We start from the raw sequence: 144179 nt of genomic DNA on the forward strand, positions 1-144179 counted from the left end.
GAAGACCCCACTTCTGCATAGTGAAAGATTTAGAGTTAGGCAACTGGGAATCATATACCCCTGAAATCACATTCATTACTGCTTCAAAACTTGCATTTTAAATCTGGCATAGATACACTTTTTGTTTATTTTTAATGTATCAAATAAGAGAAATAAGTATTTTTAACTGAGTAGTATCACTTCCTTAGGAAAGGCTTTTGACATTCCTTCCAGCCAAGAAAGAGGTGAACTTTTGAACCAGGACGTCAAATTATTCAGAGGATTGTCAACAAAAGTACTCATTCATGTTGCCTGATGAAGCCTACTACAGGCAAGTTTTGTTGCAGTGACCTATTATGAGAAAATACAAGACTCATATGGTGTTTCTGTGGTCTCTCTAGAGCCAATAGTAACTGCAAAATTCTGTCTGCTACCACTACTGAAGCCCCAATAATACAAAAAGGTCTTTGAAGCTTTAAAAAACTTAAAATTTCTGCTTTGGCCAGTTTTTTAATGTCTTTTTTTAATCACTGTAAAAGAGCCAGAATTAAAGGTAGAGTTTTGGAACACAAGGAGCAGGGGAGACAAGGACCCTGCTACTTTGTTCTCTAGTATGGATATATAATCCACGTGTACCTGGAAAATTACCGGTTTGCGAGGGTGTGGTTTTTTAGGATGCCTTAGTCCTTTCCCTCTGTTTTCTTAGTTTATTTTAAACCACAACTTTCAACTTATGGGTATGACCTTTATGTAAAGCCAACAAAAACTCTTTAACAACACCGCATTACAAAAGAGCAAACTTCATGACTTCTGCCTAGTAAAAAAAAGAGCCACTAGCACATGGACAGAAAACAAATCTATTGCAGTCAATAATTTCTCATAGAGGACCCAAATATGGAAAAATGCTTACCTGAACAAGCAGTGAGCTGCTTAATGAAGTGGATCATAGACTGATTTGTTTGGTAGAACAGAAGTTTTAGTCCCAGATTTGGGCATCTCATATAAAATATTGGTCCCCATATAAAATATCAGTTGTGATCACAGTCCAGTCTAGTATTAATTATTCTCCCTGCCACAAATAAACTGTTCTCCTCATATACCTGATTTTCGACCAAAGAATCAAAGGCAGGAAAAGCTGAGGAAATATCATCTCTTTAGCCCATCCCCAAACCAAATTTCTTCTGACCTCTGTGTCATGCCAATTTTTCATGCAACTCTTGATTGTTAGATGAAATCAAATGCAAAGTCTTACTTCGTCTCAGACAAACAACATATTAAACAGCTGGGGCACACCTGAATCTTCACTTCTGTGTATAGTAATTACTGATTTCTAAGCTAGAGCTGTTGGTGCCAGTCCAGGGGCCACAAAAGGGATAGAGAGGGTGGAAGTGTCACCATTTCACATTCCACACTTGTGAATCGCTGAGAATCTGTTCTGTGGTTCTGAACTGGGTATTTGCTAGACAGCGCTACCAACACACTCGTACAAGAATAATTCTGCATTTAGGAATAAAAACAAAGATTTTATAGAATAAGACACAATCTAACCTTAAAACTGTTTGTTTTTAAAATCAAAGAAACAGGAGTCTAATTCTAATACTTGAGCCAGTGTCAAGTTGGCTCTCAATGACAAGGTACAAATGGCACTCAGTTCTGATCTAAGATTTTTCTACTATGAAATCAGAAAGAATTTATTTCATTTACTTTGCTGCTCACAAAATACTTAGGATAAAGACCACAGGGAAAATTAGTCCAGCCTTCAGGGATGAGTAATGAGCTTATGAACAACTGATGATATAAGAGGAGCATGCACTATGCTAAATTTTTACAATTCATTTACAAAGTCTCTTTTGCAATCCTGGATTGATTAAGTACCAGGATCTGCACTGCTCCAAAATCGATCAAAGTCTTTCTCCCCTTGCTTAGGCTATTTTTGGCTTCTTGACCTACTGCAAGAAGAAGAAACTCGTCACAATCTCTTCAATTTTCATTTAGGATACACTTAAAAATTTTGTTCTTTTCTCTGCATGAAGGCATGGATAACTTCTGACTAAAGTTTGAATCTGCAACACCTGGATCCTTTTTGTAATACAGAATTATAAATCAGAGTAGTTTCCCAAAAAGCACCATCATCCCACTATGCAGTCGCTTATTGTTTAAAATTCTGCCTTCTGAAAGAGAAGTCCTGCCTCTGTGTACAAGAAGAGAATGTCACAGTAACTATAACAGGCATACTTTAGTCCAGACTTTGTACCACATAAGCTATTTAATTGGATATTCAGAAAAGAAAGAGGTATAATTTTTATATGGTCCCAGAAATTACTAGTATTTAAGATATAAAGCTCTTCAGACTGGTTTGTCTTAAAACTGCACAGCAAGTCTTAACAACAGATGCTCAAGTCCTGACCCAGCTAAAACCACTGGTTGTTGTACCAGTTTTAATAGGATTGGGAAAAGAGCTGGAAATCACGTTTGTATGAAAAATATGGGACTGTGTGTATTCATTAGAAGCAGAAAATAAAAAACACTTCACTGACAGGATGCCCTTGTTTATGCAGACAACCTTACTTGCTTTCAAATTCGTCAAAGTATCTTTAACCCTGAAGTTATACTGTTTCTCAGCAGAGATCACGTTGTTTCTCATGTGCATACAAAGCATGGTTCATGCCAGAGAACTGTCCACTGTGTGGAGAAGCCCAAAGGCAAAGAACTTGGATGTTGTCTATGTGAACATGGCCAGCAAGCCTACGAACAGCACAGCAAGTCCATTCAGACAGCCTGTCCTAGCATCTCACTCCTGCTCCTTGTACAAAATGCCGTCAAGGAAAGGGTCACTTCTGAGTGCTGTCCACACCCACAAACAGATGTAGAAAAGGAAAGCTAATACAAAGCAATCGGCCTTGATAAACTCTCAAAAAAGATTTTGTTGTAGATGTCGGCGAACCCAATGGGAAGAATGATGATGTCTAACTCTATTTCAGAAAGCTGAATGATTGCTTTATTATAATTATGTTAAAATACATTAATATGCTATATAAAAGAGGATACTAAATACTACATGCTACTTTCTCTATCATATCTCACTCACTCACAACTCGTGACCCTGTTCTCCAGAGCCCAGACACAGGTGGATCCGACTGGCTCTCAGGCCCAAACAATCCACCATGGTCCAACCAAGCGCTCACTCTGGGTAAACAATTCTCCAAACACATTCTACAAGAGAAAAACAAGGAGCAGAAATAGAAATTGTTTTCTCTTTCATTTCTCTCTGTGCACCTCAATAAAAAATCCTGAGAGAGAGAGAAATGTGCTTACCACAACCCCCAATTAGCCAGGATAATCCCAGCCATGCAGTTTGTCTCCCAAGAAAACTGTTTGACCTCAGATTTCTTTCTTGGAACATGCTACTAATTTTTTTTTTCCATGTCCCTCCCTTGGGCATTCAATGTAATAGTTCTGTTTACTAGAGCTTCAGCTATTCCAATGTAATATGAGGGTGTCAAAAATGCACTGTTATTTCAGGCTTACAAACTTAAATCAATGGCATGGTTGGTGGCATATGATTATATTATGATTTTATATTATAAAAGTAATATAAAAACTTCAAGGGAATGTTACCAGATACTAAAACTCTCTTAGAAAGACCTCACGAGTAGCCAGAGATTTTCAGAGAAGATTCCTTTACAGTGAAGTCTCTGTTTTATGTTTGGAAGTGACACATTTTGAGCAGTATCAGATTTGTTGGACTTCCATCCAAGGAAACCACAGATATATATTGAAGTAGAAGCCCCTATTCTCTGCAAATAATTATAACATAGCAGCAAAATATTGCAACATTTTTATCTTTAGTCTTATAAAAAGACACCCAACTATCAGCACAGCACATAATAACAATATTTCAACACTTCTTTGATTTTTATGATGCAGAATCATGAACTCACACAAAACATTTAGCTAAGAGTCCTTGGACAATAGCTGAATCCTAAGAAAACTCCCAGAAGAGTCCCTATGACCCTCAATTTTATTATTATCTCAAGTAGTCATACATGGCCAAAGAAGATAAGTTTTACAGCATATCATTTTATTACACCAAAGCCTGTGGTCATAAATCACACATTGAGAATAGTGCAAACACCACTTTAAAGGTGCTCTGTAGGGGCTATTCTTCCTTATGAGAGCCATTAGCATAAAATCAAGATTATATAGTTGGGAATTTTCTTCCTGAAAACTGCATTATTTTGTATAGTCTCAAAGTCCATAATTCATCTCCAGATGGCAATTATTCAAAGGCAAAACTGTAAGGGGTAAGCAGGAGAAGAAGTAGGTCTACATTGCTATTTAACAGTATTTATATTAGTATTTATAACAGTATTTATTATTTTAAAATATCAGAAAACTAATGGATTTTTGATAGATACTAAAAGATGCATATTCCAAGTTGTGTGTGAGTGATTCACGTGCACAGGAGTTCACAGTATCAACATGGGATTGGCTTTTAGAAGCAATAAGTGAATCACTCTGATGGAAAACAAAATAACATGATCTCTGCCAGCCAGTTCTTGGAAAATAAACCACACATGCATAATTTGTGAAACAAGGAGGCAGAGTTTCCATTCAACCAGCTTGTCTGAAACGTCTATGATTTCTGTTTTGTTCTCAACAAATGTGCTAGTGTGTACAGAAGCTACAGACAAACCAAGTGGCTGCTGGGAGGCTGGGGCCATGCTGCTGGAACTCCATCTCAGGCAAACATCTAGTCAAAAACATAATGCACAAATGCTTCATAGTATTCTGGGAAGCTGGTAGCAATACAGACCTAAAATACCAGAACTTGTCCCACAAGGATGAATTTTAATCATATTAGCAAATCCAGTATCCCAGCCATGCTTTGAATCTGCTTTGAGCCTGCTGGAATATGACTACAAGTAATAAAAGAAACAGCAGCCACATTTGCAACTTGCTGCTCTGCACTTAGGATTGTCAGCATATGATCTATATCCAACCAAAGCAAGGAAAAAAAATCTCTCTTAATATTGCCAGTGGAATACTCTGGCACATTGCTCTTTCTCCCTCTCGCTTCATTTTGAGAAGAGGTTTATCACTGCAGCTACGACTCAATGCAATGATACTGGAGTGTTTTCCAGACAACCAAGAACTGAGGTAGAAAGCTTTGTCCCTTCCAACATGCAGAATCTCAAACAATACTGGGTTAATTTTAAGTTACAACTTGGAAAACACGTGAATTTTCACCTTTGCAGCAGCAGCCTTTATTTAATGCGTAAATTTTAAGAAAACAATAACAACAGAGGGGAAAAAAAAGAGCAATATAACATTTTGTGAAACTGTCCACAGTGTGATATAATACAGCTTACTATAATGCAACAAATCAGTTGGGATCTTATCTGGAGCATTTGCTTTATCTGTGCACCTTTTAAATCGTTGTTATTACAACCTCTTCTGCTTTCAATGCTCGTTCATCAGGAGGGCTTTTATTATCTGAAGGCTAAGTAAACAGGAAGGAAAACAAGCAACCCAAGCTATTGTATGACACCGGACAATGTCTTACTGCCACCTTGTGTTGAGCAAAAAGCATGAATAGCTCATATTTCACAGATATTTAAACAACAACAAAAAAATAAAACATTGTACAGAAAATAAGCAAGGACAAAAACTTTCAGGAAGGTGTGTGTGAATATGTGAATTCATATGTAATATTTTACAAATTGTTTAAGAGTTCACAAGGAAAAGAAAATTAGTATTTTCATTTCAAATTCGTCCTCACCAGCTAGCAGCAAATTTTACAGTTACTCCATAAAGAATGGGATATTTTTGAGAAGACAGAGATTCTTATCCTACTCTTGGGCTACTAATCAAACATTGCAAATGCCTTTTACACACATCCAAGCAATGAAAAATTCCTACAGTGCTGTAGCTGCTTAGAGTTTGGAATAAATCCACCTGCTGCAGACAACTTTTCCACTCACTGAATAAATCATATACGATATCAGGATTGGTCTTGTGCTTGAACAATGTACAAAATCAATGCTTAGAGAAAATCTGTCCTCTGGTAGCTCCAGAGACATTCGGTTTCCTTGTGAAGCAATCACTGCACAGTAGCACACACACAGAGGCCAAGATAAGAGATGGCAAACCCTTCTGCAGCAAATATTTGACCTTGCAGAATGGTGTTAAAAGAAAACAGTTAATTTGGATATATTAGAGATGCTACCATTACAAAATGTTTGCTCTCTATTCTTCATTACCAGATAATGTTGACTTTACTGTGATGGTTCACTGTACATGCTTTATGTTTTAAACATGTAGCTTTGAACTTTCAGCTTCTGGTCTGCAGATCTCTCAAAGTCCTGTGAACTATTTCCAAGGTGCCCACAAAACCAGATTTTTTTAAGAGGACATTTTTAAGAAAGCATATATCTTTTGTAATTAACTGTATATTCTAAGTTTTCAAAAGGTTTTATTTCTCCATGGGCCAAAATTTAAAGGTCCATAAACGGAAGGAGGTAGGAAAGCACTGAATTAAGGCTCAGACTTGATCTCAAAGCTTTGGGCACCACTCAAATCAAAACTTTTTTTTTTTGGACACCACATAATTTTACTTTCAGACCTGTTGAAATCAGTAAAACATTACTATCAACTTAACTGGTGCCAAGTTATAAACTTCTTGAGGCTTTTCAAGGCTGCCATGCTATCATGGCCTTGGATTTCTTTAATATAGTAGATAGCATGATCATCAGACAAGCCTTCGGTAAATTAGAAAGTATCCTGGGGTGGTAATACTGATTGGTGAGAAGTGGTTCCATTAATTCCATCATCATCAAACAGTTCATATGAGCATTATGAATTGGTGGTGGACTAAAGGTGTGCCAGTTCCACCTCCCAGCAAGTCAGTATCTGCAGTCCCTGTATTCCCAGCACGAAAGAATGGAAGCTGTAGAGTTTCACCTAGTATGATAAATGGATGAACTAGTTACTTAACTCCCTGAACATGATAAAGACTCTTTTGTGACATTTATGAAGGTTGCTACCCAAAGTCATAAAAATGAGCTAGATTAATGTACTTGGCAGAGCCACAATGCTGTCTCTCAAGGCTCCACTGACTTCAGTCACTGCAGCTTGTCCTCAAGGCATTATGTGCAGGGTTTGTCAAAGTGCTGGTGCAGCAACTAAAAAAAAAAAAAAAAAAAGGTTAAATCAAACAATAATAATTAAATATGTATACTATGAATTACCACTTCAGTTTTGAGGTCTCTAACAACTTCCCACTAACATATTAACTCTTTGCTCATTAGAAGAAACTCTTATCTCCTACTGTTATATCTAACAAGGAAAATCTGTGCTTTAGGCAGTCATGGGAACATGTTAAGATTTCTGCTGGACAAGAAGAGGTTGGAAGGCAGCTGTCCTCTTACTCCTACTGTATTTGTTACTAGCCTTTCCTTCCTTCATTTAGTTTAATTTCCTTTCCTTATTGCTCCCCTCTGCTTTTTATCCTCTCCTTTTGTTACAAAAACAAAAAGCAAGACATATGCCTTTTTAAGCCCAAAAAGTGCTAGGATCACCTAAGTCTGATACCCCTCTTGTATATAAGCAAAAAAGATAACAGACATAGAGAGATTATCAGATTTTGTTTCCCAGGACATCTTCCATTCTGTCACTCTTTAAGTCTCAGTTGAATTTGGGACTCCTAAATTTGTAATAAGGTAACATGTTTGTTTGAATCTCTCCTAGTCTTAAGAACCCACTCCATGTATATATTGGCAGAAATGCTCAATGGCCTCATTCTAGATCCTGAAAAAACTACTATGAGGTCAAATACCAGGAAGACATTAGAGACACATTAATTTAAATATCCTTAAGTGTAAAGGAGAAGTAATTGAGGTGGTCTCTTCAGTGGCAGCACTATCAAGCTAGCAGTGCTCATCCAGATTCCATGCAGGACATAGGCACAATAAAACCTACTAAAAACAGTTGTTAAAACTGAAGATGTCCCTTCACACTGCAGGGAGAAAACTCATACCCACAGGTGAAATACCCATCAATATCAAGGTGGTACAGTATGGATTTGGACTATAAATCCATGAGAAATCTAACTGCTGTCATCTGATCCCAGCAAACCCTTGACTGTGCCACAGCCTGGAGGGTGTTCAGTTGGAAAAGCCTATCTGGAAGGTCCAGCATAGAAGCTGTGCCTTTGGAGGTCTTTCAATCAGACTATTTTGATGGTAGCCATCACTAAAACTGCTAGTAGACTAGTATTTTATCCTACTTCAGTCTGTAAACCCAGAAGATTAGAAGTCTATAGGACAAGAGGGAATGGTTTAAAACTGAAAGACAGTAGGGTTAGATTGGCTACTAAGAAGAAATTCTTTAGTGTGAGGGTAGTGAGGTACTGGAACACGTTGCCCAAAGAAGCTGTGAATGTCCCATTCCTGGGAGGGTTCAAGGCCAGGCTGGATGGGACCCTTAGCAGCTTGGTCTAGTGGAAGTTGTCCATGCCCATAGCAAGGGGTTGGAACTAGATGATCTTTAAGGTCTCTGCCAGTTCAGACTATTGTATTATTCTATGACCAGCCATTCACTTAATTACAGGAATGATGTTCAGCTGCTTTTCCTTACAAGAGTTAGAAGTATTTCTTTGTTAAATTCTTAATCCTTTATTTAGGGTTTGGGAATGATACCGCTCTATATTGTTTGAACTTGCCAGTGAAAGAAAACACAAGAGAAAATGTATGGTCACAGAGCAGCCCGTTGTGCCTGTTTAGATTCGCCCACACCATCATGGACAATGGCTGCTCAGCTGCCAGTATTTAACAATAAACAAACATCAACAAACAAAATTGTTTGACAATATATTTAACTACTATTGGGACAGCAGTTGGTTTCTTGTCTTACATAACACTGAGAAAGAACTTGTTCAGGAAGGACAGTCAGTATTTCAAGCAGAGGTTCTATGCAAGTACATCATTCATGAAAAGGGTCCTGCATCTGGGACAGAAGATGAAAGGGAGCTAAACAGCCAGCAGGATGCAAAATGACAGCTGTTTACACCACATTTCTAACTGCTGTGGTCAAGGTTTGATATCTCTGGGGAACAAGCAGGCAGTCACAGAAGGGTGGGACACAGAAAAAATAGAAAAGATCAGTATATTATTATTTCTATTGTGATCAGACTCTTTTCCTGTCCTATAACAGCTAATTAGTGACTGCCAGAGTTTACCCTGTTTACCCAGTTCAAATATCTGGTTATACAGACCTGGTTTTTCTCTCTAAAGCTTTAGCAAATTTTAACACATTTAAAAGAGCATTTCCTTCTGGCTTACCAGTATAAACCAAGGTATAAACAGTCCCCTTGGGCCTGGTACATCCTCTGCTGAGTAGTGTGCCAAATTCCCCTATCGTCCTATGCAACTTACTTGCCCCCAGACCCCCTAACTACTGATTTGCTGAACAAAAGTATCTGGTGAAATAAATGTCCTGTCTTTTGAGAAGGACAGTCCTGTTCTGTCCAGGAACAAGAATAAAGCTGTTGGAGAGCATCTTGCCACCAAATACTGTGGGGAGGATTTGCAGCAATGAAGGGTGTTACTTCTGGCTCTGATACTCCTCTGCATGCTGCCTCCATCCACAACAAAGCAAATCTCTCATCTGCACCATCCCATCTGTGAATGTTCCCAGCCCTTGACTGCATTTTTATACATTTTTATATATATATTTTTATATTTTATCATCCAGACCTCCACAATTCTCTCTAGTGAAAGTAACTACAACCCACAACCCACTCCCTCTAAATCGGTCTCTCTGGCAGGAGGAAGATGGAAATACAGCTGGCAAACCAAGTCATTGAGATCAAAACCAGTCTTCTAGGAAAACTTAAGAGTCCTATGTGGCAGTGAGAAAGGGTGACAAGAAGGGAGGTAGGATATACTGACCCAATTCCAAATTCCTGGAATTGCCCCAAACATGCTTTACAAGTTCCTCATTGAGCCAAACACCTGCCTTCACATGAAACATTGATTATTTTCTCATCCAGCTTTTTATTCTGAGCACACAGGATATCTCATAGACAGGCAAACTCTTTAATCTAGCACTTTGTACTGTCAGCAGCTGGAAGGCAGAAAGAATTGTGCCAATTAAAGTTTTCTTCCAAATTTCATTAAGGTGCTTCTACACTGCTTCAAAATGTTTTATTCAGCTCTTTATTCCTGGTAGTTTACACTGAAACCAGTTACAAAAATGTAAAATCTGGCTGCGGTACCACATGCAGAAACTGATGGTAAAGCAATCTGTTAAGTCTGACAAGGTGTTTGGTCTCAGGGTACTGGATGAAGCTATCCAGTTTTGTGCAGCTTACATAGAACTATCACATCAGAGGAAAAGTGAGTGTGTCTTTACCCAGCCCTGTAAGCCTGCTTCTATGTCCACCCAGCCCTCGCTCCATCAAAGACACTCTGACAATAAGAAAATTCAGAAAAAATGAGAAAATTAGTAGATGGCTGAAGGATGGATTTTCCTGCAGGCACTTTTTTCAGAACATGGATGAGTACCACAGCTACTGCTACTATGAGTTCCTGTTTCTTAGTTCCCAGTCTATCTGTAAGTGTTCTCCCTCCTGCCTTCTCACTACAGCTGTCCTACAAAACGGGTCAGCTACCTCCCCCTACCCCCTCCCAGGTGCTGCTGCATACACGAGTCCTCTCTGCTCCTCAAGGATGCTTTTCTTCAGACCTAGTTATGAGGAACAAGGCCAAGGAGAGCAGAAAGCTTGTGACTGACACCACTATATCTTAGAAAGCCCCTTCCCCATACCAGGGCTTATAACACACCATGAATCTCATGCAAATCCCATCTACTCTGATCTGACTAGAACGAGAAGAGAGGGAAACAGCACAACTGGGATGGTTTTAGATTGTATTGATAGAAAGCAGAGCTAGAAATCACATCACATACTGGGACACTACAACTGTTGATTAAAACATAGCAACTGTTCTGCTTCATTCTTTTGTCAGGAAACAGTATAAGGCTGCAAGTAAAGCAGAACTTTGTGTCTGGATCCAAAACTCATTTTAGAAATGAGGTATACCTGTCCCTTCACCTGTAAATCCATAAGAACACAACAATTATACCTTCTTTTCTCTTGAAGTTAACTGACTTAACTTTCATTTGCCCCTTTCGTATCCCTGAGATGAACCTTTAGTCTCCCTGAGAACTGTCCTTTTCTGGAATTTTCTCTTCTCTTTTTTCCCTTCCATACATAGGCACATATACACTCAAAATGTTTCTGCTATAGTTACCCGAGTCTTGTAGCACAGGTTATGGGAGGGCTTATCACAGAACCAAGAAAGATAAGAGATTCAGCTTAGGGGACCTTGTGCAGCCTGTCAAAAATGAATGTAACAGCAACAGATAGCAGGAGGCGTTGGCAATGGCTGCAAGACTTGAGAGACCATCACAGGTGAACATTGCCTGTAAATCTCAAGTGGTCCCAGCTGGAGGCCAGCTCTGAAATCTCAACTACTGGTCTCCATTTGAGGCAAGACTTCATGGTTCCATATGACATTCAACTTGGATTTCATATTTCTAGGAAAAGCAATGTGTTAAATTGCAGTGTCCAGACATATTTTTTATACTCCTCTGCATGAGTCTCTATTCCAGATCTGAGATCCCCTTACAGAGTTCTTTGTGGCTCTTGAGATGATGGAGATGTGGCTTTTATTTTACTAGAGTCCTCTTAGTCATCATTTGAATGCATTCTTATATCCAGCTGATAACCACAAATTTGTCACTGGCTACAGACATATTGGTGAGAAATAGTGAACACATACATAGGTTTATATCTGTGTGAGGTCATTACATCTGATAGATCCTGTTTCAGGGACTTCAGGCATCCATGTAATCAGCCTGTGACATAATACACAGGAAAAAGCAGCAGCACAATGACACCCCCAGACTGAACTGTGGCATTTCCTGGTGTTTAGTAGTTAATGTCAGCCTTTGTATTTGATTTCCCTTGGATTTATTGTTTGTTTGTGATTTTCTCTTGAGGATAACCTTTCAAAAGACTAATCCCTTCTGCTTTGAAGCGATGCTGCTTGGACAATAATTACACAGACACCATGAAACGTTGTTGGTGTTTGACTCTACATTAGGCCAATTCTATCACTTTATTCTACTCCCCTGTAACAAAGCTGCCTTTAAAGTAATATATCAATGAATTGTGAATAGCATCTTTCATTACTCCCTGGACTAGCATATTTTTTTAAATTATATGCTATCTAGTTTGTAATTGGTTTTGGGTTCAGGGAGCTTGGATTATACTATGCAAGCATAGACTATTTCTTTCCAAATAGAAGCTTTTTTTCCCCCCCTTAATTACATGCTTTCCAAACACTCATAGTTTTATCAACTAAAATCAGTTTGCAAAACAATACGGTGCCCTGCAGTCCAGGAAGGGCTATTTCTATATCAGTCCCAATATTTAATTTTTAGCTTTTCTTTTTCTTGAAAATTAGGTACCTTTTCTACTGTAAATCTGTGGGCTTTACTCCATCCAGTATCATTAGCTGAGTAAATGTTCCTAAATCCTTTCAAAGGCAAATGTCTTTCCATGGAAAACTTCATAGCATTTTAGGAAGATTTTCTATTAATAGCAATTAATAGGGAGTATTTTTTGGTCCGATTTGTTTTTCTTCTATAGATCATATTTTCATTTGCTTAATTTCCACAGCCAAGAGCTAGATTTTTCCCTCTTTGGGGAAGGGTATGGCTTTGCTTGCTGACTGTCTGACCCCTTTCCCCTGAGAGTGTACTTCTTCTTGGAGAGCATCACCACCTCAGTGTGCCCAGGTCTGTCCTGAGGGGTAGGAAAGGACAGCTTTGAACACTGCAAAATCCGCAGACATTTGTATATTTCATCAGGCAACAAAGTCTGTTCCATTTAATCTGGTCCTGAAACCAATATCACCTTGAGAGCAGCATAAGGAGCCAAAAGACAACAAAAACCAAAGAACAATAACAAAAAAGATACCACAAACACACACACAACACCCCCACCCAAAAAAAAAAAAAAAAAAAAAAAAAAAATTCTTACATTCCTAAAAGTGCTTCTTAAAGCAAATACATTTGTACTATCAACTATCAGACAGGGTGAGCGCATCTCTTTTTCCTAGAAACTAAACTGGATATATACTAATAAAAATGACGTAACACTGCCACAGTTTTGTAAATAAAGTCTTGGAGTTTGTTTTCTCACTTCTTTCTCTCAGAATAATCCTCTCTCAATCCACAGTGCTATGCAAAATCAAAGGCACTTACACCAGTTTAGGGATATCTGGATTTGGTTTGTGGATGAATTTTGACATAGAAACCTTTACAGAAAATGGAAGCATTGTACTGCAAAGGTTGTCTGCCTTGTCAACCAAACATTTTCAAGTTCACTAAGCCCTCTTAAAATGTGCTTTAATTACACAAGAGAGTTGAACATTTGTAGACATTAGTGCTTCCTCACTAGTTATCTATCAAATAAACCATCTTTTCTCAGGTTTCACTTTCAATTCATATAACCAAAAAGATGCCTTAATTCTGGTATTTTCCAATCAGTTCTACAATACAACAGAACAATGTATTATCAATGTTTGGATGAATTCTCAAATATTCTGGTACTAACAACTGTGTTCAAAATTGCTTAACCAGTTAGCACACTTGTTAAAATTAAAAACTAATCATAAATAATATAAACAAGGGATAGACGACTATTATACTTCCATGAAAGATGAGCAATGCATAGTTAGATGCAGCTGAATGAATCAAGACAAGAGGGGGGGGGAAAAAAAAGATTGTTGGAGGAAGCATTTTATCTGCTCTTGCAAATTATTATATGCTTTCATGAGATCTGTCTTCCCAAATTTTCTCAATGTGATTTAATCCAATTTAACCCAATAGATCGTGTTACCTTTGTTTAGGGGATTGATCCTGAAGCCACTTCCGTCTGACCTGATAAACAAATCCCCTAGAAACAAGTCTACAAGAAAAAGCTTGTTCCCTACACCAGCTTTCAGTAAGGAGGCTTTAAGAGAGAAAACACTACTGTTAAGACTAGCCATCAATTAATCAAGGACTTGTTGAAAATTTGATTTAAAAGGATGTGACATTATAGCTATCTTGGTAAGTTTGATCATATAATTTTTCTGCATGTGTGTGGTGTATTTCTGCACTTTGTTTAACAGTGTATTTTCTTTACAAACATTTTGCTGCTGAGAAATTCTGTTCACAAAAGGAACATAGAAATACCCAAAAAGAAATACGTAAATTTTTACTTCTTTAAAAAAAGCTTGCTAAACTGCAAAGCAAAAAATGGTCCTATTTTTCATATAAGACCTCCATGAAAGATGTCTTTAAACTTTTCTACTTGTGGAACAGATCACTATTCACATGAATATCTGGAAACTGCATGCCAAGTTGCAAAATTCTGCCTGGAGAAGAGAGGATTACCAAGAAAAAATAATAAAAATAATGTAAAAATAAATGAGAATGACTGGCCAAACAACAATCAGTGAGGTGTGATTACACATCACAAAATAAAAGTCTTGAAATATTAAAAAGCAATAACAGCAAATCTCAGAGCAATGGTATGCAATATCATCATTCAAAAGGGGAAAGTAGTAGCAATTTCTCTTTATCATTCTGCAATATATTAAAAGAGATTTTTAATAAGGATAAGTGTTAACTAGTTCTTACCCATTAGAGAGAAATTAATAGAAGCTAATATATTTGTGGCTATTCTCTACTGTTGTGAAAAAAAGCTAATTCTATCAAAAACATATGCTTTTTCTCTCTGTAAGAATCTGAATGATCATCTTCTGAAAGTTTTGGAAAAAGCAATACTTTGAACTGGCAAGCGTAATAAATTAACTTCTTTCTAATCAATCTGATGGGACTATATAATTAGATTTAAAAAAGATATTCAATATGTAATAGTCAATAATTCAAGAAAGAAGTCAACATAGGTTTGAATAAACTAATTCTAATAAATGACAGTTCCCCAAACAAGCTAGCAATCATAAACATATTTAAGATTCCACTTTGCAAAGAAGCTAAATTAAAGAGGTTGAATTCATAATTTTCATTGTTACTTGAAATGTCAGTCCAGTTTTAGAGAGACTAAACATCAAAATATGTTAAAACAAAGCTTTATTAATCAAAGAACATAAGGCTATTTTCTGATGAATCAACAGATAAGTTACTAATATAAATAATTTTCTTCATTATTTGATTACAACATATACATAACATTTACTACAAAGTACTTTTAGGCTTAAAAGAAAGCAAGAGTGATGAGACATACCTAAGTGTTAAATTTGTATTTGCTTAAGAATTCAGCAAGAAATCAGTACTTGTACACAAAGAATTTTGCAGCAAGTCCTGAGAGCAAGTGACTCCATTTTTATCCCACCTACAGCAGTGCTACAATCTCATTTATCGATGGGGGAGTTGCAACCGGAAATCAGGGGGCTGCAGTGCCAGATGAGCAGAGTTTCTAAACTCAGTTACTCCTTACCATCTAATTAGTTCTATTGACTGATGCTGACACTCTCAAAGTTAGCAGTTGTTTAAACAGCTTGCTAAAATTGGGTCCTGAACCTGTTGAAACCTGCATTTAAGCGGGATTCAATGCAAAGGTAATTGTTTTTGTACTAGCGCACATATCTACCTTGTTTTGTTTGGATATTTTTTCTATTTGCATATTTTCCCACTTAAAAATTCATATGGCAAGTTTGTAAGAACTGTTTCTGATCACATTTCCTAGGTACACATGGATATAAATCTTTATGCTGCAAATTAAGAATGCAACAACCAAGCTCTGATTATTCTCCAGACCCAGTCAAAGAAACCTGCACCAGCATGGAACCTCTAGACAGGGAAGCTGATCTCCATAAGGAAAACGCTGCTGGGTCTGAAAGCAGCAGCCCAGAAGGTGTATTCAGTTCCTCTGAAATGCAGACAGTACCAGTTTGTATGGACACCACCTTGCTTCATGGGGACTACATTCTCAGACGAGGTTACACAGAGTCTTCAGTTCTGAGGCTTCCTACAGAGGAGTGCATTGGGATCCACCATGCACCTTTCCAGTTCGACCGTCATGCTCGGGCCAGAATTTCCACTTCTCCAACTTTAAGGCGCCTAAGGATGGCCTCTGCCTCACAAGCACTGTCATTTCAGGACTGTTCCGAGACAGCTCAGCTGGGAAATCAAAAGGAATACACTGGCTCTCTTCACCACATTTGTAAGAGTCCACCTCGGTGCATTACAATTTCTTCATTGTCGCTGCCTTCTTGTGTCCATGCAAAATTATTGTCATCCAAAGCCAAGTCTGAGAGAACTATAGCAGTTCCAGAGTCTGACATACCCAGATCAAAGCTTCCAAGCAAAAAGGATCCTCTCAGCAATGACAGTCCCAATGAGCCGCCAAGAAACTCTTGGAGAGCCAACTCTGCTATGCTTCCTACGAGACTCCCCCGCCCAAGCCCTACATTCTGGGCAGGTGTCCAGGTAAGAGGAATAGAAGGATGCAACCTCTTTTTTAGTCTTTCATATTCAGTGTTGGTCTATCATGAGCCAGTGCACAAATAAAACCCCAGTTCTTAAACTGAACTGCATGTTGGGCCGTGATCCTTTAATACAGCAGACCAGCTTCTACACTTAACAGGAAGGGAGATTTTTCTTTCCAGATCAGGAAGAGACAGCAGTTCCAGCCTTGCCTCTTGGTGACCAGGTTAGCTTAGTTCACTCCTGTACAGGGCCACTCTTTCCCATCTCTGTCCATTCACCCTGGTGGGCCAGTACAAGTGTCGATGGAGATATGGAAAAATAAGACTAAGTAATTGATCCTGTTTAGGATTGGGTTTTAGAAGACTATTTTCTTTCAACCCTATTTTGTCTTTAACCCTTCAGCAGGATTATTCCTAAAACAGTGAAGTTCTCTATTCTGTTTTACTAAATGGCATTACTAACCCTAATAAAACCAAGAATTAAGTTGATTGAGTCAAATTTAAGGTCTGCTACTACCAAAGGAAGAGGTACAATTCCCTTTATTTATTTTAACCTACCTAACTTGGCCACTCACTGGCACCCCTCCCTTTTTAAGTCTTGCTCTATAAACAAAGAAGCAATTGTGCAATCTCTTCTGAAAAAAAGAAACCCTGGTCCAGTGAGTGTCAGAATCAGTAAAGAGAAATAAGCAAGGGAGGAACCAACCCTGCATCTTTCAAGGGTAGGATAATACAATTCAGCTCTCCACAAGGACAAAAGGAGAAGCTTTTGTACAAGCCAGGCTTGCTACTAGATCTGCTCTCAAAGACCTTCTACTGTGTGCAGAGGCAGTTAAAGTCACACACACACTCGACTCTGTCCTTGTGCAAACAGCCTACACACACATTTTGCTGAGGGTAGATGGTGTTAAATAGGTGTAGAGTTCTTCACTAGCTGGTTAGCTTTGCACTACAAACCAAAAGCTATTTTCCTCCTCCCCCCAACACATGCAAATATAGAAAACATTCTGGATATCAAATGAGTTCTCCTTGCTCCACAACAGTGAAATTAATTAGCCTATGCCCAAGCCTATTACACTATCATTAGGATATTTCCCTTTACAAATGAGCTCTTTTTTCACAAAAAAATCAGACTGCTTGCTTGCTTTCTGACCAACTAAGAATATTCACTTTCTTTCAGGAGAGTGGACTGCCCATGCAAAGGTATGTACATATTTATTTTGTCCAATTCTAAGCTTGACTCTCCTACATTTTTAATGAATTTGCTTCACTCTAAGACAAAACTGAACATTGAATCATATATACATAACTCAGCCTTAATTTGTAGATTTGCTATGTGAAATGCTTGCCACCAGCTCACTAAACTTTTTAATGAGATTTTCTTTCAAAGGTGGCCCTCTCCCTAGCACGTTTAGCTACATTTCACGCAATATTTCATCCGGATCATCGGGAGCTTTGCACTAGGAACTAACTGCCAAAAGGTCCGGTTGTTTGGCTTAGCAGTGTCAAACTTCAGCTTGAAGAATGTGAAATATCTCATAATCCTGAGTGACATTCTTCAAAAGTTTGTGGAAGGGAAAAGGGAGCAAAGGAGCTAGCAGAACAGCTTAATGTTCTTCTTATACATAAGCAAAGAAAATCTAGGACTGCTGCTGGAGAGGGGGATTATTAATCCTACAAACTGAGAAGAGTACATAGAATACATGGATTTTATAAGTTAGTGCAGACAAGATGGTGTTGTATGCCATATACCTGTGCAGTGAATTGTGTCAAGGTCTTTGAAAAAATTCTCAGAAAGTAAAATTGCTATTAGAAATTATTTTGATTAAGATATGTTTCTTTAAGATATTCAAATGTTTACAGAAGGGAAGGAAAGTTTTATTTTCTCCCCACACAACAAGGAAGCAGGAGATAGTACCTCCATTAACAATGACCCCCCTCGCATTGATGGAGTAGTGCTCACTTTACTGCATGGTCCCCTCAAGGATGTTTGGGACTGGGTGGTTTGGAGCAGACTGATATAGTCTAGGAGTCTTTACACAATGCAGCTCCCTAGAGGAGATTTGAAAGATGTGTGCATGCATCTGAAATTACATGTTCACTGAAGAAGAGGCTTCCCAGAATTCTAAACTGTTGCACTTTCCAACCCACCCTTTAGCATTTTAAATTTACAATGGAGATGGAGAGAAAAGGGGAGGGAAAGATCTTTTCATCTGGATGTGAAAACAAGTGATCTATACCTTTTGTGGGAAAAGCCTGGTCTAATCCAACTCAAAACAGGAATACATGAACATATCTCACTGTCAGCAGAAGATTTGCATGATATGTAACAAACTTCAGGGGAGAAATTGAAGATACTGAACACAGATGGTTTAACAGGAGAACACTGAACATTTAATGTACACACCTTCTCTTGGTGCTGCTTGCCTGTAGTGGCTTCAGGAGGGAAATAACTATATGCCAGCTAGAGTATTGGCTTTGGACCTCTATCCAGACACCTTTTAAAATCAAGAAACCACAACCCAAGGAAACAATCCAAGATTTTTTTCCATAGGCACCAGCAGGAAAGATTGTCAAAAGGTGGTTGGGATGATGTATTATGAATTCTATCTAGATAAATGTTAGAATGTGCAAAATATATTTTAAAATGCACTAGTTTCTGCTTTAAACATTTTTTGTCAAATCTAATTTGGTCCAAGGTCTGGGTTAAGCCTGTATTCAGCTCCTCCTTTATTAAGATCATTAGTCTAACTCCTTAACAGCTAATCCCTTCTTATCAGCAAAAACAGCCAGCAAAAACTGTTCACATGTCAGATTATTCTCTCCATCTAGAAGCATATTAGGACAGTTGGCAACTCTTCTCCAAGACTGACTTACATATTGTCCTGGATAAAATCATACTTCTCTCCTTCAGTTTTAATGAACATCTCTTCTCCCCACTCCCAAGCTGTACTTTCAAAAAAAACATCTTTAACACACTCATACTCATTTTAAACAGCCTTCTCCCACACATTCCTCAGTCAAGAATGCCAGCACATCCCTGTCAGCATGGCAACTTGCTGAACCGATGCTGTTTATAAAGAAACATCCAAAATAAATAAACAAAAAGGGCAAGAGGGGCAGCACAGATAGGTATACGTGGTGGAGAGCAGGTGAGATGCCAAACCAACACTGCCATGGAAGAAAACATTGACAAAACAAAACCTCAAGTTTACTTCGATCTCCTTTTCTCCTTGCACCATTCGGCATTATCAGAGACTGGGTGGAAAACTGCACTATTCCCTACAGCAAATCAGCTGTAGGAAGAGCCTTCACAGTAATTGCCAAGACAGCTCATATTCAATGCCTTGAAGGAGCTGGGCTCATTATCTTGAAGTACTATCACTCCTCTTTTAATGATTCACACAGCTGTAAAGTGTCATAGCATCACAGAATCACAGAGTGGGTAAGGTTGGGAAGGACCACAGTGCTTCTCTGTTACAACCTCTTTGCTCAAGCAGGGTCATCCTGGAGCACATTGCACAGGAGGAGGAGTATCAATTACACTAAACCTAACTCCTTATGCAATCATAGAAATAGTTTACTTTTGACACTAGGTCATTTTCCATGCTAACTTTTTGAATCAGGGAATCCAAACACCCTCCCTGAGCAGCTTGGGAAACAGTATCACTGCCTGGCAGTTACCTCAGTACTGTGACCACCCTGTAATATTTACCTTAGTTACAGCCTCTGCTGCTTTTACTCACATCTAGTGGATATTGCTTTACAAAATATATCTGCTATTTAAGTAAGGTGATCTATATAGAGGTCTGCTCCCTGGGATAGCTAGTTAGGCTAAGATTAGGGACATATGAAGATACTTTCTATGCCTTACAAATAAATACATACACAGAATATTTATTTTGCCAGACCACGACCTGCTTCAATGTCTTTAACACTTTTCCATAACTTTGCCATGTAAATCTATGACATTATCATGTTTCAAAAAACAAGAGGATTTTAAGAACTAATTATTACAGATTATATCTCCTCAGATGCCTGAGTTTGTCCCTAAAGCACAAGAATTTCTTTCATTCCATCACTGCAGTCCTCTGCCCCCAGTAAGTAAAACAAACAAAAAATAAAGAAAAAGGCAAAGCTACAGAGTCTGAAGGCATGAGAAGATGCTAAGATATTGCAGACTTAAAACCTAGTAAATTTTACTACATAGAACTTCAGTAATTTAATTTCTCCACTAAAAAAAAAAAAAAAAAAAAAAACAACAGAAGCATCTGATGCATCTAATATGCCTACAGGCATCAGGCCAGGAAACCACAGATACCTGTGCTCCCATCTCTGAAGCATGAATATATAATTTAGACATGTAAGCCATCAACCAGCCCAGGCTCACCACATTGCAAAGGTATATTGTAGACAGGCACCCAGGTGATCTTGCCATGCCCCCACATTTCACAGGCTTGTGCACCTATGTGAAGAGCTTGTTTAGCCATGTGTGTGCCTGAAGTTCAAGGCCTTTTTGATCTGGTAAGTAATGTCATTTAACTCCGTTACAGTGACTCTGTGCTTCCATTATTAGTCTTCATAAGCCACTAGCCTGCAGCTTCAAATATATTGTGAAAATAGTAGTAGGCTAGATGCTTTAAAAATCAATAATATACTGGCAAAATCTTAGTGAAGCCAACCTGAAATAAAGCTCCTGAATTTCCTAGTACAGTAAAAACACCTTTGAGGATTATCTTATACTGTATTGCAGCACCTGACTTGTATAATAGCCCAGCTGCCCAAAAATTGCACCATGTAATCACTAGAGGTTTCAGTGGTATCTTAATACAGTCATTACCAACACTAAAAATTTGCACTGGGTAGCACTCAGTGAGCATCTCAGGAAGGTACTCCTGAGAGGAACACTCCTCCCCCTTGCAGAGGTATGGGCTTGCAGACGGCCAAGAAACAGATCCCCCACCCATTAAAGCTCTCAAACCACACACTGAGGGTTCAATTTCATAAGAAACCACAGAGTTTCACTGTAAACCCTAAAGCCAAATAAATAAATCCTATGTTCTCCATTCAGTAGGACCAGCAGAAAAACTTGCAAAGAATGCCTGCATTGCACAATGTAACCTCCTCAAGATGTAGTTTTAAAGCCCAGATATGTCCATGGCTCAAGTCTTAAAGTCCCAGGCCTGGCCCTCTTCATAGCCTACAGATCTCTCTCTTGTTAGGAGCAGCTTTCATCTAGACTATTCAATTATTTAGCTAAGGCAATTGCAAGCAGTGTACCTGTCAGGTCATAAAAAAGGCACAATCTCCTTGTCTTACTATACACATCAAATCCCAGTTCTCCACCTCAGATCTCATCTGTCAGTTCATAAGCTGTCAGGTAACTATTCATGCACTTAAAGCAAAAAATACACCTGCCAGGTTTCACACCAAGTGTGGCAAATGGCTAGATATTCACTGTAAGATAACTGCCTAGACAAAAAAAGATCTCAGTAAGAATCATGCTTAACTGACCAAAAATATCATGCACAATAAGTGGTGACTGAAAAATGGAATTGCTATAAATGTACATGTACTTTGTGCCTCCTCCCTCAGCTACTGAATTACTGGCCCTTTGAGCCCTAATGCAGTATTCATGTACTGAAGGCAACACAACAGCAGCTGCAGACAGCAGTCCCTCTGCAGCACATACTAACACAATTCATTAAGTATCAGTGTGAGTTATTGGCAAAATACAAAAACGTTTTTCACATGCACCAACAGTTTCTGTATGCGAATGCAAGCAGCCTGTGGCACAAACATGCTGCTAGATACAGAATGCCAGTGTCACTTTTCTTCATGGATCTAAATCCTGGACAATGTTCTCCATTAGGAACAACAATAGTTGGAAAGAGACATTTTTCAAGCAATAGGGCCACTGAGTCATATTACATTCAAAATATTTTAAATAGCAGAAAAAAAATGCCAAAATACTTAGAAAGAAAATAGTACAAACTAGCAAAAAGTTTATATAATGTTTTTAAAACCCAGCATTTTAACAGTTTCACTAGTGTATTGTCTTTTCTTGAAATCACCTGAGCTACAGGAAGGCTAAAAATAACAAGACAGCTAAAAACAGTATTTAACTGCGCCATTAAACTCCACTGCCAAAACATAGATTCTAAAATCCCCACTCACTTTTTGTCTAACCTCAGAAGAAACCTGGAATTTTCAATATTTAAATGCTCTAATTACTGATTATCTGAGGCAAGCCATGACCATAACAACCTTGATCTCAGAAACAATGTGGAGCTTGAAAGACAACTAGGTCAATCACTGAAATTCTCTGCTTGTTGTTCTTTTAATACATTGTGTCATAGCTCCTGTGATTTGGTTTTTTAGCTGAGTCCCTCCTGTATCAGCAAGGAGCCCTTCAGAAGTTTCCCTGCAGCCTCAAGCAGACAGAGATGACGTGTGTTGTTGTTGGTCTCACAGATCAGCCGAGCGCAGGCGTAGCTCCCTGGTAGTGAGTCTGCCTGGACTCGAGGTGTTCCCTGGAGACCTCCTGGTGTCAGACAGTGCCATGGACTACCTGCCCTACTCATCCTTCCTGCTCAGTCCAGGTCAGACACAGGGTGGGGTTTGCTCCTCCGAGCCCAGCAAAAGCCGGGACTGGAACACGTGTGCGTGTGGGATGGGAGGGAGGATGTACACAATGAGAACATGAGGTGGTGCAGCCTCTGTGGGGGGATCCATTTACACCACACCAAACCGACTTCATTGCCAATCTTAAAACTTCTGTTTTCTTTTTTTTTTTTCCCTGCATTTTACTGTTGAATGCAAAATGAAAGTAGATGAGAGGGTAGGACACAGATCACATTGCTTCTCCACAGGCTAGAAGCAACCAGAGCCCAGGCCAGGATCTCCATCTGGAAGCAGTTGAGGTACAGTTTCCTACCTCCACAGCTTCAAGCAGAAAGAAAAGCAGCCCATGCTGCCCTTTGCAGTAGTGCTCTGATCACAAGGGTAGCAAACCCAACCCATAGTTAGAGGTTTCTCACAAGACATTCCAAAATGGAAATACAGACCTGCAAGCAATTTCCACAAGCAGCTATTGTAGAATATAGTATGGTGTGATTGACAGAGATCCTGGTGGCCAGAGATCAAGAGCTTCTCAAAAAACAAGTCAGTCAAGGTTACATCCAGCATTTTCGTGACAACAAATAAGCCAGCCATTCCCAGAATGGCTAAGAACTTCAAAATACAGAAACACTGTGTGAGTCCCTGACACACCTGAAGGTGGGTGCCATGTAAAGAAAAGCTTTTCATATTTCTTGCTGGACACAGTCACTCCTCACAAGTCACCAGTGCACTCCTAAATCTAGATCCCCAGCTTTCCCTGTGCCTCACCAAGGACCACAAACTACAGTCTGCCTCACTGTGCCAGCCCCATGACAGATCTGAGGCTTAGGACTCGTAGGATTGCTTATTCACTGAAGATTTAAATACCTGCGTAACTCAAACTTATCATAATGAGAAGGCATAGACTAATTCTAACATTAAAACAACATCTTCAAAAATTGGCTTGAGGTATGATGGTTTTCCCAGGTAAAGAACCACACAGTGATCATAGCAATCACATAGTGATCACCTGCAACAAGGAGGAATGCTCAGCATCATCCAAGATCCCACCACAGATAGTCATAATTCTTGTTGGGAGGAACCCAACAAGCTTAATGGGTTTTAAGTCTGGTGCACAAACTGCCTAAACTCAAGTATTAAATATAAGCCAAGCAGAGTATTGTCAGAACTCATCCCCATATGGGCCACCAGTTGTTGGTGTCAGTGCTTGGCACCAATCGACGGTGGATGGGAACTGACCGTCACTGTTAGTTTATTATCTGACTGTAAGACTTTCATACCTTCTCTCTGTGAGTTCTCACAGGCAGCTCCTTGCAACTCTGACTCCTTTTCTCCTTCTTCTGCACAGCTGGCTAACTTCTTACTGTCCCTAACACAAACACCTGACCCTTTCTGTCCCCAGCAGCACATACTGACCCTTACTGTCCCTAACACAAACACCTGACCCTCACTCCTCACAGCCCAGCCAACTGACTCCAACTCTCCTTTCAACCAGCTGACCCACTCTTTTATAACACCCATCCTTACTGGACACACCTGTGACCTGTTAAAGGCAAGGCTGTTCCTATTCTTTGGTAATTAGTACAGCTGCAGCCCCTCAGGGGTGAGACTGCCTTCAGCACTATCTCTATTCTCTCAGAATCCATCCTCCCACAGACTATAGTCTATCAAGCTGCATATATAAATAATAGTTTTTTATCTATTTGTTTCCTTACTGATAACACTTGTTTTGCCCATTAGAGTCCAAAAAGTCAAGGTGGCCATTTGCCAAAAGAGGAATTGTGAGTATTTTTACCATTTTATTTTCCCTTGCACTGACCTTGCCTTTTCCCAACTCTAACCTGAGTAAAAGTAGCTTCTGTACTTTCTTGCCCTTGGAGAAAGGCAGCCAGCAGGTGAGCTGAACTCAGAGGTGGCTCAGCCCTCTCTGGGACTGCTTGCACATTAATCTGCAATGAAGACTGGGTCACTCCTGTGCAGCCATTGCATGTGATGCACATGAAAACAGTCGGTGCCACTGCTCCCCATCCCTGTGGGTGGTGGGAGGAGAGGTGTCCTTGGCACCAGGAGGGCAGAGTGGGATGGGCAATGAGAGCAGGGGCTCTCATTCAGGGGTGGCAGCAGGCCCAGTGCATCTCCCTGGGATAAGGTAGCACAAGGTGGACAAATCAGTTCCATTGCTGCTTTCACCACCATGTATCCTGTATTTTCTGCGTGCCTTAGGGCTTTGGAGAATGCGATGAACTGCCACTCACATGGAAGGGATCTAAGCTTTGCCTATAAAAGCAGTGCTCCAGGACACTTTCTTAGGCCTTTTCTGTCCTCATGGGTGCCCTCACACTCAACAGTGAAAGCACAACTCAGTGAATTTCCTTGTCTAACACAATTTGTTATCTTTTCCATTTATGAAAACTTTCACTCACTAAGGTATCTGAATTTCCTTTCTGTGTACTATTCAGCATTCAAAAAATTATTTGCAAGTTTCTTGATAACTTTTTCTCACAAATCATGTAATTAAGAACAGTCCCTTCCCAGTATTTTTGCATTTTATCAAAGAATCGTTTGTGCATACAGAACCAATGCAAGTACTCAGGTTTATATGTACAAGAACTCCCTCCTCATTTGATAGCAGTTTCACAGCATTTGAAGGAGCATGACCTAAACCTGAGGATTTTTAAATTCAGCAAAATATTTTAAATCTGCAATAAAAAACACTTGATATTTAGACAAAAGTGATTTCTAAGACTATTAAATGCCATAAAATTTAATTCATGAAGATTCATTTGCTGATACACTGGTTCAGTGTGGATATACATTAACTGCATTGTATTTTCTGCCCCATTTCAATCTATCTTTTAAAATTAGGACCTGAACTTAAACACTAAGTTTCAAATATTATAATCAAACACATATTTCAAAATTGGCCTGAGTTCAGTGCCTAAAGTTCAGACACTAGAAATCCATGAAGTGGGAATATACCATTCCAGAGAACAGATAAAACTTAGGCAAACACCTTATAAGTCTGTGCCCACAGTACTAAATTAGAGTTCATAAAGAATGTTTATTTTTTTTTACAAGCCTAAATAAACAAAGCCAAAACAAAAGCAATTGTTTTTATTTCATGGCCCCTCACACAATGCCCTGCTGTTATTTTAGCTTTCTGAAAGTTCATTTTAGACACTACTCTGCAAATGACCAAGCAAGCTTTTTCCATATGTAGCTCAAAAAATTAAAAATAAACAAATAAATACATAAATTTGTATACCTATGACAGGATTGCAACTATGAATCTGTTGTCCCCTATCTCTGACAGTACTAAGGGAAGCAAACATTTCATTTGTTCTGTCTTCCAAGGGTAGCCCATTGCCTGTTATCAATGGATTGTTCTGTCAAAGACTTGTGTATTATAAATAATAGTCTTACACATCCAAGCCTGAGGCGTTTCCACACCCCACTCACAGCTACAAAGAAAGCTGGCATCTCTGCCTTGTCTCTGTGTAGAAGAGCCTGGAAATCCAGAGAAATCACTCATTTAAGGGCAAACTCCTTAAGCATTAGGGCAAGAGGGGTAAATTTCTTTAAAACACTGTATGAATCAGGGGTGGTTTCATGTCATTCAACAGGGTAAAGACAAGCAGAAGCAAGCCTCTGATCTGGAAAGTTGTCTTTCTACTGTTAAGATCACAGACTGCTGCACAGATGAATTTTTCTGCTTTAAGGTATCAAAATACTCAGTACACTGTATCAAGGATACTTAAGGATGGAAGGAGGAATTCTATGTTCTTTATAAGCTAACATTTTTCAGTTCATTAATCTGGATATGAGACCTTTCTGTTAAATTAATGCATAAGTATAAGGTATATTTTTGTCAAAATGACAAATGGAGGGGCAAGTGGGAAACTGAGGGTCAGAGTAGACTAGCAAGGACCCTCAAAATCATCTGGATTTTGCCAGGGTTCCAGACTGCCCTAGATCAGGGAGGTATCACCTTCAGAAAAGGTCTCAAAGCAACACCTACAGGTACTAGAAAAGCAGAAGAAAGAAACTACAGTATCAGAGAGATGCCAAATGGGACACAGCCACCCCCATTGCTGTGTTCAGAGGCAGCCACACGCAGGTCAGTGCCAACACCAAGGTTTGGCTCCAGAAAAGCCACCAAAGCCAGTCTGCCAGACAAACAAGGCTTCTGGCCCCTAGCCACCTAACACCATCCCCTCTTTGAAGCAAACCTTTTGCTTCTTACAGCAGGCTGTTATTTGCAGCTCCCCACACACAGGTGCTGAGGGCTTCTGTCAGTGCCCAATTTATATATGGACATCTGACTTCGGAGCAGGTCCATAATGTGATAGTGGCCACCTTAGGACTAAACAAAACAATTTCCAAGTGACTATGACCTAGTCCTTTGGTACCTTGATTTTATCATCATCTAGAAGATAAGATATCATCCACCCAAGTGCTGCACAACAGAACAAATTCCTTAGCATTTGCAAGCTACCCACTAATTTTTGATAAAGCATACCTAAACATAAATTATCACATTGTGTTGCTTTCAAATTCAGTGTGTTTATATTGTAAGTGTTTTAGAGGAGAATGCTGGGGTTTAAAATATTTTAAAGGAACTTTTAAGCTTTCAGAAGAAAAATAGCTAATACTGGTAGATGAAATTTACACAGTAAATAAGACATAGATTCTTTTCATAAGGTCTGAAGCAGCTGATGCAACAATGTTTTCTTTCTTCTTCAATCAATAGAGTAAATCTTGGTATGACTTTATAAATGAGCAACAGACTGAGCAGAAAGATGTCAACAGCCAGTTAGAAATGAAAAAAGAAGCAGCGGTGTGGGAACTTTTCACAAGTGAATGCACTTACTTTCTGGATCATTTGCTGGTTCTCAAGATGGTAACGTCAGATTTCACTTCGCAAAAATAATGAAACATTATTTGTTCTGCTGTGATGGACACAAAGCCTCCTGAAACCTCTCATTAGAGGTCTGTGGGGGAATGACTTAAGCACCTGGCTTTTCCTCCCACCTTGCCTGCTCATCATGTTTCCATAGCTCCCTTTTCTGTCTTTATGATGGTATCTCTTCTAAACATCACTTTTGAGTGATGCAATCTAGTACTTTGCAGTTACCATCTGTCTGCAGAGCCTTCCAGGATATTCAACTGATATTCCATTAGTTCTCTCACAAATACTGTACTGAAGCCATGCCACAACCAGTTATTTCTGTACAATTTCTGTACAATTGCTAATATTGCTAGTGTGCAACATTATATTTGTCATTTAACTTCATATAGAGCTGTGGTTAGATTATCCTGACAGGAGCATGAAAACCTCAGAATTCAGCTGACCTGTAGTTTTAATGTTACACGAAAACAAGTATACTGAAAACAACTCCTCTCCCAGAAACTCTGTATTACCTCCAATACAGTGAATTTTAAGAGCTTGAAATATGGACAGGAATATTACAGACTGTTACAAGAATAGCTGCACTATTTATATTCACCACACATCAAAAATTAATGTATCCATTCAAAAGGATGGAAGCTTCCACAAACATTTTCTTATCATTTTTCTCTTAGTCAGCACAGACAATTTCTGATTTCTTATTAAGTCAAAGAAAAGAGATTTGTGAAACATCTTCCATGTTGCTGAAAAGTTATCCTGGACAATACAAGAGCAAATTAAAGGAAATAAATAGAGGAGTGGGCCGAATTCCTCCTTGGTGGGGCAGAGCAGGAAGGGAACAGGATAGCAGGACCAGCTATTGGTTCAAGGCAGGAGAAAAGCATCTTTGTTTCTATACACTTTGTTTAGAAATTGGAAAAGTTTAAAAAGTGGTGAATACTGGGAAGAATGAAGATAACAGCAGGCATGCAGGCTCCTTGTGAGTCTCGTGTAGGAACCCACAGACAAGCCTTTGCCAGGCCTGCATGGCCCATGAATGATGAATTATTCAATCCATGCCAGTTTCCCAAACTCTCCCGCTAAAGAAAGAACCCATTGCTTTTGGGTAACCAGTTTTAAAGATACCTGCTTACTTCCAATTATAGAAATATTCCACTGATTTTAATGAATCTCCACAGGGAGCTTTTAGACCACCATAAATCCCCTTTGAGCTCTCAGGACAACCAGGTCATGGTAACTAAAGAATTACACAAGGCTAAGCAAATACTCTCACTAGTTATTCAGTCTTGGCACCTGGGTGACAGGTTTTTTCATGATGCTTTTAACTCATAAACAAAAAAAAAAATCTACTCAGTAACCTATAAATTTTAAGACTTTGTCAGATTCAGCACAGCTCAATCAGATTTAAAAATATAAAATTTTAAACAGACAGTAAATACACACACAGTTTTCACTGAATACAGGCTAATAAAACAATCCAAAGAGATGAAAATCCTCCACAGGACCTCTACTTACCTTAATCCAAGAATATTTTTTTTCCTCATAGTAATTCTAAACAATTTAGATACCAGCAGTTGCATGGGGTAGGAAGGAAAGCATTTAGAAAGGTCATAGAAATCAGTAACTGTGACTCTGATGTTACTGAGTCCTTCACGCAGGGATCTGCAGGGGGTTCATTTGCCCCTCTTCTGCCCAAGGGCACAGCAGGGACACAGCTGCCTCCATGGTAACCACAGAGAAACCCCAGAGACATCACTCACACCCTCTTCTGCACAAAACCCACTATTTAACCTTCAGGCAGATCAGGAAACTTTTCTCACAATGCCATCTTCTGCCCTCCCTAAATCAAACAATCCTTTCATGAATTTCAGTAAAAATGTAATTTGGGGAGGGGGGGGGTGGAATTTTTATTGAATTGGCACAAACAGTAATTAACATGGCTTTGTTTTGGTTTTAAAGATATTTATGAACACTCTAAAATACCTCCAGAGGAATGAATTTCTCTTGGATGTGGATTTGTGGAGACTTTTTGCAAACTTAGAGGAGTTAAACAAGGTGAGTATAAAAAGTGAAGTGTTACTCAGATCAGAAATTAATCAGCCCAGTAAAAGAAAACAACAAACCAAAAGCTTCTATTTAGTTTCAATGCTCACATTTGGAACTTTGTTCAAATAACCCACCTTTTCCTCTTTTCTATGTGGTATATCAGTGAGAGTCAAATACCACCAGTGCAAATAATCCTCTTGTACCTCCAGCCAAAGATACATGGCATTTTCAACATGGGGGAGAGCTCATTTGGCAGTGGTTTCTGAAGTAAACACAAGTTTGAGACTAATTCTCATAAGCAGCGACCTTTTAAAAGAGATGAAGAGAAACTACCCAATCCCTACACCAAAACAGAAAGCATGGCAAAATAACTACATAACAAGTCCCCTTTTGCAAGCAGATGGACACAAAGACTTTGCTGTCTATTATGCCACTCCAAAAGAGCAAGTTAAAACAAAATGCTGATCCCTTCTCTCCAGCTGAGGTTTCCCTTGGCATGTGTGTGAGAATCTCTCCCACAGAGACTGGATGCTCTGTGTTCATGTACTACTTACTCTGTGCTGTCCAGGGGGAGGGAGGCCACAAGGCTTGGCTGTGATGTGCTCCAGCTCTTTGCTGCTTTTGGCCAGTTGCTGGGAGACCCATTTCAGCTCCTGAAAGTTAAAAACCCCTAAGTCAAAAATAGCTTTTACATTACTGTAGAAACAAAACAATTTTTCTTAGCTTGAGGGTCCTTTTATAAGACACCTCACTCTTCATTGCAAAGTGAATTTTGGAAAGACCTCTGCAGTTGCTTTAATTGATTAACTACTCACAATCATATTGTATGCGCTAAACCAGCTGCTGGGGTTCATTTATTTCCCTTACTGTAATTCCCTTGCCCTAGTACTGAATCCCTCCCTTTTTAGCCAAAACAAGAAAACTGGGAAAGGTCTTCAAAGTAAGGACAATTAGCCAGAACTCAAACACATGAGCAAGGCACTGCTGCTCAGTCACAAATCTCACAACTGGTGAGCTGCTGAATGACCAACCAGTAGGTTTGGAGATACAAAGAAAAATATTTTTAGCTGACAGGTTTCACCTTTGGCTTATTGTGGACTAAAACTGTACATGCTGGCAACTACTAGAGCTCAGCAGATGTGTGGTTGTTGATTGCCTTGTTCTTGTTCAAATAAGGGAGTGGGATATATTGCTGTGTTTCACTTAGCTTTGGGCTTGGCTGGAACTTGGTCATGTCTTGAGAGTATTATCTTTAAAAAATGTCTACCTTTAATTTCTAATCCTTATTGATGAGGATAATACATGATCATCTGTTATACATACTTTAAATATTGATTAAATGTAGAAGAAAGAAGCTGTTCCCAATGCCTTTGGTGCCTTTTTTCCATTGCCCATTTTACAGTATGCATATCCTCTTGCCAGCAGGCTGAATCCATGAAAAAAATGTATGCTGTTAAATTGTAAAGGTCAAAATTAAAGAATGAGCATCATCCTATAAGCATCCTTGCCCCCATAAATACACCAAACAAAGCAGTCTGTAGCAGTATCACAGCAGATTGATGTGCCCTTCTGGCCTAACATTTGGTCAGCAGCTTAGCCCAGTCATGAATTTGTGTGAAAATAGTTTGAATAGTGAAATTCGTGTGTTCAGGATGAAAGTGTGGGCTTAGGAGCAGGCTTGCAGCCCCATCTGACTGACAAGATAGGCATTTTGAATCCAATATAAAAACATGTAAAGTTAACTTATGTGGAATATGTGAGTTCTTGTCATATTTTATAGATACTTCCTTCACCTTCAATTGTATGAAACAAACTCAAAATGAGTGAAAGATGGTGTCTTCCTCACAGACCATGAAGGCTTCTTTAACTGTGTATGACACAGCTCTGTCATACTCAATCATTGTTTTCCAGCAGATACCATTCAGCCATTGTCATTTTTAATGTCAATATATGTTAAATACAGCTGCTACCCTAAGAAAAGTTTAATGGACTAACTAATCTTGTTTCAAAGCTTTTCTCATCAGGCATTATCACAACATAAGTGGGTATTTGTATAGATTTGTCTTAGCTTCTGACTAATGAAAGCATTCTGGGCATAATTCTGAAGACAATTCTGGCAATGGTAGAGATAGGTATAGGCACCCATTACACTTGGAGCCTTCAGAGAGGCCAGGGATGGAAGAAAAAGCTGCTTTAATCTTAACTTCGGATCAGTGATGCTAATTTATCTTTCCTTTTTTCCCCTTACTTAGATAAGTCTCAGTTTTCTGAAAACGTTTTTTGAAACTGTGAAGAAGCACGTCAGGAAGTCAGACTCTCCTATGGATTTCAGCTCCGTACTCAGAATGGTAACACAATTAGAAGTATTCTTGCTTTCAATACAAGCAGCAGACCATTTATCATGGCATACAGGTGCTCCAGAGCAACCAGGTTAGTCAAGTCCATGCCATCTGTCATGGGCAGTTTGGTCTCAGCCTCAGGTTGCTCCTATCCAGAATGATGTTTTTATTTCTATTCATTGGCATGTTTGAAGCAGTCGTGGAAAGGTGCTCTGTATGTGGAATCAAGTGTGGAAAGATTTTCCCTTCCTGGGGAACAGCAGCCCAGACTCTGAGGAGACTTTTCCACTGGTAGAGGCGAGCTTCCCACTCTACGAAAGATGTTTCCCTGAAACCAGACCCCAGCCCCATCACTGCCTCCCTCCACTCCTTCACACTGATCATCCTTCACTCCATAGACCAGACCCACATGTGTTTGTAATTGCTTAATTAAGAGCTCATTGACACTGAAATTACACTTTGGCCTGTGTCTGTTAAGCAAGAGAGAGATGCAGCCACAGTTGTCCTACCACTGCCAACCTTGCAACCCGTTTGGTCAGTCTGTGTGGTAAACAAGGCAGTTGTCTGAACAGCAGTCTCCAGGAGCTCTAATTCCTGCTCAACTTCCCAATGCCTGTGAAGTTGGAAATATTAATGAAGATAGAAAATCAATTGATTGACCAGAACCTTCTCTAGCAGTAGAGGCCATTAGAAAACTTCTGGGAAATACTAGAAGACTACCTCAGTGTTAAGATTTTTAACAGAGAAATTCAGGCTAGAGCTTGGTTTCTTGCCCCTGTGACCTCTGACTTCAGGCATTCTTATTGATAATGTTTGTGTAGACAGACAAAATTGCAGACAAAGCTGCATTTTATCATGCATGACATTCAACATCTCCAATGTAAATGAGGCTATCCTGTTATTTCTAAGAGCATACTCAGATATAAGATACTATAATACATGAAGACATCAAAGCTGTTTCAGAAATAGTGGGTTTCATCTTCAACTTCCATATGAATTTCACAACATTTATTTCTAATGAGAACAAAGTCTAAGACTGTGTCACACCTCTGCAGATCTGTTAAAACTCTACTCCCATGCATTACTGAAGTATTGTTGTGCTATTTTTGCTACTTTACAGTTCTATTGCTGTTTAAATTGCCCTTTTTTAATTCCCTCTTTCCCTCTTTATTTTCCTAGGTACAAGGAAATTTCATATAAGATGCACAATACAAACCAAAAACCCCCGTTTCTCTCTTTGTCATTATATTTTTCTTTCTTGGTAAATTTCCAAACCTTTTATGCAGTTTTTCCAGGGTGACCTCTGCCAGACACATCAGATTTATTGCCTTAATTATACCTCTGCCATCTTCTACTTGGAAAAACTGAGACAGAGAGAAGATTTTAGCATCTACCTGAAGGTAAAGTGATGTTGTTATTGCTATTCTTGTTGTTGTTGTTGTCTTCAGCCTTCCTACCTTATGACAGGATTTTAACAGCAAACTAGGGAAGTTTATTAGAAACAAAACTGTGTAGACAGCATTTCACATGGATTTTTTGAACTAGAGAGCCTATCAGCGATGGGAAGTCACCCTTCTGAGTGTATCTTCACCTGCATGTGTGAAAGTCCCTACTTGTAATTTAGAACAGATAAGGGGGGGGAAGAGCTGGGCTGCCTTTTTGCAGGCAGAAAATACAAACTACTAGCCTCTTTCATGTGCTTTGTACATAATCTCTTGACTCAGTGACCTCCACCTTAACAAAGTGAAATGGTTACAGGAAAAAAAAAACATAAAAATCAATTTCAAATGTTTTACTTGAGCATCAAAACACTACAAGGGAGAATTTATCTCCCTCTAAGGCTGGAAAGAGCAATCAGTGGACTCTTTATCAAGTTGCAGCACTACAGCAGGTTTTGTTTTTGCTGACACCAGCCAGTGCAGTGGTGGGGATCTCAGGCTCTGCTCTTTCTGACATCACTAGCAGACCAGTGTGTCCTGTAAATACTTAAGATTAATCTTCAACATTACAGGTTTAGAAAGAGAAACCTGAAGTAGTGGGCTTTTCTCACAGCTAGCCCAAAACTGGAAGGACATCTTTTTGTGGCAAGCAAGCTCTGCAGCTTGGGCCTTAAGAGTTTCACATTACTTGCTCACTGATGAAGATTTCATATATTCACACCTAGGAAAAATGTTCCCCAGTGGCAAGTAGCAGTGACCCCAAAATATAAGGTGGCTTACAAACCTAACCCAGGTTAATTTGCTCTGGTCTTCCTGATAAAACTAAAACAGCAGCTAAGTAAGAGCCCTACTTGATATGACAGCATGACCACAGCATCTGGAATGATAAGCAGCAATGCAGAAACTGAATCTGGAGGGGCAATGCAATTCCCTCTGTAGAGAGCTCTCCTTGGCTTGGCTGGAATTGTGTTAATTTTCTTCCTAGTAGCTGGTATAGTGCTGTGGTTTGCATTTAAGATGAGAGTAATCTTGATATCACACTGATGCTTACTTGTTGCTAAGTGGTTTGCATTAAATCAAGGACTCTTCTGTCTCTTACCACCACCAGCGAGGAGTCTGGTGGGCACAAGAAGCTGGGAGGGGACACAGCCACAACAGGTGACCCAAACTGACCCAAGGGGTATTCCATACCATATGGTGTCCTGCTCAGTACATAAACTAGAGGGAAAGCTGGCTGGAGGGGCCTCTGCTCTGGGACTGGCTAGGCATGGACCAGTGGGTGGTGAGCATTCTGCACCATCTGTTTTGTATATTCTGTTATTTTTTCCGTTCTGTTTCTATTCTATTAAACTGCCTTTATCTCAAACTACAAACTTTATTTTTTATTTCCCATTTCTCTTCCCTATCCCACAGGAGGGAGTGAAGAGTGAATGAGTGGTTGTGTGGTTTAGATACTTGCTGGGTTAAACTATGACAAGAGACTTTATACTGCCCTTGTTCTCACAGAGTGAGACACTCATCTTTCATTAGTCCCTGACTTGTTACAGGCAGCTAATGATGCAGAAAACTGTTTGCTACCTCCTAGCCAGGAGGAAGCTGAAGCCTAAGGCACATTTTCTTTGTCTCCAGCAGTGGTGTGAACAAAATGAACAGTGCAAAAGGTTACATCTGCCAGAGCTGCTGGTTGCTCCTCTGCATCGACTGACACGATATCCCCTCCTCCTCAACAACATCTGGAAGAGGAGCACTGACGAAACAGAGAAAAATTTTATCCAGTCACTTAAAGAGAAGGTGGAAAAGTCTATAAGTAAGTAACAAAGGTTAAAAGTCAAAATTCGAAAGCCATGTGGCTTTTTTGTGTACGTCCTTTGAAGTATGAATTGGTCAAGTGTCTCCGCAGAAAAGCAACAAGGATGTGTGTGCCTTCCTACAATCCTGACCTTCATTCTGGGGAATTATTTGGGCCACCTTGTGTTGTCAAAGCCTCTCTGAGCAAGGTCACAGGACTCCCAAATCAGTGACTCACTTGTATTTTCTTAGAATCATCTGCAGTGACAGGCAAAAAATTAAAAGCAGATCTCAAATTGGACCATATCAAGAAAGATCTCAAACAAAGAAGTCTTTCAGTTGGATTTATGTCTAAGGAGGATTTTTTTAGGGCTGATCCTTAATAGGATAAATTTGCACTCACAAGGGGAATATTATGTCCGTGACCTTTCACTAATGCCAGGGTCCTACTATGTAAAGTTATCTCAGCTATAGATTTTCTCTGGCTATTGCAGAAAACAAGTGGCTGGTCCAGATATTAATTTTTTCTCTGATTTTTTAAATATAATATTTATATATTTAACATATATAATGACAGCAGTTTTAGGTGTGGCCCCAAAAGACCATGGGATGTTTGGAGAGTATTACTGACAGAATAAATAGGTCATTCCAGAAATTATACACCTCTGGATGAAGCAAACCAAAGATAGAAGGGTGACCCCTCTTGACTCACAGACATTGACAAAGATGTGCCTTCATGTTTTGATCAATGAACCAGTAACATAAGGAATAGTTCTAGTCCAAGCACTCCCTTGTAGTGGGGAGGTATGTGTCTGAAACCATTATCTGCAATATCACTCCATTGAAAGACTTGAAATTTCAGTTGCAGGTCCATTAAAGCTTTCCCCATAATGGCCTTGAATCAGCAAAGATACAGTCCCCATTTTTCACATTTTGAGTGACCCCCTACCTCAGTCACTTCTGGCAACACTTCCTCAGAAATTAATTCTCATTCATTTCAACAGTCTTTATTCATGTCATCCATTCTCATTCATGTTTTTATCAGGCTGTATATAATGAAAATTATTTTTCTCACACCATACCAGACAGGACTTTTTTTGAAGAAATTTTGAAGATTACACTTTAATTGAGTTTTACATTATTTCCTTTTCCCCAGACAGATTTGTAAACACAACCTTTTCATTTAGCAGTGAATTTAAGCATCTCTGAATGCATGAATTGAAATTATGTCCCTGCTGATCTAAGTAGAGTTTAGATATTTTTTACAATGAGCTCAAGATTTCATCTGGGGCCTCACATGTAAGGTACTTCAGCTTTCACTGGAGAAAATCAGCATCTTCTAGAAACAGGACTGCTTTTGCCAGCCCTGGCAGTAACTGGTGTTTTACACATTTCAGGGGATCTGGAAGGTAAAGTCAAGTGGTTGGACAACTTTCAGAAGTTCAGGCAGCTGCAAGAGGTCATAATTTGGCCTCAGGTCTGGGATCGTGACAAAAGGTTCTTTGTCCCAGAGGTAAGCAGATTTTAAAGGACTTGTTTTTTTAGAGGAGAGTTTAGTTTCCTATCTGTCTTCATAGTGTGGTCTAAAGTTGGCTGGTTGTCTGTATTCTAGTTAGTGGGGATGGCTCTGCTCTAACAGGAGCAGCTGCAGCCCAGGCACTGCAAGTGCTGTAGCTGAACACACACAGTGCCTTGGATGGCAGCATGGGCTGCTCTCAGCATCCAAGAGAGGGCAGCGATACAGTCCAGGAGGACTCTACTGTATTTGTTTTTAGGGGACAGAAGGAAATGGGATAGATATAAGTATTACCAGCATTCAATAAAGTAGAAATTATTTGCCTCTTTCACTTCTCAAGCTGAGCCAAAGAACTTCCCATTTACACTTAAACTGAATTACAAAAAAATTACACAGCATAGCTGGGTGTGCACATTTTTGCCATAGCTAACCCGTTAGCCAGACAGACTTTAAGCAGCACTATGGTAACATCATCAAGTGGGTCTCATCTCAAGGATTATGTCTGTTCACATACAAACAGGGCTGCAAGCACTATTAAACTCAATTTGGAAAAGTAAAACCCAGCTTAACATTGCAAAAGCATAAATACATTTAAGCAATAGCACTGCTGAAGAAACACAGGCATGCTCAGTTATCAGCTGTGTGATGTACTTAGCCTGAGGTAAGAACACACAAATACTCATCTTGTTTAGCTGCTGGATGCTTCCCAGTTCATCATCCATTATGCATGATTCCCCCATTCTCTCTCTCTTTTTTTGGGTCAAGTGTTTGAAGCAAAACTTAAAAGAAAACAGCAGTGAAAACATTTTGTCTTCAGCGAACAGACTTCTCATTCATGAAGGGAAGCTGATGCTAGCAGGTAAAGTCTCTGAATCCCCTGGCGTCCAGACATAGCCTAACAGAATTATACATTGTTATGGTAGGTCCAGAATGAACCTCTGCAACAGCATTTGGGCAGGTGCAGGAAAGAAAAAGCAACTGCATAGTTTATCAGAGAGAGACTGAGATACAGCCAAGCTGCCAATAGGATGATAGTCTGTATGATTATTTATTGTCCTTTTTCCTGGCAAGCAAGTAGTTGTTATGTCAGAATGAGGTAGCTGCTACAAGGTACAAATTTAGTAGCCAAAATGACTGAAACATATTATTTAGTGCATTTGAGAATGAAGACTGGAGGACGAGTAACTGTGAAACAAGACTGCTTTGTTAAAAGCATTCTGTTAGGTGCAGTGATTCATAGATGTGCCTCATCTTAGTAGTAGGAATTCCTTAAAATAATCACACCATAAAACTGATTTTTTGTTTTCCTTCTCAGAAAGCACAAGACTCCTTGATGTCTACCTCTTTTTATTTGATGATTTCCTACTAATTACCAAAATTAAACGTAACAAAAAGGTAATATTGTCAAGAGATACACATGGTTGCAGTTGTTACATTTTTTAACTTTTAGATGGCTTTTGAGCATACTTTGAAAGATTGATCTAATGATAAAAATACAAGATGGCTAATCAGCATGAAGAAAAGCTGATACTTCCTTATGTGACTAGCAAACCATAACACTGATTCAAAAGCCTGCTTCTAGGCTCAGTATGGTGCAGGAACACTATTACTGGCAGAATTTACATTAAAAGACCTTAATATCTTCCTGATGTTGTTCTGATGTGCTGGACTCCTAAAGCTCAGAAAAGTTTCAGGAATGTAAGACTTTTTTTAACAGTCCCTGCAACCTGGGAATTTTTTATCCCAGAGATATCAGAACTGCTGGAAAGAAGAAAAAATAAATTAAAAGGAAAAAAAAAAAAAAAACAGAGAAAGGCTAAAATTATGGAAGGTTGGCTATACTGCTTGTTGTCCTCTCTTTGCCTTGATTTCCCCAAATTTAAAAATGAGATATAATGACTCCTTTTAAGAAAATGTTTCTTGAGGAATGATTCTGTAGAGTTCTATAGATGATAAATATCTGTATTTAGACACCAACAGAAGAACTGGATGACCTGAAATTCCTAAAGCTTCAGTGTAGGAGTGCATTTAGCTAATTAAATTTATGAAACTGATGTAAACTGAGTCTAAATGAACCTGTGATAATCTCCTATTTTTTGGGTTTTTTTTTTTTAAGAAGCAGGTGTTCTGCTTTAGAGACAAAGGAGATAGAGAAAGCACATAGTGAAAGGCTTTAGAATCACAGCACCATCCCTTAGCAACAGGGCTGGTAAAGGAAGCAGAAATTCAAGGGACCTGGTACCCTTAGGCAAATCTCTTTGAGGGTTGTCCCACGGACGTGTGTTGGTGAACTTTCTGTGAAGGGCTGCTACTCATCTGGAGCTCCAGGAATTCTGTCTTGTGCATATGCAGGAGGGGAGATAAGGAAACTTACCCCCAAGGAAGGGAAAAAAAAAAAAAAAACTGCTATTAAAATAAAGAGGGAAAGGGGGAAAATACTTCTGGAATGCTTATGACTGTCTTCTACTTGTGGACTTGTATTGTGTTTCTTTTGTAGCTTTTTAATGCAAAGTGTGACATTGCAAGAGACCTCCAGGTACCAGTCAGTTTTTCTAAGATTCCTCAGGCAAATAAGCTGTGTATTTTGATAAGAGAAAGCACATAATTTGGAGTTGTTTAGTGCCTATATCTCATGAGCAGATGGCAGACAACCTGCTAACCAGCTTCATTTTCTATTCCCAGAAATATGGAGGCTCGGACACCAATTTAATCCCTGTCTGTCCTTCCCTCAGTCCTGAGCTGCAGTCCTTCATAAGAGAGGGGGGATTTTGCACAGTGCTAGACCAGCCCATCCCACTAGACAGACTCCTACTGAAAAATGTTGAACCCATCCAAGTTACAGGTATGTGCCTGCAAGCACTCCAATACCTTCACAAACAGCATGTCAACGAACTGTGTGTGTGGTAGCATAAGGAGAAGCTGCTGTTTGCCCACAAACCACCCCCAGATGCCTGGAGTGCAAACAGAAAGTGCCCCAGCACTGCCTGGCTTCACAGCTCTGCTCCTGCTGGGAGGCATGTCTGAGCTGCTGCCTCAGACTTCACAGCCTGCAGCCCCCTGCTGCCAGCAGTGACTCACACACACACCAGTGACTGTCACATACTATCCATTCTCCCCAAAGGAGGTATCAAGACTCCAATGACTTCTTTCTCACAAGCCAAGTGTTCCCTTGTCCTGTCCTTATATGCTCTCTCAAACCCCAGGCATCTTTCAGTTCACCCCAACAACATTTTCAGTTCCATACTAGTTATGAAGCATTTTTTCAGCTGCACCACTGCATTGTTCTCCTGGGTGTCTTCCCACATACACAGCAGCCATTCTCAAGTAGGCTGGAGAGGAGATTTAAGTCCTGCTACTGCTCCTATTCACATCTCCACCAGCTCTTGAGGGGATGGAAATCACCCAGCATACATCAATGCTTCCTCGCTCTCAGACATCCAAACACTTCACTGGGGAATACGCCTCCTATCCCTGCTGCTGTGCAGCTGGGTGTGCAGTGAAGGAGGGCTGACTGCCACAGAGAGTGACCAGCCTTACCCTGCCAAAACAAGGTTCCTGAAGTCACCAAAATCAGATTTTGGGTTGGGAAACAGGCATACACCATCAGGCCTCCCCTTGGTCTGAGAGCAGCAGGCTCTCACACGTCACCTTGGTGGTGAACAGTGCTACATCCAGTTGGTGGCCAGTCACTAGTGATGTTCCCCAGGGCCCAGTATCGGTGCTAGTCCTGTTTAACACCTTGACTAAAGACCTGGATGAGGGGAGTGAGGGAAGCCTTATAGATGGCATTGATTTGGGTGGGAGTGTTGATCCACTGGGAGGTAGGAAAGCTGTGCAGAGGGATCTAGACAGGCTGCATTGATGGGCTGAGGCCAACTGCATCAGATTTGATAAGGCGAAGTGCCGTGTGCTGCACTTCAGTCACACCACCACCACGCAGCATTATGAGCTTGGGGAAGAGCAGCTGGAAAGCAGCCCAGAGAAGGACTTGGGGGTGCTGGTTGACAGCCAGCTGAAGATGAGCTAGCATGTGCCCAGGTGGCCAAGCAGCCCAATGGTATCCTGGCCTGTAGGAGCAATAATGTGGCCAGCCTGACTAGGGAAGAGATCTGTACTTGGCACTGGTGAGACCACACCTCAAATTCTGTGTCCAGTTCCAGGCCACTCTCTACAAAAAGTACTTTGAAAATCCAGAGTGTGTCCAGAGAGGAGCAGTGAAGCTTGGGAAGGGTCTCAAGAGTAAGTCCTAAAAGGAGTGGCTGAAAAATCTAGGGATGTTTAGCCTGGAGAAAAGGGGTGATATCATCACTCCCTACAACCACCTGAAAAGAGGCTGTAGCCAGGTGGGAGATGGCCTCTACTCCCAGGCAAGCAGCGATGGCACAAAAGGAAATGGCCTTAAGCTGCACCAGGAGAGGTTCAGGTTGGACACCAGAATATTTTCACCAAAAGGGTGATTAAGGATTGGAACAGGCTGCCCAGGGAATTGGTGGAGTCAGCACCCCAGGAGGTGCTCAAGAAATGACTGGAGGTGGCACTTAGTGCTGTGGTCTAGATGACATGGTGGTGTTCAATCAAAGGTTGGACTCAATGATTTTGGAGGTCTTTTCTAGTCTTAAGGATTCACTGATTCAGTCTAACACTGCCAAGATCACAGGAGCCTCCTATGTCAAAGAGAATGAAAAGAAATACAAATCTCTGCGCTCCAGGGTAATCCTAATCCTAAAGACTGAGAGGAAAAGCTTAGGGAGAGAGCTCTGTGAGAAAGCAATAGATAAGGAAAATAAATCTAGAGTCTGTAAAATTTACGATAACTTTGAAATACATTCACCCAGACTATTTAGCATTCAGCATCAATGCTGAGAGGATATAAAAGTAAGCAATAAAAGGCAAATTACTAAAGACAAGATAAGAGGAAGAACACAAAGAATAATAACCTTTTTTTCAAAACATGTTCCAGGCACTGTCTGCCTGCCTAATTAGTTTCCCTACCAAACCAGCAGAAATGGAGCAAATGTATCAGACACCTCTTGCCTGCAGGGTGGAGGGGAGTGCAGCCCCACAACCCATGTAAGCCCAGGCTGAATGCAAGGCCAACAGTCCCTGGGTGCTGGAGAAGGCAGTGCAGCTACCCCTCCAGTTTTCACCTAACAGATTGGCCATAAAAATCATAATGGAGATGGAAATAATATTTTTGATTTTTTTTTCCCAAATCAGCATTTCACATAGAGATTCCTTACCACAGTCTTTCTATCTCTGTGATCCAGCTGCAATCATCAGACTAGAGAAAGCTGCCTTCTGCATTCCAGCCTAGGCTCTGTCCACTGGTTATGACCCTTCCTTGCACCCTCGGCCTCATATTCTTACCAGCTTTCTTACAGCTGTAGCCATGGCAGTCTCTGATACTCGCTTGTAGTCTTATAACACCTCGGAAGCCCCATCCTAAGAGAGGACCCCTTGGGGTGAGGTACAATAAAAACAGTGAGAAAAATTACTACAGGGAGATTGCAGTTCAGATTCCCACCATTCTGAGTAGAACAACAAGCCAACATTCCAATGTCAACAGAAAATGTCCTTTTGCAGGAGAAAGAAAAATATTTAATATTGTCTGGAATGTGTGACCTTGGGGAATGTTGCCAATATATCTGCGCTCTCAAAGAGACTTTTATTACTGGTGGCACTAAAAGATTAGTTAGCATGTTCTCAGAAAGGTCATGTGATCTATCACAGTAATCAAAAATGAAATCCTGATTTTTGATCTAGCAAGTACTTTTGCTTCTATTAGTTTGCTGAGAATTGACATCACTTTGAAAATAAACAAAGCTCAATGCAAATACTAGAAAAAAAATATATGTTGCAATATCCTAGAAATACCCTTTTGGCAGCAGGCAGGAGGCTGATAATTACATAGGATAATTCTTGTCCAAAGCCTTCTATGCATTAGAGAAGGGATAGAAGATAAAATGGTGTGTTCAGAACACCAGGAAGGTACCCTAAAAGCGAACTATCTGCAAATATGAGATGTAACTTTATATGTAAATACAATAGTAGGAACCCAGCTCTGAAGGTTGTAAGCAGCAACATACTTTCTGATTAGAAAATCACTAGCCAACTTAATCTCCCCCTTTATTCCAGATGTGTGACATTGGTGTCACTTTGTCTCCTTGCACAGAAACGCACTACATGATGCTCACAGGCACCCTCAGGAACAAAAGTCTGGCAGGAAACAGAGGCAACATGCCTGGCTGCTGGCAGCCAACCAGGGCATCCCCAGGAGCACCAGCTCAGACACATGCCCAGGGAGAACCCAAAGCCAGCACTAGCCTGAGTGCAGCTACTTCTCCATGTGCCAGCCATCATACAGACTTACTTAAATAAAATGGGACCTCTCTATTTAATTTTTGATATTTTTCTCTAATTTCAGTTATTATTTAGGCCACATTGAATGGAAATATTTCTTAATGATCCTCAGGTAGACTCAAAAGCACCTTAGCTGCATCATGATGAAGCAATTAAAAATAAAACAAATGCAAGTAGAACTAACATTTTGAAATAATAAAGCTTCCTACACAACAAAATTAACTCACCCTATGAGGGTGCAATTGCCCTTTTAGAAATCTGGTAAGATGCTTACATATATAATTTCTTAGCTCATAATCAATGTGATATAAAATTGGACTGTCAGTTGTATGAGGCGCATTTATATCACTTCTTTACATTTTCCACAGTCTTCAGCCTGCGAAATGCTTTTCTAATTCAGCATGAGAACAGGTATCAGCAGTGCATTGCAGTCTTCTTGCTACAAGCTCAGACAGAGACTGCCAAGGTAGGTAACACATCTTTTTTCCTTCTCTAATTACACAATTATGCTTTCCTTAAAGGAGGGTGGCAGCCTAAAAGTGGTCATGCTGTGATAAGAATCTCTTACAGTTGTGACAATTGACCAAAACTAAAACAAAACAAAATAACACCGCCGTAGTCTGGCTCACATATTTGTTAGAGAATTTTTGCTGCTGAACATGTTCCAGTTTTCTATCAGGGTTGATAGCAGGTCATATTCTTTTTGAAAAACATTATCAATTCTGATTGCTAAAAAAAAATATCCATTTCGTGTGTGACAAAAGATGGTCAGCCCCTCCAGAGAAGTCAATAACAAAACAAACCCCTCGACACCCAACTCACATGCAGAAGTACTCAGATCAGAAAACTGTCTTGTGCTCGTCTATTCACAACATGCATTTTGCAATTTCAGACTGAACAGATGGCATGATTAATTCCACTGCTATATAAATTTACCCCTCATTTTCCTACCATGTCACATTTCTAGTAACAGCACTGCGTATAACATCTGAAAGTGTGTCAGGTACTTCACAGTATTTTGATTTCTCATGTAAGTTGAATTTCCCTCTCCAATACCTAATGCACAGAAATTTGACCAACCCTAATACTAATTTTGACAAGTAAATGGTGGCAGATTTGTTCTAAGAGAAGCACTGAGTGAATTCTTTCCATTTTCAAGTCACTGGCTGATACTTGGAATAGCTATCCACTCAAGAAGTCATTACTTTCTCCTGTTACTGAAACATGACCTTCCTTTCCCAAAACTGCCTTCATACCAGGGCTACCATCTTCTCAATGTCATGGAATCATAGAATAGTTTGGGTTGAAAGGACCCTTTAAAGGTTTTAGTCCAAAGGATAAATCCTCTTAGGGTTAGTCCAATGTCTAATCATAGCAATTCAGAGACAACTCAACTTCTGTGACCAGACTATCAGGACTAGTAGAGAGAAGGAAGTTATATATTTGAAATTATCTCTCCATCACTCCCTGTCCTCATACCTGGATGACAGCAAACATAAACCTGAATGCTGTCAGCATTATAACAGAAACTGAAATTCAGTTGGCAGCACATGGCAGATCTGGGAGGGGGACAGAACTTGTGATGCTGATAGGACTGGAGCTGTCTTAATCAGAAAAATGAGGAACCCAAACTGCAGGGACAGCATTAAGCTAAGGAATAAACATCACACAGAAAGGGGTGAAATAGCCTGCAACAAACTTCACTATTACAAACAGAGCATTAAAATCCTACCTTACAACCAAGAATGGAAACATTTGCTGGAAATACCTGGCCCCAGACAGATTCCAGCAGCATGTAGTGGCCTGAACAACTGGGAGAGTGTCAGCTGTGGGATAATCCATGTTTCCTTCAGCAATTATGAGCACAAGCCTGAAGAGAGGCTAAATAAAACTAAAGGCTCTGGATGTTTATGTATCTAACTTACTGGAAATTTTTTAGGTTGTCTTGGTTTACAAATATTTCTTCTTATTACAGAAAGCATGGATGTCACAGATAGAAACAGCAATCTCCAATTACATCACAAAACATGAAACCAAGAAAAGAACTGCTTTCTGCTTCCCTATTGAATCCTCTGAAATTTAATAATGTCAGCATTGCACTGACAGAGTCAGTGTAAGACTACTGTGGTGATAATACTGTTACTTTATAATATAAATATAATGTGTTAGGTCTCTGAAGCCAACAGATTTCTGACTTGACAAAAATATGGCACATAGACCACACCTGTAGGAATAAACTGGAGGAGGGAATGCAACAAATGTATCACTCCTAGAGATGTTCCTTTGCTTCACCAAGGGAAGGCTCTTGCCACCCAGGGAACCTTTAATAGAGCTTGTCATTTCCTAGAAAGCATGACAGGGAAAAAACCCTACGTTGGTAAGGACAACTCATTCACCAGAGAAGTTTAGAAGTGTTACTGCATCATTCAAATTGTATTAATAAATTTCATTAAATCAGAATTGTGTAGCCATAGCTTCTGACATTTACGTGTCTCTACCCACTAACCTATAATATCCCAAGATGTTTTTTGCATTAATACTGAGTTTGTGTATATATATATATATATATATATATATACACACATATGTATGCACTTACCTGGTCCAGTGCTCTCCAGATACAGCCTGGCCACTGTGATACACAAATTCCTGCTCTTTCCCTGTGCCTATCATGGCCAGGTTTTTCCTTCCTGGGAAAGGAACAGCTCCATGCCAAGTGGTGAATGTGTGAAGCAGGAGGGCAGAACAGAGTACAGACAGATCTGCACCAGGGCATCACATAAGCTGCCAGCACCTTGCCACAACTTGGCTGGCACAGCTGTGCTCCTTCTCCCCAGTCCCATGTTCAGCTGCATGCTGCATCACACCGAGGGCTCACCAGAACCTCACAGCATCCTGAAACCAGTGCTGACAGGACAAAGGTATTTCAAGCCTAGAGGAGTCACACCTGACAGACTAAGGTATGTGCTTTGTGCGCTGGCAGAAGGGAGAGGGTATTTCACTTTGCGTACTTTTTAACAAAACAACCTTTAGCCAGGTCTATTCACTTAACCAGACAAGCAATCACTCCTGACCAGCACATCTCTAAGGAGGACAGCCCAGGGGAAGGAAGTATTTACACACAGGCTTGTCTTCATGGAGATGCAAGCTCAGTACGCTCTTCTGTGATGTCAAGAGAACGATACCTCAGGAGGCAGTTGAGGCAGAAACTGACTTCCCAATTCAAACTGCCTTTCAGAGGAGACCTCTCTTCTCCATCTTTCTCCATATCTACACAGAGCCCCTGCTTCAATAGCTAAACATGGGGTGTTTGGTTGTGCCTCCATAATTCAATGGTGGCTTTGTCACAAGACTGATCTCCCACATTAACCATCTGGCTTCTCTGCAACACAGCTCCACCCTGAAAGAGCTTTCCATTTCACAAGTGAGATCTTTATTGGTCTAAAAAATAAAACAAGTGCTACTTTTTGAGTCTTCCAGTTATGCCAATTGTCTAGCTGCACTGAATGTGATGTCAGAACACAGCCAGTGACAGAAGGACTTTCATCAAATGTGGGATACTCGGCAGCGTTGCACTGCTATTGGGAATGAAAAGACTACTCTGAATTTAACCTGTGAAAAAAACAGATTTGAAAAACAGTCATTATTACTGTGTCCTCAGGAATGTGAAAGCCTTTGTTGCAGCTCCCTACAACTCTAAGAAACTGGAACATTTAGCTTGTTCTTACATGTGTGTAAGAACAGTTCATCTACATTTGTAAAACTATATATCCACCATTTCAAAGTAGCTTTTCTGTCTGAAACAGGGCAAGGTAGTTTTGAATTATATAACTTGGTCTATTAGAAAGGTCTAATTTTTTTATTATTATTAATAGTCATTCCTTTAACATATTAGAAAACAAAAATGACATTTCAGCAACAATTCATCATAGTTTATACAGAACCCGTTGATGTATGGTGTCACCTTCCCATTCAAATCCACAGCCACCTTCCAGATCACAGAGTTTAAGAATTACAGTGCACACTGGACTAAATTCTTTCACAATGTAAGGCACAACTACATGATCACAAGTAGTCAACACAAACACTGAAAGTAGAACTTAAGAGAATAAAACTTCAATTAAAAAGAAATAAAACCAAAACAGACTCATGCAAAAAATCTACACCTACCAAGATGGTACAATCCAGTTCAGAAGTACAGTACTCTGTAAGTAAAACTGCAACATAAGTATTTTATAATACATTACTTCGAAATACCAAGTAAAAACTTATATTTTTCCCATTTATATTTTATACAATTATACAGAAATTAAGCTGTATGAACAATATTCACAACTGCAGTAATAAACTGATCATTAAAAGTCAGAAAAGAGGCAAATGAGACCATGTAATTTGTGGCACGCATCCATTACAGAACACCATTCATCAAGTTCACATCTCGAGTACTGAAGAAAAAAAACACGACCAAGTGAATGGTACATTTGGTGACTGAGGCTATCTGTAACCAAACAACAAAGCTCCATACAAAATTGGTTTTACCCAGCAGACCTCAATTATGAAAGCTTGTGGTTATAATTTATTTCCTGTCTAGCAGCTAGAGTTTGCAAGGTTGAAACTACGGAAGTTAAAAAAAATTTAAGAGAATTCACTTGAAACTGTTGGATTATTTCAAATACACATTAAAAAAAAACCAACTCTTTTCTTTTTTGGTAATAAACTTTTGCAATTTTGGCATTCACTATAACTTTTACTTAACATGACTGTGAAAAAACCTTATTAAACTTACCTAATGTTTGAATTTCACACTGAGAGGTAGCTTAAATTAAATCTTATGTAATGGCATCAAATGGGAGGGGTAGGGGATGTGACTTTTTTTGTGACTTTTTTTCTTTTCTTACAAAAGTGACTATTTCTATACAAGCAGCATTTTGGACATATTACTATAAAAAGTTCTGGTATTTGCTAACCCAGCGAGACGTTCTTTCAAACATCCCTTTTGTGTCAGGAATCAAGCTCCAGCATGATACAATGGAGGACTTTGCCATAAAGCCAACAGCAGTAGCCTGGACCTGCCAGCACTGACCTGTTGACATATAACAATGAACACCCTTTCCCAGCCCTCCTTACCCAAAAAAAAAAAAAAAAAAAGCACAAAATACAGACGAATTTGGTTTTAGTGTTACGTTTCAGTCACAGGGGGAGGGAAAATTGGAAAAATGTGGTTCCTGCTTCCAGGTTCCTGCTTTCATACAACATTGATCCAAAGGGGTAGCAGGGCTTCATCAGTCTTTAAATGCACAGACACTTCTCTATCCACTGCATAGTGAATGCGTAGTATGTGGAGAGCTACAGACAATAGGCAGAGTTTATTACATTACCTAGTACCTACACTCTTCATTTATTGGGAACTTAAGTGGTATCTAATACTCTCTCTAAACATGCAAACTTTTTTATTCAGTGTCCATTTCAAAAGAAATAGAAAAAGTACCATAAAAACCAAATTTCCATGGCAGGACTTACACTCAATTTTACCTGGTTTTTAAAAGTACATCAAATAGTCCTTTTGGAGAGACTACATTTGGACAATAGTTTTAAACTCATTCTAAAATAGATGCTGAGGTCAAGACTTCAAAACCATAGAACTGGACAACTGGCAAGATCCTTGCAAATACATAAAATTCTTTTTTTTTCTCACTTTATAATCTTAAAATTAAGTTCTACAAAGACACGTGTGTGACCAACAAGGTTTTTGTTATATGTGCTCTCAGATGACGATTGTGGTTTTGGTGAAAGGAACTGTGAGTGCAGTTCTCCTTCAGGCCAAATTTATACAGCGAAAAATCCATCTGATTATAAACCTGCTGTCCAATGACTACAGCTAACACATGCAATGCACATGATGTCATTCCACTTACTATAGATTCTCTTAGCAAAAAGTGCACAGTGCAAATGACTGTTATTTCCTAGTTCTCTGAGAATATGAGAGCAGGAGAGGTGGTACCTGGAAGAGTAATTTATCAGTTTCTACATGCTCAAACCATGATATCATTCTTCTTGGCATAGTTTAGATTCTATTTGCACTTCAGCTCCAGCACTCTTCTGTCTGTCACTGAGTACTGGCCATAAATTTTTTTAAGTTTTGCAACAAGCATTTGTTTCCACTCCATGGTGAACTGATACTTAACAATCCAGAAAAGCAGTTGAGTTTTCCAGGCTCCTTTATGAATGTCACTTCTCTTATATCTAGCATGAGAAGCTCAATTGTTCTGGCTCATGTAATACAAACACAGAGAGGTTACTTCATGCTTCTGCTCCCAAATCCCTTCTTGCTTCACCAATAAGAAAGCGTTTCCAGTGAGGATTCACAAACAACCCTAATGGTCCCAAAGCCAACAAATGTTCTCAATGTTCCTGTGTACCTTGTGCTCCACACTCCATGGCAACTTGGTTTACTTGACACCTTCCAAACACAGAGGCAAAAACCCACATTTCACCCTACAGTCTTGGACTCTTGTGCCAGAAAGTGAAGCCAGCTGAAAAATGAGATCCCTCTAAACCTCTTGCCTCTGTTGGAAGCCGCAGCAGAAAATTCCTTTTGTCTCTTCATCTCCAGACAGCAACTTTTCCTACTGTGACTCATTACTTTTATCCTCTTCATTCAACCTTTGCAGAACGGGGAAGATTACATTAGAGAGTACATGGAGAGAAGAAATAAATAACAGTGAAGCAGAGCCAGCTAAAATCAAAAGCTTGCCACTGACCTCTGCAATGCTACCTGTCTCCAGTATGATGTACTGCTGACATGAGGCCAGAGTGGAACAGCAGGATTTGGTATTTGTGGGGCAAAAATGCAAGGGACTGTGGGTCTTTGACTGGGAAGAGAGGTGTTGTTTACAGGAAGTTAAAAGAACCTCTCCCCACCCTTAGTTAGACCATCCTTTACCCATTTACAAAAGCTTCTGTAGCTTTTCTCTGCCCATAAAGCAGCTGGTCTCTCACAATCTGCTCTTGCAGCAATTCTGAATGTCAATGGAGTATCCAGCAGATGGGACAGTTTCAAGAACAAAGCCCACACTTCACTGTCCCATTCCTGATGCCATAGTAATGACTAGTAATCAAAGGCTGCTTGAGGATCCCACAAACCTGCTGGTTTGAGTGCTGGTTTTGCCATCATTTTCACCTCTTCCTCTACAATGGCCACTCCACTGCCTATTGCTAGAAGCTGTAAAAACACATAACTATGCATCCTCCAGTTCCAAGACTCAGTCTCTTCTGCCATTTTATTAGTTTTCCCCTCTGTTCCTGTGTCTGCAGTCTGAAAAATCAGTGAATTAAACTGTTTTGCCTGGAATCCTTTATTTTACTGTGGTAAAAGTCACCAGGCTTTTTACTTGGTTTTCCAGTTACTTAGATTTTAAGGCTGTGGAACAAAAAGCCCACATTTCGACTGAAACATGCCCATCAAAACAGTCAGACTCTGCAAGCATATTTGTAAATACACAGCTTTTCACCTTCCAGTTTCCCTTATTATGGGATATTTTCTTGAGCTTGAACACAGCTTCCAACCTGGTAGTGAAGCCAAGTATTATAGAGTCAGTCTACCATCAATTTGTCAACAAATACAGACCAGCACTAAGAGTTACAAGTACAAAAGAAGGAGCATAAGACTCAGCAATGGAGTCATAAATTCACTTTTCACAGTGAAAAGCTGTAGAAATCATGATCTAATGCTGCAGAATCAAAGCTCAAACATGAAAGTTTCTACCCACTGTTCCTCCAGATTTTAACAATCCTTCTTTCTACAAATGTGCATCCAAAAAGCATTTCCATCCCCTCAAAAAGCTGCTTATATAAACTGGGCAGCAAAAAGCAACTTTCAAAAATCAAACTGGTTTTGCCCCTGAAGCTGAAGAGCTCCACACCAAGGTGTGATCTTCAGTCAACCAACTGCACTGTTTCAGCAGCCTGCTGAGAAAGGTGACTCTGCTTGTCTTTACAAAATGGCATCCCAAAAGAGCTTCCAGAGCTTCCTTCCAGAGCTTCTATCACTGCAGAAGTCTCTCTTGAGCTTTTACATGTTCCCGATCAAAAGCAAAACACCTAAATACAAACGAATATTCTAACCACTTTCCTAGTTCCCCTGAAAGATCTCCATCTTCCTCTGCCTCATGTGTTTTGATCTTAGGCAGCTGTGGGAAGGTTCTCCCTTCCTGCTCAAAATCCCTCCTGTTCTGTGTGGTTGTCCTTCACCCCAAGAACAGCACAAGGCTCTTGTGAGTTACACAAAAGGGCAGAATGCATCCAGGCTGGAGCACAACTGTCACGTCTCTACTTTTCCCACATTTCTAAAGTCAGACAAAGAAAGACTCTAAAGAATTTTTTTGTGTTTCTCTCAGTAAACAAGTAACTAGAAAAAAAATTTCCAGAGGCAGAGATTCTGTTCATATTTTCTATTCAAAAGATTCTTATGCCAAACAGTTACACTGATGAGGAGAAACAGGGAGTCCAGAGGCTCTGTTCATATGGAATTGTTGCAGCAGGTTTTTTTTTTTTGAGCAAGCAACTCTCAAGTTCAAGTTCAAGAAAAGCAGGTCAGTGTTTTGTATGAACCACAGTTGTAACCCAAACTCTTTTACAGCGACAAGAACAAGTTATATCATCCAGCTGGCTTTTGGAAAATAAGAACTGAATTTTAAGAAAACTTCTTGACAGTGCAAATGTAGAACTTGCTAGGTAAGTTAAAAGGGAATATGAAACACATAGATCACTACTTCTGGAGTAGAAGGATGAAGTTTCTTCACTTGACAGTTAATCAAGACATATAAAGAAGACACTTCTTCATTCACATCTAAAGCTGTTACTAGATAAAAGCTAACAAATCTTCCTAATGATGACTAAGCTACTATCATTGTGACAGAATTTGATTCCTTGCCTCAGAAAAGAAGTAGAGGAATGCAGGACACAACCTTTTTCTCTGAACAGCTGGCAAAACTTGGTAAGATACTGAAGCATTTGAGGGGTGGAAAATTTATTAGGGTGTTTAAGACAAAAAATTCCTAAATATTGGAAGGCATAACCCCTGCTTAGAAGGAATAATCTTATGGGTAAAGTTAGAGACAGGTAAGCAAAAATGAAGAGGTACAAATAAAATCACAACAAAAAAAAAGTATGGAGTCTACATGAACTGTACAAGAAACTTCTGTTCCCAGTACAGAAAATATGAATAAGAATTTATAGTCATATATATTGGCCTCTTAGTTAGAGCTGTTTGGCTTATAACAAAGCCAGTTTCCATTCTAAGCAGACTAAATCACATAACTAACATAACACTTCAGATCCCTTGGTAATGGGGGTCAGATGGAGAATGGAAAAGTGAGGTTTGTTAGGTGTTACAGGAGTTCAGCTTCTTCCACCAAAAGCTGAGGGAAGGGACAGAAGAAAAGGCCAGAAAAACAACAGCTGTCTCAGAAAATAACTTTTTCTTAGTTGGATACCTGTCATGGAAGGTCTGGATGTCCCTTAGAACAGCAGTGATCTCTCAGTGCTTCCAGGGTACAGGCAGGGGCAGAAATGTGCTATAGGCTTGTACCAGCATTGTTTGTTTACTTTTTAAAACCCACATGATGTAAGGGTTTCTTGAATATTAAAATGTCTCAACCAAATTTGTAAAAGTGAAATCAATTACTATGGGATGAAATATTGTAATGTATAATATTGCTACAATGCCAGATAAACTTTGTCTCAACATTTGCTCACACATACTCTCTCACAGAGACAGATGCACTCACACACCAACTATGCAATATAGCATGTGTAAAGATGTTCCAGCACCCAAGTGCTGTATTAGATAAGGACTTGGGTGCTGATACTACAAGTGGGCAAATAAAACTGAGTTGAAGTTGAGTCCAGCCATTACCCTCATTGTGCAGTTCAAACTTTAGACAGAAAAATGCAAGAACCAGAGAGATAGGAAAAAAACCAAAATCACAGGGGGTTATAAAGACCATCAGATACACAATCAAATGCAACAATTAGTTATGTTTTTACAGCAACATTTGATACATAAAATCCTCACAAATTTTTGCATCTTCCTTTTTCTTTGAAGGAAACAATAATAAACTTCAATATCACATAAATGCTGTTTCTCTTGAACAAAAAAATAAAAGATAAAAAAATACATTGTTACTCCTCTGTTTAAACTTTATTTACAAATAACTGGATATTCCTAATCTAGACATAAAAGCTCTTTCCATTATTAATGTCAGTAAGCTATGAATGATCTGAGCCCATTTCTCACAAAAAAATACAATAGTTTTGCTTGGTATCAATAAACATTTTAAAATAGACTAGATTTTGCCAAGTGTTACAATCATTGTCCAAACTGAATAGTAGTCTGAGTGCTGAATGAAGTGCATCAACAGAAATAGTACATTTTAGTGTAACTTTTCTTTATCACTCACGATAGCCAGTTATCCTTGCAAGTCATTAAAGCAAGTATCACACACTCGGACAGGCTTCTTGGAAGAAGGAGTTAAGGCATTCTTTGCTGAGCACTCAGCACAGAAGATATTGCCACACTGTCTACAGTGATGCTGCAAAAGAGAAGAAACATACATGCTGAATATCAGTGGCAGAGCAGTGATCACTACTAGAGATCAGTATCATGTCAAGTCAGCTCTCAGCCAAATCAACACTCATGTTTCAAAAATTAGTCTTAATTTTTAACTGGCAGTTACATAGCATAGAGAAGGTCGAGTAAATCCTTTCTAAAGGGTAAATGAGTAAAACATTGAGAAGTGCCTCACTGAGTCAAGAGAATATATCAATTCCAGAAAATAGAGGGTTAAGTTCATCCTTCTCTTGAATTTCTTCTCCTGAGCTTGTTCTGGTCATATGAAATACATTCTTCTTATATGTAATTACCTGCTTTCACATTGAGAAGTATCCTTGAATCAAAGGATCCAGCAGCTACTCAAAGACTACTCAAAGAACATCACCAAAATAGTGCAGGCCAGGGGGAGTCACCTAAGACTGTATCAGGAAGTACTGCAAAAATGAACCTCACAAATATCCCTCAGCTATTTCATTGCCAAGTCACTTGTTGGAGGGGTGCTCATCTCTAGATGAATGGCAGACCCTGCTAATTGATGCTAACATCTTAGCTGACCACAGCAGTTTTTCAAGCAAGGTCTGACTCCAGATCTAAAACACGTCTAGTTGCTTCTTCTGTTCCATGTTTACAAACGTACAGTCACAAAGCACCAGATCATGGTGATGCCTCATATTTTCACACATACCTAATTTCAACCAATTTACACTCCTTCTATACCCATAAATCTAGTTCAGATCAGTTATAAATATATTTTCTGTAAATATGCTTACAACAGTGTGATTCTGCCTGCTTGCTTTGGGGATTGAAGCATTTTAACACTGTTTATAAATTGATGCTGTTAAAATGGGAAAAGAATCATTAATAAAGCAAGCTCCACAGCCATTATTTTTAATATGTTAAGGCATTTAAACAATAACTGTATTCTGAGATGTCTTGAGAATCACAGTACTATTCAGGCCATTTTCTGAAGTCTGTATCCAATCCAAGGGTTTGAAAACAATAAAAATAGAAAATCACCATAGACACAGAGTAGAACACACCTACCCTTCTTACTGTCACTGAAAAGCCTTTTCCACAGGCCATACAATTCTGTACCTCATTGTCTTCTGCCCACTTCCTGTTGAGAGCTTGTGTGTGTTTGATCTATACAGAAGATGTAAAAAAAGCATCAGGCTTTTTAAAAAATGCATGCCTATTCCCTCTAATATCCTCTATTTCCACAGCATGCACTACCTATTGCAAAATAAAAGCACCAATTCTATCATGATACTCAGGGCTTATGGCTGTTCAGAGAAGAAACCTTCCAAGCTTCAAAACTATAAGCAGATTTAGTAACACACAGACAGAAGTATGACACTCACACACCACAAACATTACACCTTAATTCATTCTAGAAAGGCAACCCACCACCAAACTGACACGAATTTGAAATTATCCTAAGGTCCCAAACAGAGAATCAACAGGTTTTATAGCTTCAAATCAAATTATACCTGCAATGACTGGTTTTCTCGGCCGAGTTCTTGCATTGCAGCAGTTGTATTGTCCAGCTTTTTCTTCATTTCTACAAGTTTGGCCTGAAGCTTTTCAATTTCTCCCTCACTTTTTATACACCTGAGGCAAAATAATAAACAGTCAGCTCAAAGTATTTAATTTAATTTAAGACACACAATGTACACTGTGTGTCCTTTGGGCCAGTTATCAGTCTGAAAACTTACCCCCATAAAATCCAGCCAAAAAAATCCTTGCTCTGAAAAGTTATTGGATGCCTTAACTAGGAAAACATTCTGTTGCAACAATCAGTTAAAGATTATACTGGCATTGCTCCTAAGTATCTGCAGCTTATCAATACCTGGTGTTACACTCCAAACCAGGGACAGTGCTGAATGCAGTCACTCAACAGCAAGCCCTGATAAATATCCCTGTGCAACAGGACACACTTGCAAACCAGCTGCTGCAGATCAGGTCAGGCAACAGAGCAGAAAAGAAACCTTTTTCTTCTATCAAGGCTGCCTTCCATCAGATGAAACTCAGCTGATCAAAGACAAATTTCAAAGGGTATTTTTCTGCCAAGCTGTAAACAGCTACTGGATGAGTTCAACACAGTACAGCAAGGGATTGCCAAAGAAAGAGGATCTCACTTCAATTGATCCCATCCTTTTCCAAGGTCTACTGCTCAAAAGTCAAACCACCAAGCTTGACAGCACCGACAAAAGTTTTCCCCTCTGCCTTCACTAAACATGTCAGGAAATAAGGACAAAGAAAGCTTCCTGTCTCAGAGGTGTTTCTTCTACCCTGCATTCAAGTAGCTCCTGCTGCCTTGCAAGGCCTCCTGCTGCCTGAAGGAAAAGCACTCTGCTTACTTTAGACTTAAATACATTGTAGAGACAACAGCAGGACAGGAGAGAATAAGACTGAAGGTTTTCAGGAGGAAGAAAATGCCTCCTTTCTGAACTTTAGTCTATCTAATCCAATTACACGTTCAGTCTCCTAACACAGAGTAGTGGGCACACCTGGGAGCTCCTATGCAAATTCTAGGTTACTTAAGGGGTCTCTTCCAGGCTTCTGGATGACTAGGGCATGTATTCAAACTGAATCAAGGCATGGGAGCCTCAGAGTGATGCAGAAGGACAGTTAGCTCAGGTAAGAGAAGTTCTCTCTGCTAGGCCTCATAAGGTTGACACAACAGATGAGAATCCACAGCCTATACACCTGAAATCTCAGAGAAGCCCAGTGGATATAGAAGGGTCTTACAGATGGACATAAATCTTTGAGATCAAGCACAGAGCTGTGGCTTTGGTGATAAGTAAAGATCCTGATAAGTCTGCCTTGTTTTCTACAGAACCATCACAAAGAGCACAGTTGGTTCCCAAAACCTCTTGCTGTGCTTTGGCAGGGATGACAGAGGGTTGCACTCTGGAAACACCACCCACAGTCCAGGCACTAAGAACAAATACAGATTTAAATAAAGCATGAATACAGATTCCCAAATCAACTCAAACAAGTTGTCACCCTCGGTTCATTTAATTTCTCAAACGACACTTCCTCATCATCATGACCACAGCTTACCTCTCCAGCAATGCTCTTCTCTCATCCTGATTATTCTGGACTGTTGCTTCCAAGACAGCATTGTCCCCACGTAAATCATCTGTCTGTTTCTCCAGCTCACTCACTCGTCTTTGACTGCTTTGCCACTCTTTCTTCATGGTAGCCAGGTTTTCATTCAGTGCTGTGACTTGCATGGTGAGCTTGGTCTCTTTTTCCTCATGTTTCCGTTTTTCTTCTTCTTTGTCTTTTTTCTCTGTGTGCTATAAAAACAATGGAAAAATGAAAAACAAGCTTCCAGCATTCTTTCCCTATTTCCTACACTTAATTGAGGCAAAGACTCTTACTGTAATAGAGTCACTACTTTTAATCAATATACTCTACTAGACAAGGCTGTCATCTCACTGAATTTTCCTATACAATTAAATGCCTCAAAAATTTTTGATCTTGTCATTTAAAAGCTCATGTAAAGTGAAACTAAAATCAACCCATTGCTTCCTTTCTGTCCCTGGAAAAATTCCAAAGGCATATTCACAAAACAGCAGTCTCATTCTCTCTAGCATACTAACCAGTTTGGCTTCAATTTCAGCACATTCTTTCTTCAGCTCCTCTTCTCTCTTTTTCAGCTGATCTTTGACAGCTTGATGTTTTTGTTTCTCCTGTTCCAGAGTTGAATTCGCATTATCTATTTTGCCCTGCAGTTCTAATTTCTGTTGAATCAATAGCTGGTTTCCATCCTTGAGATTTGCCACCTCCTGTTAGGATACAGAGTTCAAAGTTAAAGTAGAAACACTGAAAGTGTAAATGGATTTAAATTCAAAAGTACTGTAATTCTTTCCTAGGAGAGGACAGCAATAATTTTTAGTTTTATCACTAGAAGAAAGAATGATTTTATACAGCAAAGTATCAGTGATTTTCATGATCAAAGATTTTAAACTCATATTATGATCAACATTCAATTTTAAAAATAATTTAATGTATGTTTCTACTAAAGTAGAGAGGAAGCTCTGTTGAATTGTTTTCTACTACTCCTTGACAAGATGCATCCAGTGTCATTTTCTAGGTACTGCTCTAAAATTTACTTCACATTGTTCTCTGTTTTCAATAATGAGGTTAAAAACTTTGTAATGACAATGTAAAACTGAATGCCGATGGAAGAAAGTTTCTATTAGTCTTCAGTGTATAAAAAATTACTCTGCTTTAAGCAAGTGGGATGATATAAATAATGGCTTTACTTGTCCTTCTGTAACTGAGCTCAAGTAGAATAGTTCGTTTAATTTATAGAAATCATCTATCTTAAAATTACACAGCCAATGATATAATAGACTAATAGGGGTGGACCATTTTCCATAAATCAAAATTCACAATACAAGTTAAAACCAAACCAAGGACAGTGAAAAGAACATATCCAGTGAAAAGAACAAGAGGATGCCCTACAGATACATATACATCCATTCCTTGCTAGGAAATGGGAAACAGAATTTAAGTCTTTAGGAGACTTTCAGTCTGATTGCTTGTAGGAAAATGCAAACATTACTATTAGGCTGATATTGGTGTGCACACCTTTTACATCTTAATAAATTTTATTCTTTAGAATAGAGATTTTAGGAACAACAAGAATTAGAATACCTTTCCCCAAGCACAGAGTGCTCAAGAGAAACAAAGTACAGACTTATATCTAAAAATTACAGACCATTTTCTAAGCAATGGAGAACAAAAGAACATCTGAAAGTTCTAAGTTATCATGTTATTTTCTTTTTATTAGTTTATAGGGAATTGAACCTGTATTTATACTTGTGCAACAATTTAAACTAAGTGTGCTTAAGAGATGCAAATATAACTGCTAATAATACATTATGGAAAACACAAACTGCAGCCTTTTAGGAACGTTAGTTTTTATAGAGACTAAAAAAAACAGAATATGTAGAGTGTGGCAAGAAAACTTATTTTCACTGAAGACTAAAAATTATTTCATTAAAGCCTCCCAGCATTTACCCTTTAGAGAGCTCAACTGATTGTTTTGATTTTGGAAGAGAGTTTGTCTTTTATGAAGCTCCTGACATTTGCCTTTTATGAGGCATCCCCAACTCTGACTTTTTAAGACATTTTAAGAAACAACAGTAAGAGAGTTTCAACTCTACCATGCATCCTTGAGAAGTCCCAGATGTGCCTAGAATATGTGGGAAACTTCACCATTGTGACTCTTTTGGACAGCTTTTCATTTCAGAATAGTCAAGCAGGGCTATGCAGAGTGAATTTACAGTGGAACTGAAGAAAAGCCAGGACATACAACCCATCCTGAAGCTAAGACAAGTTATGCAGCCCACCTGGCTCACTAGGCCCTGGTGCTCATGGATCATCACCAACCAAGACATCATTACTGAGGGAGCTCAATAAAATCTGGGCTTTGGTTCCCTTACCTGTACTACCAATATTTACAGTAACCATCTTTGCAAAACCATTCCAGATAACATCTACTGAGTAGGCACATATTTCTCATCAGATAACCAAACACATGAAGAAGACTTAGTTTGTCTCAATGTACCTTCTCAAACTCTTGCTTGCAGGCTCTAAGCTCTTCACCCAGCTTGGCACTTTCTTTTTCAAGTCTAGTCCTTATTTCCTGGAGCTCTGCCGTTTTACATTTTTCGTTAGCCAAATCTTTTTCTTTCAAAATCTTGAAGAGAAATAGAAGTGCTAGAAAAGTTACATCTTCTAAAATCACAAAATAAAAAACCCAACCAATCAAAAAAACATCCAGGGCCCAAAAACTACTTGATGACTTTGTAATTATGAGGAAACAACAGCCATGTATCTATCCACAGTTCGTAATGCAATTAGCAGCATGACTGCAGTTTTAAATTTAAAACTAATAATGTTTTCCCACCTGTCTAAACACAAAGCTGTCTAGAAAGAATTAATGCATATTCTGAACCAAATTCAATACAACTGTCTCTTTTTGAAGTCTTTTCACCAGATGTTCAGTAAAACTGTTATTCTTATGCTCTACAACAGTGTTATGCTCTCAAATTAGGGACGTAATAGAAAATAATAAAGGGTGCCTGTATGGGGTGGATGTGAAATCTCCTCTGTGGAGATTTCAAAAGGCAGAGGTATTTACCCTGTCATTCTGAAGATCTTGTAGCATTTTGGTCTTCTCACCCAGCTGCTGCTCTTTCTTTGATGCATCCTGCTCCAGTGTAGACTTAGCTTTCTTCAGTTCCTGAATCTGTTGATTACTGCTAGCAATTTGATTCCTGCTGGAAACTAATTCTTCTTGAGCTAGAGCAAGTTTTTCTTCTGTGGACTAATTACAAAGAGATTTCTAAGTTATTCGTCAGTATAGAAGTTTCAGATATTAAACAGCCACTTAAACATTTTCCAAGTAGAAAAACTGCTACCTAGTGTGCACTCTTCAAATTTTGACAGAGCATAATTACAGAGACTTCCAGTTTACAAAGTTACCCTAAGTAAAAAGAAACTATGCCAGGAACATTTCCAGGAACAAAAACTTACTGTACATATTCCAGACTGCATCCTTACACAGACAAAAGGTGGTAACATGCAGAAGGGCAAAGAACAAAAGGTAACTGACAAAAAGAGAATACGCTTGAATTTGCTCACATAAATTAATTTTATTATCTGGGCAAATCAACTGCTTTACTTGACAGCTGTTACTTAAGAAGTAGCGCAGCTATACTTTGAAGATTTCAAAAATCATTCAATGTATTTTTCACCAATGACTTAATAAAGTCAGTGCTAGGAAAATTGTAATTTTTTTTTAAAATCTGAAGTGAAATATATAAGATAAAAATGCTAATATCAGGATAAAATGTTTCACAGTTTCTGCTGCATAAGCATTGCAAACAATAACTTTAACCTTTCATTCAAAATCCAGAGATGATACTTTATTTGCTTCTAATTCTCACCATTAGCTAGAAAAAGAACTTTGATTTATGTCTCTGAAACAGGTCGCAAAATCCCAAGAAACAATACAAAATTTGCACCCAAAGCCAAGCTCATTCTGTTTGCCCACAACAAAATCTATCTTTGGGAGATCTTTTTGAGTTAATATTCTGAAGGTTTTTTTAAACCTTCTAGCTTATATAAAGACTAGTTCCACTTGAAACCAACAAGAAAAAAACCAACTAAACAAACTCATCCTCCACTTCTCCAAAATACTGGTATTTTATGTAAACTCTTGATGCTACGACACAGAAGGTGAGCTGAGATTTATTATTACTAATAAGTTTATTGTCTTCAGTGCAGCAGTAAGGATTTAAATTCTTTCAAGACAAACTCTTTTTGAAGTTCTTGCTTAAATATTATCAAACCTCTTGTTGAAGGTTAGTGGCTTTAAGAGGAACTATAAGCAGAATTTTCACTTCATTCAATTATGCATATGCTTTAGTCACTTCCACGTTGATTTAAAAGCTAATTCATTTTGGATGCCTCATGACCCTCCTTTGTAATATCTAAAGTATTTTGCCTGTAGAGTCAGATTTAATTTGAAACAGCAGTGATGCAACACTGGTGATTCAACAGCATTTTCAAGAATCCCCATGACTCTTAAAAAGCTCACACCAGCTTTAAAATTAATTTTCAGACAAATTACTTTACTTGTTTTCTGAGATGTTAGAGTTTACTACTTAATACTTTGAAAGGTGTTGACTCAGAATCTTTTGTAAAAACATACGAGACGCTTTTGCAGTTTCAAGGTTTCAGTAGGGTGGGTATTTCAGAAGGTAAAATTATCTCACTCTGTTCCACTGTGTGCAGTGGAATACCATCTTTTCCTAACATTGAGGAAGTATAGAAGTCTAGCGTCATCATGTAACATCTTCACAGGAAAACCCAACAGTCTCGGAAGTTTTAGAAAGAAACATAGTAAAGCCACAACATTCATTCAATTTTGTTTCCAGCAGAAGAAATGTGGTTATATCGAAATTGCTACACCAGATGATGAAATTTGATTAAGTGGACAGTGACACCCACACACAGTGGGTACTTCTCTCTCAACCCACACCTCAAAGTGTCTGCACTGTAAATATTCTCTCATTGTGTCTATACCAAGGGTGAGACAAGGAACAGGTACAGAACAAAAGAGGTCAAACAGTACTTATTTGTGTAAATAAAGAGAAGTGCTAGGATAACTGGTACAGAGTTTAAATAAATAAAAATATTTTAAAATTACAGTTTGATTCACTCCAGCTTGGGCTGTGCCAGTGCAAATCATAGCCCCAGCACTACAACTGCTGCAAGGTGGTAAGATCTAGATTCATTCCACCTACATGCAGTGCACAAACAAGCATTTGAGTCTGTGTGCTTCCTGATCCCAGTCCACAAGGATCAACATTAAATAATTCACAGATGCTAACCTGATCTCTCTTCACTCCCTAAGAAAAAGAGTTAGACTGACTGTATGCAACTTAGGCTCCTGACTTACACAACTGAGGTCTGGCAAATATTAATTTTGTTCCAGAACATTCACTGAATACATGCTAACAGCAATGCCAGCATTGGAGACAAAGAAACATTCTTTTGAAAACACAGAAGAAACCAGGACTGACTACAAAAAGCACAAATGCCAAAACTCAAGAATATTTGGCAGAGCTCAGGAGATCAGATTCACAGAAAGTATTCTCGCACTAAGTCAAAATCAAGGCAAAAATAACAGTTTGTACATTTTTATTAACTCTTCTATATAAAAAAATGCTTTTTTCACACAAAAAAAAAGTGTGAATATACACACACAGATACTTGTATAAATATCTGTGTGTACATACAAAAATTATTTAGTGGTATTCTTTTTTAATTATATATATCCTTTTTTTTATCAAAAACTACAGCTTTAACAAACACTCAAATTGTACCCTATTTCTTTTTCCGGACACAAAGACAAAAGCATGTGTGAACGTTACTGTTAGAGACATTTTTAACCCAAAGTAAATTTGCAGCAAATAGTACCATAAAGTTATAACTACATTCCCACTTCTGGGTTTTGGGGTTTTTTTTTTGGTTTGTTTGTTTGTTTTTGTTTTTTTGTTTGGTTTGGGTTTTTTAATGACAACACTTCTCCAGTTTCCTCTGCAGGAGTCAGAGCTTCACGGTTTGCACGTGGCCACAGCTACATCGCTCGGTGCTCTGCTGAGGAGCCGGGAGCTCGGGCTCCGCGGTGCCGACGGCCGGCGCAGAGCAGCGCCCTGCCCTGCAGCTCCGGCTCAGGCAGCGCTGGCTCTCCCGCTGCAAAACTGCCCCGCAGCGCTCAGTCCCTTTCCACGGCTCACTCCGGCCCCCAGCCGGAGCCCAGCCGTCCGTGCCAGCAGTGACTTTCCCGACCGATGCCGGCAGATGGTGCTCTGTGCACAGCCAACTCCGCCGTGCCCTCGCAGGAAGCGGAGCATCCTACGCACGTCACCCACCAGCCTCTCATCATCCATCCCCACGCCTGGGACCTCGGCCCCGCCACCAGCATGGTGCCACACCACGTGAGCATGGCTCAGTTTTCCATTTAAATCTAGCATTGCTAGGCGGTCACAATATGGTCTGGCCATGCCTGTTCTGGACAATGCTGGGCTCCTGACAGTGCTGACTCAACACAGCTCTGCAGAGAGCTCTGCTAAAAATCCTGCACTGAAAGATACCCAAGCTGACTCTACATATGGACAAGTTTTAAAAACTTCTACCACTGCCTATTAAGAAGATTAAGGCCAATCTAAAGCTCACCCTGCCTATCAGCTTTGGTTCCAAACTTCAGTCAAAACACACAGCTCTGGCTGAGATGAGCTACTTTTAGTAAGTAATTTGCCCAAGGCAAAAACATCATGCAGATAACTGATTTTGAGTAAGTTGTGAAATTCTACTATAAAGTTCTTCAGTGGCATTTTGATATTCATCTCTCAAGACTAACACTGTTGCTATGAGGCTGTCTGAATGTGCTTTCTCTTTTGTGGTCTTCCAAGACAAGTTCTTACTGCTTCTTTAGTTTAATGTTGTACTGAGGTAGCACAGCCACGACTAAAGTTCAGCTCCCCACCTTTTCCCTCATCCAGGAAAAAAAAAAAAAAAGTGGCTCCAATCAGACTTCACTAATCCTAATAAATGTTTTTTACAAAATTTTTAAATCAGGCAAACAGCCTCTAAATTGGTATACCACTTCACCACTTAGGACACAAATCTTCTTCAGGCTCTCTAGGCTCCACATAAACTTACATCATAAATCAAGTTACCTGATTGCTCACCTTAAAAATCTTGTTTCCCCATTGCCATCACCTTATTTTACCTTTTAGCATAGAGCTCTCCCTCTCTCTTATTACCATCCCCATCAGGTCTAAATACATGTGAGACACTTACTGTCCTATTTTATACTTGCCAGAACAAGAGGTCATCAAACTGCTTTAATAACAATACTTATTCACAGGTATTTTGCAACAAGTGATATTTAATGAAAACTATACCAAAAAAAAACCTCTGAGTTACTGAACACATCCAATGCTTCTACAGGCTACTCCATTACCAAAAGGTGATTTAAATGCATTGCAGGAAAGAAACTCACAGATGTTTATGTGCAATAGTAACAAACTGAAAGAAAGAATATGCTTAAACCACCTCTGCTTGTTAATCATGCAGAAATCCTCCACAATTTAGCGTGGCAATTCAACCATGGTGCACTGAACTTAAAGCTTCAGCAACCTGCAGGGAAACATGGCAGGTAATTTATCACTACAGAGGAGTAAGTCTAATAAAACTGCAGTGGCCTATATGTAAAGGAGGTGTTTCTCTGTTTCTTAAAATAACCTGAACCTGCCGTTCAGTCTCTGTGGCACAGGATGTCCTGGGACTAACTGAAACATTGGCTTAGTACTGGCACGAAGCAGAAGGCCAGAAAAAAGGGCCAAAAAATACCTTTGCTGACTGGCTCAACTCTCAGCAATACCTCTTTGAAGGCACTGCACACTAATACAAAACCAGGTAACTTCAGTTTAGGAATAGCAAAAACTTCAAGGACTAAATTCTGGCACTTGTGCTCCAGGTAGGTCCCTAAGCCTACTGTTTCTGTAAGTTTGACATCTCCTAATATCTACCATCAGCCAGGAATATTCTAGTTAAATCATCTGGAAGACAGCAGTTACTCACATGTAGCAGACCTTGCCCTAATTAGCTATGCTATTTAAATTAGTTGAAAGCTACAGTATATAACAAGAAAAAGCAACATTAAAAAAATAACTGATGAATATGAAATTGAATCACCTTTCACTTTGTTGCTGCAGAAATGCAAGGGTATTTCAGGTAAACTGGCAAATCTGTTCACCTTTAAATTAGTTTCAGAGCATCTTTTGTCTCAGGGGAAGGGATTAAACAGCACTAAATTCTATATATAGCAGAAGAACTTTTTTTTTTTTCACTTACACAGTTCTTGCATTGTTTCTTGGTCTTCAAATAACATATTAACATCTGCTAAGTGACATATGATATTAAAATTACTGCAAGTACCTTAAGGTCTTGCCTGGTTGCCAGCAGCTCAGACTCTTTCCCATAAAGATCCAGCTGCAGCTTCTCCATGTTTTCTTTATGTTTATCATGGGCTTTCTGTAAGTCTGCTAGCTTGCCTTTCTCTGCTTTAAGCTCCTGTGCTGACAAAATAGACTGCTGTTGTAGTTTATTCTCCAGCTCTGCCTGAAACATAAGCATAGAAAGTTTTAGTTAAAAGTTACAGACAGTAAAGTTAGCTTAAGCATTTCAATAAAATGTATTTCTACTGCAAGAAGAGAATTTGTTCTTCTTATGGAATAACAGTTCAGTAACTTGGTATTTGTCATTTTACAGTAACATTTTATAACTAATTTAACAACAAAATTTAATTCAATACAAAAGACAAAGTTAAACACATTAAGACTAAACAATAAAAATTGGAATAATGTTTCCAAGTGTGGTGGTTTTGGCTGAGGTAGAATTTTCTTCATAGTAGTTGGTATGGGGGCTGTGTTTTGGATTTGTGGTGGGAACAGTGTTGTTGCCACAGGGATGTTTTAGCTACTGCTTAGCAGCACTCACACAGAGCCAAGGCCTTTCCTGCTTCTCACAGCACTCCACCAGCAAGAAATCTGGAGGTGCACAAGAGTTTGGAGAGGGCACAGCCAGGACAGCTGATCCCACTGACCAAAGGGATATTCCATACCATAGGACATCATGCCCAGCTTATGGAGCTGGCAGAAGAAGAAAGGGGAGGGAGTTTGGAGTGATGCTGTTTGTCTTCCCAAGCACTGAGCACTCTGTGATGCTGAGTTGATGACTGGATTAAACCACAATACAAAACTTAATGTTTCCACAGACTGTCAAAAGCACAAATATGAACATGCAGCATTGGGCAGCCAAAGCTGGAGCCACATTTAACAGTGTATGGCACACAGCACAACATTCCCTAATGTTGTAAGACATTTGAACTCTTTCCATTATGGTTTATGAGTTTTATACTGTCACTCTCATAATTTTGGTATAATATGAGAAGACTCGATTTAAAACTGCCATGGACATTTTAAAACACTGCAGAGTTTGTCTAAAAATACTCTCACGAAATTCTACTGCTTTATAAGAAAATGGCAGCTCTTGCTTTGCTCCTGAAGCAAAAAACCCACATTCAATCTAGGTTATTTTATCCCTTTATTAAAATTCAATTCCTATAGAATTCGTATTTCAGCACTCGTTCTTTTCATTATTGCTGTTGATGTTGTTTTTATCTCCAACAGCATCTGAAGACCTCACTTCCACATCCTGACCTTATCATTTCCAACAAGACTACAGCAAACAGAATTTATCACAAAATTATTGACATAAAAGCTTCAATATTTATCAGAGGAATTTACATTCATTTTCTTATAAGAGTGAGACAGGACAGTCTTACCTTTTCTAAAAGGGCAGTTTTTAATTCAGCTTGCAGTGTTTCACTGTGTTTTTTCTTCTGCTCAAAAGATTCCTTTAACTCTCTCAGCTTTCCCTGGAGATGTTGCTCACTTTTTTCTTTTTCCTTCAGAAAACCCTGGATTTCCAGTACTTGTGCTCTTGCTGAATCAAGGTCTATAGACAACTGCTTAGAAATCTATATTCAAAAATATTAAGTAGCTGTATATAATTTAAATTTAAATCACTTTTTGTACATGCTGTTCACAGAACCAGACCATCCCACAGTGCCACTGCTGTTTCATAGCTATGTGGTTGAACACTGGCAAGCAGATTTTAAGAACTATCATAACATATTAAAATAATCTGTTATTCCAAATTTACTACCCGGAGATCAAGAGCAGTCTTTTTTATCCATTCTAGATCAGGCAAGTTTTCTCACACCAGCAGTGGTTTGGGCTCTCCTGCTGCCAACTGCAAGCTCATCCTTCTGCATTTTCCACTGAGCACCACAGCACTTCAGCTGAACAAGTGAGGAGCCAGGGAAGTAGCAGCAATAGTCACAGAGCAATTACCATCACACCTGCACACACCCAAACCTCTTTCAGACAGTAAGTATCCATCACAGTCTATCAAACTATCTCCACTGATCAAATCTTTTCTGATTCCTTTATGGAACAGAAGGTGCCTTGGGTAAAGAAATCCATGAAAGCAGACGTGTCCTTCAGGCTGCCAGCTGCACTGCATGGTCTGAATGCTCATCTTTGAAAAAGAAGTACATTTGGTCCTTATGTAGTCACAAGCAACTCACACAAGTTTGAAAAAGCAATTCAATCCTTGAAGGATATCTGAAAATGTCCTGTCAACTACACTGAGAACATACTGAATAAAATAGATCTAAGGATATGAAATAACAACTTTTATTGTATGGAAATAAAAAAAAAAATGAGGACACAGTAATACCATGTAACTGTTTCACTAATGGAAAAACCTGAAGGGCTAAAATCCCCCGCTACGGTATGTGGAGCACAGAAAACTATGACTATATTTTAAAGCTTCACATTACCCTCTAGGAAAGTTTTAGTATCACCTTAATTCAGTGCCAAAGATAGTTTACAATTTGAGAATTGAAACATCATTATCTCTCATCAGTCCCAGCAGGTGAGACTGAATATCAATCTTTTAAACATTTATTATTATTGGTTTTTAGATTTTTGAAACTAAGCGGACAACTTACCCCCTCCTTTTTCTCCAGTGAGTTTTTCAATTCATTCCTCTCTTTAGCTACAGACTCTGTTTGTATCTGAAGTTGGTGTTTTAATTCTTGGCAAGATTTTTCCTAAAAGCATAAGACAAGGAAATATTCCTGTTAGCTTCTAAGACCATGTATGGGGTATTTCTGCAGGAGTTACAAATCCTTAAAAATACCACTTTCATTTTCAATGAAAAAAATCTTACCTTCTCAATGGCAGATATTTTCAGCTCAAAACCTCTCAAAACTTTAAGGGGCAAAGCTAAGCTAAACCTTAGATGCCCTGTACTAATGAACTGAGCCAGGCGACAGAGTTTTTCTGATTAGGGATACCGTCCCTGTTTGAAGCTGTGGTTGGCACCCCTTCTCCTCCTTGATGAAGTAGTAGGCTCATTGGTCTCGCTCAGGATCTAAAATTCCTTCATGTTCTAAAACTCACAAGCAAGTAAATTTGCAGACCTCCATGCATGTGCAACCATATGTTAAGTCCAAATATGCATTTAAGACAGTGGAGAGCCTCCAAAAGACTACAGAACTAGAAGCAGAATCTGGACTACTACCTTTAAGTCTAAACTGGGGAGAAAATCCTTCAAGTTTTCAGGAGAAACAAATCTTTAAACAGCATTAACTAAGAAAAGCAAACAAAAGAGCTTTTCTTCAATAGGTGAATGAGTAAGAGAAAAATGTTCTTTTAAATTAGGAGCAGATTTTTTTTTTATATCAGAATAAAAGCAGCTCTGACTGGGTTCTGGAAAACAGACATGTAAGATGAGAAGAGTATGAGAAAGACACCCCTTGCCACGTCTGAGACAAGGGTGTCAGAACAACAGTGCCCATTCATACCACCAAGGCAGAAGACATAAAAAAGGTGTATCTTAACCCAAGTAATAGCTTACTTTCTTTACCATAATAGGTTGCTCTGGTGGTCAAGTACTTCTTACTCTGCCACTTGTAAAACCTTTCTGAAATTCAAATAGTTCTAGTACTCCAATAATACCTTAAGCTAGGCATTCCCCAAATCACAGGTGATGTTACTCTCTCTGCCTGCAGTATGCAGCTCTCCAGCATGTCCTGACAAACACACAGGAACCTCTATATACAAAGACTTCAGAAAGGGAATTAAAATGGCCTCAGAAAAATAACTTCTTCAATACAACATCATTTTAGCAAAGGTTCTAAAACTTTGTGTTGTTATAATACAGTTGATGTATTTTTTAAAAGGGGGACATCTGCCATCAAACTGTTTCACCACTTGTCCTGTCCATTTAGTTTCTTCATTATGTTAAAGGCACGCAGCAAGAAGAAAGGATCCTTTTATGTCATATGACTGGTGTTTACTACTGTAAATATCTAGGCAAAAAATTAAGGTGGGAAACATGTATTAAGTACTAAAAATCACAATTCTGTTTCCCTTACAGTTCTAAATATTCATGCATTTTCATCATATGTACACTATTTTCAAACAGAAAGCAAAATCATTTTATCAGAATGCATATACACCAAACTTAATGCCTAACTAAAGAATCTACTAACCATTTCTGCCATAGCTGCTTTTCCTTTTTTAATTTCTTTTTCTAATTCCTCCTTTCTTTTTTTGAAGGATTCAGAGCTTTTTGAGAGCTTATCTTTGGTATCTGAAAGGTCCTTTAATAGAGTGTCCTTTTCTAACTTCACTTGTTGCAGCTCTGATGTGGCTGCTTGCATTTTACAATCAAGTTCCTTGAGCTGTTTACTTGTATCTTGATTTGATTTCTCAAGGTTTTGTTTGAGACTGGCCTTTTCTGCCTCCTGCTTTGTAATTTGTTGGTTTGCTTGGTCAAGGGCCTCAGATTTCTTCTGCAAATCCAGTTGAGCATTAGACATCCTGTAAATACAAAAGGATAAAAACAAACTTTTTAAAAGTTCTTTTTCATAGGTTCTTTTGTATCCTTAAATGTCTCTACTTTCATCCATGGCCATTACATCTCTCCAGTTAAGACAAAACAGCAATTTCAGAAACTAGTTTTGAGATGGTTCTTTTTTCCTCAACTATAATGAAACTATCCCTTTGCTGCTTATGCATAAATTGCAAATTTGTATTTGAAAAAGGTTACAGAGCTATAGATATTTAAAGATGGACCGCACTACATCAAACTGTTCAGACATTTAGCTGACAACAAGCACAGTGAATAAAATGAAGAAGTGTAGTGAATCACAGCAGTCAGTGACTCCTGTGAGACAACATGGCAGATGGAGCGAAAGACAACAGGTGGGATAAAACACAGTTCTTATAGCAGAAGGGATACAGCACTTATTTATGACTTTGTGAAATCACAAGAGAGAAGCAGAAAATTTCAACTCTAGTCCAAACTGCTGCAGTTTTATGTCTGACTTTGAAAAGTACTGTAACACAGGAAAGGCATACGCTTCTCTTGCTGCTTCAAGTTGTTTACTCAGTTCTGCTGTGCGGAGGTCTAACTCTTTGTTCTGATGTCGCTGTTGCTGTAACTCCTGAAGAGCTTGGTCTTTACTTGCTCTAGCATCAAGAATGTCACCTTCAAGTTTCTGAGAAAGAAAAATAAAAAGATAGAGCCATCAGAACACAACCAACAAAATAAAAATAGCAATAAAAAGCAAAGTAATCTAGTCTGTGAGTAGCATTAACTGTAGAAAGCAGTCACAACTCTCACATATTATCTGTTTCATTACTTTGCAATTTATCTTTCATTATTTAGTTCTTTCTAATCACCTGCTCCTCCAGAACAGAACTATTGTGGTAAAACATTCTAAAAGCATCTCTAAATAAAAGGCCAAGCAGGCATTTTACTGCAAAGTAATAGACAAAAAGCTTTACAGCAGAAGCAAAAACACAAACTACAGTGGTGAAGAAATTCTATGCCTGCCTGGAATAGGTTTTTCTTCTGTTTTTTTCCAAAGCTTTTTCACTCACATGGAATATAAAGAACACAGGAGCCTTCAGCAAATGGGCACTGTTTAGACTCTTCAACATACTGACTGTTTTACAGGCACTTCTGCTTTCACACAGACGCCACAAAAAAGAAGTGGCCAAGTTTCTCCAAAAATTTCCTAAGGGCCTTTTATTTTCTTTTTTTTTTTTCTATTTTTTTTTTAATGCTAAACATTCAACTGGAATAATCTCAAAGAATGGTGATGATGATGAGATTTTACATAGAATTGCATTCCTGTTGACAGCATCAACAACCCTGCTCAGTTTCACACTTCAGCTACCAGGAACCTCATAAAATCATACACAAGCAAGCTCTGTACTTCTCCCAAGCATTTGTGTCCATTGGCTGCTTGTGAAACTTCAGAAAAAGAATGAGAACTAAAAACACAAATCAAAGTAGGCAAGAAAAAAACCCCAGTGTCCAAAAGAAGAGACGAAAGAACAAAATAATTATGCTAATAATGAAATGCATGACAGCTTTAATTTTTAATAGCTTTGGATTTAAAATTTCATACAGGGAAAACAATCTTCGTTCTCTTCTACAGAGCACAAAAGCTAGGAAAAACACCCAACTCAGTCTTGAGCAAAAAGACCACTAACCTCCCTTACAGACAGACAACACTGCAAAACCAGTTCTGCATGGCTCCCATGATCCCTGAATCATACGCTTTTGTGTGTTATGAATTTTGACTACCAAGATTTTTTTCAAAATAGTGAACAAAGTTCAAAGCCCAAATTTTAAAGCTCTCAAGCTTTAGGACTAATCCATATCCTTAACTGAAAATACCAAAATGTTCTGCAAACCTTCTGCCAGAAGTATGTGGACTTTAAAATAAAAACTGATTTCAGAAGTGGAATGCAAAACTCCAGATCAAGTTAAGAGATGAAACAGTGATAAATAAATCTTGCTAAAAGCCTACTGAAAGGCTTCAGAAATAAATTAAACCAGACAGGAGGTGTTAAGCAGGGCTAGCCAATGTAACACATATTCCCTGCTACTATTTGTAAAATGTATAAGTTCAATTTGAAAACTCTGATTCTGGGACCCTTACATAGCAATTTCCAGGTAGCAGAAAGGTTGGTAGAAGCACACACACAGGAAAATTACACAATAGTGGCAGTGTCAAAAGCCTGTCTTTTTAATGTGATATACTAGCATGGAAGAAGAGAACAGGATTAAATGGTGAATCAGGAAACATTAGTGAGAAATAAAACCCACAATAGTGATATTGATATAATCCTTCCCCCCTAATTTGAGCACAGCTTTTACCACATGCTGCCTAAGAGCAGAGATCAGTTTCTATAGGTCTGGATACTGTGTTCAATACAAACCTTAAGCTGTGCCTCTAGTTCTTCAGTCTTCTGTTCTAAAGAAAGGCATTTTTCTTTGTACTCTTTAAGATTGGCTTCCAGCTGAGCACAGTATTCCTGCTTGTCATTCAGCTTAGCTGTAACCTGATCCAACTGAGCGCTGACCTTATTTAACTCCTGGGTAAAACAAAAATACAAAGGTTGTTACTTTTTAAATAACTTCAAAAATTACTAATGCCATATATGCTTTAAATGATCTAATGTGTTCAAATTTAAAAGGAAAATAATGTTTATTTTTTCTGAGGGGCAGGATATTGAAAGGAGAAACACAAACACATGCACAAATTCCCTCTGTTTCACTGAAAAAAATTATTTTAAAGCCTCAATATTCTCTCAAACCTTACAGGCTCTGGGCTAAATGTTCACAAAGGTGTTCGAATTTGTAAATGGAAGAGGAACTGTAGGTAATAAAGGCACTAGATCCTCAAGTTAGTACAGCAGTAACTAGAAAACAACATTAAAAAACCAAGATAAAATTTTTGATGTCTTTCTTTGTCATTAAATCACCCATCAAAGAGGAAAGCCAATAATATAAAAATGCTCAGATCCCCACAGACCAGAGATGATTTCAAAACATTTTGTTCAACACAAAACAAATAAATTCTGCAAGAGACACAAACACATTCACCTAGTAACCACTATGATGACAGCTACATCAAAGTTCACTGTTCTTCAACCAAGCTGATTTATTTAGTTATTAATTAATTAATTAATAATTAATAGTTATTAATTAATTAATTAATTAATTATTTAATGGCTGCAAAAAGTTCTCTCCTGTTTACAGCAACTAATTACATTGCCATGCTACAAAATGGTGCCATATTAACATCTGCTGGATGTTTCCATGAAGACCACAGCAGCACTGATTTTAACTGTGCAAGTATTTGATTCAACAGACAGTTAAATGCTTCACTAGGATTAAAACACATTAAAAAACATGTAATTTTGTCACCAGCCTTCTGAGTTTTTATGTCAGCTGGCCCACAGAGAATTATTTCTGAATACCGGCAGCTGATAGGAAATTTATGAGTCAGCAATAAGAGTTAGAAGTTTTTGCTTCTACTGTGTGCATTCTACAGTCTTTTCTTCATAGCATACACACAGGAATTGAACAATACCTCCAGAATACCTAAGGAAAGCTTAGATTCTGAAGAATAACCCTATAGCAAGGAGTGGACTCCCAAGCAAATTCCTTGCACTGCGAAATATATCTGCTCTGGAGCAGCAAAAGGAATTGAATGCGTACCACATGGTTAAAATATCCTAAATTATCATTCCCAATCCTTATTCATATGTGCATTGAGTTTGTAAACAGAATATTCTTGGGCTTTTAAGCAGTTTTTAGGTAACATAGAAAATTTATGTGTCGCTTAATACCTGTTGTTTATCTTGCAGTGCATTCTGGGCAGTGTCCAGATGGTTCTGTAGATCTGCTCTCTGAGCAGCTTTTGATGCTTCTGCCGAAAGTAGCAATTCAGTCTTTGCTTTTACCTGAAAGATAAATTGTACTTCACTAAAACATCTGTTTTACCATAGCTCATTCTATTTTTTTGATAGCCATCAGTAAGTTTTACATCAAAAACAGCTGTATTCACATGTTAGTGTATGTATTTCCTTGTAGAAAAATGCATCTTTTCCAAAATGGGAAATCACAACCAGAATTTTTCATCACCATAAAATACAGAGATCCATTACCTGCACATCAAGTTGTGACACTTTCTCTTTACTTTCATTCAACTGACTGGTTAGTTCAGTGATGTTTGTTTCTAGGGAAAGCACACGATCTTGAGCAGCTCTTAGGTGTGCCTTTTGTTCCTGCACTTGTTCATGCAAATTCTCTTGGGCTTGTTTATGACTTTCTGATTGATTTTTCAGCTTTTCTGTCAGCTGAGTTACCTGCAGTGGGGAAAAAAAACAATGTGAGAAGGATGGAACAGCATGTCCAAGGAAGTAAAAACTTTATTTTAGTGTGTCTTATTATGGCTCTGGAGACTCAATGCTATCACATTTCTTTTCCTGAACCATTACAGTAAAGCTATATTGTACACAACACCAGAGTTTAAATAGGTTACCAGCTGAAAATAGAAGCAAAAGGGAATTGTCAATTTGGCCTTAATGTAACAGAAACAAAATACTAAGGAGACAACAGATGCAGGCTAAACTGAATTTTGGTGTTGAAAGCAGGAATCAAACCTCTTTTTTAAATGAGTAAAACAAATATATATATTATATTTATTGACATATAGTTATAACTATATTTATAGTTTTTTACAAGCATACACATATACAAATACATATATGAAGTTATGTGTATAACTATTTGTAAGTACATATTACTAGCATATGTACAAATGAAGTATCTATGAATTCCTTTCCCTACACTGATAGCATGGAAGTCACCAAAACACAAGTTATGTGAAATTTACAGTAAGATCTTTAAAGCAAGTTTAAAGAAATAGAATAGTATAGAAAAGATTAGTGTCATATCTGATGAGATAGGAAAAAAAAAAGGAAACAACATTAAAAAATGAGAATGAACCAGAAAAGAACCAGATCTTGAAAGTTCTTACCTGTATTTGTAATGCATGGTTTTTCTCTTGTAGCTGGTTAAGAACTGCAGTTTCTCCTTCACCAGCTTGAATCTTTGCATACAAGTCCTCTCTTTCCTTTTCTAGCAGAGAGATATTGTCCTTACTTTTTTGAAGCAAAGCCTCAAGATTTTGTATTTTTTGATCCTTATCTCCAATTTGTCGTAGTACTTGCTCCAGATCATTCTAGACAAGAAGATAATAGTGTTTAATTACAAGGACCTTAAAAGTTGCGCCTATTGAATAAAATATCAATAAATTTATCAAACACTTTCCTTATATTCTATTCCAGATTTATAAGTTAATTTCTTGAAACTAATATAATTCCTGCAAGTCACTTTTAGAAAGAAGATGTATTTAGCATAATGAAACCCTGGAACCCATTTTCACACGGGTGAATACATAACTACATTACCTGGGCTTCTCGTAGTTTTGCTGTTGTATTCTGCTGAAGTGTCTGCTGCTCCTGGTGCTGCTGCTTTGCCTTTTCTAATTGATGTTGCAATTCTGTGGAATTTGCTGCTTTTTCCTTTAGCTGAAAAAAAACCCAAAACCAAATACCAAACAAACCAGACTAATAAGTGGGAAAAAAGCACCACTCAGTATGCCAATTGTACTCAATGTTCACTCTAACTATAGAAGATTTTAGTGTAAACATGGATATTTTAAAACTTGCATAAAAACAAAAATCTGTAATGCTAGATCAAAATCTAATCAAAGCATTCATTACAATTAATTGGTGAGATTCTATATCACAAGCAAGAACTATAAAAGAATTATCAGATGCATGTAATTTAGCTCTCAAATAATCTAAAACATAAGAAATTTTTAGTATGTTTTTTGCAATAGTTGTTAAGATGTAACATGACTGATAATAAAGATACCTGTAAAACAACATTATTATTACTTTTTTTGGCAACTTCAGTAGCAACTGTCAGTCATTATTTTAGTAGCAACTCCAGTTTAGCAGTCTCTCCACTTCTATACTAGTCAAGGCTTTGCAAATTAGCTACAGAAAAGTTTAAAGCTTTGACAACATACCACTCAGATATTTGGCCAATCCCCCTACAGTCAGCAGAAAATCAGCAACATATACAAGATATTCATTAAAACAAATCAAAATTTATAAAACAAGTGTTTTCTGCCCATCCAACCCACACTGATTATTAACTATCAATGACCTGCTGTACCATGTTTACTTTTTCTTCATATAGGGCTTTATCTGAAAATATCTACATACAAAACTACCCCTATGGGCCTATGTGCACCTAAGTTGTTTATTCCTAAGACCCTCAGACAAAGCTCATAAGTGCGAAATGCACAATTTTTGTTCATTTGTTAAGCACCACAAACACACATACATCTGTAAAAACAAGCAGCATCTAAGCAGATTTTGGTGATTTTACTCTAAGTCCTTGACAGTATTAGTCAAAAGAAATCCCCATGAAAAACAAACTTTATAAACTGCAATATCATCCCAAGTGTGGGTACAGACATATCACCAGAACAAATTATAGAACTGGCATAAAAACCCCTACCTGCTCTTCAGCACGAGAAAGTTTTAACTGTAGGTCAGCCACCTGCTGCTCTTTGTCCATCAGTTTCTCACTGGACAGCTGCCTCTGTTCCTTGAGCCGCCCATGCGCTTCCCCTAGCTGGCGCTCTGTTTCTAGGAGTTTACTATGCAACTGCAAGAAAGAGTCATCCACTTTTTCAGTCATTCCTTAGCCAACAGTGACATATACTCATTTTGTGCAATGTTTATGCAACGTTCTCATAACCCAGACCAAAACAAGTCCATGACCTCTTCAAGTCATGTATGTACCTCGTACACCTCAAGAAATACAAATCATGTTAAAAAAACAGCATCAATGGCACAGGCAAGAAGAGATATTCAAAAAAGTAGGTTGGAAGGACCTAGAAACATCCTCAATTATCTACAGGAGCCCTTCAAAACAAGTTACAGAGATTTAACAGAAAGAGGGTGGTCCTTCAAAAGCATAAGGATTATCATGTAAAACAATGATGCTTTGAGCCATCTCAGCTTATCCAGTTCACCAGCTGACTCCTGTAAATCCAGTGGCTGAAGCACCCTGCCTTTACCTGCTCCACCGCCTCCCACAATGCACTGTTCTGCCAGAATATTAAGAGTGTAATTTTTAGTTTGAGCTGGCTACATCAATGGCATTCATTCTCTGCAGAGAAGAGATACATGAACAGTCAGTGTAGGGTACACGGCAACTTTGGTGGCTTACAGTCCAGTACCTTCCAGCAGCAAAGCGTAAGTAGGTGGATGTGCTCTTCCAGCTGGACACAAACCTGCTTCATGATTATATCAGTCATCAAAAACAGTACTGCACCATCTTCAAAGTGCACGGATGGCCTTTTACAATTCACTGTTCTAAAAAGCTCTTTTCATAAAGTCAGTTTACTCTACGTGAAACTGCCACTCTAGGTCCTGGGTTGCCTCCTGCCTACTTCTACATGAACACGTTCAAGACACAATGACCTGTTAATTCAGTGCAAAACCAGAGAAAGGATCAGACCTTGCAGCACAGCAAGAACTTCCCATAGGTTGTGGGAAAGCTACAAATGAAGCTTGCTCCCCCCTATGCTTTTATGTCCATTTACCTTTTAACTCCAGGTCCTCCCTTCAAACTACTAAACCTTCCTCATGCTTTACTTAAATCCCTACTAATATCTATGCAAAAGGCAGCCCAATTTTACTGTTCACTGTAAGCAATCGCTCTTTGACTAACTGGCTGCCTAGCAGAGCAGAAAAAGGAACAGTGATTGTGATACCATTACACTTTCCACCCAGGCATTAAGGTGGGGTGAAGCCTCTCTCTTGCTGTCTGTTTCCCAAAGAATTTAATACTGAAGGACTTAACACAGAAGTCCTTTGGGCCATGGGTCAAAATTTAGCTCAAGATATCAAAAAATGCAAAAGTTTAAAGGGTTTGGAGACAGGGAAATAAATGTATCCATTACTTACCTTCTTAAAAAATCAAGCTAAATTACCTGCCCACAACCACAAAAATCATGAGTGAAAAGCTGCTTGGCATGTGGCCAAAATGCTGACTGCTAACGGTGACTGTACAGTTAAGAAAGAGGTAAGAGAAGAGGGAGGACAGAGTGAGGAGAGACCCTAATCTCTCCTCCAGGAATGAAGAACATTTGTCTTTTCCTGCAGGATCACCAAACTATAAATATTTCATCCTAAAATTACAAACAAGAACTGTAGGAAAAAATCTATTGAAGAAAGATTGCAAGAAGATAACTATTAAGTATTCATGGCTATGCTAATACTGGGAGAAAATGTTTGGAAAGAGGGAAATCAGTAAACCATATTTTACACTAGTTACTTTTATTACAGGCATGGTTAAGTATTTTTGAAGAACTTTAAGATGACATGTCCTGCTTAAGTAAACAAGACCATAAAATCCAGGATTAACCTATGCTAGAGAAGGCAAAAAAAAAAAAAAAGCAAAAAATATATAGTCTTTGAAAGACAATCAAGTAGATTCAAGTTTTCTCAACAGAATTTATTAGCAATTAACATTTCTTCAAAACTGAAGGAGTCCAGACTCTCTTGTCCACACCCTCCTCCTACTGCCATGCTGGAACCAACACTGTAACTGAAATTTCTTCCATTGAGATCACCTCTTCCACATCACCCAAATTCTAAAATGTACAAACTTAATCAGACACGCACTCATTCAAATGAATTTTGAGAAGATGACAAGGATCTTAAAAAATGTGATTTGACTAAACAACTATACATATACTTCCCTAAACAGAATTCATATTCTAAATGTAAGCTAATGGACTACATGCATAAAAAGGTAATTTCAGTGAAGTACCAAGTGAATAAACAAGACAAATTTAGTCTTCTCATTATAATAGTAAATGAACTCTTCTTTGCAGGAAGAGAAGGGAAAATATGTTTATGCTTGGCTTTTCTTTTCTTTTATACCAGGTGAAAAGGGTTTTTTTCTTGCACTATTCTTTTACTATACAATTCTAAAACACATCCTGAAGTCCAGCGGTTTGTGGAAGATTTCTTGCCCAGGTTGTCTTCCTTCCCAATAGTATCACCAGAGAATGTGTCATGCCTCCATTTCCTTTCATAGGAATTCATTCAGCAATGCCTTATTCACATGCTCCTCCTTAATCTTCCCACCCCAAAAATCCTTTTGAAAATGCCCTCTGAGGCTGAAGACAGATTTCAGCTCAACTTCTTGGCTATGGTTCTATTGCCCAGGCAGTTTCATCAAATGCAGATAATTAACATAATTATCTCTTCTCACCCTATCAGAAGACTGATAGAAGAAAAGACATTCTGGGGATGTAATACACACATAAACATGGTTCAGCCAAGTCACAGTTCTTCAAAGATAAACTATACACAGGGAGCTTGCAACTTGATATGCTTCAGATTTTACAAAGTTTGAAAACTCAAAAACATTCATTTTAAAATAAATAAGCTTTAACAAGATTAAAATGAAGTATGTCATACTAACGAATAAAGATATATTTTTTTACATCTTAAGACTGGACATGATTACTGATATACAAGTATTTCTCCAGTCTAACATATTACTCTCCAAAAAAAAGAAAAATTGAATTCAACCAGCCTCAAGTTTCAAAATGCTCAATGTTACATGAAACTCCTACTTCTCTTAAGTCATTTGACTCAGCAGAATAACAGGTTCTGAATGGGGGGATGTATGCTCTGGGTGCTCTCCCAGCTATCAGCAACATAAAAAGAAGATGTTTGGGGAGAAACACTAAGGAAGCAATATCAAGATTTCAAATGACCCTGGCTTTTCACACTAGATATTCCCTACTATATTCACTACTCAGAGTTAAAGCAAATCAAGCACTGTTCAGTTCTAATGCAAAACCAAGACTCACTTTTCTCAAATTTCCTATAGAGTAGTAAAATACAAATGCTGGCTCATTACTCTCTTTCAAATAAAGAAATGTAAATGCATGTCCATAAGAAATATGCATGTGCAGTTTTTTTAACTTATGAGATGATTTTAAGGAACCATTCAAACAGGATGTTCTAAGAGGCTTAAGGAAACTTACCTGACTGAGCTCACTTTGGAGTTGCAGGCCATGCTGCTCTTTTTCCTCCCTCTGCTGCTGGAGCTGTTTACATTCTGCCTTGAGATGCTGGTACTTTGTCTCTACTTCAGACAGCTCTTCTTTAAGTTTCTGGCTTGCTTCTGCCTTCTCACCTAGCTCTGTCTGCAATCTCTGTACTGAGGCCTCAGATGCAGACAGCTTTGCCTGAAGCTGTTGGCAGTCCAGGTCCTTCTGGTGAAAACTTGCCTGCACATTCTTCTTACTCGCAGATACTTCATTGTGTTTTTCTTCCAGCTGGGTGTAGTCCTGTTCTTTCTTCCGCAGCTTCTCAGTCAGACTCTGTGAAGAGTTACATAGCAATTCAAGTACAATTCTGCTTGCAGCTGTTCAACATATTATTTGAATTTCTTTCTAAGTGTTGACGCTGAACAGTGAAGAACTTGTTCAAAAACATTATTAAAGAAAATATTAACCTGTATATTGTATTACACATGTTGGTCCTGGAGCCCATACAGCACACAGTTTCAACTGGAAATACTGTTTTTCATATTCTCACAAATTCACTTCCTCTTACTGAGAACACGACACAAACTCTATTTCCATATCCTGAAAACTAAATTGTTTTCCCTGAATGTTCAAATCAACTTAATTTACAACTGCAATTGCTGGGGGAAAAGTTGAAAAGTTTTCCATGCTAGCTCTCTTCTGAGCTACAGGCCCTTACTGGCCTCTGCAAGGCAAGCCAAGCCCCGTAATTACTGTGCTTTAAAAATGACAGAGTTCCAGCTGATCTCAGAAAACTGATCCTATACACTTACATATATTTCTGTTCTTCTCAGTATAGCTCCTGAAAATATAAGAAACAGCTTTCTTGCTTGAGGTTGTACATGAGCTTGAAAATTTTTGTATCAATGCACAGAAACATCTTCCCACATTGCAATTGGATTATAAATCAATGCTCATATCAAATGTATTATATTCTATATATTCTACATATAATGTGTTCTATCATGAATTAATGGCTCCTCCCAGACAGATTTTTCAAGGATGACACACTGTTCAAATTGGAAGCAAGTTCTCTTATTGGAAGCTAGTCTTACCTTTTCCAATTCTAGGTCCAACTCCTCCAGGGCCAAAATTCCTTAGCTAGCATATAATTCCTATGGATACCATCTTACGAAAAGCTGCGTTAAGAGATGGCTGTAAACTGCTTTAAATCACTAAAACTGCAATAGGAAAAGCAGTTCACTGCCACTTCATCTCTTCCTGTTCCTCAAGATGTGTTTGTCATTAAACTGACATAGCACAGGACTCTCTCTTAATGTGTGGTTATGCATCAATCTGTTTCACTCCTCATTGTTAATGAAATACCAAGAGATTCAGGAAAGGGCTCTATATTTTACAGCAACACTTCTGCCAAAAGCTTGATTCATTGTTGCTGGTCTGTGGAAAATTACAGCATGACAACTCTTACTTTTTCAGTTCCACACCTGATTTAGTGAGCCAAACAGAGTCATCCTGGTAAAGGTAGTTTTATTTACCAAATTTTAATTGCACCTTCCTATATTTTTTGCAAATGCTTTAATATTAGATTACATTAAACACACTCTGTTTGGTCCCTGCCCTTTCCTATTTCCAAGGCTGACAAGGTTCCTAGTAAATTCATGTATGTAATGTCCAGTTCATACCTGGTATTACATGTAACATAAAGCAGTACACCTCTTTGTCCTTGTTTCCTCTCCCCCTTTATTTCCATTTTTACCCCCATAATACATGACTTCTAAACACAAATACAAAATGCAGCAAGCTCAAAGAGCTCTGATAACAGCTCTCAAAGAATCTAAGTTGAGAAGTTTCTGGAATTAATTTCCATTTTCTACCATTCATGATGCCAGTAAATGGCCTGAAAAATATGACAAAAGTACAGTCTAAAAGCTAATAAACTGGAAAACCAACAAAGAGAACTCAGAATATCTTTCAAATTATGATTTTTAGGCAGAATGTATTATTTCCAGGGATACTACTTTTAATGTGTGAGATGGCAATTCTGCTTAACGATAGGTAAGCATAAACTACAGCAATTAAACATTTGGAATCATAGAAACGTAAAGAATTTCAGTTGTAGGATATGATTATCATTAAAATATGGTGTTTGCTTGTGCATTATAGTAGTCCAATTATTAAACAAAATGGCAAACAAATTCTCAACTCCTGCAAGAAGTTAGTCTTCAGTGCTTCCAAAGGCATTGTGTGATGTGTTTCCATTTTAATGTCAGCTGACAAGCACAGGAAATAATAGCATTCTCACCTGATTCTTCTGTTCTAGCTCTTTGACTGAACTTTGAAGTTTTTGCAGCTCCTGAACATACACAGCTACCTCCTGAGGTCCTTTGGCAAGTTCAGCTCTTAACTGGTTAATGGTAGCCTGCAAACACAAAAAGAAAAATCCACATTTAAAACAAAGCTTTCCATGCATAATCCCAGAAAAGCAAGATGTCTGGTAGCAAAATAAAAATACGCTATAAAAAAATAATAAAAAGCCTAGGGAAAAAATCACCTGTAAACTAAGCTCAGAACACCATCAGAAGTATCACTGAGTGTAATTTCACAGCTGAGATTCATTTATGTTCTATTCTGGAAGATGAAAATCTCACTCAATCCAATAGCAAATGCCAGGTTAAACCCAAAACTGACGAAAATCGTAACAGATTATCCATTAATAATTATCATAGTTCTAGCCAAAGGTGAAACCTTCCCAAGTCATTGCAGTTACACGGCTAAAATCTTGGCCGCCCTAGGAAGGGAAATGTGCAGGAAAAGGCTCTAGAAGCAAGTCTGACATTTGATGCAAACTTGGTGTGTGACTTTTGGACACATCAACCTGGCAGGTCAGCATAATCAGAGGAACAATACTACCCCATTAAACAGAATGTATCAATGACTGCACAGTATTTGAATACAGTAATGGAAGAAAACAAGAAAATCACTTTGGGGCATAGCTGCCCTAAAACATGTTGTGTGTTAATGCACTCATTTCAAATACACTATATAATAGTGACCTTTTTTAAAGAAGTTTTCTTTCCTATTGTTCTCATAAGCAGAGATTTCAGCACAAATGCATAAATACTGAATTCAAAAGTGAACTGAAGCAGAACACAAGTAATAGACAATGAGCATCCAATTTACAACCTTCCGACAGAAAAAGGAACACCAAAGAGAACGTAAGAACACAGTATATGACTGCATATAGTTAACTGACTTTCTGTAACCCTGTGCTTTACAACACTGTTTCATAACAGAGCTGTTAGCTAAAACACGTCCTAGGATCACTCTTTTTTGGCTAAACATTCCAGGAAGTTATCAGAAAACAGTACGGTTATTTCATACTGAGAGAATATAATGAAGAAAATGTGCAGAAGCTTACAAAGGACACCACTGCAGCCTTTCCAGCTAGAATCGTAATTTAAATGCATAAAGATCCATTTCTTGTTCACAATTCAGTAAGACCGTCCCGCATTTCTTTCTTAACAGGGAAACACATCCTGGGTAAATATTCAGTCCTGGTATTTTCTTGCTGATGTGTCTGTATGAATAATGAACCATTAAAAAACCAGGAATGCTTTTGTTTAATAACATCTTGAATTGGTCTTGATATGAAAGAAATTTGCTATAAAAATTAAATGCTTTCCAAAAAATTTACCTCAAATTTAAGTGTTTCTATCAGAAAGCAGAAAAATAAAGTGGATAAAATGGAAAGATGGAAAGATGCAGTTGCAAAGCTGTAGTAGACACACTTCCTCAAATTTGTTTTATAAATATTCCAGTGTTTCTAATGCCTTTGCTTAGTGGGAGGGAAAAAAAAAAGCAAAAAAACACTAGTCCTGGCTTTATTAAATTTACCCTCAATTTAGGCTACTAATTTTGTTTACTTCTTTGGGCACTCAAGTGAACAATCAAGCCCAGGTGCTGCATTTAATGAAGATTTCTAATATATTGAAACAAATCCCACTAAGCAGAGATTCATAGCAATGCTTAGCTCCAAAGCAGTGCAGCTGTTTTCATAACACATTCACTATGCAGGAGCCACTATAGTGAAAAACTAAAGATGAAAGGAACCGCTCAGTATAAATATTCATGTGAAAGATGCAGATGCCACTTTCAGGTACAGCTCTGAAAAAAGGTATAAACACCCAACAGATTTAGGTGACAATTGTAGACTGTACTATTCTTCACATCCCTCTCCGGCAGTATTTGAAGATGCTCATATAGGGCTAATACGATTTTTGTTATTTTCACCCATACTGAGCATTTACCTTATTTTAAAGATATTTACTTTGAAAACCAGTATTAATATGTGTATCCTCAGCCAGCCTGTAAAACCAGCTATAGATGGTGTAAAAACCACTTTAAATTTTCAGTCCTTGATGTGATCTTGAAGAGCAAAGCTGGGATGAAACATGGCCAAACATTTATGTCAAACACTGCAGCCAATGTGCCAATGAAGGACTTCCGGTTCTTATTTTCTTATGCATAACACTTAGCAAAATTGTATTTTAGCCAGGAGCTGTTTGAGACAATTTGAAGAGTAGAGTCTTCTTAAAGATCCAAATCTGAGATGCTGCATCCCTTTTCCTCTGCTTGTATTGAAGTGGAAGGCATAACTGACAGAAGAGCAGAATAACCAAAACTTTTGAAGAAGTGAGAAGATTTAATTAAGAAAAATGCTTTTTCATTATGATTAATTATTTTCCATTTTCATACGGTAACCATGGCAAAGCTAGAAATCACATCTTTATGTATGATTATTATTATTATTATGCATGATTATTATACCTCAGAGTTAGCCTGCTCAGCCTGCAAGTGCTTGCACTCATCTTTCAGCTTTTCAGATTCTCTTTCACGTTCCAGGGTCATTTTATCCATCAGCGTTTGAACTTGGACCAGCTCCTTTTTCAGGACAGCCACATCTTCCACACCAGGCCTTTGTAGCTGAAAAGTTGTGAGCAGTGAGCAACATCACAATTGCAGACATGCTTCCAGTGTCAATGTAATTTCTAAAAATCTATCAAATCATCCATTTATAGACAAGGTGACATATACAGTGTTACAGCTAGGCTTTAAAAAAAAAAAAAAAGAGACAAAAACCTCCCCAAAAAAACCCCAAAAACCACAGAGAAATGCTTAGAATTCCCAAAGAAAACTGTATTTAAGGGCTAATTTTTAGTTTTTGTCTGCTAAATTTTGATCTTGCTGATTTATTTCAACCAAATCTGACAAAAGGAGAATTGTCTCAGGGATTTAAGTTCTGTAACTTTTATGTAGGTAGATGACTAGATACAGGATACTGCCCCTGTCTTCAAAAATTATTCCAGAAAATCACCACAGATAAAACAAAAGGGCAGCTGAAGGCAGTGTCTCAAAGATACTATCAGATATGGCTCATACCAAACCCACAGGTAAAATCTGTTGGTAATTGCATCTCGAGCACCATAACATCCCTCAGCATGAAACAGCATGGAGGGAAAGGGGAGGGACGGCAACTAGGAGCACTAAAGAAAGCAGAGAAAAGGAGTGTTGGCATCTTTAGAAGAGAAAAGGAACAGAATAAATGATAAGGAAAAGGCAAGACAAAAAGCAACTAACAGGGAGGAATGGATAGGCCCAGCATTTGTGCAAGGCCAATAGGCCCTTAAGGGCAGTCAGCTACAGGGAAGAAGGGGGATAAACAAGTCCTACTTTCCTCCAGAGTCTAAGCAGTAGCTGAGTGTGAGAAACTAGGAAATTCCTTGCATTACTGCTTTAGAACTTGCTGAGTCACTGGGATTGCTCCCTGGAGCCATGGCTGAATATAAAAGTCATCAGGAGCCCAAATCCTGGAATACACACACATTGGTATTATCAGCCAAGCACAAGAGGGACAAGATTAACATAGGCATGATGGTGACAGCTGCCAGTTTTTCAGCCACCATGTCACAAAACACCTCTCTGAGCATTTCTTAAAAATCCAGCTGCCCAAGGACAGTCAGAGCATAGCACCTCATGGAAAAAGAGTGACCTAAAGATAGCTGTGGAAGTCAGCAATGGCATGCTCCAAGTTCAGGTCTGTGCAGCATATCTGTATGTATAACACACTGCAGAAATGCTGAAGGGCAGAGCATCAAACAAGAAGACTATAACATAATGCAGGGTGAATTTTAATATATGTCAGAAACAACATAAAATTTCTCACTGGAAAATCACTGAAAATGCAGATCAAAAACAATGGTACTCTGAACTTTTTCAGCCCACAAGCAGGTATCTTCAAGTTCAATAGAGTTTCACTGCTTTAAAACTGTGTTTGCAAGCACTTAAATAAACCCCTCCCTTGACTTGAAAACAACAAAAACATTAATGTGATGTGAATACCAGTTCTGTCTTTAAGTCTTCTACTGTACTTTTCTCTTTCTGCAGTTCTTGTCTCAGGTTTGTCACTTTCTGTTCTGCACCCTCCCGAAGGCTGATTTCTTCATCATACTTTGATTTAAGATCTGATAAGAAAGCATTTGAATAAATGATCCCTTTCACAAATTGCACAAGTAAGGAAGAAAATCAGTTCTCATTCTAATACACTTACCCACAATTTCAGTGGCCAGTTGTGCTGCTTTTTGCTCAAATAAGTCTTTCATTTGCTTAATGTTAAAATTTTCTACTTGGATCTCTTCTAGTTGCCGTTCTAATGATTCTATTTCCATAAAAAGAACAGTATTATTTTCTAGACAAATTCAGACAATACAGTTCCTCATGCTCATAACTAACCATGAGAGGTAAATATGTAATCCGAAATCCCTTAACATCTAATCATCTTAGCAAAGTGAACAACTTTACTGAAGTTAAATATCTGCAAGCATGATGTCACTGTCGCTAGCTGAGTGCTCTGCAGGATTAAGTACATATTGGTTTTCATTGGTCACAAATAGCTCTTCAGATCACTGCAACATGATGTTGAACTCCAAGCCCTGAACTGTAATTAAAAGCTTTAATCAATATCAGTTAGATAGTTTATGTATAAATAGGGAAAATTTTATTCTATGAGAGCCTCATGGAGAAAAACAGAGCAAAAATTATGGGTCTTCAAAACAAAAAACACAAAAAAATTCACTGTTTTCTTTGCTAGAGATGAGCACAGAAAAACACTACATAAAACCATCACTGAAAAATGCTATAGTTTATATAGGCTAGTGCTGTAGTATATATCTGACTGATTGAATATATGAAATGATTAAAGAAGTGTTCAAAATGCCTCATGAGAACTGCTTTCAGATTCAGAACTCCTGTTTTGCTTCTAAAAATTTCAAACCCTTAGCCCCTGGAACATTTCCCCAGACTACTGCTTAACATAAATAGTTCTTAATAGATCTTAAAATGAACTTTTTTTGCCAGCAATTGTAACATTCCAGCTTTCTAGCTCTTTAATTTACCAGAAGTGCTAATTTACCTAAAAGCTAAACCAAAATAAATTCCAAAGCTGTGCAGAAGTTAATATAATAAAATGTTAGCCACCTGTAGACGTAGCTGTTGTCAATCCATCAGATTTAGATTCCTTAAGAAAACAGAATAAATGCAGCATTAGATAGTAGGAATAAATACTACTACTTCCAAAGTTCATCCATTTTTTGGAAAAGACAGGGAAACAAAGACTTCTGTGCTCAAATACTGCACTGCAGTATAAAAATACCTGAATTCAAACAGTTGTATTTGGAAGACTGGAAAAGGCCAAGATGACTTTTCATTTCATATATCACTACACTATTAAGGTTTCCACTCGTAAGGCTCCAGTAAGAATGCCCTCCCCCTCCCTTTCCTCAATATAGAAATCTGTCCTAAAAACAGAGGTTACAGACATCTAGAAGTACGTCCTGAGAGGGAGCTTTGTCAGAAAGCAATTTTGGAGGTTTGTAACTATCCCGCATCTAAGCAGCTCATAGTAATGAAAAAAAGCAAGAGCTTCCTTTAGGGCACAGCAAACTACAATTTGCCTTGCATTATATTTTGAGCTCAGCTGGACACCTATGAAATACCACTGCTGTTTTCCAAAAGTTCTTACAAGAAAGACTCCATAGCCTTTTCTCATAAAAGATGAAACACCACATTCAACTTACTTTCTTTAATAAACTGAGTTCTGAATAAGCTCAACAGAAGGAAAAGTCTAAACTGAACTTGTAGTGAGTAATATGGAATAGACAGTAGTATCTATTTTGACTTTGTTCTTTATATTTACATATACAGTTACATTGTGTAGAGATAACTAGCTTTGTTTGCAAGAACACGTCAATATTTAAATTACAGAACTAACTAAATCAGGCCACGTGCCTTACAATAAAGGTTTTAATCTTCAACGTCAATGCTGACGATAAACCTGCTTCAAGTATTTTAAAGCAATTACTTGCTGCCGCTGCCCCTGCAATTTCTCTAGTTCTTTCTTCAGCTCTTCTGAATACCACCTCTCCTCCTGAGGGGGAAAATGATAAAAAAAAAAAAAAAAGAAAAAAAAAAAAAAAAAAAAAAAAAAAGAAAAAAAAAAGGAGATGGGGAGAGACTATCAATTTGGTTGCTTAATACAGTGGAACACTTCAATTTGAAACAAAGAACCAAGTGCAAGTAAAATACATTTCCAACCTTCAGTGAAGCTTGCAAGTCTTGGACTTCTTGTCGGAGCAGTGATACTTCATCTCTGAATAAATATATCCACAGAGTGAAGAAAATGAATACACAGTGGTTATATTTTGTCCATTACATACAAGTTGTAAGGTGAGTTAAGTAATTGGACTGATAGTCATAATATTACATAAATACATAGTACTACATAAATATAACTTACATAATTATAAATATTTATTTTTAGGGGTTTTTTTAACTTGGAACAAACAAGATTAATATAATTTTGCACATCTGAAAAATGCCAAACATATTAAATGGATAAGTAAAGAAATAGATATGAAAAAAAGTCTAATGAAAACAGAATGTAAATCTAAATCAGTGCATCAGCTCAACCACATGAGTTCAGAATGACAAAGCTATGCATTGGGATATTTAACTGGTTTGCATGCCTTTGTACAAAAAGGACAGGTTTCTTCTCCTTCACTTCCCATATCACGTAAAGGAACACTGCTAAGTGACATCATGCTATCTTACTCCTGAAATACGCAGTTACATAATTTTTCATCCACACAGCAATTTGGTATGCCCCACAGACATATTCACTTAATGGTCTGAATATTTAAAGCCTTAGAATTTTAAATTCTCAAATTTCATGCTCAAGCCTCCAGCCACACAAGAACACAAGATCCAAAGCTAGAACTGTTAGTAATTGATTGACACAGAACCCTTTAAAATCACAGGTCTCCTTACAGAGTTGCACAACTATACACAAAAGGATAATGTTGCATTATGGAGATATAGCCACTCCAAATCAAGAATACAAGGTTCATTAAAATAATGCAAAAATACTCTTTCTTATTGTTTGTACAGTGGCAACACTAAGGATTACACAGAATATATACGTAAGGGTACCAGTGCCAACAAATCCTCTCAGTTTTATACCATACAATTTTATTGCTGCTGGTGTGCATTATCCCCTCCTCCGCAGATGTTCTTTCAAATTATCTCATACTTAGGAGAAAAGAAACCACCAAAGCAAGTTATTCCTTAGCTAAACTGGTGAGAAATAAATTCAATCTACATTAGCATATTAACATCAGGTCAGGGTCATCAAGTAGCATGTGAAACATGCATTTGAACCAGTGGAGCAAGAACTCCAAGGTACATTTATTATAATGACAAAACAAACATGGGATATTGTGAGATTTACTTTTTTTCAGAGGAAAATTTTGTTATGTACACATTATTCTGCCTGTGTGATACATTTCCTGGAGGTTTGCAAATACAACTTTACTGAGGCAGGTGTAGCAGCATTCCAAAACCTTTACATTGGTTGTAGGTGGAGAAGAGGTAGTCACTTTCTCATCAGTACAAGTAAATAAATGAGCTAAGACTAAGATCTAAGATTATAAATAAAAAAGCAGGTGGAACAGTTAGCTATATTGAAGTTGAACTGAACATACACCAGACCTGCAATACCAAAGCATTTAATATGCTTTGGTCTTCACAACAGATTGAAGGATTTGAGTTGTATAAAGCAAGTTTGTAGTAGAGGGGAAGGTGGAGGGGAGGAGAATGGAATCAGTTTGTAATGTAAGGAGCCTTCTACAGTAGTTGCCTTGATATCCCCAACAAAATTTTACTCAACCATTCTAAAATGAAACCTGAATTTAGTTTAACCAGTGGAAAATGGAGGGTGGGGGGGTCTGGGGGGATTAGTGTAAGGGATCACTACAGGCATTGTAATTTTGCTTTTCTTCCCATCATCCAAATCCTCACCAAATCTCCTTTTCTACTAGCACTGTGAGTATCCTTTCCTCCTCTCAACACATCTGAGCCTACCAACTGGAAAATCCTTAATGCCTTTTCATTATGGTCCACTCTGTTTCCCACTTGTAAAGCCAGTGTCTCCACCCTAGTACTGAGTACTGATGGCCTTGCTGAATCACACTGGGGGGAGTTACCATGATTTACTCTTGGAACTCATTCATCATAGGTTACTGGGGAGTGGGAGGAAGAGGAAACTGTGTACTTCCCAGTACTTAACTTGTCCTGTTTACTACATATGGAATTTCACCTCCCAGTTGGTCCTAAGAATTGCACATAAGCTTCACACATGGAGAGCAAGTGGAGTGGCTCCCTGCTGCAGGCTGCAATATTTCTTTAATATGGAATTCCAAGGTTTGGAAAAACATATTTATGTTGAATGAGAGTTTTCTCAAGCAAGCACCCAAATGAGTAGCATTGAAGAATGCCACACTAATAGGAAAATATAGCTCATGTGTTACACAATGGCTCTCACCAGACTCCCTTTATTCCATTCTAAACTCCCTGACCTCGTCCACTTTTTCAATTATGTGAGAGAAAACAAAACTACCTTTCCTTAAACTGTCATGAGCCAGGGAAAAATAACTAAATTTCACCAGCCAACATCTGGCCGGCTTTGGAAATTTGCAGTCATAAAAATAAGTATTTCATAAAGTATATAAACAATATAGTTATAACCAATAATTTTCCCGTGTGAATGCTATTATCCTACAAAAGTATCACTTCAGGTCAAAGTTGAACTACTCCAAAAGTACGTAAATCAGCCATAAAAAGAATTTTCATTATTGAATAAATATGCACATCAGAAGCCCAGTATCATTTCACTAGTACCCTATCACTTTATCCTGTATAAAGCCCCAGTTCTGATTTCTTTTGATGCAACAGCTGAGAGAGAAGGCAGCTATCCACAAGGAAGGATTCATCCAAGACCTCTGCTAATGCTGGCTCCTACTGGCTTGCCAGCTTTGCTCACTACTGGGGAGATAGAGATCTGCATTTGGGTAACAACTGAAACGTTATCTTCCACACTCTTTCCTCACCAAAGAGCCATGCTCTCTTGAGCTAGTTACATAAATATATGTATTTCTTTCAATGTAATTTTTTGTCATTTGGGACCATATTTCTGCTTGTGACAAAACATCTGAACTGTTTAATTCCCAGGATCAGCAGAAGCCACAGGATCATATGCTGTGCACCTCTGTGCTGCTCACTCTGACTCTCCTGTGTACAAACCAAGGGAGTCTGGGGGAGTGTGACAAAAGAGCAGCATGGACTGCTATTTACAGAAGCACAAAACAAGCACTTAACAGAGAAAGAATTAGCAGGAAGGGGAAACCTATGTAAATTTTACCCCCAAGAAAAACCTTCCCAAAGCAACTCAGACTACTCAGTTAAACATTTCTAGAGAAAGTTTCACATTATCAGTTCCTGCTACATACCACTGCTCTCAAAAATTAAACAACCTGATAATCGTCCTAGGGATGTACTTAATAATACAGTTTTGACAAAAAAAAATTAAATAAACTAGTTAAGATTTCTGAAGATCAGCACAGATTTTCTGAAACACAGAAGGAGAATTACTGGCACATATAGAAACTTCTCAGATTTGCAAATAACTAGGTAATAAGGGAAGCTATTTAGGCAAATACTGATATTGTAATTACCCAGTAAGTACCCTAATTAACTAGGGACAAATTGGGTTTCTTCTCTATCTTTAGGGCTGTCCTCTCCACTCTCCAATGACGATATTTCAGCTTTATGTTAGAAACCCATATTTTTTCAGCCACACTTGTAAAAATCATTCTGGTCTGTAATGCTGCATTGTCTGCTGAATCAGAAACAGGTGGCTTAATATCATAAACACATGTATCTGATTTTCACTTACTGTCAGATCAGTATCAGACAACGTAAGTTACAAGCTGCCTTTTAATTCTAGTTGGAAATGGGACCTGAACATTTAAATACTTGACTGCCTAAGTTCAAATTAATAAAACCTTCAGTGTAAGTAGAAGCAGCTCAACACTGGCACAAAAGCACATGCACAAACGAGTACTGTTTCACCTTTCCGGTGACAGATGACCTTCCCCTCCATGAGTTGAATCAATGCCAGAATTATGAACTGCTTCATAGTGCTTGAACAGCTCCTCCGCTGATCCATGAGACTTCATACAGAGAGGACAAATAAAGCCCTAGTACAAAAAGGAAAAACAAACAAACAAAAATATGAAATACATTTCTTTTCCATCTTATTTTTATACAGAATGGTAAATTTTGTTTGCACATTTAAGAAGTAGTAAATGCAATTTTGAAGATTCATACTAATTCTTTCATGCTCTAGTAAGAGTTTTTGCAATTAAAATGTTAGAAAATGTCTGCAAAAGGCACATTCCATTATTCAGTGAGTTTTTTTCCCCAAAAGTATAACATACTAGCAACAAAATTTTATTTAGCAAAATAAAAAGGACTGTTCTGCAATTCCTTCCCCCTGCAACAAAACAATTTTCCATACAACTTTTCATAAAATCCCATTCGTATTCCAAATAGAAGGTAGCATCTGGAGTTTGGTCTTTAAAAAGGAGATATAAAGGTCCACTCTAAAGCACAGTTATTCATAAACTGATTATCTCCATATTGAAACTACTGATTTTAATATGGGCCAGACAACTAAGAATCACTTTTTACCTTTCATATAATTAATTGGTAAATTCAGATAAATACCACATCAAGAAAATCAGATCTCTACAGCCCTTAAGAATCAAAAATCATCCATTTTCTTTCCAGCATATATACTACAAGCTTACCAGAGTGGAAATTTAGCAGATCAATGCCCTCATTCTACCCATTAGCCCACAAATGAAAACAGTGTTATGTTCCTCCTTATGTACCTCTAAACATTTGTGGAGTGTTCAAGCTGCCACTTACCAGAAGTACCATCCACCTAATTTTGCACAGTTTATTACATCTGGTGTTGACTGCTGGACTACACACTGGCTCCTCACTCATGTGGTTATCATGCCAACTCTGAGCCCAACTCCAGTCCACACTTCAGCCCATAACAGTAGCTACACTGAGACATTCCCAGAGTAAGAGCTAAAAACCTTGTCTCACATTAAAGACTCCCTGTAATCCCTGTAATTCAAGCAGTGCAAAAGGGACACCATGTAAGTGGGGTGCCTGTCTTTAACTTTTTTAAGGCCCCCTGTCCCTTTAATTCATTTCAAATATGCATTTTTACATTTATAGGTTATCCTTAGGTTTCTTATGCCACTACAAACTATAGTGTACTCCAACATTAAACCAAGGCTCTCCAGTATCCAAGAGGAGAGCATTCCTCTAAATGGGATTATCACACTTCATCTAGCACAGGCTCACATACCAGTTATGAAGGACACATGAAGACTTTTGGCACTTTTGTGCTCTTAACTTTGCATCTGGATGCTAACAGATTTAAATATTAGGACAAAGTGAACATAATGAATGTGTATGTTGATAACCACAAATAGCACTCATTTATTGATTTGGAATTCACAGTATTTTGTTTCACAAAATTCACTAAGAATTCAACAACATTTACATGGTTTTAACCCAGGAAAATTACCATGTTCAGCTACTCAAATGTAGCCAAAGCTCTAAACAGAGCCTTCATAACTTCTATTATTTATTTAGTGTTTCAGAAATTAATTACTAAATACAGTTGCTTGTCAAGTCCACCACATATCACATGGAAAACTAATTTTGTCACAACTACACCAAACAAAACAGAGTACTCTTTCCTAAGCAGGAAACAGGCATCGAACCTTAACAACCATTTATTTATTTGCAGAGTTGATCAGCACAGTTTTACTCCAGATTAAACCAAGTTAACTAATATATAAGTATACGTACAGAAAATTTGTTCAGCTACTAGGTTCCCAGTAATGTTTATCTGATACAATTAGCACAGGATGCCAGTGAGAGTCACTCTGAGTGCAAGAACCAGAGGCAGTTGCCTGGCACACAGCAAATGGCAATGAACTATAGGGGGTCACAAAATATAGGAGTGGGTTTTGTCCTAGTAAGCTTTATACAGAAAGAAGTCAATTTCATACAATGACAGTGTAACAGCACCTTTTGGGATGAAACACTACTAAGCAGTTCTCAGTGTTGTGTTTAGTTTCCCAGTGATGGGAAGGTCTGCTGTTCACAGAGAAAAGCTGTTCATAGAAAAAAGCATGTGTTCCTCATAGTTCCAGTAAGAGCATCTAGAAAGAATGAGTGCAGAAAATTGCTCTGGCCTCTCCTTCCTCTTGCCTTTTATCTCTTTTCATTTAAACAGCAAAATCTGGGTTTTTGCTTGGTGGTTTTTTTTTTTTTTTTTTTTTTTTTTTTTTTTTTTTTTTTTTTTTTTTAGGTTTTACTGTGCTTGGGGTTTAATCTGTGCAAATAGGAGCCCTAGAGAAAAGGAAAGAATAGACTACATGTGCAATTAGTCCAGGGGGACAGCAATCATTCATCTCAATTACTGGGCAAAGCCAGCCAACATTTCCCAGGTAAGCAGGGAGGAAGATTTGAAGGCAGGGTCCACAAGGACAAGGGGCCAGAGGCAGAGCAGAGCTGCTGAGCAAAGGGAATGTGCTGCAGTTGTGAGCCTCCAGGGTGGATGGGAGCTCTGGGGAGGCAGGCATACTGTCATTGGCAGAGGGAGGAAACATGGACAAAACCTCCTCCTCTTCTTTCTAGAAACTGCCTTCCCCTCACACAAGCAGGGATAAAGTGAGCATCACCCACCAGTCCCAGGCTCTCCACCAGCACTGTCATGATCGTGGCTGGCCTCAGTTTTGGGGGACCTGGAACTGCTGGAGTCAGCTCTCACACGCACCCTTACTCTAAGGCAGCTTTTGCTGGAGGTCTGACATACAGGCTATAACAGAGTGAGCCGTCACCCTCTGACAACAAGGTGCCCTTGCCATGGGAAACATCATCTTATCTTGTACAGAGGTGGGCAGGAACACCAGCTCCTACAGATACAAGCAACCACCACTCATACATCAGAGCCTCAAACTGCAGGAACCCAGGAACCAGCTGCACCTCACAGACTGATAATATCCAATGTCAACTCTGATGTCAGCAGCATTAATTCAGTTGTCTTTACAGTAGGAAAATCAGAATCATCAGGATCCTTCTGGAAGCAGGCAGTAACAGGTAGAAGTGTGTAAGTTTCCTGGATCTGTAACTATCAGCCCTGGTGACAATCTTGTTTGAGAAACTGGGTTGGTGGATCACTAAGTTTATCTCTTAAAAAAATTAAAATTAAATACAGCCAAATAAAAATGATGTCTCAGTATCATATTGAGATGAACTTTGTCTTTAGAATAGTAAAATACACTTTTGAACATATTTACAAAGTGTATTTTACTTTAGAATAGTAAACCACACTTTTTTTTTGCAGATGCCTGCCAGTTTCACAGAAAACAAAAAATAAACCACAACAACTGCATGCACTAGTTTTTATTAGGAAAAAGTTCTTGAGATCACCACAGAATTTCTGAATCCATGCACAGAAAGAACAATTTTTTTTAAAAAGGCATTCAAACCAAACCCCAATATACATGCACAAACAACCAACTAGGAGACAGCACACAATTTACAGCTCAAAACAGTCCCTGACCCAATAGTCCAGGCATTCCAACGAGAATGAGTGAGACACTAAACTTCAAATCCCTATTTTTCTGATCCCAAGGGAAACATTCTTCTTTCTGGAGGCCCATGAGCCATGCCAAGCATCAAGCACCACCAGAGTACCATGCTGTTTGCAGTAGGACAGGCCTTCCTCAGTGCAAAGATTCCAAAACACATGGGTTTCACTCACAACAGAGCAGAAACTGCTACAGAGAAGTTTTTTTAGGAAAGCATCTTGGCTCAGTTTGAGTTGTAACGCCAAATTTCACTGAAGATCTCAGACTTCTAGAAAGCACTAGAAGATTTTTTTACTTACCTTTCTCAAGACAGACTTACAAATAAGCCCAAAGAACAAAAAACTACTTATCTCCTCTAATAGTTGAGGTTTATTTTCTGGCTTGATAAAGTTAAGCTTCTCAGTGCTCTATCTCCTTAAAGCCATTCAAGGTAAATTATTTCTTTCTGGTAATATTAATATTTGTATGAATCATTAAGACAGCATTCTTTGGGAAGTATGCCAGGATACTAAAAGGAACACTAGAAGGAAAATCTCACTACAAAAACTAGCGTGGGGTTTGGGAGTTTTTTGTACTAAAATATTTTACAGAGCTATTAACTATTGGAAGAATTTTGGTCAACAACATTGAAACACAGTGCCTAGCAAAAGCAGGGCACAGACCCACAGGCAGACAAGTGCACAACCAGATCAACTGCAGGCTACCACAGAGTCCTCCTAATCCTCACATAAACCATTTCCAGTTTAAAACCATGTAACAGGAAAATGAATGTGTACGACTGAAGGGCTTCTGGGTTTCTGTCTTCTCCTTATATTACTCTGTAGGACTAGAGGTGATGGGGTTGGCTGTGTAAAGAAGTATTTTGAAAATTTCAGCCTTTTCAGAATATTGCCTTACTTTTAATGATTTTTTTTTCATCAGCTGAAGGCTCCCAACTGAGGTTTAAAAAAACCCAACATTTACATGTAGATATCTACTCCCTAGTCACTACCAATGCAGAGCTATTCAACACAGTTAAAAGAGCAAGAAACTAGTCACCTGACTGAACAAATGTGTATACCTTAAGCAGGGTCAGCATAACAACTCCCAGGGCTCCATCATCAGTAACTGGAACCTCAGACACCTACATATAGATGCATTCAACCACTTTTCTTCTGCCAACTGCTCTCCTTTTGCCCTGAGCTTTAATGAGATGGTCTTTTAGAGCTAATATGAAATCTTGCCTTAATTAGTTAATGAGTGAGAGCACAGCTTACTTTACTCAAAGTTCCTTTTTCACAAATTAAAGCTGGAGGACAGTTGAAGGACAGTCCCATGGGCAAAAGTTTTTACAGGATGGAATTCAGATGTGCTCAGGTCCTTAGAATCCAAGAAAGTTGGAAAGTTTTTAAGCTTTAAAGTCACCGCCATAGCAACTCAGCTTCCTTAGCACCTTCTAGCAGTATCTGATTATAGTGTAGTCAATCCATTTTAATAATACATAGAATTAAGTAAGTGGTCCCATTTAGGATGCTATGATTGCTGATGATCTACAGCTGTGTGTGGTAGAGAGCCATATAGCACAAATAGCTTCATATAGCACAAATAGCTTCATATAGCACAGAACTGCACTTACTGATACAAACAAAGTTTCTGCAACATCCTGTATTTTTATTCTAGCACTTCCATCATGAGTCAAGCTTAGAGAACCATGTAACTTTACTGCTTCACCATTTTCCATTCTTGGAAATTATTTAAGAACCGTGGTAAACAAAATTTAATTTATTTAAAATTGTGGTAAACAACAAAACAAAACAAAAAAACAAAAAAAAAAAAAAAAAAAAGAGAAAAAGAAAAGAAAAAAAAAAAAAGAAAACCCACCACCCTCAACCCCACAACCCCAAAGAACCATTTCTGACTATTTCTGAACTATTTCATGACTATTCTACTATATACGTGCTATAGCATGCTATGCTATAGGACAGCTTAACCCAAACCAAAAACCAGGATGCACTTTAACATGCTTGGCATCCAAATGGCTGGGCTTTAAGTTTGAATAGATTTGAGCATCTAAGTTTTACCATTGACCTTCCAGAAATACCAGGCCAGCACTCCCAGCTACAGCCTGTTTCCAGTGAGCTGCATGAACAAAAAGCCAATAGCAGTGATTGAAGCCCAGGGCTGTAACACCTTCTGGCCATGACCTATGTTTGCCCATCTCTCAGAACCCAGACTTACATTAGCAATTCTCACACAGCTGTACTGGTACAATAAACTGTATGCTGTGAATAGAGTCCAGCATGTTTAGAAAACTGAAAGTAAGCTCACCATTCATGTTTCTTCCACTGCAGGTGAACCTCCACAATTTTCCTCAAGACAAGATACACATCTTCACCAGCACTCAAACAGTAAGTCCAAGCTAAAACCCAGATATTCTCCAGTTACACAGCGATTTAAAGTCTGAAACATTTTACATGATGGAAGATCAGAACCTATATATTTAGGGCCAGCGGAGAGAAACGTAAGTGATATTTCAGAGCTGAAAGATGTATCAAGCAACTTCTAAATTGTATTTTCCAAATATATATCAAAGCAATTAACTGAATCCTCAGGAAGTTCTCAGAAGCAGATTAAACAGTCTGCCTAGACAGCAAGGGCAAGACTACATTTCATAATTTATTTCAGAAGGCTTACATATTGATTTAAAAAATCATGACATATTTTAAGTTAAAGAATAAATAAATTAGGTCACTCCTCTTCTATATTGCTAAAAAGAAAATACAGTTGACATTTTTCATTTTTCATGTCTTTCACCAGATAAAATGCTTTCCTTTGTGTTTATGTAAACAGTAAGATGACACAGGCTTTCTCAGATAACATCTTTATTTAATCATTACAAAAGTAGGTAAAAAGGTCACGCTGAGTATAATTAAGACCTGCAGTCCATTTCAATTCTTTTCCATCAGCAAACAATCAGCTTGCTTGGTGACTTCTCAGTAGTCAAACACATTAAACTTTTAATACTAGTATTGACTGTAGTTATTAACAGAACTCCCCACTTTTTCAATGCTTCTAGGCTTTTTCATATAATAGAAGATCAAACTGAAAAAACCCCACACATGTATTTGCTTTCTTTGTTTCTCACCTCTTACAGATATGTACTGAACCACAGTAAAAGAAACACAGCTTTAGGAACAGGAAACAGCAACAGCTAGAAACAAGTGAATTTGTATTTCAAGTGCTACACTCAATACATAGGTTTATCAAGTTAAAAGCTGTAGTCAGCTCTTAACAAGTGAAAAGTACTAACCAAGGAAATGACAAAAAGTCAGTGGAAAAACAAAAAGTCAAAGTGGGCAAAAACCGTGCAGCCAACTCCATAAAATATCCTAAGCAAAACCAGCTTAAATAAAACAGTAACTTCTTCAGGTAATCAAACAACCTCTGATAGCTCACATGCCACAACCTACTGACACCATCACATCAGGAGTGCCACAGCTTATTCAAGTACAGCGCTTGCATCGTGGCCAGATAATAAAGAAAATAAGAAGTTGACCACAACAGAGCACTACTGACAGCCTCTGCTTCAACAAGAGGCAGTGAGGAGTCCATCAAAAGCCATACCCAAGTTGCCCTGGCTCTGAGGAGGTTCCACACCACTCCAACAGAGCAGCACAGGTCAGTCTTGCCACAGATCTTCCTCACTTTATCAGGTGACACTTCACACTCAAAATGACATCTCAAATTATCTCTAGAATCAATGTATTGATTCTTTCCATCATTTTTGGGAATAACATCCAACAATTTGAAGTTTTCCCTTCAAAAATACACTGTAAATACACATCAAGTATAAGGAAGGAAAAACCCAGCAAATATAACAACCAACCAAATAAAATCACATCACACACACATCCTAGAATAAACACTTAGATTTCAAAACTCATCAAAAGTAAGGTTGGCAGAAACAATGTAGAACTTCACCTCTACACAAACCCATTTAGTGCACAGCAAACTGGCTACCCCCAGAAGTCCAACCTTCTCTCTCAAGGTTTGCAGCAAAAAGAATCAGATAGCCTTGTGCAGCTGGAGGCTGCTAACTTCCAGAATCTAAATTCTTCTAGTTGTGGAGCAAAAACCATGCATTTTGTTTTAAGTGTGTAGTTTTACACTGCACAGCTGGAAGAATTTAGAAATGCACTACAATTTATATCTTCTAACTGAAACACCCTTTGCATTTTATTGGGGGCATAAAAAAATCCAGCAAGATTATCTATTAAAAATTTGTTTTTCTAATTATTTTCATAATGTTGCTGCAATACATAAGCTCTTAAACGTGTTCAAAAAGAGACGTTTCTGAGTTTTTTTTATATTACCACCCTCTGTTCTCTTTTACCCAATGTATCTATCTTGCACTAGAAATTGCTTTTTAAAAAGTTATCTAATAAGACCTCAAAACATTTCTTTTCAGAAAGGATGTGCTGATCCAACACTATGTTTATCACGATGCTGAGTCTGATGTGAAGACAATCAAATAAGGAAACAGTCTTTTTTATAAGAAAATCAAGCAAAAGCTGTTGTAAAAGAAAAGTGGATATATCAGTGACTGCAAGTCTTCCAATACTGCAAATGTTTCATGTCACAGACAACTGCAAACCAGAAGACTAGACATGAATTAATACTTCTGCTGAACGTATACCTTGGAATCACGCATATGAGATCACACTGTGTTTAAGCAAGGAATCAAAAGAAACAATTTAAAAGGCTGACACCAGGAAAATATGTAGTTCATTTAAAGCAGCCCATCACCAAAGCTATTTAAACAAAATAAACAAGACCCACAGTAATGGCTGGGAGGTCACGAAGCTCCTGTCTTCCTTCTGTCCCAGTGTGCTCACTCTGGTAATGTTCAGACAGATCAGTAGGAGTTACACACACTTTCATACACAACGGACAGATGAAGCCCTGTGAAATGTATATTTGTTTTTAAGAAACTAATAAAGACAAAAAAATGCAGATCTGGAATCAAAGTTTGAATTCTTATGCTGAAAGCTCTCTACAATCACCAAAAGCAAAGTCTGTTTTCCTTTTGGAGAGAGAACTTTTACAAACCATAGCAATACCATAGAGAAAACAAGAAGGAAGAGTTATTAAGGACATGAAAATAAATAAATCTAAAACATGCCTTAAAAACTAGGACCATGCTGCATACTACTATGTATTTTCCTTACACTCTTGGTGCCCCCTTCATGTGACAGAGGAACAAACTGCATAAAAAATCGTGAATAGAGCATTACAAGGCATTACGTCACATCCATCACAAGGTTTCCCACAAGGGTGCTCAGATGTTTCAGACAAAGATGAAGAAGTGGTGCAGTGAGACTGCAGAAATGCTTCTATAAATTAATAAGCAAGTTTGCAACAGCAGCAGGGGAGGCTGAGGCAAACCTGTCTAGTTAACACAGTTACTTTATACTAAGGAAATCACCATTTCACTGGTAGACTCACTGCAATCATGGGGTGTTTAGCAACCCTATACTGTTGACAGTTGCACTGGGACCTAAGCTGCAAAGGTAAGAGACTCAAATGTTTCCTCCTTGGGCAGACTGCACTGCGAATAAAAGACTTCACTATAGGTCTACCTGTGACCTGAAGTGCCGACACAGTCACAGATGGGATATGAGCAAATTTTTACTTCTTCTTGAGCAGTTTGAGCAGTCTGAATTCAGACTTTCCCACTCCTTCTGTTTCATACTACAATTCTCAAAAATCAGGATTTATTTCAACTAGGCTTGAGGAGAAAGCAAACATACAAATCTGCACAGATTTCATAATTATTCTCCACTTCAATCTTGCAACAATACAAATTAGAAAATCTAGCTAAGAAACTGCAGTGAAAACAAGCTAATGGACTTCTGACTGCATAATAATGGAGAACCAGATAGGAGTATCATGATAAAACAAACAGCAAACATTCTGCAGAGACCAACTGTGGTGATCCTGAAGAGAAGCTCCAGGAGAGACAAGACCTAATGGAAGCTGTGAGGGAAAAGGAAGGCTAACAGACTCAAGTAGCATTACATGTGAATCTAAAAACCCATCACCAGGTTCAGAGCTCAGTTTCAAACAGACTTTGAAATTCAATGCTAAGGATAATACTCAATGCAAGAAATGATGGCATTATGGACAACTAAAAGATACTTTTTTTATGTAACACGTGCATATTAAGAGAGAGAAGGCAGCCTTTGGTCTGATCCAGTTTCAACTCAGTAGAAAGAACAGCCAATGGGGCAATAGTGCAGGCACCACCACCACACTGAAAGCTCATCCCACGTCAAGAAAATACCGCTCCATTAGTACTGAGGGACCTTATGGCACCCACAAGCCCTACAGTCAGCAATGTTGCACTCATGTTAACAGAACTGTATAATTTTAACCAAACTTTAGAAGGAAGAAAACATCTCATTGCATGTTTTTATGCCGTAATCAACTACAATAATAATAAGATTTTAGTCTGCAATTTAAGAATATTTATTTGCTTCAGAGATTGTTAAATATGCACGCAAAACAGATTAGGTCTCAAAAACATAGAACATGCAGCAAAATACTAAGGAATGTGTGATTACATTGACTGTAATAAGGCTTTAAAGAAGAAATAAGCAGATGCACAGACAGGATTTTAAACAGCACAGTGAAAGTTTCTCTTATCTTGTATCATACACAGAAGTGAGTATCTGAATCATCACACACTTCATTTAGTGTAAGAAAGGGTACTTTCCTCCATTTAATACTGTAATAGGGGCAATTAGCCCTGCACTGTATGTGTATGTTAAGCTTAAAACATTTTCAAGATAGGTAATCCGGCTACATTAGCACAAATGAGCTTCAACAGCCAGTGAAGTCAGTTTGTGTTTTTCAGAGTTAATGTCACACAACAGTGTAAATACAAAGACATTAAAATATGGGATTGCAGCAAGAACAACTTATTCTGCTGATTAAGTATGGCATACAGCACATGAAACACTGATAGGATTTATACTCCAAATATATTTATCTACCAAATAAAACCCAATATATTTGATACTTCACATGGAGGAAGAAGTTTCCAGTATACATTATAGCTTAGCAAAAGCAAGGTGAAACCGAAGTACAAGCATGATAATATGTCAATCCTTGTTTTTTGCAGCTCTCATGAAAGATTTATTAACAAGGAGTCTTAAGCTTACATCTCATTGCTTTTAATTTTAATAATTCATCTCTAGAACTACAGGAAGAATTGCTTGTGACTACTTAGATAGATAAGTCTAATTAAAAGTTATATATAAACCTGGCCTAGTCTTCCTTTTTTTTTATTTAAATAACAAACAATTTTTAGAATATGACATGTGCAAGTATTTGTTTAGTACAGCTAATATTTAGGAAGGGCATCAAAAGTTACTCCAACATAGATCAGAGAAACAGCATCCAAGATTTAAGACACCAGTCCCATGTATGGTGCACAGTACCTCTGAGGAGCCTTCGTTGTTCACGTCCACGGCATTTCCAGGTGTGGCAGATGAATCTGAATCCGAACTCTGAGACCCACCTCTACCTGGAGTCTGAAACAGATGGGGAAGACAAAAATGAGAATCTATATTTTAATACTCAATATATATTTAATAAAGCACAGTACATATCCTATGTAAAGGCCTCTCTTCTACTTGTTGGAATACAGAGGTGTGTTCCCTCCACAAGAAGTGAACAGGTTGACAAGCAATTATATAATTTTCAGCACAACACTTCAACAAAAGCTTCTATCCAACACTCTTCATCCATAAAAAAACAAGCACATACCAGAAACAAAGGCCAGCATTTTAAACCACTTCCTCTCATGAATGCTCACCACAAAACAAAAACTTTGGCTAAACTCTGCCCTTTTATTACTCTTGGTTAAATTAGGCTGCTGTATCCTATAGGAAAACAGTAGAAATCACAATCTAAAAGGTTTCATTAGTAATAAACTACTATCATCCTACTTTCTTGATAACTTTTCTACATTCTGGACAAGCCCTTAAATATATGAAAGACTGAAAACTAAAATTTGAGAACCCTGCTGATTCAACAAGCACACAGGCAGGTACACTGTCTTGATTGGAAAAAAATAAAAATAATAATCAAGCCAGTGGTAAAGTTAAAACATGCTAATCAGTAAGACAACCTATAAAGATGTACTCTTATGAATATGCTGAAAATCAAAACAACAGTACTGATTTGAAACTACAGACTTAGATAAAATAAGCAAATAAACTTTAAATACTGTATGATTCAAAATCTGGGTAGATGGATTGTATCTTATAATCCTTATCTGACTATAACTTTGATTTAAATTTGATTTAACTTCTCTTACTCATCTCCAGAATGTCACTGCTTAACTGATGGCAGAAGAGTAAGCATTCTCAAAGGAAACATCATTTTAAAATTATCTCAATATGTATATGCAATCCTAGTTTCGACAAAGAACAAAAAGTTCGTTATCTAGCTCCAGTATGACAATCTCAAATGGGATAAAGTAATGCTACTGCTGTATTTTGGCCCATCTGGAAATACTTGTAATGCTCTAAAGGATTTTATATTCTAATATAAGAGGATAAAGAATTTAAATATATAGATTGAAATCTACAGAGAGAGGGATAGAATTTTAGTTTCTTGATCTTGGTGCCTCCAAAATCTTATCTGGAAAAGAATTTCCTTGCTCAAATAGACCCTTTTTTTGAAGACAAATCAGTTATATAACCTCTTATAAGATATCTGCAGCGCACATGATTCCCATTCTTTGAATATTAAGTGTATTTTCCTGCTTTGTTTTAAAAAATGTTCTATTTTCAACTTTCATTGATAATAAAGATAACAGCCTTTTACTATTTATCAAATCTAAAAACTATGTCATTAATAGGTCAAGTTTACTGATTAATGACTTAATTCCCAATGAAATACATTTCAGTTTTGGAAAGGCTCTGAAGACTGGCCAAAGGGAAGTGAGGAGAGAAGCACTAAGCTATGGGGACTGGTGACAGTAAGGGAAGACAACCATCTGTCCTTATTCCAGCCTTCTCTGAAGTCATCAGTTAAGTGACCAACATACTCTGGTTTTCCTACTCCATGCCTTTTTCACTCTAGCTGTATTGTATTTCTAAAGAAAATATGAACACCATTTCCTGGTAGCACAGCATATAGGAATAGGCAAGGCAATGCAAGCTCTGCAAGTTAATAATAGGAGAGGCAAAAAAGGGGGTAAGCAGAGATACTATACACATGCAAAATATGTCAAAGTGAAGGCATTGGTACTTCTTCCCAAGGTTACTGATACAGACACTAAACAAGGTACATCCCAGCATGGACCACAGGTGCACACTCTTCATGTTTCCACATGACATCAAACTGCGAGGATCAGCTGATACACTCAAGGGCAGGGCTGCCACTCAGAGGGACCTAGAAATGCCAGAAGAAACAGGCCAAGGGGAACCCTATGCAATTCAACAGGGACAAATTCAGAGTCCTGTACCAGGGAAGGAAAACTCCTGGCAGTAACAGAGGTCTCTCTGCTGAAAAGGACCGAGGCCTTGTGTCAGCCAGCCAGCTGAACAGGAGCCTGCAGTGTGCTCTGTCTGCAGAGGTGGCTGCCAGAAGCCTGGATTGTGTAAACAAGGAGCCCAGCCAACTGATTGAGGGAAGTGATCATTCCCCACTGGCCAACAGCTAGTGGACCACATTAGAATACTGCTCTCCCAGTCCAGGAGATAAACTGATATACCAGCACAAGTTTAGCAAAAGGCCACCAACACATCTGGGGATGAAGCATCTGACCTATGTGAGAAGCTGAGGGAAGAGGGCTGGCTCAGCCTGGAAGCACAGACAGCTTTGGGAGCACCAAACAGCAGCCACATCACCACTCATGAAGAGGCCATCAAACAGAGGAAGCCAAGCTGGTCTAAACAGCACACAGTGGGAAGACCAGAAACAAAAAACTACAATTAGAGATTCCTACTGATTGTAAAGAACAGCTTTTCCAGTATGAGATAGGCCTGAGCAACTTGCTCTTGACCTCCAAGCTGATCCTGCCCACTGCTCAGACTAGGGAGCTCCTGAGCTCCCTTCCTGTTCCAATTGTTCTGCAGCATTAAGAAGTGCTGCTCACAGAAACACACATCCCACAGGAAAGCTTTGAAATACAAGTTAAGTAACTCCATTAATGAATATGTGGATTGTGTTCCATTGACAGTCAGAAAAATAATATCTAAAACAAATGGTAAGTTGAAGCCAGGTCTCTCAGGAAGACAGGTAAGTTAGAATACTGCATCTAATGTTTCAGTGGCACTAAGAGATGGTCCAACTGTGTCTTTAGACAGGCAGCATCTACCTCCACTTTTGCAGTATCTGAACATACCCTTTCAGCATACCTAATGAATCATTTTGTCCCAAAAACAAGAATCTCCTGCAACAATTAATATAACGTTTTCTTCACCTCATATCATAACTCCTTATACAACACTTCTGTACATTTTTAATTGCCCATCCCATTTCACCCCAGAGTTGACTCCATTTTGCAATGAGATTTGCATATTTAGTTCTGCTAGTTCTAGCACTACAAATTTGAGATTATTACAACCTCCAGGATGCAAGCTCTTCTGTTATTACTCCATGGTTGCTTAAAGTATTTGCTTTATGAAACACTTCAAACATGCTATAATCACACTAATAAGCACTGGATGGCATGTCTTATTGCATGCACTGTATGACAGAAATTATTACACAGTACCTGGTAAAATCCTTTTAATCTTTCAAAAATCAATGTGTGCTCTTGAAAAGAGAAAGTATAATTCCAAGCTAGATTTAGAAAGCTTAGTACAAATGGTGACATTTATTGGTGAGTGCCATGTGCCGGAAAGAAGAGTAGGAAGGAAAGAGGTCATTAAGTAACTTTCAAGTTATAGTTCATAGTATCCATTTGCAAAATGGGTAAGAAAAATTAAATAAAAAATTGGAAGAATGTTAAGGAAGCCAAGATCAAAAATTAAATGAATATATCTTTCAAGATTGTAATGTAATTTAAATATCCTTCACCTACCAAATAAAAATGGGACATTGCAAATGTCTTTTTTTAATTGATCATTGCATCATCAAATTGGTTCACACACATAGTCATGCTATGCTCATGTACCACTGTGGTATCACATTCCATTAAACAAAAAAGAATCACAACACATTGAACATTTTGGACTTTGTGATCTACGAAAGGACTCAAAATGATGTTCTTTGTTTTCAGATGGCCTACACAGGGGAGCAAATAAATTACTTACTAACTCCAGAGAAAAAGAAAATTTCCACACAGGCTTCTGTGTATGTACAATTACAAAATTAACATTTGACATCTGAAGGCATACCCAGAGTTGAAAGACTAATGGGAAGTTAAGTCTTTGATCCAGCATACTTCTCTCCTAGTTGTCAATTACATTTGTTTATTTTGCCGAGAAGCCTGTTTCTACTGCTAGCCCTACAGTTGAAGAAGTAATATGCTAAACTTCATAATGCTCTTCTCTATATTTTCTCAAAACTGCAACCTAATATAAAGAAACATCATTAACAACAAAAATTATGAAAATGATTGCAGCTTGTTTTCTGAAAAGGAATACAAAATTATATAATGAATGAGTTTAGTTCATGCTTTAAGATGAGGGAGTATAAATATGGACCACTACCGTGTCATTTTCACAGTCTTTTATCTGTCTATAGCTACATTCCTTTCAGCCAGAATACTCTTTTCAGCAATTTTAAATTCAGAATAAATTAAAACCTCTGACAAAATATGTAAAGCCTTGAAATGTGAAAAAATACAGATTTAACAGTTTTTCCAGCACAGATTTAAATGCGACTACTAAGGGTACTACTACAACCATAAAGAGGTCCTGAAGCAACAAACAAGACACAAAAATGAGAAGGTAAGAAGGCCAAAGCCCTTGTTGCCAAAGAACTCTCAGTGCTAGGAACAGGGTATTTTGCCATACAGAACAGTAACACCATTTACTTCTAAAGCAGTGTGACGCTACTTTATGACTCTGTAAAATGAAATTACTCCTGACTTCAGAGGGCATAAAACTTTTCTTTCTCATCATACCATCAGTTTCACACACGCACACTCCGTGCCCAGTAAGAGGCACACATTTGACTCTGAGGAGAGGGCAGAGGCACAGCTGCAGTTCAGCATCTATCCAAGTAAATATGCTATCTAGCAAGCCCTGCACTTATAAATGTGAAAAGAAAATTATAAGTCAGGTATGAGATGCAGTGATTTCAGACAAGTAAATACCTCTGTGCCTGAGCCTGGAGTAAGAGAAAAGGTGACTGTACTACCTGAGCTACAGAAATGCCTGCAAAGCCCTGCTCTCCCCCACACACCACGACCCTCAAGACCAAAAAATCAAGCATTAGTTAGAAATAGAAAGCAATAGAAGAGCACAGAGAGCACCCAAACACAGCACAGTAGCCAACAGTTGTAGACTGTTAAAGACAAATAATGGAGACAAAAACTAATGTAAAAGTAGTCACACTGGTCCAATAGATGAGTCGCCCACTAAAAAAACATGAGCAATGGGAAGAAGGCTCAGGAGGTCAAAGTAATCAGTTTTCTACCAGCTGAAAATAAATGCCTCCTCCTTGCAAATACAAGAAATGAGCTCTGCTTTAACAGGCCAGAGGCAACTGCCACTGTCCCACAGTAGATTAACAATGGAGAGATGACACAATGCCCACAGAGAGCATCAAAGTTGAACACAATAAAGAAAAGACTGCTCTCCAAGGAATCCACTGACAAAAATCAAACTCTTTGAGCAGGAAAGGTGCATCTCAGACATTCCATGCAGATGCCTTTTGGGAAAAACTACCTTTTCTAGATCAGCATAATGAACAATGCATGAAACCAGGACGTGGCAACAACGTACAAAAGGGAGTTTTATGGTGCAAACACACAAAACAAGTGGATCCCTGAGATGTCATGTTGAAAACACACATAAAATTTAGAAACTTGTAAAAAACTTTAGAAGCTTGTAGGGAAAGGACGTAAAATGAGAAGTTAGTTGAAGATAGCATGGAGATACTAACCTCAAAAACTAAGTAATGTTTAGTATATCATACTTTCTACTTTGAAAATATGTCCTTCAAAGTCACAGTGAAGATGCTTTTAAAAACAGAAATTACAACTGTGGACAAAACAGAAAGGTGATCAAGGTAGAAAAGTAGTATGAAAAAGAAACATTTGATGTTTTGAAACTTCAGGAATCAGAAACTATAAACAATATCTTTAGCTATTGTCTTCCTCCTTTGCAGCTTGTCAGCCAGCCTAATAAAGTCATAAAAATGTAATAAAGAATGTAAATAATGTAATAAAGAATTCCTTTTTCAAAAAACATGCTTTTTCAAAAAACATGCTTTTATAATTCAAGTTATATCACTATTAATGACTAGCTCTCTGGCTATAAAGGGTGGCATCACCTATAATTATATAACAAACCAAAGAGATATGCAAGAAGCTATGCTTCAGTGACAGAAAGGCAGTGGTTTTTTGCCAGCTATACAAATGATGGACAATAAAAAGGTCAAGAGGAGGTTCCTTATCCTTCAAATACTGTATGAGAAACATGGAAGATATTAATAACTATGTTCTTTATTAAAATATCTGACACAAACCTAAGGTTCATTTTTAATACCAAAGTACAGCAGAAGTATTTTTCACAGTTTGCCAACCAGAGTGCAAGTCAAAATGGTCCATGTGTACAAGGTTGTGCACGCTATCACTATTTTTACAAAATGCCTAAAACCCCTTTTAGTATGAGGTGAATTTTTAGAAGTCTAGTTATTTTTGGCAATTAAAAAGTTTACACCTTCAAACATTTTGACATTTCTCTATTTCATTTTTAGGCAGAAGTAAGTCTGTTTCACCTTTCTTGACAATAAACTCTCCTGTAATCTCGTAATTTTCAGGAGCAACTGGAGAACAACTATTTGTTCAATCTTTTAGGAAAATATGTCTGTTTCTCACACAGAAACTTCTGCACTGACTTTAGATATCTATAAGATGTGTTTAGCTGAATTCATACTTAGGGGCAAATATCCTTTGGCACTGTATGAAGCTTTTTCCTCTCTCACAGAAGCCTTCCTTCATGGCCTGGTGTTTCTCAGAATCAATAAACACCCAGTTAACTACTGCCAATATTTAATTAGGTCCATACTAAGTTTCCCTGCTTGTTAGCAGGGCTTCCCATTAAGCTTCAGGAAGGAAGTTCTTCCTTGCAAACACAAAGCTCCAAATAGACCAAGATCTTCACCTGCTCAGGGTCTATGACCGAAAAATAATCTGAGGTATGTTTTACGCTGAAAAAGTTGGTGGTATGCTTACTTTATTTCCCCTAACTCTCATTCTTGTAGCAACGTTTCTTTGCATGGCAGATAAGGAGAGCAAGCCAGCGTTTCCAATAAAACACTCTTTCGCAGAGGTGTTACACAGACAGCACGCTTTGGAAGCAACAGCGGATCAAACGGGGAGAGCAGCTGGTTTTCTCTCTATCCGTGAGCGCCTCCTGCGTGACACCGACACCGCTCTCTTGCGGTACGGGATCTGGAGCGCTGCCTGCCCACCGCCGGCGTGACTCAACCCTTTCGGGTGCATCGCCCCGCCGAGCCCCGCCGCACGGAGCCGGGACCACGCCGGCACCTGCCCTGCGCCTCCTGGCAGCTCCCAGCCGAGCCGCGGGCCAACTGCACGGCGACCAGCACCGGCGCGGGGATCCGGGCAAACGAGAAGGGTCTCATTAACCAGTGTCACAACTTGGCTTCCCAAGCCCGGCAGAGCTGCCGGAAAAGCCGGTTCCTAAAACGCGGGAGGTGGCCGGACGGCGGCTGCCGGGCTGGCTCCCGGCGGTAAGAGCCTGCTGCCTGCCAGCCCCTGAGGAAATCACCGCAGGTCCCGGCGGCGGTTCTCCCCAGGCCGGGCTTCCCTTTATCCTGCCCTATGCGCGGGCGGCCGCAGCCGCGGCGACAGGAGCAGGCGGCGGGCGGAGACGCCACCACGCTACGGAAAAGAGCCACGCCGGCCAGGGCCGCCCCTCGCCCCTCCGACAGGCCCGGCGGCGGGAACCGCCCGCCGCCAGCACCTCCGCCCAGCCCAGGGGACGACACCGCCCCCAGCCGGGACGGCGGGCCCGGCCCGTCCCGTCGGGGCTCGGGCCATCTCCCAGCGAGAGGGCGGGGGCGGACAAACTCACGGTCTCCGGGGCCGCGACGGCCCTAACCCGTACCCTGCGCCGCAGGACGGGCCGGACAACGCCGGTGGCTCCGGCTCTGCCGCGGGGAGCGCAGCTCCGAGCCCGGCCGGCACCAGGAAGCGACGCCGGGCACGGCACCGGCACGGCACACCGCCCTCGCCCCTGGGGCGGGCCTCGCTGCCTTACCCGCTGCAGAATCCGCCTGAGCATGGTGGTAGAGCGCGGATGCCGTCGGGCGGCCGCGGCCAGGCCGAAGGGAAGCTGCGGGGCCCCGCAGGAACCCGGTGCGGCCCGCTCGCCCCGTGACAGCCGCCGCGGCCGGGGAGGCAGGGCAGCCGCCGCGCTCCGCCCCGGGGAGGGGCGGGTCCCGCGGGGAAGGGGCTGCGGCCACCGCCACCGCCCGGCCGCGAGGAGCGGGGGAGGCGCAAGGAGGCAGAGGTGCGGAGCGCGCCGGGCCCGGGACGGGATGGGCTCTGCGCCCTGATCGCTCCGCGGGGGCACGGGCCCGGCTTCTTCTCGCCGCACCGGGCCCAGCGCCGCAGCTCTCGGTCTGTCCCTGCGCTGTGCCCGGGGTCTCCGCCGCCCGAAGGGCGTCCTGGCTGCTGAGGGCAGGGCGGGGCAGAACGGAGGGCGGCGGTGTCTCTGCCCTTGGTCGTTCTCCCCTCGGGGGCTGCCCCAGGTTCCCGACAGCTGCGGCATCAGTGTGGCATCGGCCGAAAGAAGGAAAAGGACTGCGGTTTGAGCTTGCAGCTGAGGGCTCACGGAAGGAGACAAAGCGCAAATGCAGCGCCGTGTTACTTTCTTACTCGTGCGGCACGGAAAGAAATGTGCGTTCAGGGAGGATTGTTGAAGCAAACTTGTTAGGATTATTAACCTCAAATTTAATTCTGATGAAGCAGCTCCTTGCTTCAAGCCCCCAGCTGAAAAGACGACCTTGTGGTATGACCCATTAGATGTTTTTTAAATATTAGAAAAGAACATTTTACTCACACAAACACACACTTACCTTAAAAAAAAAAAAAAGTACAACCCAAAAAGCATCCGTTTGAAAGGAGTGAGAAGGAAGTATCTTTACAAACAAACTGTGGGCCTAATGGTAGATAAGGCCAGGTATAGACATGAAAGAAGCAATGGGGGGGAACCATAAATTCCGTAGGAATTGCACTAATTGACATGGACTGTTACTCAAGACTGTGCTAAATCTCGGGATTTAGAGAAAAAGAACAGAGACACAAGGAAAAGGAAAAATGGGGGGGGGGGGGGGGTATACATTAGAACTTACGTATTTGGCATCTTAGGGAGCCTGTACCTCTAAAATACCTCAGGCAATGGGAAAAGAGAGAGGGAAAATGCAGACAGGAACTTAGGATAAAATGGAGCTGTGTCTCCTAAAATTTTTGAGAGACCCCATGGGTCTCTCATGACCTCTCCCTTTATTCAAACACAGTTACAGGACTCCTCTGTCTCCTTTTTGGACATAAACCTCTGGTGTTTGTGGATTAATTATCCTGTCAAGTTTAACTGAGAAAGAATCAGTATCCATAGCTGCTGAGGCAAAACCCCACCTCAGACGTGGCAGGAGAGTTACTGGAATACCTGTACCCTCTAGAATGAATGTAATTCAATAAGTTACAGTTCCCCGTTCTGTCCAAAAGCTGCAATTTTCACATGCTGGATACCAGACAAAGGGTCATGAGTAAATAATAAACTTGGTCAATGACTAATTGTGCCGACTAGAACAAACAACACAGCAGAGCACCAGTTGTAGTGTAAAGATCAAAAACATTTTTCCACCCAGAAGCTGACATTTCTAAATACTCTTAAAATCCTCACACATTGTGTGAGTTGAGAGCACGTGACCAGAAGAATTTGGCTGCCACAGCTGGAGGCTTCAAGCATGGCAGCATTATGTGACTGGATGCAGTTGGCTCCAGCTACAGGTTCCAGTGTGTTTCATGGCAATGTCATTGGATCCACAACTGAGACACATTAAGAGCACACACACACTTGGTAATGGCTTCAGCTGATAAGTGGTGACTTTGGTCATACCCATGACATCATTTTCATGTGTCCATAGTACAAAATGGCTTTGAAATTTGGCAGGTAGGGTCTTTCAGAATTTTGTGCTTGGGATTAATAATGGGAATAAGATTGGTTTTGTACAGGTGTACAGATCTTTAAATATTTAGGCAGACCACAGATATTTACTCTGAATCTAAACAGAAATAACTGCAAGTTTTATAGATATTTCAAGAAGAGTGACAGCCTACACAACAAAGTGCCGAACTGCTTAATTTGCCAGACCCAAGTAACTTGACCAACCCATCTTTGTAGAATGTTTTTTACTCTCCTAGGTTAGCAATTCCTGAGTGCTCAGAGGAAGATGATAGCGATTTGAGGACACTAGTTAACAGTCTTATATCGGAGGAGGCTTTTCTTAGCAAGACTTGAAAGGAAATACATGATCCTTTCCTTGTGTGGATGCTAGAACACATGCATGTCTCCCTGTTCAAGCATGATTCCCCTCAGTAACTTGTTAATCTGTGGGCCAGTTTCAAATACAACAGAGTCAGATAAGGCTCAAAGATACTAATGTCCTACAAATGTAAATAGGTAGCCAGGGAGAAGAGAGACCCTATGGAATCCTGGCCATAAGGAAAGACTGCAGTGTGGCTGCTTTTATGTACCAAAGAATGCATATAAAAACTCACCCTTGGGGCAGAGATCTAGAGGAAAAAAAATTAAATCTGCCCCACTTCTAGTGGAAGTCCTTGGTTTTAATTATTGTGTGTATGGTAATATCTATGAATTCATATCATGTGCTCTCCTAAAATTCAACTGAATTTTTGGCTGTTGGTAAATAGGCTGTGTCCTCAGGCATGGGAGTTGTAAACTTTCATTTCATCCAAGCTCATAAACTCTGTTAAGGGTTTGGTAACAAGAGGGTTAGAAGTTGCCTTTCTAAAGAGTCAGTTGTTGGTAGAAAGTCTCAGAACAGAATCACAGTAAAGATTTTTCCAAAACCAGCTGGGAACAGGTACCTTATGCTTTAAACACAAGCAGAAGGCTGAGAGTCTGAACTACAACAAACTTTTGCATATCTGTCAAAGCCAGCATTTTTTTTTTTTTTTTAGTACAGAACTGAAATCAGTCTTTTGACTGTACAAGCAGTTTTCAGGATGGCCCAGTGTGCACCAGCACTTCTCAGATCTTCCAATGGATAAGTGCAGGGTTTTGTTGGGACTTGGGGGAGTTGTTCTTTGTTTTTAATGGCTATGTATATAGTCAAATAAAAAGCAATAATGTCTGGACCATGGATCACAAGAACTGGTGCTCACACAATCTTCTACCCAAACTGAGGGCTACAAGGAACCACTCTCATTTGGTAGAAAATGGCAAGTAACACATGTGGTATATGCATAGTACATACTTACATAGCAGATACAGCCTACAAGTTTCTGGGCTATTTATTGTCCTACATGTTTTCAGTGTTCATACAGATGACTATTTTCAGTCATGTAAATTCCTGACCTCAAAATCGCATGGTCACAAGCTCCTTTGGTTCATGACATGCTGCACTGGAAAAGTATCCCATTTTTTTCAAGATGTTGTTTCTAAGATGTTGTTTCTATTTATAAAAGATATCAGTCTCTGGTTTGTTTTCTTTTTCCTAGCTCTTCAACTGTACACTTTCGACTGTCACTGTGTGCTGTTCCATATACTTTCAGTAAGCAGCTTTCAAATTTACCCACATCTTTTTCTGGAGCTCTCTCAAGTTGAGCTCTGTGAAACTCAGTTGAACACAGTTTGTTTAAAGGATATGGTTTAGTTTACATGGTGATATTTGGTCAAAGGTTGGACTTAATGAACTTGCAGGTCTTTACAAACCTCAATGACTCTATGAAAGGTGTATGACAAAATTTGGAAGATTTATGTAGAGCAGATTTGGGCAAAAATGTATTTTCAGCTGAAGGCAGGGCCATTTAGCAGCACATAGGGTATTTTTAGTCTATTCTTGAACTAATCACCAATGGTTCCTGACCCATTCCCTTGTTACTACAGGGAAAAATAACAGCTCTCCAATTCTTCATTCATAGTACTGAAGACGTTTGCCAGAGCACCAGTACTTCCCTCTGCATGTATTAGAGAGTATGTTTGCTCAGCTGCTTTAGAACCTGGCTGACTCTGTGGTGATGTCTCTAACAAAGAGCTGGTGACTCAAGGCTGGTTCCTGTGCTACAGAGAGCCTCTTTCAAGTCACTGCAATTGCTTGCATGAGTAATGAGTGTGTGTACTAATAAAGGTTGCATGGCTAGCATTAGTAACGAATCCAAGAGCTCCAAGTCATGACTTCATTCTAGTATTACAGAATCTAAACGTTGTAAAATTTGCACAGCTCTCCCTAAGAAACCCTAACAGAATAACAGAATTATTTCTTTTATCAATGAAAAAATTGTTCCAGTCACTGATTCCTTTTTCATCCAGCTCAATACTGAATCCCTGTGTAGCATATGCCATGTAGCTTTGCTGGAGTAGCTGGAGAGGCAGGCACTGGAACTAGAGAAAGCCCAGCAGCATGCAAGGGAACTTAAGTCATAAATATGTATAAGTTCATGTAAAAAATAAACCACATATTAATATAACCAAAATCTGAGATGGAGAAGATCTGCTGCTGAGTCATGCAGAGCACTCTTTGCCAAATGCCTCCACTAAGAAATATTCTGCATAAAGTTGAAAGCCTGCCACAAAAGAAACATTTTCAAATTCCACCATAAAAAGCTGTGGTGATACCATGGCCATTCTGATCCCATTACTCCAGAGACATGAGGAATTGTTGGCAATTTGCCTGGGTACTTTCCAGTAAATGGCACAGAAAATGGGTCAAAAGGAACAAGAAAGGGCCTTTGTGGAATTTCACTGGAGTAAAATTGAAATATTTTGAATAACAGATTTTTGGGGTTATCTGTTCACCTTGGCATGCGCTAATATACATATGTAGCTTCTCCTTCCCTCCTCTTAGAAACAAACTTACTCATCTCCATCAGTCTAGGCATATTTGAGACTATTTCAAAGATTTTTAAGTGAAATGGTTTAAATGCCAAATGAAAGAAGTTGGGAAAATAGTGATCATTTGCATGTCAGTATTAATGGTTATTAAAATTAACTTTAGAATTGCTCTAGTTACAGCAGAAACATTAGATGAATTCTCAGTGTATGAAGATTTAATAGTCAAGGGCATCATTTTGGTCACCCTTCTGCATAACTGCAAAAAATGCTGAAGGTCTGACATGGGTTGGTATTTTTTCAAACACAAATCTAACCAAGTGCAACAACAAGCTTTTGCTTGGGCCATTTTGTTTGGTTGGTTGTTTTTTTTAAAAATAGGAAGGTCCATACAGCACTGCTTCAAACACTGTCCTCTCTCTCGGAACATTAATGCATTATTTGTTCATGGCCTTGTATGTAAGTAGATACAATAAATGGTGGCTTTATTGAGTCACTGTGTACATGTGTTGCATCAGCAATTCAGTTAAACATTTTTAAATTGTCAAAATACAGGCTGCTAAATAAAGAGGCTGAATTTTAACTATACAAGGATGTTAAGAGGCTTTCTTAAAACAGTAAACAAATAGACCCATAGCATTACACTAATCACATGATGCTTAATGGTATCTGTTATTATAAAGTTAACCCCTCAAAGCCATCCAGATTTGTATTTTAATGTCTACTGCATCTAGGAACCAAAATGAAATTTTTGTGTAGAGGTGTAGAACTAAATGCACACTGCAAAATGCTGGCTGGTCAGCCCTTGATTTTCTTGCAGTACTAGCCAAACCTGTCCATGTAGCAATTGTAGTAATGACTTAGACACGAGGAAAGATCTTGGTTATAAATAAAGGAGGATGAAAAATCTTTCTCACCTAAGCTATTTTTTCCTTCTTTTTTTTTTTTTTTTTTTTTTTTTTGAGCTAAAATGTTCACACTAAAAAAATAAAGAGAAGGAACTTTCACTCATCTTCTTCTGGTATAGAGCAGGTACAATTTGCAATTTCATAAAATACTGAAGCAAAAAAAAAAAAAAAAAAACAAAACACCTAATATTAATCGAAAATAAAATGCATGTACCAAAGCCTAGGGCAAACAGGCACTGGGTATCAGTGAAGGAAAAAGTAACAAATGCATTTCCTATGGCATGATGAAATGCCACGTGGTTACACAGTTATCAAGGATCAAATCTTCAACAGCTGAGGCTCCTTTCCATTAATGCCAGTTAGATGCATTACTGGGTCAACTAACAATATAGATTTAATCTGGAACAAATACACATGCACCACTGAATTTCTGTATCATCTAACTAAGAAGACTGTGGGTTATAATGTTAAAGCAGTTTTTTACTTTCTGTTGACTGCAATTTGTTTGCAGGCAAAAAATCTTCCACATCAAATTCATTATAAAGCTGGCCAGAAGACATTAACTGCTTTAAAACAATGTTAATACATTTTGTTACATATAATAAATTTGCAAAACACTTAGAATTGTGCTGCTTGTGCTGGTAGCTTTTCTGATCTACAGTTAAGTACTCTGAAGCCCTGTTTGCCAAGCCATGCAACCCCAGCCTGGTCTCTACACCTCTCTTTTCTTAGATGAGTGTTAGCTGTAATGCTAAGAGCAATGCCAGTGATGTATCTGCTCCAAAAATAAATATTCACTCCTAACTTCCAGCTTGGCACTGAAATGGCTTGCCCAAAACTGAATATATATTGTAGAGGGTTTTAGATTTTTTAAGATTTAAGATTACAAAACCAAATTAAATCATCCAACCTAAAAAATGTCTCAGTGGTGGTTTAACTACCTGGCTAGAATATGTGTTTAGTGCATTAAAATCTCTTGATGAGTGTGCCAGGTGATTTGAATGATCAAGAAATGGAAAATCAAGTGTACTCTTTGAAGTTAGGGCATTTAACTCATATTAGACATTTCTGATCAAATACAGAAACTTTCCATAGGGAATAATAAAGGTCTTTTTTGGTAGGCAATTGGAAAATGCTGATTTGTATGAAAATCTTAAATTTTTAAGCTTGTGTAATGTATTCCCAGATTCTGGCAGTACAGTTGCAAAAATATAAGGGTAAAAATGTCATGTGTCTTAGGAAGGAGGTGAGGAGCATCTACTTCTGCATCATTTCTCAGTTGCCCAACAATATTATAGTCACAATAATTTGTACAGGACATCCATTTTGCTGCATGGCCCAAGGCAGAAAAAGAAATGAGGAGGCATTCAGTGTTTCAAGACATTCAAAGAAATCTCCCAATATTGAACGTTGGAGTCTTGGCTCTCTTGCACACAGTGGGACCTGACCCCAGTATGGTTTTGAAATCAATATTCCAGTCTACACTAAGGGAAGAGGAAACCCATTACACATGGTTCATGACTGAGCAGGCTTTTTTGGTCATCCTGACATTTAATTCCCATTAAGGACTGGTGTTCCTGTTAGGGAGAAACACAGCTTGAGGCTCTGTTGACATGGAAAGGTGGATAGCATGTGGATGTTCCTGTCAGAGAGGTGTATGAGACCATAACCATAGACATGGTAGAGTGTGGAACCAGTGGGAATCCTCCAGATGCACAATGCAATGGCCTGGCTCTGATGTTTCACAAGGAGACCTGAGACTTACAAATACATGGGAAAATGAAGGAAAAAAAATTATTTGAGGGTCACAGTCTTTAAATATTGGGATACCAGATATGGAGCTTCACAAGAAAGAGCCATAAAACAGAGAGGGATTTTGTGAAGTGGTGGGAAATTAGTAGCAATAAGCAATTTACTGAAGTGATCCAAACAGCCTGTTTTTTTAAAGGTTCTTTTGATGTTTAAGTACTATCCTTATAAATGTAAGAAGTAGCAGATAATAAAAGGTGCTCTCAAATCCAAGCAAAAATTGATGCTGAATGAGGTTATTAAACTGAAATATATTTTAAGAGTATTAAAAAGACTTCAAACTGAAGTCACAGTCAGAAGTTCGAATTGCAGTTTCTTATTAAAGATATTAGTTTCCTGATGTCTGCTACTCACAAAGAACAAGTGCTGGCTACTATAACTATCTTTGCATTGCAAAAACTGTTATAGATGATTATAGCAGGTCTGTCCACTTTCAGCTGTCAAGGCCCAGGCTATTTCCTCCCAAGACAAAACTATGTAAATCTAGAATTTTGTACAGTTATTCTTTGCTTCTCCCTGAATTTTTAGGATCCTTTAATCCCATTCAGAGGATGGCTAGGATTTGACCTCTACAAGTTACAATCCTCTGCATCTGTAGGGTCATAACATAAAATGTGAACCCCCAACAGCCTGTGATGGCTGGGGAGGCTTCTGGAGCTTCTCAGCTTTTCTCCAGGGCTATCCCCCCAGCAAGGCTCACTCTAAATCTCTGCTCTCACTGAATCCTCCCTTGGAGATTCCAAATGCAGTTTTGCTATGGTCTTTAGCATGCCCTTCTTCTCAACTGTTTTCTTGTCTGTTCTTTCTTTCTCATACCACTGGGAACATCTGCTTCCTCCACAACAATTTCTGTCGTTCTCTGAGAGCTGAGCTGACACAGGGACAGATCCCAAGGGCTGTTCCCCCATGGCAGCATGCTTCCATCAAGTGACCACATTCATCAAGCAATGCACCAGGGGGGCAAGATTCTTTCTCAAAATAAATCCCATTTCCTTTCCATATATCAAAGGATATTTTTAAGACCTACAGCCGATGGCAATACTTTTCCTAACAATGAAAGCCCAAGAAACAAAAAGCTACTTATCCAGTGCTAGGAAAAGATGCTGAAAGAAAACTATTATCATATATTATATTACATCACCTTTGTTCCCAGCTACAGTCAAACATGATGAAGTCTTGTAATGCATGGGTTTTAGTATCATTACACAATTAATGACCAGTTGGGTGCCTTTTTACCCCTCTTACCCCTGCCTCCTAAGTGTCTGCTCCCAGCGGAGGTTGGCTCCATTTTCCAGAAGCTGAGGAAGGCTGTGGTGGGAGAGCAGAGACCTGCTGACCAGCAATATGTCACATAATGTCATGGAGGGGCATGTGGGAAAGCGCTCTGTTCAGAATGAATGAGAAAAGTTATTTAGGGGAAATAACAGGAAAAAAATTGATAACAACAAACATGCTTCAATCACTCACTACTAGAACTGTCCCTACATGTCTTATTCCTCCTCATCCTCCGTGGAGGCCCTGTAGCTTCTTTTGCTTTTGTGGAGGAATGAACAAGTGACTGACTCAATTAAGTTGGATGTAATAATAGATTACAGCCATATTATACTCATATAATAGACACACAAGCACAGAAAGACTGATTTAAGAGGGTATAGACTGTCTTAACTATGGCATCCTGCACCAGTTAAAAACTTTATCATTTGGCATTAATAATAATCTTTCACCCTAGTATTTTTTATGCAGTTCATACAGAAGTAGGTGAATCAGTATATCTGTCTACATTTAAAGTAGCTACAGATACATTTTTTCCCACATCACATTGAAAACATTTTACCTATTCACTTTTGCCTTTGGCAATTCCAAGTAAACAAGACAATTTATTTCTTACCTCAGACCCATTCATTTTCTTTCCAGGAAGCTGTCAAGAACCTTCCAATTTACTCTTACTACTTTTTTTTTCCTTATTTCACTGTTCTATTGACATAGTCCTATGCTTATAAACCAGGGTGAAGTGCTGTATGCACAGCATGTCCAACACCACTACAGAGCTAAAGGCAAAATGGGGGGGTGGGCTTCCTCCAGCCCAGAAGCTGTTTTACCCTATCTCCTGCTACAAGTCAATTGCCTACCACAAATCCTTCTCTTCACCGAATTTTGGTGTAAAGTTCAGGCCAAATCCATCTGAAAAACAGTGATCTCTAAAATAATATAAAACTAAGAAATCTACCATTTTTCCAAATTATAGGTATACTAGGAAGATGTGAGGAATAAGATGCAGAGGGCTCCTACAATTATCTAAAAATCTACTAAAGTCTTTCTGGGCTTGCCACAGCACACAGGCCATGAGTCACAACTCCCAAGGCTTCCACTTAACAACTAAAAGGGAGAAATGATCAATAACATTTTTCTCAGTGAGTGATTAAGACTGCTTTTAACAATGCAGTCATGCATGCTATGTACTAAAAGGGATGATTCATTAGTTACTTGGAAGAGAAGCATCTTCTTTTCTCAGTTCAGAAGCCAGAGAGATGAGCCAGTGTCCCATGAACAGGGCTGACTAGCATGTAGAAAGAGAGGAAATACTGGCTGCTTTTGTCCCTGTCTCCACATCTGCAGAGCTCTTCTCGCTAGAGCAAGAAAGAAATTGGGGAATTTTGTATTCACAAGTGGCATTGTTTTAGTCATGCTTTGCATGAGTCTGACACCAGAGCTGCTGGCAGCTACTGGCAGCTCCCTCCTCTGCCCTGCAGTCACAGGTGCCTGCCCCCAGCACAAAGCATGATCTTCATGGCCCCACTGAGCAGCCCAAACAGACATACCAACTGCTCTGAACACCACTTTCTGATGTTGCTTTGGCACATACATGAGAAATTAGTTCATCCTGATTTTTGTGGCGATTGCCTCTGCTGAAATAAAATGAACACTTACATGCAGAACTGGCAAAGAGGACAATGAAAATAATGTTTGGGGTTTTTTTATTCAACCCTATTGTTGCTGAAATGAATTTTAAACCAACTCCTCCCTTTCCATCATCTTAAGTTTGCTAATCTTCCTTTGAAGATGAGGTCATGCATACAGTAACAAATACATTGCTCCCAAGCCTTGTTAGGTTTGGGTAGCTCCACATTGTAAGGCATTCTTTGCAACACCCTGGTGGTGCAACACAGTAGTGTGATGGCATCTGAAAGGTAATGCTGGGTTGTCTTACAGTCTTCTTCCTGTGAGGAGAAATGATGTTGCCAAAGACTTTATGCAAAACATTTCCAACAAGCAGAAATTGACATTCTTGTATTTTAATCACAACAAGTGTTTAATTTATGGGCAAGTACAAAGCTTTTTTTCTTTTTTTTTTTTCCTTCTCCTGATAAGACTGATCAAAATTCTCACATAAAAGACCTAAATTTCTTTGCCCTTTTCTTGGGGTCTGAATATCAGATACAAGCATAACTTGTGTGCTTCTTACTGCAGACTTGTAATAATCACCTGGACACACTGTACTCAGAAAACTGGCAGCGATTCCAAATTGGTGTATGTGACAGACCTCTTGCACCAGCTTAGAGATGATCAGTATCTGCAATGCTAGTATACATACAGTGCCCTTGCATCCAAACAACAATCACACTATTCCTAAGTACACTTGTATCCTGGATTTTATCAATCACATTGAAACTCTGCTTCACTCATCCCTGGGCTAAGTCTTTGCCTAAATGTTTCTCTCTCTGGTTTTACTTAGGCTTTCTTTCGACCTAATCCTGACTACCCTTTTTTGCCTTTCACTGCTCTTCTCCTCTGTCACAGGTTGCCTCCTTGGCAGCCAGCACCAGCTATTTAAGCAAAATCATTCATCTCCCTTGCTCATGCCTCTGTTTTCTTCAAGAGGTCAGGGTGGGATGAAAGGAGATGCAGCCTCTACATGCCAGGGCAACCCTGACTCACATGAAGAGGTTAGCAGATCTAAGGGGTGGAGAGGAAATCCCCGTCAGTACTTCCCTTCCCAAACACACTTGAGCAATATCTTGCCCTGAACATGGCCTACCCTCAACTCTCCTGTATGCATTAGTATTTATTACCATCCTTTTGTTATCTGAATCCCTTTTTATTTCACCTTGTCAAGTGCAGAGTATACTTCCCATAGTACTGGGAATAGAAAAAGGGTCTCCCTAAGCTAGCTAACTCTAGCTGAGTTCCTGATAAAAAGACCTCAGGGATTTTGGTTATATTATTCATTATGTAAGAGTGCTTAAAGCCTTGGCTACATAAATTCCATGCAATTCAATTCCAAACACACAATTTTAAAGAAATATTTTACTCCTGAAATAAGAAGTGCTTTGGGAAAAAAAAAAAAAAAGGTTGGTTGGGATTGTTTTTTCAATTCAAAAAGATGGTATTTTTGATCTAAAACAAGGATCATTTTTGTGGTTTTGAAGGCCAAAAACTGTCTCTTGAAAACCAAATAATTGACTTGAAACATGGACAGAGTTCTTTTCATTAAGTAGTGGAATACATTGACCAAAAGAAGGATCTTCTATTAAAAAAAAAAATCTCATCTTCAGTCAAAAAGTTTAAACCTCCTGAATCAATGCACTGCACATATTAGACACCAAATGGAATAATCTTCATTAGATATATATATATATATATATATATATATGTATGTATATAACCACTGAAGAGCAATGTATTCCATATAAAAACAGAGCATTATCAATTCCATATGTGAGGTGTTATGTAACTTAAATTACTTTTTATTTCACCATTACACTTCAGCTTTCACCAGAAACTTCAAAGACAAATAAAACATTAGTCATTTAACTGGTGATATATAATACTCCCATTTGTCATCTCTGGCAAGGTTCTGCTTTTAAAATCAAGTTAAAGCAATTAATTTGTGTCCTAGGAGACATAAGAACCTAAACTTCATTGCAGCAGATCTCTGATAATGCTGAACATAGAGCAAGGTCAGACCTTGGGAAGGAAAACTGAGCACAGTGTTGAATGACTGCTACGATTTTTTTTTTTCTGTAATTCCTGAAATCTTGTACACTGCTCATCTGACACTTCCTTGGAAGTAGCTGCATCATTTTTGCTAAAACATTTCTTGCCTTCTCCCCTCAGCAACCCAACAAAAACAGCCAGAGGCATTTATTTAGCATTGAAAGCATCTGAACAATATATTCACATTTCAGAAAGTATGGAAGAATTGAAAACAGTATAATTTAGTGGAAAGAGCTGGGTCATTTTTTCCTAGGAGCTATTACCCATGCTCTGCATAATGGAAACGTTGCTGGTTTTTTTTATCAGTAACTCACTGCCTTGTCACACTGCCACTCTCTATAATGGTTAATATATAACTCACCAATGTGTCAGTTTTTCCCTAAAGTGTTACTTCAGGCAGTGCAGGGGAATTCTCTTTGATATCTGTGCCAGACCAAAGGTACACTGGCAGCTGTAGTTATACAAAAGGGGGACTTCAGCTGCAAGGACAGCTTGCAGGTAGCTTGGGAACGTCTGTCTCCCATCCCTCGCCTTGCCTCCCGCTGCTTCTTCACACTCATGCTTCTCAGCAACTGTTTTTGGGTTTGTGCTGTAAATCAGGTCACTGAGCTGATCCAAATTACAAATAGGCTTTTTGCTTACAGAGTTGTTCTTAAGACAGGTTGCTTTTCTTACCAGAATGATTCCAGAAATTTGATTCCAGAAATATATGATTGCAGTGCTGGTGCAACTGAGGAGGCAAAGTCCTGGGACAGAGAGGAGAGAAAAGCAGTTGGGATAGAAGACACTGGGGAGGAAGCATGCTTGAGTTCAAGGAACTGCTGGCTCAGATGGCGTCTCTTCCATTAATAAGGGTAAGATGCAGTCAGGAGGTTGTTGTCATAAACCATTAATGAACAGCAAGTTCATACAAAAGGATCATGCACTTGTTCTAAAAAAAAGACTAAAGTTAAACAGTAAAACAACTCCATATGTGACTTTTGCAGGAAAAGTAGCTATATACATAGGTGTTAGAGAATGTGTGTGAGCATATGTACACACACATGCACGTGTATACACACGCAGATGCATATTCACACACGTACACACACAAAAAAATCTCTAAATTTAAAAGAAATGCAAAATACATCTCACTTCAGCGTTTATGACAGTTTTCAAAAGCATGCAGCTCCAATCCCCTGGATGGCTGGTTCGTGACAGCAACAACCAGGGAAGCCTATAGAGGGAGCAGGCCGCCTTCTTTTCCTCAGCAAGCGGAGTTTACAACTTTAAGTGATGACACTGGGAGAAAGGAAAGAGAGAGGAGGAAAATGTCTTAAGAAGCAGAGCCCTACGCAAGGGCCAGAGCAGTTGCCCTGCAAACAGGGGGAGCAGCACCAGAGCTGCCTCTCAGGGCATGGGCAAGAGAGCTGCAGGTTCACACCTACTGTCTTCCTCGTCCCTCTTCTTTGTGGTCACTCTTTGTGCCCTACAGGGAGTCAGGAATTTCTTAGTGGTTCCCCGGTCTCTCTGACCCAGCATTTCAGCAGCTTCTCTGCACATTGCAGGATGGAGATTTGCTTGCCTGGAAGTTGAGCATCTTCCAACACCTAGAGCCAAAATAATAGAGCAGTAATAGAAGAAAAGGAAAGATGCAATTAGAAAAGCCTGGCATTTCCTATTGAACAAAAAGAAAAACTGAAAAAAGGCTAACCATGTCAAGGACAACATAAGAGAAGCAGTATTAAGCAGAGCCAATTCAGAAGACAGAATATACAGAAATGTCATAGTTATTGTCAGTAGAGGCTATGTGACTCAACTGAACATTACATGTGTTTGAATTCACAGGTACACCCACAAAACCATTTAAGTCTTTAAGCCATATATACCTGTACTGAAGGTCCAGAAAGCTGGTAGTTATTTGTATGGCAGTAAAGCCCAGAAGGCCCATCCTAGACAGGTTTGTGTTTGCTGAGCATGACACAAATCTGTACCAAAAGCCTCTACCATACTGTGTTTATTATAGTCCAAAAAGAAACAGAGGATAAGATCTTTTAGATAGGGAGCTGTGACAAAAAAGAAAGTTTAGCAGAAACTGGATGTTATTAAACCGACCCAGTTTCAGACTTAGAGACCAAAGGACTAGCAGCTATAAACACCTGTTCACGGCTTGACCGAGCATTCTTAAATTTAAAATAACAATCAGAAATAAAAAACAGACCACAATACATGGCAAACACACATGCATTATTTAGCATGATGCACCTGTGAGTTCTTCTTGTAGAAAGACTGGCCACCAGAGTGTATCAGATAACTTATATTTTGGTAAAAGCTAAGGATGGGTATAAAGTATGCAATATTTATACATAAAAAATTGTACTAAGAGCTTCCCCTCCCATGCACTTAGGTCTAATAATACTTTAGTGTGTTTCTCCTGGGGAACAAGAGCAGGTCTTAGCACTGCAACATAAATAGTTAAGCACAAGCCTGCAGCAGTACGAGAGAAAAGGAACACACTATGCCCTTCAATTCCAAGACAATCCAGCATGAGAAATAAAATAAAAGGATACCATTACTTTTCCTCGTAATATGGTTCATTGTTTGACTTTTAATACAGGTTTGCTGCTCGCTGCTGCTTTCTTTTTTGCCTTTTTTTTCCCTCATCATTAGAGAAAGGCCATTTGAGGAATATACTCTGCACAGTGGTGTGATTCAGCAACTTTCTGGAAAACAAAAACACAGCTCTCTTTTGGTGTACTAATGAAACACAACTGGCACTAATTTTCATTGAATTGAACCTAACTGAAAGCAGGCAATGTACCATGTTAGCTAAAGCTCAGTGGTCTTAGATCATAATATTATTTTTCATGGGTTTTTACTCATTATGTGCTGAACATAACCTGCTGTTAAATCAGGCCAATGATAACAAATATATTACTGTGCAAGCTGTTGTGTTACCAAGAATTGCTCAGCAAATACATTTGCCTTTTTATCCAAATTCTAGATAGCTTCTGTCCATACCAACATGTGAGACCATTGTTTCTGAACATCTCCTAAGGGCATGTCCACAGAAAGGCTGTCCAGCAGTTCCACAAAGGCAGAGTGTCCTGTCACAAGCTTGCCATGTCAACAGTTTTTTCATGAGGACACTAAATGCTACTCAGACATACAATATTGGTATTCTTTACCAGTAGTGCTCCAAGTCTGGGAAAATAAATCAAGATCAAAAGGAGGTAGAAAATCCCCCACAGTCACACACAGAGTAGTCAATAGAATTTAGGAAGCCTCATGCTTCATGGGTGTGTTTCCATTAAAAATATCTTAATAAAGATATCATTGCCTATCTAGTCTGATAGAGAAGTCCTGTCTTCAGGCAGGCATGATGTGGTAGCCAGCCATGGCAAGCAGTGAGTGCTGAGCTGGGGTGTGCTGCATGTCCTGCCTTAGGGCACATGCTGCTTTTTCTCCAAGCAACATGTGGAGTGACAGGCAGCATGTGTCCCACCAGGATCATTCCTGCCTCGAGCCACAGAAGAGCTGCCACTGGAGCTCTGCAGCCCACAGTGAGTGCAGCTGGTGAGGAGCAGGTCCCACACCCTCAGTGAACCCACATGAAGATGAAAAGTGCTGCATGAGTGCCTACCCCTATTGTTCTTGGTAGAGCTGCATGGGGACATGGGCACCCAGGACCTGTGGGCTTGGCTAACCACCAACCAGCACAGAGCCTCTACTCTTAGAAGCACCAAGCAATATTCCCCAAACATATTGTCATTTGCAAAAGAAAGAGTCATTTTGAAAACAAAGTCCTCCAGTGACTAAGTGGCCAGGGTGTTGCTGGCATTAAACAGCTGGCAGAATTTCTACCATAAATATTTCTATCAGGCTATTGTATATCAGCTGTAAAAACTTGCTCTGGGATATTTGGAAAACAAGACCTAGCAAGATAATCCTTTTTTAAACACATTAGCCTATTTGAGTTTGTAAATCAAGAAATCTGCAAGTGTAGGCCACACTGACACCTTTGCTGATGCTATGGCCATCAGGGAAAGTGAGCAGTGGCCATTCCAAAGTTCTTGGTCTGGGACTTTCCTTTTACCTCCAGATGCCCTCGATGGTTCAGATAAAGATGCTGTGGAGACATAAGGTAGAGCAGACAAGCTGCTGTCAACAAGGAAGCATGGAGAAGAGCTCACCCAGGAGAAAAATCCATCTCGTGAGAAGACACATACAGCAGGATATGGATCACCTTTGCACACAGGTGAAGAACAGCCACTGTTGGAAAGTTCCTGAATCCTGCCTAGCCATACATGTCTCCTTCCAGATCTGGAGTAAGCCAACTTTTCCAGATAAGTGAAAGAAAAATTGCACTTATTTCTATCTCAAAGGAAATTTCTGCTATTGCTACCAAATTAAGCCAGCCTCTTGGTCATAAAGCCATAACACTGCACTGGCCACACAGTCCTCTTGTTTTAAAAGGTTTCCTGTGAATTCTCGCACATCTGACATACACTTTGGTGGAAAACATGTCAAATGGCTCTTCTGAATGGAGATTTCCAGATGTGCACAGAATATGCCCAGGAGAAATAAGTGGTTACATGCACCAGGAATGGAAAATTCAGTACCCAACAAACAGTAGTAATTTTTCATGTATTAATGATAAAGTATTCAGGACTTATAGTTAGAAATACTCTTTTCATTATTAGAAGTCTGTTATATCTAAGCATTTTTTTAAATGCTGAATCTCATTTCCAAATACCCTTAGGGAACAACAGCCACAATAACAAAATTAGAAACACATTACTGAAGACAAAATTAGAATAACTAAGCTCAACACTATACAGGGAAAATGCAGTGTTAAAATATATGGGGTAAAATTGTTTTCTAACTATCCCAGTGTTAAACATCATTTTGTCCTTGGAATGAACAAGGGCAGAAATTTGTGACATACTCTGACAGTATTAAACATGACTGTGGTTTATGCATGTTATGTGCTAGATCAGTATATTTTCTCAGTATACTTAAGGCCAAAGAGGTTTAATAAGATATTTTAAATTCATTTATAATTAAGAAGTCTTTTAAAAAAATGCTTTCAACCCTCCCTTCCTTTGGGACCATGATTACAGGAAGTCCTGAGAAAATAGTTTATTTTTCAGTACTGCTTACACAGGAAACCTGGAGGGATATCTCAAGTGAAAGAGATTCTTCATTAAGTATGGAAAAGCCACTGCTATCACACCTATCACATCGGTGGCAAAAGTAGCAGGAGGTGACAGATATCTACCAATCTGTACTGGGGCAACCCCTCAGATACTTTGTAGTACCTGTAGTTTTCTGAGGCTGGTAGGACAAGTGTTTCAGAGCACACATACTACCATGGCCTGGGTTAGAGACAGGCTTCCCTTATCACTCCTGAACAAGTCTTCATGAAACAGACATTCTCACATCACCGGTGCATAGTTCATGAACATGTGCCGGCTGGGCAATGACAGTTCCTTATCACAATGTTGTTGAAAAATGTATTCCCTTTCTTTTTTTTCAGGAGCAAAAATAGAAACCACATATTTCCAAAACCAGAACTGTGTCATAATAGCCAACACAGGACAAGAGGGAAAGGGAGTTGTTGTGGTCTGCAATATCTGCTTACATTAGTAACCCTTCCTTCCTCCCCCTCTTCCAGCCCCAAACATGTGGCTGTCATAAACTCTTTAAGGCAACATTGTCAAATACATTCACCAAATATTCTGATGAAAAAGAATCATTCAAATAAAAAAAAAATATGGTGATGAAAATACTCTGTTTAGAGCATTGCTTAATATTGGTGAATAGCTCATTTGCTATTCCTGGGTATTAGAGTTGAGCTCAATGCTTTTGTAGTAGATATTTTTAAATAAAGGTTAAAGAACATGTTTGTCCTATGTTACATACTTGAAATGTCTGTGGAAATAAACAAGCACCTGCTTCTTAGGGCACTACCTGTGGTAGAATAGGTAGGTCTTGAAACAAGCAGACAGGCCAAATACATATGGGTTTCACAGATCATTCTCCAGCAAAAATCTGCACTTATGAGCTGACTCCTTATCTCCACTTCAATCAAATGAGCTTATTGTTAAAGTTTTACAAAGCAACCCAGCAGCAAGGTGAAAGATGAAGAGATTATTGAATAATAGATAAGAATATTTTTAGTCAGCTCAGGTGTATTCATGTATCTGACAAAGCACCAGGAAAAAAGACCTCAGAAAGGTGCTGGCTGAATTCCAGCAAAAGCAACCTGACTGTCAGGGCCCTGCAAAGGCTGGGGTCTTCCCATGAGAGATGACAAAACAGAGCAGCTGGGGAGGCTCCAGGAAAGCCAAGAGAGTCCCAGCCTCAGGCACTGGGTGACTCTGTGGGCTTGGGGACATAGGCCTATGGTGGTCCTAACCTGGGGCACTCACAGCTGAGCAGGGCTGCGGGCAGCTGGAGAATGCCTCTGCTGAAGCATCACTGGGGCAGAGACCAACAGCCCCAGGGGGCTGACATGGGATCCTGGGCTGTAGGCAGTGTGGGGGAAGCCCCAAAGGGCTGGGCAAGGGTAGTCAGAAATGGGGGTGCCCTCAGGGCCCTGACATAGTTATGCAGAGATGCAACATTAGTACTAAAAAGTTGTTCATATTTCTGGTCCTGCAGTTGATTAACTTTTGCTTCTTTTTCACTCATAGCTTTATAAGCCAACAATCCCGCCCTTAAATTTGCAGCAGCTGGAACTGTAAACCTATTCCAAGGTCATTCTTCCCATCAGCTTTCCTACAAGGTAGTTAAATGCAGGGGCAACAAAGCATTTTTAATGATCTGGAAAGCACCTTCCCTGTGCATAAAAGAAGAAAACCACCAAATTGTTTGATTTCAGCCCTGTTCTACTTCTTACCCTGCATCTATTACCCAGTGAGAACCATTGTTCCATTATTATGGTCTGAAGAGACAAAGAGTTTTAAAATATCTTTTCACTTTGTGAGCCAGCCCTCTCCCTGTTGTCTTTCCCTTTTAATGAAGATCACAGTGTAGTTGACATCTTTGATCCTGAGAGCCTCTGAAGAAGTGAAGGTATAATGATGTTATTCACTTAAAAGCTAAGGAGATACTGACTGAAACAACATCTACTGAAATAAAGTAGCTGTGAATAATGAAGTGTCACTTGGATATTCAGAACTTCATTCATTAAAAAACATTTCTGAAAGGAACTGGTTTATGTGTCCCTGGAAACACTAACACAAGATGTGCCAGGCTAAATCAGACTTGGCATTTAGTCTGGAATCAAAGTACTTGAACATAGTCCATCCTCCCACAACACTGACTACAGAGCACAAACCCCTTTCTTACCTTATGTACAACTATGAGACTATGCAGTAGTGGGCTAGAGAATCTCTTAAGAGGCAGGTGTAAACAGGGAATATTTATCTCAGTGGTATTCAAGAAGCATAGTTCCTCACAATGTAAAGGTATGACAGCCCCCAAAATACTGTACCATGTGAAAAGAACCAAATTTTTGTCTTTTGGACAAGGGACAGTCATAAACCTGCAGCACCATGGAGCACATTGCTGCTTAATCTACTTCAATTTTTTCACAGGACATTCTTTATAAACTCCTTGCTCCCTTAACTAGACTGCTGTTGGTACCTGAGTTAACATGTTCAAAATTAGCTTGGATGTGTCTAAATTATACATTGGGTCTTGTAGACAAAGAACAGATACAAAGTGGGAGTTGAAGCTGCAGCATTGGCATAGCATTTTGAACCTCTGTCCAGAAAGGCATTTCAACACACATGGAGCTGTAAGGCTCTGAATAGACTTGGCAACTGCTTTAGCTTAATAATGGTGAAGCATGTTGTGAGCTCCCTTCTGAATTGGAAATTGTCTCTGAAGGGTTTTATAAAATGCAGTAGAGCCTCAGGAAGCAGGAAACAACATTTATTCAATTTCTCTCCTTTCAACCTGAATGCACTGGAACTAGGCTATTTTGGCATAAAACTCAGACATATTTAAGCAAATGTCAGAGGCCATCAAAGGCTCAGCAAAGTCAGTTTTGGTGGGTATGGGCATGTACAGAGAGGGTCCTTTCCCAAAGCCTCACAAGCCCAAGTGACAGAAGTCAGGATGAACACCAGCAACATGGAACATCATCTTTCTGTGAGGACTTGGACAAGCTATTGTGCCACTGCGGAGTGCAGGGCTCAGAAAAGTGCTGCAAGTAGCACAGCTTCTTAAGAAAATAGTAAATAAATCTGTGTGGAATGCTCTCCTGGTGACAAACCAGTTCAAAAGAAACCCACAATAAGCACCTTCAGGAGAAGAACACCATGCAAGAACCCATCTGTGCACACTCACAAACACACAGAGACACCAGCATATTTATCCAAAATAATCTCACATAGCATCTCACTTCAGATCTTGTGGATCACACGGAGGCACAGGGTCATCTACATGCAGATCACTGCTTTTGCAGCCCTCTGGATCCACCATTTGTATCTTCTGCTTCCCAGCTCCCTCAACATGAAGTTTCAGACAAAAACTTTTCATACTGAAAAGTCTCCCTGCCTGCAGACTGCAACTTTTGGAAATGGCTGTGTCAGCTGATATTCACCCCCTGTAATGACACCATTTGATATTTGAAGCTGTGTTTTCATTTCTGAAGAATAATGCACATGCCTCAACTCCCTTCTCAGATGTGTCATCCCACTGCTATTCCTTTCTTTTTAAGCTACAGTTTGGTATTCTTTTAAGTGAACATGATTACCAATAAAGCATTCCCCACTTTCTCCCACTCCCACAATTTCTCCCAGATCATCTGTTGTAGTGTGCCATCATAAATATTTGTGTGGCTGCATGGTTAACCAGATCAAGGAACTTATCCAGATGAAAAACGGCCCCTGGGAAAAAATGTGCAATTTTTGCAATATAGTTCCCCACAAAGTCATACAAATGCTTATGCTGCAGTTGTAAGAAGGTTTCCATAAGAATAGGGATGACTGCCCGAGAAAAGGGAAGAGGAACAATCTGGTTTTTTAAGCAGTTTTTCTGGCCTTAATGTGGTGCCATGGTTTGGCATTTGTTTTCACCAGCATTTGTCCACAGAAAGCACATAGAAATTCCTGCTTTGGGGAGTAAACATGCAGAGCTATTGAAAATTCCTTCTGAATGCCCAGGGAAAAGTTCTTTGCACAGGAGTATCTAACTCTTGCCAGCCTTGGTGCCCAAGTCCATAAAGTCAGTGTTCTTCCATTTGAAGAAGAGCATTCTCCCATCAATGACAAGCTCAAGAATCCTTTGCAGTCAACTGTTAGCACTTCAGAGGCAAACAGCCTATTTCTCTTGCTTACTCAGGATTTAAGTACTGGTGAGACAGAATGCTGCCTTGTTACCTATTCCACAGCCCTGTGGTGTAAATGGGAGAGAAAAATATGGAAGCATTACCATTGGATTGCATTTTATCAAATAGCCTTTTGAAAACAGCTCACCTCCCCATTTAATTTAATTTTTAACAAACTAAGCCTAAAACTAGAGACAGAAAGTCCTGACAGCAATTCCCTCAGATTCACTTCTCTTTTGCCTTGTTTTCTTTCTTCACAATAAAGTGACAGTTCCACTGCTGATATTTCTCAGGACCTGTGTGATAATCTTTTATGAGACACTTGAAAATTGCAGTTAGATGCAAGCTTGCTGGTGAATAAAGCTGCACAGAAGGAAAAAAGTTGCTTCCTCCACCTAAAAAAAAAAAAAAGAGAGTCAAGAATTACTGTTTTCTCCCCACTAGTTTGTGGTATGAGATAGCGGGGATATAAAACCAGCTGATGCCATGAGTGGGAGGACTGACTACAAAGAGAACTCTTATTGTTTCCAGTAACTGTACAATTAACTTAAATTGTGGCTATCTTTTCACCAGGGGCTTAACATATACAGACTAAGGATAGTGTCTAAGTTACCATTACAATTTCCTGGAGAGATTGCAAACCAGTAATCCTCCCTGAAATTGTATACCATTGCTTACCCTTCACTAACCCAAAACACGAGGGCTGTGTGTTACCATAGGCTAGGGGACTTCCTCCACACAGTGTCTGTGCCACAACAAGCCTAGGGACAGAGCTCTGACACAAACTCTGGGCATATTTAGCATGAGGCAGTAAAGATCAGGGGAAAATGTACAGAAAGGTAACAGAACAGGACTGATCCTCATCATATCTACTATTTGGGTAGCTCTGCTAATTTTGATGAAAGCTAAGAAGGACTCAACTATAGAACTGCGAGGTGAGCATTTTTCGACATTAAAAGTCTAGGGACTCTAGGGAGCCCAGAGAATGTAAAATCTACTATGGGGCAGAGACTGCTTAAGGAATTTAGAGGCCTGTTTTTAACACATCCTTAGGAAAGCTGGCAAGAATAACTGTCTTTGAATTTTTCCACTAACTGTCAGTTCTCTACACATCATTCTGTCTCTAATTTTGGTTCTATTCATGTAGCTTTTGGAGCTGTGATGGCCTGAGAATGTGACCAAGGCAATATTTGTAAGGGCAGGTCTTATTTTTATTAAATTAAAGGGACAGGAACCAGACAGATTTTCAGGCACATAAACTCATCTCCATGTCACTGAAAGTCAATGTGCTTGGAAGTGTATCAGAGCTTTTTCTAGCTATACCTGTCTAGGAAACTATGACATTCCCCTTCAACACCTCTCTACTTGATCTGATGCTCAGCTTTCTCCCTCCCCAGTAAAGCCTCCTCTGATCCTATCTCTATTCTGACAGCACTCTCAGCCTTGTCTGGATGCACTGAGTTTTCATACCCTCATTTCCACCTATCTTCCCATTCTTCTCACCCTGCCTCACCACCTCTTCAAGGCCTCATTGAGCCAATCCTCTGGATTCCCTACTCTTATTGCACTGAAGCTCCTTTGACAGGCCCCTGTCAGGCAGGAGCAGTTCCACAAAACTTAGTCTTCTGCAAGTCAAAGCCACCAGAGAGGTTCATATCCAGCCAGAGGCACTTTCTCTGCCAGGCACTGCTTGATAATTGGATGATGGTGCTGTACTGCTGACTGCACTGCTGCAGCCATCAGGAGTATAAATAACCCTCAGAAATGGAGTTCCCTTCAGCTTTGATCATTTCAGCAGTAGGGTTCAATCTACTTCCTGACACACAGTTGCAGGGACAAAGCCAGTAGGATGAAGCAGGGATGGGAATGAAAGACTGAGTATAAGGTGAAGGAGGAAAGTGGTGAGGTGAGGTAGAGAAATGCTTGGGGTGCCTCTGCCTTGTAGAGAACACCAGGAGGTCAGAAAGGAGCATTCACAGTAGCAAGGAAGCAGCCTGTGTACAACAGGCACTATTTTTTCCTGCAGCTCATATTAACACAGTATTTTGTGAGCTTTGTCCACAGCTGCTGTGCAGAAAATACAGGAGCATTTTGCAATACTTTGAATGTTGTTGTGTCATAATGTTCTTCAGTTCTGCATGAAGTTAAAAGGCACAAGAACAGATTAGGACCCAGTTGAGTGAGGGGGGAAAAAAGCAAAGGAAAGAAAATTGCCAAATATTTTCCTCAATGGGCAATTAAGAACTGAAGGGGCAGCCCCCTGCAGACATGCACAGGTTGGCAGCACAGCGAGGACCCATCTGATACTGTGCTTCTGCAACTGAAGACTGAAGAAAGTCTCTTGAAATTAGGGGGAGGTAAGGGTGGGGGCAGGAGAAGGAAGAACTTCTAGCAATTCACTGCAGAGCACTGCATCTCCCCATAGTCAAGCTTGGCTAAGGGAAAAGAGTGGTGAAGAGTAGGAATACCTCAGATAGGATGAAAGAACAAAAATAATGTCCAGGTTTCTGTCTAGCATGGATTGTATAGACATTTGAGCTGCTGATGAATCAACATGAATCAGCCCTGTTATAATCCAGACCATAACCATGATGTAAATTGAGGTGATGGAGCAGCTGACTCAGAGGCACCTTGCACATCCTGGGTGAGGCACAGAGCTGGGGACAGCAAGCTATCAGCAATACCCAAATAAACTCATAAAGCCTGTTCAAATAACCAGTTCAAATAACCAGTTATATATCTATAGTTCAAATAACTAGTATATTTAGTAATATCTAGTTCAAATAACCAGTATATATCATGCCAACACGTAATGTGCAATGGCTCCCTGCCTTCCTTTAAAAGAGCAAGTTCTCCTCCAGGATTGCTTTGTCTCACCAGTGACATCACTGAGAAGTGGAGGCGCTGTGACTACAGCCTGGCTCACCCTACTCAGAGGAGAAAGGGGCTGGTCAGTACATATGATCTTCTCCCACCATGGACATCTAGAAGCAGAGCCGCATGAGGCAGCACACCACACAGCAAAATAATACAGAACACATTATATTTACACTTTAGCATCAGGTGTCCTGTTTTTACTTTCATGCATACTAAAAAGGATTTTATGTGGTTCTTTTAATTGATGTTGTGCAGGCTGCTGAAAAAGCACAGTACCTCGCTTTGAGCCCTGGACACAGTGCTCCTTTTTTGGCCTTGGATCAATTTGTGCAGTATGTTGTGGTCTTTTTGGATATCATCTCATTGGAAAATAGTAGGGGCTGACAGAGTTGGAATACCAGGGGGACACACCAGATGGATGGGAACCATGGACTTCAGCACTTTCTTTGATATCTGCATTACTGCAGAGTGGGGCTGCCTTCTCTTTTGCTCCCTCTGCATTTTGCACATGAGGCCACACACCTGGAAAGGAAAAGGGCTCTCAGCAATAGCTTCATGGCAAGGAAGAAGGAACCAGGTATATGTTCAACATCTCTAGACAGCCTACTACCACTACACTGTGGCCCTGATCCTGAGAGATGATACCGGAGCTTTCAAGGGTAGTCCCACACCACAGAAGGCACTGCCTGCTTTGTCACTGTCTATGGTAAGAACAGGCATGAGTATCACAGAAAATTTGACAGTGGTGCAGGTACAGGGTTACCTGCTGTTTGTACCTAGTCATCACCCTTTCAGCTTCCACAACATTTGCAACTAACAAATTGTGACAAATCAAAATACAACAGCCTACATAGTGCTGTGTTTACAATTCTTACTTATGATAAGGCAGAAAAGAATAAAGAAAAGTTCCAATAGTGTTCTTCTTAATAAATAAAAATTGTGTGGATGTGATCTGTTTTTTGCTATGTTAAGCATACCAAACATTCAGAAGGCCTCTATCTCTGTTGAACAGTTCTGATCTTGGCTTTGTATTTGTGCTGAATGAAATGCATGCAAATGCCTGACAGAGTCAAAGGATGCCTAAAACAGGATTTATGTTTGAATCATAGAACCACAAAATACTTAAGGTTGGAAAGGACCTCTGGAGCTCACCTAGTCCAACACCCTGTTTCAAGTAGATCCACTGCCAACACCATATCTGGTCACTTGATCAACTTTGCCTTTGCTTTCACAGCACATTCCTAGGACTGAGGCTTTGGCAGCAATGACGCTTTTGCCAGCTGAAGCCATTCCTACTCCACCTCCAATCCTGGTTCTCACAGTGTCCTCCCAGCACAAACATTTGTGTAGTCCCCTAAGGAAGTGAATCAGCTGAAATATAATCTCTACTGCCAAAATCATAATAATTTTTTCTATCCAGAACAGTTCCCCAGTCCAGCATATTCTGTAGTCATACTCACAACCATGGTGGAGGAAGAGCCAGACAAGGACAAGCAGCCAAGAGGATGAAGGGAAAGGAGGAGGAAAGAGCAATGAAAATGCCTGCCTGAGCCAGAGCTGCAGATTAATGAATTCTGTGTTAATACCAACCCTCAGATAAGCAAGATTCAATTCCTGTTCAAGTCCCTTCACCACTACAATTTCCTTTTCAGGGGTGGGGCAGGGTGATTAAGTATTGCTTATTGAATATTTTCACACACCTGAACTTGTTGGGAAAACTCTACCAAATGTATAGGAACTAGGTGTGTCTGTACATGTGTCAGAAAGAAGAAATGAGCAGAAAGTTGACCTGAACAGAAGAATGAAAGAAATAAAATTTTCCAACAGGAATAGCCAGACTCGCTGAGCTATAGAATCTGGGATGTCTCCACCCAACATTTTGTGGAAAGGCATTTGCTTCAGAATTAGATCAAGCCCGAACAAAGCTGGAATGAACTAACCTACCTTCACTCCAGCTTTCCCATCTTCACAGTATTTCCATATTTGCCAAAAGGACTCAAAACATTATTTAAAATAATTGAGAAGAACATCAATCACTGTCCAAAACAATCTGAGCAAATTCCAGACAAGGACTAGATTGCTGAAAATTAAGGCAATTGATCCTCATTAGTGCTACTGACAACATAAAAAAAATTAAAAGATCTGATTAATTCCATCTAGCAACAGGTATTTAATGCAGACACCTGAGTCAGAAACCAGATCACACTAGTCTCTCTGCGTAATCCATGAAGAGTAGCAAGCACCTCCTGAAGATCATTCACTGCAACATCTAACTTACCATTTCTGTATAAGGTCATTGGAAGTCAGAACTGCCCTCCAAGCAATACTCAAACACTCATGCTCATCATCAGCCAGTGAGAGGCTTGATGCATTGTCCTGTCACTTTTTATTTCATCCTCAGTCTCTCATTTCTACTGGTCAGAGTTCAAAATGCAATTTGAAAGCCAAATACAGACTGAACTAAAACTTCAGACACCAAAAAATAACTTACTAAAATCAATCCAAAACTGAAGCTTGAAATAATATTTTAAACAACATAATGACATTGATTTGTCCAGAATAAAAGACAATACTCCTACTCAGAGCATAATATTCCTATATAGATTCAGCAGAAGCTGAAGTCTCCAACTACTCCTGACTTTCATCATTACATCATTAAATGTATCCTTATAAACACTTCCAGTCCAACCAAAAGTGGAAGTAGCAATAAGCTCCTGGCTCCTAACTGTCAAAAATCCTAACTCATTTCCCCACATGTACACAGAACAGAAGGTACCAAAATGCCACCTTAAGAGCAAGGAGTGGCTTTAACTAGAACCCTGTGCCAAACCTTTAGCCTCTGTCTACAGTTCTATCACTGATTACAGGTTCAAACTGATGGGTCTCTTGAAGAGCCACAGCCCACAGATCAAAGATATCCAAGTTCGCAACAGACGCAATGCACATGTTGTATACACCCTGACATAAACCAAACTGTACTGACAATACCTCTCACAATTAATATCAACTGCAGAGCTACATTCCTTTTAAAATAGAATACACTATTCAAAATCAAGATATTCCCTTCCTAAAGTGTTAAGAATAACTTAACTTTCCAGGATCGATTCTAAGGACAAGACCTGTATAATCAAGGAAAGGGAAAATGTCCTAATTCCAGTTCCTGCTAAATCCCATCCCACAAATTACTGCCTTATTCAGAAAGCCAAACTCACCCTGCTAATTATAAATTATTCTCCTCCAATTAGGTAATGGAAATAATAACAAATGTCTTAAGTAACTCATCACAGCTAAATAGCACAGCTTGTATTATGGATACCAAGTATTCCATACCACAGAAATACTCCCAGAATATGAACAAGGAAAGTGCAGTCTGTCTGCATGAACTCCACAAGTGGAAGAGGCTACTGAGCAAAATGTAGATAATTAAAAATTATTTGGGACTAATCTGAAGTGCAGTTAATATATCATCATTCAGAAGCATTCTACTCCAGTGTGTTAATTCATTTTAAAGATGTTATATGGGCTGGTTTTTGCCTTTGTACCATGCTACTACAAGATTTTACAAGTGGGTAGTTAAAGTGAGCTCTGCAAGATCAGTGAGTGGAATATTTCTGACTACTCTAAATGCATGCAAAGGGGAAGACCAGACTGAAAGCTGATTAAACTGTTTTTAAAAATGTCCCTGAGAGTCATGTACAGCCTGCACAGTGACTTTTAAGTGCCACATGATTATTATGTAGAGGGCAAGCTAATCTTTGGTGTATATTAGCTTGAAGCTTTCAAACAGCATAATATCTTTTCATGTTACTAGTCCTGAATACAAAGAAAAATTTAATAAAAACTCCAATTAGGAAGCACTCCTGGATATGAATATGCTCAGCAGGGTTTTGCAATTTGATATCCAAGAGCTAGCATATTTATCTTAGAAATTAGAAAATTCTGGCAGCTAGCTAGTGAGGTTACAGCAGGGCAGCGACACATGAAGGTAATCTTCATTCTGCCCCCCGGCTAGCAGATTATTTGTAATAGTTCATGGATGAAAAGATAGGAGAAAGATACCAAAACTCTGCCTTTGCAGTGCAGTATTAAAATACTCTTGTGTGCTCATAAGCAGAACTACAGTTACCATATAAGAGCAGGAATTAAGAGGGAGGATGAAAGATTAGTTCCCCCTTCTGATAAGGGGGAATGGCCAGTGGTTCAGACACTCACCTCTAGTCACTCACCTGACTTCAATTTCTTGCCAGGTCAAGAGACCCACTGATTGTGCCTTCTCCTGTAAAATGGCAATAGCAGGACATTGCAGGCAGGGCAGAAGGAAGCCTGGAGACAGAGAGGTGTTGAGATGATATGAGTACAGCCAGAGGTGTAACAGAGAGGATTTGTTTGCTTAAAGCAATGGCGGGTTGCTTGAAGATGCAATGGTCCTGGCTCCACCACTTTCTCCCCCCTCCTTGTCCGTTTCCTCTTTCCCACACACGCACAGTTTCAGCTCCTCTCTTGTGTAACTTATGATGCTCTATCTGTACAATAAAGCCAATTGAACTTACTAAGCAGTAAAAACCCTATACTTTGATTTGTTTTGGAATTATTTTATTATTTAGTGCTGCCAAGTTGAATCAGGTTAGATCTAGATAAAGTTAGATCTAGAGACAGTGAAGAGGACAGCTGGAACTATGCAGCCTGAAGAGGGAGGAACAGAGCATGGGAGGGCAGCAGCATCTTCCCTCTTCAATAATTAACCAGACAGGGATCTATAGCATGCAACTGCCCCTGACTGATGGACACCTCAGGTGCACAGAGACAGAAAAAAGGAGCAGCTGTTCTTTGCTAGGAGTGGAGATCAAAGCCTCATCCAGCACAGGCCACAGAGCTCCAAGAGACACCAAGAGATTGACAAGGAGCTCACAAACACATAAGAGAGCTGGAGCTTGATATAATTCTTTTTAAAAGAAGACTGAAGCAGTAGCAGACCAAAAATATAGGCAGGGAAGTTTACTGCCAGCTAAGAAGAATACATTCTTTCCGTAACCAGAGAAGTTGTTAAGTCTTGGTTTCAATTGACTGCACAGTGCTACGCCCCCAGATTTGATATTGTTATTCAGTTTGTTTGCAAATAATATCATCTTCCTAATCTATTTTGCTTTCATTACATGCTTCAAGCACAGCCTGTGCATTTAAATAAGAGTATACCAAGTGGCCATTTTCAGCAAGAGAAAGCTTTAGATTTGTGCAGTAGGACTTAGTAAAGACATTATTGGTTGACTAGATGCCTTTGCATCCAGTGGGGCCCAAGAGAACATCCAGTGCTACATTAAGAATTGTTGTTAGTTTTGGAATAATGTTCCAGAAAATTATAACCACTGTGTTACAGAGTAACAGCACATACTGCTCTTACATCTTACCCCTGGGAAAGATAAGGCTGTCTCCCTTTGATGCACAGAGACTTTCTCAATCTGAAGCACACCATGTACCTTGCTGGGGGACTCAGGAATATTTTCCTGATTACCACTGAGTCCATCTGTAAGAGGGCAGTGATATAAATGCATCCATCATTCTCCTGAGTCCTAGATGAGACCTGGGTGAATACAGTTAAAAGCATGCCCAGAAACACGTAGAAGCAGCAAGGACCATCATGAGGCTGTTGGCACCACCCCTGCCCACCTTCCACTTGCTAGCCTGCATGACTAAGCCTTCATTTAATGCAGGATCCCTTGGGAACCACTGTCAGCACACATTTGGAGCACAGCCTGTACCCAAAACTCTGGCTCTGTGCCCAAGTGTCCTAATTCCTCTGCTGCCAGCTCCCTATGGACTGACACAAATTACATCATTAATGCCTGGCTGTAGCTGTTGGAAGCTGTGAACCAGGTTTATTAGGCAGATAAATGCACCACCTTGAAGAAGAATGCATATTTTACCTTTCACAGTACTTTCCCTGCAATATTTATCCCTGTAGTGGTGAATTACACTGCATGAAGAAGGCAATCAGATCATAAAACCTGTATATATTCCTACACAGTGTGATTAACAGAGAAAGGAAATTGCTATTGCTCACAGCTGCTATATGCATTTTTCCAGATGCTCAATAAGAAAGGTGGTTACATTTTTTCTCACTTTCAAAAGATAAAGAAGAATATCATCTGTCAAGCTTCAAGAGTAGATCAGCCAGCCTCAGGAGAATTTCAAAATAGCAGTATTCAAAGGGCAGAGAACACACCTAGCAATATATGCTGCAAAGCTCCCAGTATACTAGAAGTGCAATAAATAAATGATCATAACAATAAAGCTGTCTTGCACATAAATAACAATTCACCTTGATGTTTAAATTTAGCAAGCAATATTTCCCACTGTACATGAGTTTTGATGCATCTATGATAAGGCCAAATCATGAAGTGTTATTCTGATGATCTTAACGTCATGGTGCAAGGAATGGCACATAAAAACTAGGTAAGGAGAATTTAGGAAACTGAAACAAATAAAAATATATTCCGGGGAAATTAAAACAACACAAAGTAAGTGTCCTCATGACAGTTCATAGAAGACTCAAAGTAATCTATTACCTGTTTAAAAATGATATAGAAAGGATAACTGGCATCACCCAGTTTTAGGCACTTCATAAGCAAGTAATTCTCACCATATCCAGCAGAGAGGGAGAAGTTCCTTCACTGGCTGATCAGGATTCTCTTAACTGAGGTGGTTTTGGTTGCCTTGCCCATGATCTCACTCTCTGCTACCTACAGAAAAAGTTTAGGCAGCCTGGTTGGCTGATGTTGTGGCTGAGGCCACAGGACTCATCAGCTGGGCTGCCTCAGACACCATGAATGCTTGCCCTAAGCATCTAATGCAGGCAAAAGAAAATTCTTTTCTTCCTTATCTAATACTGCATTAATCTGACAGTCTTTATTCATACATTATTTCTTAAACAAAAGGTTTTGAAATTAATTTAGCTGGTTTCATTTGGGGTTTTTTTGGTGTGTTTTCTGAACATCAATGTAATTTAAACATACCCAGTGCAAAAAACGGTCTAGTAATACAAAAAGCAGAATGAAATAAATCCATAAAAGGTAGTTACATTTTCCCCTGACAGTAGCCTATGGGATCCTAGGTGGTCACTGCTTTCCATCAGGCAGCTTAAGAAACTTCAGACACTTTCTACAAAAAAGTCAAAATCTGAGATCTATTTTTTTATTTTTAATAGCTAGATAATTTCCAGACATATGTTTAACTCATTGTTTTTCAGAAACTTTTAATTTGGTTATAGCTCTTCTTACTGAAATTCCATTTTCTGCCTTCTTCCAAAGGTTTGGTTGTTTTACTGGCACATTGAAAAACCCTGATGGAGGTAGAACAAGGTAGTCTCACAGTGTTGAAGCTGGCTGGTCTGAAGTGTCCTAGGCTGCCTGATCCACTGGGGCTAAGCATACACCTCTAACCCATGTCTCCTAGACCATCGCAAACGTCACTATCTAAAACCCAAACGCTCATTCC

At 39.1% G+C, this 144179-nt stretch overlaps 2 protein-coding genes across 4 annotated transcripts; one reads left to right on the forward strand and one right to left on the reverse strand.

Annotated features, from left to right (window-relative positions):
* The first annotated feature begins 15840 nt into the window (after window positions 1-15840).
* On the forward strand, window positions 15841-45645 carry PLEKHG7 (pleckstrin homology and RhoGEF domain containing G7). Its single transcript, XM_053977430.1, has 16 exons — window positions 15841-16545; window positions 17725-17747; window positions 23019-23146; window positions 24906-24946; window positions 26789-26884; window positions 27916-28065; window positions 30034-30129; window positions 32373-32468; window positions 33746-33859; window positions 35531-35705; window positions 37084-37199; window positions 37968-38061; window positions 38518-38597; window positions 39885-40044; window positions 43931-44028; window positions 45538-45645. Exons 1-16 carry the CDS (start codon window positions 15841-15843, stop codon window positions 45643-45645), a joined length of 2280 nt encoding a protein of 759 aa, XP_053833405.1.
* Window positions 45646-46996: 1351 nt separating this feature from the next.
* EEA1 (early endosome antigen 1) lies at window positions 46997-112086 on the reverse strand. 3 transcript variants are annotated; one of them, XM_053977432.1, is made up of 31 exons: window positions 111960-112086; window positions 103986-104078; window positions 101323-101445; window positions 92891-93018; window positions 89021-89075; window positions 88788-88853; window positions 87905-87944; window positions 86979-87086; window positions 86771-86892; window positions 85199-85354; window positions 82674-82790; window positions 80366-80704; window positions 76810-76959; window positions 75687-75806; window positions 75254-75457; window positions 74379-74579; window positions 74061-74174; window positions 72645-72800; window positions 70770-70909; window positions 69899-70229; window positions 68351-68452; window positions 67118-67312; window positions 65710-65892; window positions 60338-60523; window positions 59762-59893; window positions 57786-57971; window positions 57241-57479; window positions 55665-55785; window positions 55219-55317; window positions 54023-54154; window positions 46997-47174 (listed from the first exon to the last, which is right to left on the reverse strand). In XM_053977432.1, exons 1-30 carry the CDS (start codon window positions 111981-111983, stop codon window positions 54032-54034), a joined length of 4353 nt encoding a protein of 1450 aa, XP_053833407.1. In that variant the 5' UTR covers window positions 111984-112086; the 3' UTR covers window positions 46997-47174; window positions 54023-54031. The 3 variants fall into 3 exon arrangements, with proteins under 3 accessions (XP_053833407.1, XP_053833406.1, XP_053833408.1); XM_053977431.1 differs by lacking the exon at window positions 46997-47174 and having other exon boundaries at window positions 47399-54154; XM_053977433.1 differs by lacking the exons at window positions 46997-47174; window positions 101323-101445 and having other exon boundaries at window positions 47399-54154.
* Between the last annotated feature and the right edge of the window lie 32093 nt (window positions 112087-144179).

The sequence above is a fragment of the Vidua macroura genome, chromosome 5 (assembly GCF_024509145.1).
Source record: "Vidua macroura isolate BioBank_ID:100142 chromosome 5, ASM2450914v1, whole genome shotgun sequence".
NCBI lineage: Eukaryota > Metazoa > Chordata > Aves > Passeriformes > Viduidae > Vidua > Vidua macroura.

Bases quoted from the DNA above. Each gene is read 5' to 3' on its own strand.
- PLEKHG7 (XM_053977430.1), top strand. From the start codon at position 15,841: ATGCAACAACCAAGCTCTGATTATTCTCCAGACCCAGTCAAAGAAACC. The intron at 28,066-30,033 runs GTAACGTCAGAT...TTGGTTTTAAAG, and splicing joins ATTTGCTGGTTCTCAAGATG to ATATTTATGAACACTCTAAA. The intron at 35,706-37,083 runs GTAAGTAACAAA...TACACATTTCAG, and splicing joins GAAGGTGGAAAAGTCTATAA to GGGATCTGGAAGGTAAAGTC.
- EEA1 (XM_053977432.1), bottom strand. From the start codon at position 111,983: ATGCTCAGGCGGATTCTGCAGCGG. The intron at 93,019-101,322 runs GTGGGTCTTGTT...TTTTTGTACTAG, and splicing joins GTGACCTCCCAGCCATTACT to GGCTTTATTTGTCCTCTCTG. The intron at 59,894-60,337 runs GTAAATACCTCT...TTTCTCTTCAAG, and splicing joins AAGATCTTCAGAATGACAGG to ATTTTGAAAGAAAAAGATTT.